Genomic DNA, 144,179 nt, shown 5'->3' on the forward strand with positions numbered 1-144,179 from the left:
CGAGACAATTCGTTCAGGCTCATCTGGAATGATGAGATGGATCCCAACTCGCCCCAAGCAGCTTTGGTACAACTACTCCAGTCACGAGTATGGCAACCGGGAGAAGATGATGACTTAGAGACTGACTCCCACCACACAAATCCCTTTACGATTCTGTTCGCTTTAGAGCAATGAGGTGTCCAGATGATGGTAAAAAAAGAGCCGATGGAGATTTACGGTGTCCTTTCTGATGGAACCTGCACGAATTTTGTTATGTTTGTGTGTTATTGTGAATGTTAAATGTTGTTTGTTAACTCAAGGTTTTCATGGACCCACGCCACATCTTGATGCAGTCAGAACTACCCTTTTGATGCCAAATGGCTGTTAGAGGAAGTAGTTTGTCCGCAGACAACCAATCGTAGCTACTCTTCTGCTTTGAAGGTAGAAGATGGCCACAATAGGCAACCCCCACGACGACCACAAATTCTTATCATTCTTGCTGGTCACTCAGGCAGTGGAGAAACGGCACTGGTCCCCGCCCTGCCTGAGGACCCCCATCTGGTCAGCTACGCTCGGGTAGAGCGCATATGGCACTGGTCATCGTCCTACCCAGGGATTCCACCCATTCTTACCCGCTGCGGCCACATACGCACCCCATTTGGAACCTATGGTTCAAAACTCTTTTGTTTGTTTTACGGCGACCCTTAGGTTGCTTTCCATATGCTATTTACATCCTCAAACACTGGGATGGTACATTCACCGCATTGCCCACACAGGCTGCGAGACTGCTCGGGCTGTGTCAGTATTTTTTTCTTGGATGTCTTGTCCCAAATATTTGGTTTAAAAAAAAAAAATGAGATAGTCACAGATGGTGACCAATTATAATGGGTAATTGGCAATAAAAGGACAGACAGACAGACATACGAGATCTTAAACAAGATAATAACAGAAATTATGCTCGTGTCCACAGAACTCCGGAACCACAGAAGCCTCAGGAAGATTACGAAAGAAAGAAGAACATGAAGACAACCATCATAGTCTACATTTGGATCTTCGGGGGATCACTCCAATTGCGCGCGGTCGCAACCCCCCTGACCCCTACCACACAGGCCGTGAATGTTTCCCATCCCTGCCATACACTGTACCCAGAGATAGCAACCCGTACACCAACCTGGTGTGACAAGTTCATTACTTGGTATTCCCTGTCCTATGTTGTAGAAGCACTATTAGTACTTGCAATACTCTGCAGTGTCGTTCAGACACTAAGGCTTAGGAAATGGCGGAGGAATGCCTCCCGCACTCCGGTATACACATTCAGATCCCCTATTTTTGGACTTCAACAAACACCCCACGCCTTTTTAGTGAATTAAAGTGCATCCGTTTTTTTTGTGTTTGTTTGTTCCAATAAAAGAGATGTAAAACTCTGTGCTTGACTGCCAAGCTAGAAAGACCTGTGTTGCTGCTACTGTATAGTTTAAAATGTTGTACATGTTTTCATTGATTAAGGATAGTTTAGTTAAGGACAGTTTCATAGAATTTACAGTGCAGGAGGAGGCCATTTGGCCCATCAAATCTGCACCGGCTCTTGGACAGAGCACCCTACCCAAGGTCAACACTTCCACCCTATCCCCATAACCCAGTAACCCCACCCAACACTAAGGGCAATTTTGGACACTAAGGACAATTTATCATGGCCAATCCAACTAACCTGCACATCTTTGGACTGTGGGAGGAAACCGGAGCACCCGGAGGAAACCCACGCACACACGGGGAGGATGTGCAAACTCCGCACAGACAGTGACCCAAGCCTGGAATCGAACCCGGGACCCTGGAGCTGTGAAGCAATTGTGCTATCCACAATGCTACCGTGCTGCCCCTAAGTTAGAGGTTCCAGTTTTATTATTTTATTTTGTAATGCATGCCTGAATGTCATAGCGCCCCGTAGAATTTTATAATGATGATGTGTGTACATAAAGTAATTTAGGTAAAAGCTCCAATCCATAGGACAGAGTAGCGTAGGGCCTATCCTTGCTAATGGGTGCCCGACTTAGGAGGAGAACGAAGAAGATGCAGTAATTTGATCCTTCCGCTTCGCGTTGAGGATCACAAGGAGTGCGTGTAGCCATCTGGGATGGCCACTTCCAGAATACAAAACGGATGCTCGCAATGAATGTAGGGAACTATGGACAATGTTAGGAAAGCAAGCAGGCACAGAGCCTGTATGCGTATTGGGAAGACAGCTCCCAGACGGGACTGAAACTGTAGGTCAATTAACACATTGATGGCCCATCTCCGGGAACAAAGGAAAGACACTCAAGCAACCGATACAGCTCCAGACATCCCGGTGCCAGTTCCCCAAACAAAGCAAGGCCAACGGCCACCTAGGACACACCCATCCATCAGGGCACCCACCCCTTTACTGGTCAAGATCAATACCAGTGATCAAGATGCGGCCCAATTAATTGGGGCCAAGTTTAAGGCCCGCCCAAAAGCACGCAAAGCCCCTCCGTGTATAAGAAACCCCCGAGAGAGAATCGCTCTCTTGGTTTTGGCTCTCAAAGCGGAGAGACCCATCCACCAGCTGCACCAGAAGCAAGTAAGTCCAAGGTCAATGCTCGCTACCAGACGGACGACCTTAGTTGTTCTCCTGTACCACTTCGAACCCAGCAACCTCAGATCCGAATAACGGCCATTGTTCCTCTGACTGAATGGGCACCCGAGGCTAAGTATAGGCTTTAGCATTAGAGATAGTTTAGTCTGTAGTACTTTGTGCATGTGTAGATCTTACTGTGTGTGTAAATAAATAGTATTGACTTTGAACTAACTAACTGGTGTATTGGCTCTTGGATCGGTATTCGGGTTGAACCTTGTATCGGTATTCGGGTTGAACCTTGTGGCGGTATCGAGAGATACCTGGTGACTCTGAAAGTAGAAACATAATTAGGATTAAGAAAGCCGACCATTTTGACCGTCATATTTATAACCAGATAAACAGAGCAACAGACCTTTTTGTATCTCTCCCCTCTCACCTTAAACCTATGCCCTCTAGTTTTAGACTCCCTTACTTTTGGAAAAAAATGTTGAGTGTAAAATTCTGGCCCAAGTCTTACTTTCTTTTGCCTCTCCCTCTTTAGTTAGTCGCACACTCGGTGCTACATTTTTATAGAAGCTGCACGGTAGCACAGTGGGTAGCACCGTTGCCTCACAGCTCCAGTATCCCAGGTTCAATTCTTGGCTTGGGTAACTATCTGTGTGGAGTCTGCATGTTCTCCTCGTGTCTGCATGGGTTTCCTCCGGGTGCTCCGGTTTTCAACCACAAGTCCCCAAAGATGTGCTGTTAGGTAATTTGGACTTTCTCAATTCTCCCTCCGTGTACCCGAGCAGGTGCCATAGTGTGGCGACTAGGGACTTTTCACAGTAACTTCATTGCAGTGTTGATGTAAGCCTACTTGTGACAATAAAGATTATTATTATTCTGGCAGATCATCTGCTTCTTCATCCTGTTCATTGTCTGCTGCCTCTCCTGCAAAGTACGACATTGCTGATGGAATAATGAGTTCATGGAAACAATAACCAACTGCAAAGTCAGCAGCAAGTCATGCTGCGGAACCTTCATCCAGTTTCACATTTTAGTATACTGGTTAGCACTGTTGCTTCACTGCTCAAGAGTCCCGAGTTCAATTCTGGCCTTGGGTGACTGTGGAGGTTGCACTTTCTCCCTGTGTCTGTGTGGGTTTCCTGTAGATCCTCCGGCTTCCAACCACAGTCCAAAGATGTGCAGGTTAAGTCGATTGGTAAATTGTCCCTTCGTGCCCAAAAGGTCAGGTGGGGTTAATGGGTTTCTGGGATAGGATGGAGGAGTTGATGAAGTCGGGTGCTCTTTCTGAGGGCCGGTGCAGACTCAATGGGCCGAATGGCCTCCTTCTGCACTGTAGGGATTCTATGGGCTTGCTCAACATCTCGCATGCGAGTTCAGGCTGGTTGCGTGTGCTCACTCTAAGAGTATAAAATTCTGGCCCAAGACTTTACTTTCTTTTGCCTATCCTCTAGCTAGCCACACACTCAGTGCTGCATTTTTATAGGGGCGGCATAGTGGTTAGCACTGCTGTCTCACAGCACCAGGGATCCAGGTTCAATTCCGACCTTGGGTCACTGTCTGTGTGGAGTTTGCACTTCCTCCCAGTGTGGGTTTCCTCCCTGATGCACGATCAATTACACAAAGATGAGAGTAGGATGTAATAGAGGCTTTATTACACTGAGATGTGTGGCCTCCTACAGCGGCTGACTAAATGGCTGCTGTACTGGGAGCACACATATTTATACTCCGCCTACTGGGTGCTCGAGCCAGCAGGCAGGGATCTACCCCCGTACCTGTCGTACAGGGGCCTTACCGTAAAGCACCTATATCAACATCCTATATGTACAATATATACATCAGTGGTGACTACCACACTCCCACAGTCCAAAAATGTACGGGTTAGGTGAATTGGCCATGATAAATTGCCCCTTAATGTCCAAGGATGTGTGGGTTAGGCTACAGGGATAGGGCTGGGTGGGTGAATGCATTTGTGTAGAGCGCTCTTTCGAAGGGTCGTTGCAGACTCAATGCGAATGGCCTCCTTCTGTACTGTGGGGAATTCAATGATTTTCTTCATTCTGCCTCATGCAAATAATACACCTGCTATATAATCATCACCTGCTCTTCACCCAAGTACTCCAGCTCCTTCTGCTTCTTTGATCTATCTCCTTTTTTTCCTTCCACTTTTTGAGTTGCTGGACAGTAATCGCTGCCACTCCTGAGCAGGGTCTTTGCCTCTCTATTCCCACAAATGCTACCTGATCTGCTGAGCATTTTCAGCAGCCGCTTTTATTAATGAGTCGTCCAGCTCTCTGATTGGACGGGGATTCATCCCGCCTCCGATTGGCTGTTCCCCTCACCTGGCACAGCGGAGCACGACGGTCTGATTGGCCCAGCCCGTGCACCCGCTTTCGGATTGAAGGAAGGCTCAACACCTCGCCCTCCGATTGGCGGGCGGCCGGACAATGAGGGGTCCGGCGCACGCGTGATCGGGGTTTGGGTGATGGCGGAGAGAGGGCGGGTGGCCGGACAATGAGGGGGGTGGTGCCAGCGCATGCGTGGTCGGGGTGTGGATGAGGGTGGGCGGCCGGGCAGCGGGGTGGTGCTGGCGGCGCATGCGTGGTCGGGGTATGGGAGATGGAGGGTGGCCGGACAATGAGGGGGTGGTGCCGGCGCATGCGTGGTCGGGGCGAGGGCGGCTGGCCGGCCGGACAATGTGGGGGTGGTGCCGGCGCATGCGTGGTTGGGGTGTGGGTGATGGCGGAGAGAGGGCGGGTGGATGAATTCTCCGGGCGGACGAGGCAGCAAGAAGAAGGCACCGGCCCGAGCATCGCCCGACGGCGGCAGCAGCGACAGACTCTCGCTCCACAAGCGGAACCTCTACTACTTCGCCTACCCGCTGGTGGCCGTCTTCAGCTTCTTGCGCTTCCTGGCCTTCCACCTCTGGCTCTTCTTCGCCTACGTCTGCCAGCGCCTGGCCGAGATGGCATCGCGCAAGACCGCCCCGTCCGTGGCCACGGCCGAGCCCGAGCAGGTCCGCCAGTCCCACAAGCTGGCCTTCGACTACATCTCGACCGCTCTCAAGATCGACGAGGACGACAAAGGTGAGCGGGGTTCCGCCGCCCCAGAGCGGGTCTGGGGAGGAGGGAGGCTTTTGTTGGGTTGTTGGGTCAGAGCCCTGCCCCTCTGAGCCAGGTGGGGGACTGAAAGGACAATGTTGTTTCGGGCCCAATGCGAATGTGAATGCATTGTAGTTGCCATTGTAATATGGCTGCATTGTTTTATGTAGTCTATTGGCATGTTGAATTTGTTTATTATGTAGTGCGAGCATTATTTTTCGTCATCACTTGCAATGTACTTGTGTTACTACATTTTCTAATGCAGGATATGCATTACCATAAGACATAGATGCAGAATTAGGTCATTCGGCCCTTCGAGTCTGCTCCACCATTTAATCATGGCTGATATGTTTCTCATCCCCATTCTCCAGTCTTCCCCCCCATAATTCTGATTTGGCCTCTGCAGCCTTCTTACAATGTTGCATTTCGGTCTGCGTGTTACCATCGGTAACACATTGTGGTGTGTCATTGAAGTGTGATGCAAACCTTTGTTTTGAAGTTGCACTGTAATGCATGTCTACTGTATCATGTTGCACTGTAATGTAATGTCTGCCTTATTGTGTCTTGCGGTGTTGCAGAGAATGCATGCCTTACTTTGTCATGCAGTGTTCCACTATAATGTGGTGCGTGCCTTACTGTGTCATGTGGTGTTGCACTGTAATGTGCACATGTTCCCATGTTGTGGCATTACATTGGCTTAGGTTTTGCAATCAGTAGTGATGTGGTGGTGTTTGTTACTGACCTTAAAGAAAATTACCCACAAAGACCAGTGATGGTAATTTCCCCTATAAGAACACGGTTTCATTCTGGGGCCAGCTGTAGGGGATCTCTGATGTCCAGAAATAGCAGGCCGAGCAAAAACCAGATTGAAGAATTCGGAAAGTAAAGCAAAGAGCAGTGATTAATTTTTAAATAATTTTACAGCAAGGGAAATAGAGATTCGCACATACATACAGGACTATAGAACATAGAACCGTGCAGCACAGAACAGGCCCTTCTGCCCTTGATGTTGTGCCGAGCATTGTCCGAAACCAAGATCAAGCTATCCCACTCCGTCATTCTGGTTTGCTCCATGTGCCTATCCAATAACTGCTTGAAAGTTCCTAAAGTGTCCGACTCCACTATCACAGCAGGCAGTCCATTCCACACTCTAACCACTCTCTGAGTAAAGAACCTACCTCGGACATCCCTCCTATATCTCCAACCCTGAATCTTATAGTTATGCCCCCTTGTAACAGCTACATCCACCCGAGGAAATAGTCTCTGAACGTCCACTCTATCTATCCCCCTCATTATCTTATAAACCTCTATTAAGTCGCCTCTCATCCTCCTCCGCTCCAAAGAGAAAAGCCCTAGCTCCCTCAACCTTTCCTCATAAGACCTATCCTGCAAACCAGGCACCATCGTGGTAAATCTCCTTTGCACCCTTTCCAATGCTTCCACATCCTTCCTATAATGAGGTGACCAGAACTGCACACAATACACCAAATGTGGTCTCACCAGGGTCATGTATAGTTGCAGCATAACCCCGTGGCTCTTAAACTCAAGCCCCCTACTAATAAACGCTAACTATGGTAGAAGCTGAAATATAATAACCGTTTTAAAGTTATTTAAATCTATGGATTTGTTATCATGGAATGAATGACTTCTAAGTTAGTTTGTCTGGGAGCAGATGGTTGTTCAGGAATAACTTAACACAAGATTCTACGATGTAACATTTTCAGTGGCTCAATAGCATGGTAAAGTAAAGTTCAATCAAGTCAATGATTTATGTGCTAATTGTGCCTGAGAAGGCTGCGCAGAAGCAGGATATTCCTGACCGTAGCTTCTGGATTTGTGTTTTACTACGCATATGCATGACGGCTACGCATGTGCATGGCAGTGAATCCTGACAGTTTTGTAGTCATTTGAATTGCAAATCCAGGCATTACTATATTGTTGAGCTGCGATGTAGTATATGCAGTATTGTGTTGTGGTGAGGCATTTTAATGTCATACGTGTTTTACTATGTCACTATGCACTGTAGTGTATGATTTCTTCACTGCATGGCACATTAGTGCAGTACATGCATCTTTGGGTTGCATCGTAATGTATTACGTGCATTATTGTTGCAGCATTCCATGATGTCAAAGCATGTATTGCTGTGTCACTCTGCTTCATGTGCTGCATTCATGAACATGTTGGTGTTACTTCATAATATACATGCATCGCTAAAGTCAGTCTTACATTGCAATGTATGCAGTACCCATTGCTGTGCTTCTGTGGTACATTCTAATGTAGAGGTATGCATTGCTGTTTTGCTGCATTGATTTGAAATGTTCATGTGTCACTTTGCTGTATACCATTTTAATTTGTTACTTTGTTTTAGTGTAGTGCATGCAACACTTTGTTACATTGAGGTACATGTAATACTGTTGTGATGTAGGAATCTACTTCCTGCGATGTTATGTAAGTATGCTGTGATAAAACAATATAGACTTGCAGCTCTAGTGTGCAAAATCTCATCAAATTAAACTCAATTCATCTCAGTGGCCCCTTTCTTCCAGTTTTCCATGTCACATCACAGAACAAAAGTGTTCAAACACCTGGCGCACATGCACATGCTTATTCTCTCAAAGTCTGTGGAGGAAATTGAGTGTGAGGTGCTGAAACAAGTGTTTAATTTGCTTGACTGCGGTTTATGTACACTAGAGATGCCAGCCTATCTTGTTTTGATACAGCTACTATTTAGTATTCTGGTGCAATTTGGTAAACTTTGAAGTACAAAAAATGCGTCCTTAGGATGCCCTGAAGCTGTTGAAAAAACTATTACTGCTAATGTGTCAACTCATGCTTTGTGTGTGAGAGGTGGATAGCACAGGCTACTGACTTCCTGTGCCTCAGCTTCGTGCCTTCTTTGTTGTCTCCCAGTGCAATGATCTGTTTCCTAAATGGCTCCACCTAGTAAGCTGGACAAGACCTGATAAAAGCTGACAAGGTTGAGTAGAATTTTGTTTTGTGTGACAGCCCACCACACTATGCAACTTGACAAGCATTGCATTGTAATTATTGGACAGAACTTAATCCCTCGGTTAATGCCAGAAACAGATGACCTCATTTATCTAATTTCCCGCATTACAACAGTGACTATGCTTCAAAATACCTGATTGACTTTAGAGTGATTTTGGGACATCCTGCGGTTGTGTAAGATGCTATAGTAATGGGAGTCCTTTCCTTTACCCATGTCTTGGCGTATTGCATGACTGCTATAATTAGGACATGGTGATGATAAGAGGAACTCATATTCATTGTTCTCTACTTTTCCACCGGTACTTTACCAGGGTAATTACACCAGAACTTAGACAATACCACAATCTAGTTATTTTTTTAAAATTAAAAGTACCCAATTATTTTTTTTTCTCCCCCAAATAAGGGACAATTTAGCGTGGCCAATCCACCTATCCTGCACACCTTTGGGTAGTCGGGATGAGACCCACGCAGACACGGCGAGAATGTGTAAACGCCACACGGACAGTGATCAGGGGCTGGGATTGAACCCAGGTCCTCGGTGCCATAAGGCCATAATTGAGTTATAAATATATTAAAATATCCACATGCACTTCCTGTCAAGATTTTTTGTTATATGTTCATCCACATTTATTATGGAAACAAACCGCTTGAGTACATTTCTAATGTAATTGCATTTCCAAAGGTATTTTCTATTATTCGTGTTGATGGAGGAATTTTTAATGGACGGAGGAACAAGTTTAAGCATCCTATTGAGGTAACCGTGCAGATTCAATAGGATGCTGCTGGCTTTGAGAGTATATAAATACAAAGAAAAATTTGGAATTCATATTTTTTTGGAACACTGCAGATTATGATATGATGGAAGTTGAGAAGATGGGCAAAGTAGATAGCAGCAGATTATTTCCAGTAGTTGAGAGGTTTAAAGATTTAGAACCGATGATAAGCGAATCTTTGTGTATTCTGGTCTCTTGCTTTTAACAGCTACTGGGCACCAGTTGGGTAATAAGACCATAAGACATAGGAGCGGAAGTAAGGCCATTCGGCCCATCGAGCCCACTCCACCATTCAATCATAGCTGATTTCAACTCCATTTACCCGCTCTCTCTCCATAGCCCTTAATTCCTCGAGAAATCAAGAATTTATCAACTTCTGTCTTAAAGACACTCAACGTCCCGGCCTCCACTGCCCTCTGTGGCAATGAATTCCACAGATCCACCACTCTCTGGCTGAAGAAATTTCTCCTCATCTCTGTTCTAAAGTGACTCCCTTTTATTCTAAGGCTGTGCCCCCGGGTCCTAGTCTCCCCTGTTAATGGAAACAACTTCCCTACATCCACCCTATCTAAGCCATTCATTATCTTGTAAGTTTCTATTAGATCTCCCCTCAACCTCCTAAACTCCAATGAACATAATGCATATATATATTCGTGTGTCCTTGGTGTGCAATGCCTCAATTTCTCCTTTTCCATCACTTTCACATCAAAAGTACTTGACCCTGTTTTGCACAGCTCTGAGTGCATGCTTTAGGCAACAACTCTGGGTTTGACTAGACAACGCAAATTACTGTACAAATAGATTACTTTTCACCGTTCAAATTAGACCATGTATGAAAATGTCATATGTTCAATATCACACTTCCCTGAAATGCTGGTGACAGCACTGATTGGTAGAAAAGCAGCAGATTGCCATCAATCCCCAAAGGGTTAAGGCAAGTTCAACAATGCTGTTTTTGAGTTGTGTTAAGGCATTATGTTGTCTCAGTAATTTGTGGGTAATGCTTGTAATCCTGCTCCCTGTTTGAACAGGACAGAAGGAAAAAGCTGTGGAGTGGTACAAGAAGGGGATTGCAGAACTAGAGCATGGGATTGCAATCCAGATCTCTGGATCAGGTAAGACATGTGCATTAACAAATGCAATTCTGTTGCTGTGATAGATGAGGCTGCAGACAAATTGTTCCACCTGGGTGGCTTGGGAGGAAGTCAAGAAGGACTCTTGACCAAGAGCAGGAAAGTAAGAATTGGAGAGGGAATAGAATGGCTGTCTGTGGGGAAGAGCTTGTCACAAGAAGTCAATAACTACTACAAAATTTGTCAAGCAGAATTTCCTTTTGGGTAAAATAAGCCTCCCATGTGCCCTGTTAAAGCACCCCTAAGCTTTTGCATTTTGTCTCCTAATGTTAGGATGACTGGTCTATAGTTCTCTGTTTTCTTTCTCCTCATTTCTTGAACAGTGGGGCTTCATTTGCTACCTTCCAATGTGCAAAGACAATTCTTAATTTAAGTTCTAGGGAATTCTGAAAGATAAAACTGATCTGTTATCTCTGTCGCAGCCTCTTTAAAACTCCTAGGATGGAGGCCATCAGGCCAGGGACCTTTAATTAGCTTTTAGTCCCATTAATTTCTCCAGCATTATTTCTCTAAGAACAATAGTTTAAAATTCTTCACTTTGTTTAGACCCTTGGCTCCCAGTAATTCTGGAATGTTTTGTGAATTTTCCACCATGAAGGCAAAAGCAAACTGTTTGTTTAATCATAGAATCCCTACAGTGCAGAAGGAGGCCATTCGGCCCATCACGTTTGCACCAACCCTCTGATAGAGCACCCCACCCAGGCCCAATTCCCCACCGTATCCCTTTAACCCCACCAAGGGGCAATTTAGCATAGCATAGAAGCATAGAATTTGCAATGTAGAAGGAAGCCATTCAGCTCATCGAGCCTGCACTGGCCCCTGGAAAGAGCATCCTATTTAAGCCAATGCCGCCACCCTATCCCCGTACCCCAGTAACCCCACCTAATGTTACTGGACACTAAGGGCAATTTAGCATGGTCAATGCACCTAACCTGCACATCTTTGACTGTGGGAGGACACTGGAGCACCCGGAGGAAACCACGCAGGCACGGAGAGACAGTGACCCAAGCCGGGAATCGATCCTGGGACCCTGGAGCTGTGAAGCAACTGTGCTAGCTACTGTGCTGCCCCATAAATAATCTTTATTGTCACAAGTAGGCTTACATTAACACTGCAATGAAGTTACTGTGAAAAGCCCCTAGTCACCACATTCCGCCCCTGTTCAGGTACACTGAGGGAAAATTCAGAATGTCCAAATTACCTAACCGTAGGTCTTTCAGGACTTGTGGGAGGAAGCCAGAGCACCAGGAGGAAACCCACGCATACACCTGGAGAATGTGCAGACCTCGCACAGGCAGTAACCCAAGCCGGGAATCAAACCTGGGACCCTGGCGCTGTGAAGCCATAGTCTTAACCACTATGCTACCGGGCTGGTTTTAGCATGGCCAATCCACCTAGCCTGCACATCTTTGGATTGTGGGAGGAAACTGGAACAGACACTGGGAGAATGTGCAAACTCCACACAGACAGTCACCCGAGGTTGGAATCGAACCCGGGTCCCTGGAGCTGTGAGGTAGCCGTGCTAACCACTGTGCCACCATGCTTCCCCTAATGTCTCTGCCATTTCCTTAAGACTGCCAATGCCTGTAAGGGACCCAAGTTTACTCTTGCTAATCTCTTCAATTTTGCTTTTACATACTATATTTGTGCCTCTAGCTGGTGTACTCTCATCCTATTTTCACTTTTTAAAAATTAATTTCTTGGTCATCATTTGCTGAATTCTAAAATCCTTCCAATCCTCAGGATTGTTACTCTTTGACAACCTCTTAATAAACCTCTTAATACTTAACCTTCTATACTCAAAAAGGAAGTTAAGAAATGATCTAATTAAGGTGTTTAAGACAATAGAAGGAAATGGTTTCTATCTACCCTATTGCAGGGGAAATGTAGAAAGGGGGGCTTGATGTTAAAATTAGAACTAGGTTGTGGAAAGCTGGAATTCTTCTCAAAAATACAAGGGTCAGTTGAAAATCTCAAGACTAAGATTGATAGATTTTCATTGGATGTTAAGGGTCACGGAACCAAAGCGGGTAGGTAGAGGAAGACACAGAGAAAAATGGGATGTTGGAACATGATATGAGGAGTTCAAAGACTGCCGATGATTGTAAATTAAAAATGACCGAGTTACCTGACCAATTCTCTATTTGTAAGTATCTAGTTATGCAAAGGCCATAGAAGGCAGAGTAGCAGCAATGGAAGGGTGCTTTTCTAATTGGAGGGCTGTGACTAGTGGTGCTCCGCAGGGATCAGTGCTGGGACCTTTGCTGTTCGTAGCATATATAAATGATTTGGAGAAAAATGTAACTGGTCTGATTAGTAAGTTTTCAGACGACACACAGGTTGGTGGAATTGCGGATAGCGATGAGGATTGTCAGAGGATACAGCAGGATTTAGATCGTTTGGAGACTTGGGCGGAGAGATGGCAGATGGAGTTTAATCCAGACAAATGTGAGGTAATGCATTTTGGAAGGTTTAATACAGGTAAGGAATATACAGTGAATGGTAGAACCCTCAAGACTATTGATAGTCAGAGAGATCTAGTTGTACAGGTCACTGAAAGGTGCAACACAGGTGGAGAAGGTAGTTAAGACGGCATACTTGCCTTCATTGACTGGGGCATTGTGTATAAAAATTGGCAAGTCATGTTGCAGCTATATAGAACCTTAGTTAGGCCACACTTGGAGTATAGTGTTCAATTTTGGTCGCCACACTACCAGAAGGATGTGGAGGCTTTAGAGAGGGTGCAGAAGAGATTTACCAGGATGTTGCCTGATATGGAGGGCATTAGCTATGAGGAGAGGTTGAATAAACTCGGTTTGTTCTCACTGGAATGACGGAGGTTGAGGGGCAACCTGATAGACGTCTACAAAATTATGAGGGGCATAGACAGAGTGGATAGTCAGAGACTTTTTCCCAGTGTAGAGGGGTCAATTACCAGGAGGCATAGGTTTAAGGTGTGAGGGCCAAGATTTAGAGGAGACGTACGAAGCAAATTTTTCACACAGGGTAGTGGGTGCCTGGAACTCTCTGCCGGAGGAGGTGGTGGAAGCAGGGACGATGGTGACGTTTAACGGGCATCTTGACAACTACATGAATAGGATGGGAATAGAGATATACGGACCCCGGGAGTGTAGAAGATTTTAGTTTAGGCGGGCAGCATGGTTTGGCGCAGGCTTGGAGGGCCGAAGGGCCTGTTCCTGTGCTGTGCTTTGTTCTTTGTAAAGATGCATTCCAGAGCAGTCATCCCTTGGATGTAGTTATTCACTGCTGTGGATATGGGAACGCAATAACTGAAATAGGTCATTCAACCCCTCGAGCCTGTTCCACCATTCAATCAGGCCATCACTCATCTGTACCTCTGCTCTGCTTAAATCCATGTCTCTCAATGCCGACATTTAATCAAAGTCTCTCATGCTCCGACATGAAAGCTTTAATTGACCTGTCATTAGTTTAGGGGGAAAGAATTCCAGATTTCACTTGCTTTTGGGGTAAAAATGGTTCCATGATATATACTAATCACAAAGGACTGCAGTCATGGCAAAATGCTTCAAATTCTGCCTAAAATAGACCTCTCACAAACTCTATCTTTGCCTGCTTGGACTTCAAAGGCAAGAATACAAAGTATATAGTGTTTAATGTTTTCAGAGTTTGTTTAAAGAGGAGTAGCTGTTTTCATTGAGTACGTCATGAAATATTTGTCCTGAAGGAATTGCCAAGCAGATAGAAGGAAATAACTTCTATTTATATAGTGCCTGTCACAATGTTAGGATACTCTGTAGTCTCTGAAGCATTTTTGAGATGTATTTGCTGTCATTCTTTACTATAGCACCAAGTCCTGCGACCTCAGCGCCGTGAGGCAGCAAAGCTAACCACTGCGCCACCGTGCTGCACCCTGGTTCAATATGCATGCTGATAACACCCAACTCTCGACCCGTGCACTGTCTCTGATCTGTTATGTTGCTTGCCTGGCATCCAATCCTGAGTGAACCGATATTTCTTCCAACTAAATATTGGGAAGACAAAAGGCATTGTCTTCAGCCCCACCAAAGATTCTACTCTCTCGCCACTCATTCCACTTTTCCCACTGCCCAATGCCTCGGGTGGAAACAGATGGTTCATAACATTGCCATCCCGTTTAATCTTGAACTGAGCTTTTAACTTTATTCCTCACTAAGCTGGTTTACTTCGACCTCAGTAACATGCGCGCCTTTGCCTCAGCTCATTCATTGACTGTTAAAAACCTCATCCTCACCTTGAGACTGTTACAATACTCTCCTGGCTGACCTTCCACAAACGTGAAATTATCTGAAGCTCTCCTACCTGTATCCTTAGTTTCACCGAATCCTGTTCACCCAGCACCCCTGTGCTTGCTGACCTACGTTGAGTATTGGTCCAGCAATGCTTTGATTTAAAAGTTCTCATTCTCCTGTCAAATCTCTCCATGGCCTCAGTCCCCCTACCCCATGCATCATTATGACCTGTCTTAGCCCGACAACCCTCTAGTCCTACTTCTTTCTGTTCTAATGTTGTCCTGTGTGGCTCGGTGTTGATTTGTGTCTGTTTGCCCCTCCTTGGAAAGGGTTTTTGGAGAGACTGCAACAGAGTCTGGAGGGATTAGACGCACCAGTCGGATTATTGAAAGATAGCTTAACCCCACAATTTTTTGCCGATGGTATATTCGTTATAATAAGCCCTCTTCGGCATACATTCATTAGGCTAATTACCTAATTGAGAGGGTTTTGCATTGGAACTGTGGTTACCCACAACTGTTCTGACTTTCTGAACTCCTACACTGATCAAATTTCAAACTGACCAAATTTCTCCCATTAATAAGTTGGACAGAGAGAGACTGGGTTAAGCAGGAATGGTGAGACTGGGGTCTAGGATCCAAGGAGGTTGCAGCAAATGGCAAGAGTTTTCTTTGCTTAGGAGCAGCAGCTAATCAATTTCTTCCATCGTTAACTTGCCCAGACCAAGATATTGACTGGCAGAAGATTAATTTAGCTTAAATGCAGGAACCGGTGAGCCTGGAGCATCCACAAGAGTTCAACCCAGATAACAGCTTCATTTGGGCAGAAATTCAATTATCGCAAAAGGTTGTGGAAATGTAAATGCTGGGAGATAGCACCTAAAAGCACTTTACCCTCAAGCATCCCATAACTTCACCTTAGCAAAATTTGTAGTGTTTGGTGCAATGAACTGATTGCCCAGCAAAAAAAAGATGTTCCTGAAATTTAATGAGATTATGAGGCCAACGATTGGGAAACATGGTGAATGAGAGATCATAATCAAGCTTGTAGATGGACATTGGGCAAAATGACACCTAACATGAATTAGGCACTATAACATGGAAAATGTTTCACCAAAGAATAAATAATGTGAGGCCAGCCTATCATTTTGTGAGTTACATGACTTTCTGTTTAGCTATCTGAACCCAAGAGTATGCCCACAGTGGAGTAGAGTCCCAGTTGTTTTTATTTGAAAATGTTGCTACCTTTTCCCCAAGCATTCTCCCATTGGGGTTTATCTTCAGTTCTTCCTGTCATTCTACCCAACAAATTTGACTCTGCTTCATGACATGTGACTGAAAACATTGCAACATACCATGTTATGGAGTCGGGTTGTTTACTGAGCAATCATACTGTTTTGGAGAAATCGAACACTATATATGAGCCTAAATTCGCTGGTGTTTAGAAGAATGAGAGGTGATCTTTTTGAAACATCTCACATTCCTAAAGGATTAGGTTGACTGAGGATGTTTCCCTTGTGTGTGAGTTCAGAATTAGGAATCAGAGTCATAGAATGAGTGATAAGTACTGATCTGAGAAAGTTCTTCACTCACGGGTTTGTGAATCTTTGAATTCTCACCCTAGAGCTTTGGATGCCCACTCAATAAATATGCTCAAGTCAAAGGATGATGCACTTTGGCAGAGAAGCTTGATTGTCCTATTTCTTATATTCTTGTTTTCTAACTCCATGTTTGTCATTTCAATTAAAGTGCTTATGAGGCAGATAATAAAAATAGGTTGACTATGAACGAAGAATGCTTATCTTATGAACTCCTGCATATGGATATTAGTTGTAAAGTAATAGGGTAGGGTGGCTAAGAGATGAAGGGCGCAAGCTTGCGATGGAGGAATAGATACTGTACATACTGTTTTTAAATAGATACTGTACATTCAAGAGGTGGATGTAAACCAGCTGGAGGAAGTGCCTAGAGAAATAAAGAGGCTACTCAAACTTAAGGTCGGTGTTGTAGTGTTTTTCTATTACAAGAAATAATTAGAGGAGGCTCAGGTACAGAATGATTGTTTATTAGCCACCGCATTGGGAGAGCACAACCTCCGAGAAGGACCTCCGGAGCTTACTCTCCCCAACTAAGAAATCAAGTAACATTTGTACATTGCAGGTCACGTAGGCAAATACATTGCTTACATTTGAGCATTGTCTGGTAAAAACTTTACATTAAACAAGTTGCAGATGCGCATCCAGGCAGAGTGAGTATTATCAACGCTCATCTTTCTGTGGCTCTTTCTCACCCAGGCAGAGTGAGTATTAGCTACCCTTATCTTTCTATGGCTCTTACTCCAATCTCTTTACTTGTTAGAACTGTTAGATATACCTGGTCTATTGGTTAAACTAGAAACACATTGTTGGCACTTATTCTGATTTTTCACAAATGGTGTCTCGAAAAACAAGTTGCTACGGTCACTAAGAACCAGTTCGACTGAAAACATATTTGTTGACCATTATCCCGGCTTATGCATTCAGCTGGCATCGTTTGTGTCCTTTTGCCACATCAGATTGATGTCAACCATTTTTGTGGAATTATTCTCTTACTATTTTAATCTATTATACTGCACTATATAAGTTCCAAAAGTCCCTACAGCCCCCTTTTTAAAATAAATTTAGAATATCCAATTATTTTTTTTTCCAATTAAGGGGCAATTTAGCGTGGCCAATCCACCTAACCTGCACATCTTTGGGTTGTGGGGGTGAAACCCACACAGACATGGCCTACGACCCCTTTAATAGACTAATTATTGATTGTCCTAATAAATCATTGTTGGTAAACCCTATTAATTTGCCTCCCACCTACAGCCAGCATAAAAATGCGGCGAATAGTTTTATGTCCAGGGAATTCTGATTGTAGAAATAATGGGAGGTTTTGTTAATTTTCCAAAATTATACAGACAAGCAAATTGTGCCAGAAGACTAGAAAGTAACAGATGTCACTCTTCAAAATAAGTAAGACTTAGATAATTATATGTGCCTTCGTAAGATGTTGATAAACTGCTTGACATGATACGATGAAATTACTAAAACTTTGGAGAGATGGAAACTGATCAATGTTGGTTTTCACGGATTTCTACGGCATGAGTTCACACTTTACTGACCTTTATAGGATTCTTTGAAATAAGGAGCAAAGTGAGATACAGAAAATTTTTAATTTTGTGTCCTTAGAAGTGATATGTAAAAGTAATGAGGGCATTTTGAATGAATACACAATTTTAATTAGGCTGCAGTTGGAGTAATATGTGGTGTTTACTGCCCCCCCTGTTCTAGGAAGGCATTAAAAATAATGTAAAGAGTAGATTGACTGGGATGTAATGGTAGCTGGTATTGAGCAGTTTTTCTTAATTGCTACAATATCCTTTCAGAGCTAGCCCTCTTAGTCAGTTACAAATATTGTTTCCTAATTGCCTAAATTTACAGTTAACTTGGTAGTTGAGCAGCCTGCATACATTCTGCGTTTGTTGCTTACTGGCAGTAACTGAGTGCTACATAACAGTAGTTCGTAACGTTTTTTAAAATCTTTAAATATCCACTGATAATCTCCTGCCTTCCAGGTGAGCAGATTGAACGAGCCAGACGCCTACAGAGCAAGATGACAACCAACTTGATTATGGCCAAGGATCGTCTGGAGTTGCTGGGTGTGTACTGTGCAAAATAATGATTTATCTGTCAGTGACTGGAAGTTTATAAATAGAATTCTTTTTATACATTACTTTAATCAAGGTTAGGTTGAATACACAAGACTTGTATACCAGTGAATATCAAGAGGTGTATGATGGAGATGATTAAAGGATCTGTTGGGGTAAATGATAAGAAACTATTTCCTTTCATGAAAAGTATATCCACTTGTCCATTTTGTGATTCTAGTCCCAGACCAAAGTGGTTAGCTCTTAGTCACACACCTAAGTGGCCCAGCAACACACTCGTGCTAATGTTCAGCTGTTAGTCAGCTTATTTTCTTCTTTGGTTCACAATGATGTGCTTCGAGCAAGCATTTGATGGTTGAGTATACAGAACAGACTATTCATATGCAGCACAGCTTAGGTAATCGACCTATCCTGTACCCAAAGAATGATTTTCAGTTTGTTCTATCTATCGTGCCCTCGGGATGTGAGTTGAAAACCATTCTCCTTTATACACCATATTTTGCCTATGTTACAGGTACATGTCTCAGACAGGACCACATTGGCATTTCTGTTCCTGAATCCCTCAAGCAGTCTACTTGCATATATAGTTGTTGTTTGCACAAAAGCTACTTCCCTCAGACTACCCCTTCTGACTTGACTGTTCTTGAATCTTTTGAAAAGTTGGTTTTCTTAGTTATTATCTTTCTATATTATAGTGAATAGATTGCTCTGCCTAAGGTTATTAAATTAATTTCACCGTAATCATTCGTAGCTAACTTCATCAATGTTTCTGATTGGGTGGCACAGTGGTTAGCACTGCTGCCTCACGGCGCCGAGGTCACTGGTTTGATCCTGGCCCCACGTCACTATCCGTGTTGCGTTTGCACATTCTCCGTATCTGCATGGGTTTCACCCCACAAACCAAAAGATGTGCCGGTAGGTGGATTGGCCACTCTAAATTGTCCCTAACTGGGAAAAAAATAATGGGGCTCTCTAAATTTAAAAAAAAATTACCCTTTCTTATTCCTTACACAAACAATTATTGTGGATAACACATTTAAAGAAAAGGTCAAGCCACATTTTCTTCTCGTGATACTTGAGCCATTCTGTTTAAGTTGGCAGGCCTGTTGCTTCCGGATGCAAGGATATAATTGACCCATAACTCCAAGATATGCAGCATATAAAACCCTCTAGGATACCCCCACAGCTCGCATCCTGAAATGGATGTGAAATTTAAAAAGAAATGAGCAAAGAACAGTTGTCTCCTGTCTCGCTCACCTCTTGTCAGTTTTCAAATCTTTGGTCCAGCAAGCTATGACCAGCAGTAAGGGGGAGTCGGAGAAGCTTTATGATGGCCATCTTTTCATCCTTTCGGTTCTTTGAATTATTTGTTAATCACGTCATGACCTTTAAATCAGCAGTTGTCTGAAGCAAGAGTAAAAATGGTACAAGGAAGTTATTTGTTAAAGGGAGCTTCTCGGGGGGAAGAGAAACTGAAACTGAATTAGCATTTGTGGGAATACACCATTATTTCTGCTCAACACTTATTTTCCACCAGTTAGCAACCCAATAAGCCGGTTTCGCTGCCTACAGGAGTACACAAAAACTGGTGCAAAACTAGTAGATTAATCCTTTGTGTGATTAAGTCTCGGAGCTGGAGAGATTTGTTGTACTGTTGAGCTAAGTTATTTGTCTTGGCGATGTCAGCGATCCGCAGCATCGACTGTGTGGCAAACTATAATGGCAACTGGTGCTTTCAAGACTGAAATTGACCTTTTTGTCGGGAATGTATGCCTGTCGAGCCTGTTTTATCATTAAAGTGGACCACGCCTCTTCTGAATCGTGAATCCATCTCCTCGCCTTGCTTCCGTAACCTTTAAACCCCTTGCCTGAGAAAAGTCTGTCTATCTCAATTTTGAAATTCTTAATTGATCCACTTTTTGGTGTTGGGGGGGTGGGGGGAGAGAGATTTCCAGATTGCCACTACTTATATGACAAAGTGCTTCCTGACATCCTGAATGGCCCAGCTCTACATTTAAGGCTATATATCCTCCTTTTTCTGAGCTTTCTCACCAGAGGAAATAGTTTTTTGCCTTGTCTATCTGTCAACTTCTTAAATCATCTTAACTAACAATTATATTGCACCTTTAATCTTCAGTACTCTGTCCCCTCTGGAGAATGAAATCCTTGTCGAGCAATTTTTTTCATCTCGCTTCCCAACCTCACACTTTCCTTGTTCATTCCCAAACTGTTTACCTTTCTGACTTAATATTTGCAGGTTATGCTCCCATGGGGTATATTCTGCAGAAAGTCTGTTTCTGATTTTAGTAATATCACAACCTCCCAAATTTTCAATATTTTCAAAATATTCTGTTTATATTGGGAAAAGAACTTAGCAAAATGTGACACTGAGTCACATGAGAAAATATTTGGGCAGGTGGCCAATTGCTTGACCAAAGAAATGGACTTCAAGGACCATCTTAAAGGAGGAAAACAAAGTAGAGATGGAGAGCTTGGAGAGGGAATTCTAGAGCTCTGGGCTCAAGAGAGTTGAAGGCATCAATGTTGGAGATGTGGCAATGAGGGATACTCAAGATCAAAATGAAGGGATTGCAGAGATATCGGATGGCTTTATGACAGGGCATTACAAAGATAGCGGGGAGTCAACCCAGAGAAGGATTTGAAAATGAGGAGAATTCTAAAATTGTTGCATTGCTTAATCAGGAGCCAGAGTAGGTTAGCAAGCATGGGGGTGATGGATGAATGATGCGAGTAGGGCAACAGGATGACCTCCAATTTACGGAGGTAGAATTTGGGAGACTGGCCATGAGTACAGTAAAAGAAGCAAATCTGGAGGTAACATGGCATGGATGACGGCCTCAGTGGCAAATGAGGTGAGGCGGGCAGAATTGGCCGATAACAGAGGTGGAAGTATTGGTCCTTGATGACAACATCAATGTGTGATGTCCCGGTGTCCAATATGACATCCAGCTTGCAAACATTTGGTTCAGCCTTTCCCAGTTAGGGAGAAGGATTGGAGTCAGTGATGAGACGGTTGAGTTGTGGGGTCTGCAAACAATGGCTTCAGTCTTCCGAATGTTTAATTAGTTCAGAAACAGCAGAGGATCGAAAGATCTAGTGAACTAAAACTGGGGGTCATCAGCATGCACGTGGAAACTGGTGTGTTTTTGGATGATCAACACATCTACTGCTGGTAGCTAGGTGCTGAACGTCAATTAAAAAAGGTGGGTTGTCAGTAATCAAAATGGTGTCGGTTGATGGTCATTAATTTAAGTTTGTTTATACTGATTCTTTGTGTACTTGGGTCCTAGCCAGTGTTTCTCCCTCAATCACCATCACTAAAACATCTGGTCATAAACAGCAATGTGATAGTGAGAGCTTAACGTGCACTGCGTCTCCTACATTACAACTGTGACTCCACTTCAGAAGTACTTGGTTGGCGCTAAAGCGGTTTGGCATGTATTGTGTCCTACGTTTATGTAGAGTCTTTTCTGGCTTCAGGATATCCCAAAGTGCTCTGCAGTCAAGGTTGGGGAAATTTTGCAAGGCAGTAGAATGGCAAAACTCCCAAGTATTCCAGATTTGGGTCTGTATCACAAGTTGTCAATTGTGGAAACATTGGCCTCTTTCCTTGCAGCACTGCTAATATTATTGTCTCCAAATCTTTTACCTTATTGACTTGCATGGTACAGGCAGAGTGGTGATATAGAACCTGTTTCCGATAGACTTTTAAAATAAAATTACAAGTGCTTTTGTTATGTGGGTAGATTTTCAATTTAACAAAAGTGGCTAAATGGAAAGTGACTAAGCAGCCTTAAAGTTCTCCACCTTTGTTTTCTTGGTTTGTTAAAGGAGAGCTTGTGGTGGGGGTAAAAGGAAATTTCAGACGAGGGTGGCTAAATTCAGAAGAGGATGAGAAATTTGCATTAAAGTATTTTAAAAATAAAAATAAAATAAAGCTCTTTAATTTCCCATCCCTGTTTAATGTGGCACGAGGAAACATACATTTAGGTCAGTACATCAAAACTGCACTCCAGTTGAGTAATAACTCTTGATATATAGGCCCCTGTGCAGTGCTTTGAAGAATAGCAATTTCCTCAGGCTGCTTCATTTATCCATTATCTGCAATTAAACTTGGCGATCCAGTGCCAGATCATAACTACACTCCATGAAGATGAAAGGTGGTTAAAAAGTGACAATAAGCCCAAGCATTGAAGCATGCAACAAAGCTAAACCTGCAGCTTGGTGTTGCTTTTACATTTAAAAAAATCCAATCGTAAGCGGTTTTGTCAAAATTGATTGTAGTGAGTATACAGAACTGCGAGGGTGTTGAATGATCGCTGTGTTTGCAGTTCAGCAGAAAAGCAGCATCCAATTTTGTTTCCAGACATTAGTTTTGATTTGGATTTCTGAAGTAACTTCCTCAAAAATGAAAAGAAAAAAAATACTTTCAGCCATTTCCTGAACTGCTGGACAAACGCAGAACTTTTCATTCCATGTTTGTCCACGCTGCTTTAAAGGCAAAGTGGTGAGCAGCTATTTCTCCACGTGCATTAAGTTTTGACCCCTGTAAGTGCTTCGATTTCCTACTCTATCCAAGAGACCATTCCTGGGATGTGGGTGACGCTTGCGAGGGCAGTATTTATTATCCTTGAGAACAGGGCAGTGGGCCATCTTGAGCAGCTGCAGTCCAAGTGCTGAAGGTACCATCCTATTGGGGAAGGGAGTTCAGGTTTAGGACCTCATGACAATTAAATCCCAACCAATGACCAATGTGTTTAGAATTGTAGAAGATGGAGCTGGGAATGAGCTCAAGTCAACCCAGGGATGGATGGGACCAGTTTACCTCAAAGTAAGTAAAGGTATTTTTACACAAACCTTGAGAGGCAATGGTGATAAACTTTCAGCATTTAATTAGCCCTGGAACTGGTATTGAAAACCATTTTCTTCAGTGAGATTTAGTGAGCCTATGTGGAATTGACTGTCAGGATATATAATAAGGGTTTGGAAATGAAAATCTACTGTGCCATCCTCTGATTTTCTTACCTTGACTTGTTCCAAAGATCTTCAACACCTTTTCCCGAAATCTGGATGAATGGTGTTCTTCAAAAGGAAATGCCGGTTCATTGACCAGAATGGTGTGAAAGCGCACACCCAAATTTGCTCTTTAATTTGGCACATTATCCATGCAGTTCAAAATTCTATAGCACAATCTATTCAACTTGTTTGCTCTGTCTGTACTTATTTTCTTTTTTGTTGTTGTTTGTGCCCACTTATTGTGTTGTATAGAGCAGATGCTAGCATGTGCGAGCTTTTCCAAGCCCGAGAGGGAGGTGTGTAGAGACAACTCAGGCCCGCCGTGCCCTAGTGCACGGATCCAGTCAGGTGGGTTTCCTCTGCTCAACAAAACCATGACTTTATTAGATGGCAACCGTTTGGTTTAATAAAGAATATGTACACATATATTTTCCTAGAAATTTCAGCTGCCTTGTGAACAGATTGTAAACCAAGTGCTCCATGGTTAAGGGATGACGCCCTTGGGTCAACTTGCCAATGTCGTGCTCAAAAGGAGTGACGTCACACCCAAAGTGAATGAATGATGGTGGTGCAGTGTTGGCGCTAATTTTCTCCCAGCCGCAATTCCTTTGCCTGTGGTGCCGTGCCGGGCAAATTGGATTGACAAAATAACCCTCATAGTTCAAGTATTGTGAGGATGAGTGGTTGTGAGAAAACCAGATGGCTGTTGCTGCTTTGGTCTTGAAGGTCCTGTGGTGGCTAGTGTGAACCGCCTGTTTGTGGAGATTCAATATGGACTTTCAAAAAGAGTTTTATTCAATAAATGAGGAGAAATTGTCTCCAGTGACAAAGGGTCAGTAACCAGAGGACCCAGATTTAAGGTGAAAAGAATCACTTTTGCACAGCATGTCACGATCTGGAATGCACTGCCTGAAAGGGTGATGGAAGCAGATTCAATGGTAAATTTCAAAAAGGGATGACAATATTGTGGTTGTGTTATTGGTTAGTAACCCAGAGAGACCTGAACAAACGATCTTGAGACATTCATTCAAATCCCATCATAGTAGCTGTGGAATTTAAATTCCATTAATAAATCTGGAATAAAAAGCTGGTATCCTTAATTGTGACCACATAACGACTGGATTGTCATTAAAAGCCCATGTGGCTCACTAATGTCCTTAAGGGAAAGGAATTTCCTGCCTTTTTACTGGTCTGACCTTGTGGTCGACTCTTAATTGACCTCTGAAAAGGCCTAACAAGCTACTCAGTTAAGGACAATTAGGGATTTGCAATAAATGCTGGCCTTTGCACTGACACCCTGCAACCCGTAATTGGATATGTGCTTAAAGAAGAGAAAATTGTAGGGTTACAGGAAAAGTGCAGGGTGGTCGACTAATTGGATAATTCTTTCAAATTGTTCGCACAAGCACAATAGTCGGGAAAGCCTCCTTCTGAGCTGTAAGTTTTAATAGTGCTATATTTCAGTGTCTATGGGTTTCAGTTATGTAGGACCATTTGGCATTCCATTTATTCTTTAATTTTAGGCATAGCATGTGTGTATACATTTTGGGCATGTCTATACGGATTAAATGTTTGGCATTAATTACTGTGACAAGCTCCACAGACTGACGCGAAAACTGCATGAGTAGCTAAGTCTCTCTTTGTTTTTAAAGCCACACTTTTGAGCTAAACTTTTTTTCAATAAATCATCCTGCACTGTTTTCAAGCGGTAAACATCTTGTGGATTCTACAATTTAGAGAAACCCCTTTACCTCTCACTGAGGTAGTGTGATTTGCAAAGTAATTACAAATACAGGGCTCCAGGGAGATGATACATGGCTAGATTATACTGTTGGAACAAAATTGTTGCAGGTAAATTGGCAGGAAAGGTCATTAAAGTGGAAATGGGTTCAAAAGACTGTTGGGCAACTGTCAGGAAAGAGAAAGGATTGAAGAATGTGCTGAAACAGCCAGTGTTACTGAACTCATCCAGCAGTGTAAGAAAGGGTACATAACTGGATGATGTCCATTGGCAGAATTGAAAGAGGGGAGGCAAGACTTGTTGAAGGTGTTCACTGTCCATCCAGCCAATTCCGTGTTATAAACAAAATGGTTATCATGGATACCAGAGTTGAATAATGGGAGTTTTAATGTCAACCTCCTCCAGCCGTGCAACTCTATCCCCTCTGCTGTTTGCTGACTCCTCCAGCCGTGCAGCTCTATCCCCTCTGCTGTTTGCTGACTCCGCTCTGACGTGCAGGTTCCTTCATATCAGCATCAGCGAATCACCTGAACCTCTGTCTCATTTTCTTTCATTAAATCTCTCCTTCGTCACCACCTTCCCCCTGTAACACCTTCAGAGGCCCAAATCTTTGGCCATGGTTTAGTCCCAACTCTTAACTCAGGAAGAGAATATGCATCATTTCCCTTTCTCCTCTGAAGCACCCAGGGAAGAAGTCAAAAGCGAGAGTGGCTGCTGCTTTCACTCAGTTGTCATTGGGATAAGCGTTTCTTCACCCGAGGATCATGATTGAGGTTCCAACGATAGAGGTTGAACACTGAGCAGTGGAGGCTGTAGCTTTCGCAGGTTAAAGGACTCCCCTGATTTCAGTGTACCTTTTAAACTAGTTTCATCAATTGGAAATGGTGTGAAAATACGTGGGTGATTTAATCATTCTGTATGGTTGTATTCTATCATACCGTTTCCTTTTGTATGCAATGTCAATTTCAATTAACACAAAAACTTTGCATTTATCTAGCACCTTTTCTGAATTAAGGCTTTTCAAATCAATTTACAACCATTGAAGAAGTTTTGTAGTCCCATATACTTTGCTAACTACTCAATATTTCCTGCCACCTTCAAAAATCTATGCGCATGAACCTTCAGGTGACAATGTCCCTACACACTCTTTAAAGCTACATTTTCTGTCCCTATTTCTCCTGCCAAAATGCATAATAGCTGCACACTTCTCTATATTAAATTCAGGGGCTGTTTAGCACAGGGCTAAATCGCTGGCTTTGAAAGCAGACCAAGGCAGGCCAGCAGCACGGTTCGATTCCCGTAACAGCCTCCCCGAACAGGCGCCGGAATGTGGTGACTAGGGGCTTTTCACAGTAACTTCATTTGAAGCCTACTTGTGACAATAAGCGATTTTCATTTCAATTCCACCTGCCACTTGTCTGCCTACTCTGCTAGCTATGTCATATTTTAAATGACAATGTCCTTCCTAATCAGTACTGTGGTCCCACCTCCCTTTGTTTTAGTCCTCAGTAAACTTTTATGCCCAATCTTTGAAGAATAGCTTGTTAGCACCAGCTTTAGCTCCCAGTGTTCGGGAGCTGCAGATCTTCTCTGTGGTGTACACCCCCACTTCATTTGCCGTGAAGATAATGCCGATCTTGGGACTGTCCCAGGTCTGATTCTTCTGTTTGATTTATGAGTGCGGGGAAAAGGCAAGCAGAATGTTAGTGCACCAGCTCAGAAAAAGGGAGGCTGCCAGGGAGATAGGGAGAGTAAAGAGTCGAGACGGGAATACTGTCCTGGACCCAGCGGGGGTGAACGAGGTGTTTAAGGACTTTTACAGTAAACTACTCTTCTGGTGTTTCAAAGTAGAAGTCCCGTTCCTCATGTGTGACCCACAGACGGGCTGGTTACATCATCCCAAACTTCATCCCCTTCTTAAAGAGGGCTGTTTTTGCCCGATTAAACCCAGCTCACCTCTTGTCCAAATCCACGCTCCGGTCCTGATGTGTAGCTCACAATTCTCCCACTTGCTGCTCCGTTCTTTCTTAGCCCACCGCAGAACGTGTTCCTTGTCCAGGAATCGGTGTAAACATACCACCAACGCCCTCGGCGGCTCGTTCGCTCGGGGATTCTTCGCGAGGGCTCAGTGCGTTCTATCCACTTCCAGGGTCAGAGGGAACGCCTCAGCCCCCATCAACGTCTTCAGCATGTTTGTCACATAGGCCCTCGCATCCGATCCCTCACTGCCTTCAGGGAGGCCGACAATTCTCAGATTCTGCCTGTTGGACCTGTTCTCCAAGTCCTCCAGCTTCTCCTGCATTCTTTTCTGGCAGTCATTCATCATCTCCACATTGGTCCCCAGCACGGTTATGTATTCCTCGTGCTCGGGCACATTTTTCTCCACCTCCTGGATCGCTTGTCCGTGGGTCTCTTGATTCTGCACCACCTGATCAATCGAAGCCTTAATCGGATCCAGCGTGTCCTCCTTCAGCTTGGCGAAGCAATCTTCAAAAAACTTCACCAGCTGCTCCGTCGACCACTGTGCCGTCTCCCTGCAGCCCTTGCCCTCCGCCATGCTTTCCCGCGTTGCCACTCTGCTCGCGTCTTCCTTGAAGGACTTTGTCCTCTCACACGGCCACTTCTGGTCCAATTCTCCATACACTGGATGGGGATTTCTCCTCACTGTCTCACTCTTCACCTATTTATCCAATAAAAACCAGGGGGAAAAGGTCCAAAAGTCCGTCACACGCAGGATCTATCAAATGTGCGACCTACTCCTCCATCGCCGCCATCAGAAGTCCCTAAAATGGAAATATTTCCCTTATTTTCTCCACTGTCATGTTAATCAGGGCTCCGGCTAAGTTCCTGCAGAGCTCTCCAGATGCTCACTGAACACAGGCATGAGCCCTAATATAAGAGGGTGCAGATCAGCCATGATTATGGGTGGCAGTGTTTAGCACTGCTGCCTCACAGGGACCCGGGTTGAAATCCGGCCTCGGGTAGCTGTCTGTGTGGAGTTTGCACTTTCTCCCCGTGTCTGCGTGGGTTTACTCCGGGTGCTCCGGTTTCCTCCCTCAGGCAAAAGCTGTGCGGTTTAGGTGGATTAGCCATACTAAATTGCCCCTTAGTGCCCAAAAGATTAGGTGGGGTTACTGGGTGACGAGGATAGGGTGGGCTTAAGTAGGGTCCTCTTGCCAAGGGCTGGTGCAGACTTGATGGGTTGAATGGCCTCCTGCATTCTTTAATTCTATCTAATTGATTTTTGAAACAGACTCAAGGGCTGAATGGCCTATTCCTGTTTCTGTGACCTTGCGCAGCAGAATAATTGAGCAGCAGTTAGTCAAATGGTTGGGTGTAATGTGGTTTCTCATTACTACCATTCAGATGGTAGATGTACTGTAGATTCAATGTAGGGATCCAAATATTGTTAAGAACTGTGGAGTACTCATTTACCAAACATTGCCATTTAAATTTGACTACTTTTGGAAAGCTTTATTTGACCGGAGGGTAGAGTTGCTTCGCTACTCGTTTGGTTGGTGGTGCTCCTCAGGTTAGTGTGTGCAGTTAGATTTTTAAATACATATTAATTTTTTTTTAAAAATTGGTGTATTTGACTGCCTAGGCTACTTTAAAAGAGTCGAGTGCAAATCTGCCGTTTGTAGGAATGAATGCTGCATTTTCATCTCCTAAGAAGCAAGAAAATCCAACATCGCCACCTGCTGCCATAAAATTGTACTGCAACATTTTCCAGTATTTTAGAAACACCCCTGAAAAATGATTCGCATTATCGAATCGAAAAATTAGTATCACTTCATCGTACTGTAACATTCCCAACAGTTTTGTGCAACTAAAAATGACTATTTAGTATGTCATTGGTTGTGATGGTCTCTTGCTCTGATTCCAATTCTGTCTTTATTTGACTCTAGGAAGTGGAGCTGTCCCAAAGAAAAAGGATCCTTTGACCCACACAAGCAATTCCCTCCCTCGTTCCAAGTACACAGCAAAAATCACTTCCCCAGGACAGCGGGGTCATCAGAGAGCTCAGAGCCACAGTGGAATCTCCAATAGTGCTGGGACTTCACGAACACCTCAGCCCAGTACCTCAACTGCCAAGGTAACAAAATAAAGCATTGTTCTTGCCTGGTTTTTGTCCTGGTCATACTCATCCATAATCTCCATGCTGTTTACTGACCAGCCAGCCTGATTCATTAATGAGATCTTGGAGGATGGCAGAGTTCCCAGCACTAGAATTATTTTCTGCTTGGCTCTGGGGAGCTTTGTAATTCGGCATCTGTCAGGTTACCTTGGCTGCATTAGTACTCTACAGATGAGCCTCATAGTTTAGTTATGAAAAGAAGCAGAGTGGATTATATAGCTATACTTCAGAAAGTGCCAGGTTAGACCAAACATACAGCCTTGTGAGTTGCAGACGGTGTAACAGTAAATTTGAACTAAAACCATTTGCTCACCGTACGAGGACTTCTGACAAAAGAGGTGGAATCAGTAGACATAATTGAGTGAAGTGGACAAAAGCAGAAGACTGGCTAGTGGGTGGGTATATGGCATGTCTGGAAGGAGACACGCTATAAACTGGGAGCGTTTATGGTAGCGGATAGCAGGAGCACACTTCGAAGTAGACAGTACGAGGTGGAGTCTGCCCAGATGCTCAGCTGGTTAAACTCAGTGGATACATCCCCTGAGGTCCTCGAGCCTTGGCTGTTGCCAATTTGAGCGCATTTCTCAGCAACTTGATTTGGCTATATTTACACTGAGTGAGCAAGTCAAACCTGGATGGTCAATTCACTGTAGTGTTAATGTTTTATAAACCATCAAGCCTTTATAAGTTGACTTTCAATTTTTCATTCACTCAATCAGTAGCACTTCAAAATTTTGACTTGACATTTTGATGTTCCTGCCATCGACGACATTGATTTCTCTTCAGTTTGACGATTCTGTTGTCTTCAAATTAGTAGCCTGCCTTGATATTTGACTGCTATTGGGTGTTAAAGGAATTAGACCATTCAGTTGAACTGTGTATTGAACTAGATGATTGCTTCAGTTTAATTATGTGAGCTCAAGGAGACTTGGAGCACAGGAAGAGTTATTCAGGCCGTCCTACATGTGTTGGCTCTTTGCGAGAACCTTCCCATAGTGTCACTCCTCTGTTCTTTACTTATACCCCTGCACATCTTTCCTTGCTAAAGCATATATGCAGCTGGTCAAGCTTTGTGCCAATTTCAGTCTTGTCCTTGCTGACCTGAATTCCATTTGTATTTTTGATTTGCTCCATTTTAAACCAAACCGAATAGATGCAGCTCACTCTGTAAATTAGGCTTCGGATGCCCTCCTGAATTGCGAAAGAAAACTCAGGCACCTTGTGATCTGTCCTCTAGGACCTGTGATTGAGACACAGGCTGGAATCTTAGTGCTGCTTTCTGGGGAATTTCCAGCAGTCATATGTTGTGACCCACAGAAGCGCTTATCGATGAGCAGAAAATGCTTCCGTTGCTAGCAAGGAATAACTTGCACTTTAAAGGAATGGAGTTAACTCTCACTCGTTGTCTTTCTATATTATTTTTATGTTCCAGTGCTTTTTCCAGCTGCTCGGCAAGAATTCTGGAGAAAGGTTTACTTTTTGGAGAATTCTTTACTTTTAAATGATAGATTTTGCATCGGTCACAGTTTGGAATACAAGAGAGAAACAAAAGCTTGCAATTCCAAAGTGTCATTCACTACCTCAGGATATCCAAGTGCCTTACTTTTGAATTGCAGTCACTGTTTTCATAGAATCATAGAATTTACAGTGCAGAAGGAGGCCATTCGGCCCCTGGAAAGAGCACCCCACTCAAGCCCACGTCTCCACCCTATCCCCATAACCCAAGCTAACCTTTTGGACACTTGAGGGCAATTTGGCATAGCCAATCCACCTAACCTGCACATCTTTGGACTGTGGGAGGAAACCGGAGCACCCGGAGGAACCCACGCAGACAAGGGGAGAACGTGCTGACTCCGCACAGTGACCCAAGCTGGGAATCGAACCTGGGATCCTGGTGCTGTGAAGCAACAGTGCTCACCACTGTGCTACCGTGCCGTCCTTCTCTTTCTAGCCCTCCTATTAGAAAGGGTCTCTTTATTTTTTTGAGGGGACGTGGGTATTGCTGGCTAGGCCAGCCTTTTGTTACCAATCCCTAATTGCCCTTGAGGAGGTGGTGACGAACCATCTTTCTGAATTGCTGGAGTCCATGTGGTGTAGCTACACCCACGGTGATGTTAGGGAGGGAGTTCCAGGATTTTTACCCAGTGACTGTGAAGGAATAGCGAACATAGTTCCAAGTCGAGTTAATGTTTGGCTTGGAGGGGAACTTGCAAATAGCAGTGTTCCCATGAATCTTCTGCCTTTGTCCTTTTAGATGGTATGGGTTGTAGGTTTGGGAGGTGCTTTCGAAAAAGCCTTGGTTAATTGTTGCGGTGCATCTTGTAGATGGTATACACAGCTGCCACTGCATCGGTGGTGGAGGGACAGAATCTTTAAGGTGATGGATGGAGTGTCAATCAAGTGGACTGCTTTGCCTCAGTGGTGTCGAGCTTCGAGTGTTGTTGGAGCTACACACATGCTAGCACAATTCTAGCTTGTGCCTTGTAGATGGTGGGCAGGCTTTGGGAAGTAAGTTAGTGAGTTGCTTGCTGCAGAATTCCCAGCCTCTGACTTGCTTTTATAGCCACAATTTATATGACTGGTTCATTTTCTGTTCACTGGTAACTCCCCAGATGTTGACTGTGGGGATTCAGCGATGGTAGTGCCATTGAATGCCAAAGATTCTCTCCATAATTCTCTCCATAATATTTTCCATTTAACAGTGCAAGCTTCAAGATTTTACTTCGAAATATTGACGTCTTCCAATGATAATATGTGACTGTCCAGTTTCCTTTCCTTCCCTGGCCCTGGCATATCTGCTGCAGGCTCCTTGCTCTGGCGCCTGTGCTCCCAGAATTTAATTCACCCCTCCTTTCCTAGAAGTCACAGCTAAATAAAGGAAAAGGGATTCCTTATGCCCTCCTGCATGGCTAACAGTTGCTGTGCTGATTATTTTCTTACACTTGCCCCTTTTTCTTTTAAATTGCTACTGCAAACCCTTGGACCCTGGCTCGACTTGCAGAAAGACTTCCTTTTCACGCTTTACTGTGCCACAAAACAGCAATGTTTCTCTCTCAATCTGCTATTTCTTTAATGAATTTAGAATACCCAGTTACTATTTTTTTCCAATTAAGGGACAATTTAGCGTGGCCAAACCACCTAATCTGCACATCTTTGGGTTGTGGGTGTGAAACCCACGCAAACACTGGGCAGATGTGCAAACCCCACACGGACAGCGACCCAGAGCCGGGATTGAACCTGGGACCTCGGTGCCGTGAAGCAGCGGTGCTAACCACTGTGCCGCTCCTCCCAATCTGCTATTTTGAAATGAGTGACATCATGTATGCAAACAAAACAGCCAGTTTGAATACAGGATGAGATTTGTTTTATATTAGAGAAACAGGTTAGCACTCTGCTCTTCCAATAGTGCCAATAGAATGGAAGAAGGGATCTATATAATGGAAGATCTCATTAGTCTTAAAAAAAGAAATCACTAAAATGTGCTGGAGCACCGTCTCAGCGGCAAGGAGACATGTCGACTGCAATTAATTCTTTTTTTTAAATGTTTTATTAAAGTTTTCATTTTATACAAAATAAACAAATCTGTGTAGACCAAATCTAAATCTGCAAAAGCCCAACATTGCAAATCGCTACCCCCCCCCCTTTTGTTATTTTGAAATATTTTCTATTGACGTTTTTACATGTTGTACACTATACAGGGTAACTGTGCTGTTACACTGTACATATGAATTTCCTTTGTGACCTACACAGTGCTTCTTTCGAGAGTTCCCATCCTATTTCTGTCCCTAGATCCTCCTCCCATTTTTCGTCCAGTGGGGAGTGCGTCATTTCTAAAGGTCGTCCGTTCAAGTCTCCCCCCAGACGGTCTGCATCCAGTAACTGTTATAGCATTGTGCATTTCGGGGCTATTGGTCGTTTCCTTGCAGAGAGTTTTTGACCTGTAGATGTCGTAGTTCGTTCCCCTTTGGTAGGTCCAATCCCTCCATCAGCTCCTCTAAGGTGGCCAGTCTGTCATCCGTGTAAAAAGCCTTTAACCGTCAGTGTACCCTAGGACTGTCTCCACCCCTTGAAGGTGGTGCAAACCTATGGTTGCTACAGATGGGGGCCATGATGGACATATCGGTCAGCCCAAAATCTTGCCACTTCTGGTTCCAAGTTCTGAGGGCCGCTACCACCACTGGGCTTGTGGAGTGTTTTGCTGGCAGGGATGGGAGTGCTGCCGTGGCGAGGGCCTGGAGAGGACTCCTCCATCTGCACCCATTCCGTGTTTGGGTCCTTTACCCATCCCCTCACACTTTCCGCTGTGGCTGCTCAATGGTAGTATTATTAGCTTGGGAGGGCCAGGGCCTTTCTCAGGACGATCACCAGCAGTTTGATGGCCAGGGCGAACAGGAGCGGGAATAGTGGGCATCCCTGCCTTGTGCATCTGTGTAGCTGGAAGTTTTCCGAGCTGGTGGCATTGGTCCGTACGCTCGCCTTGAGGCGTTGTATAGGAGTTTCACCCATGAGGGGAACCCTGTCCCTAGTCCAAACGGCTCTAATACCTCCATGAGGTATTTCCACTCTACTCTGTCGAAGGCCTTTTCTGCATCCAGGGAGACGATCACCTCTTGTGTTCTCCCTCCGGATGGGTCATTAACACGTTCAGCAGATGCCTGATGTCCAAGGGCCGGTGCAGACTCGATGGGCTGAATAGCCTCCTTCTGCACTGTAAATTCTATTAACCTTTTTGAGGAACCTAGTTGAATGTCTTTTGGAAACCCAAATACTCCTGGTTCCCGTTTATAGAAACGTAGAAACATTTTTTAAAAAATAGGAGCAGGAGGAGGCCATTCAACTCTTTGAGCATGCCCTGCCATTCTTTATGATCATGGCTGATCACCTAACTCAGTTACCCAATTCCAGTGATCCTTCTGGCCCCAAGAGCTCTATCCAGCTCCTTCTTGAAAACATACAATGTTTTGGCCTCAATTGCTTTCTGCAGTCGAGAATTCCACAGGCTGACCACTCTCTGGGTGAAGAAATTTCTCCTCATCTCTGTCCTAAATGGTCCACCCCGTCTCTTCAAGGGGTTGGGGGCCTGGCCACGGAGGGATTTGCAATTGGAAGCCTTCAGCTTTGAGAGTTTCACAAATGTTTTGCTTTGAAGATTTATTTGATGTGCTGAAAGATTTCCCTTTTCACAGGCCATGGGTACAAAAAACACTACCAGACCAAACAAACCTACCACTCCTGTTGCAACTCCCCGGAAGAAGAAGGATTTGAAAAATTTTCGAAACGTCGATAGTAAGCTGGCAAACCTCATCCTGAATGAAGTGGTGGACAGGTAACTGTGCCATATGGCATCAATTTGAGCTTCATTGTACGTGAGGGCAGAAAATAAAAAGTCCATTTGCATTCTAAACTTTGAGAAGAATCCAGCTCCTTCTCTTACTCCTACAACCAATGAAAGGTAAAGCTTTGGCCATATCTGGTATTTTATACCGTGCATCACTCAAGTGACTTGGTCACATCATCCAGACTGGCACCTTAGTGCATTGCTGAGGGAGTGCAGCACTGGCAGAGATGTCGTCTTTCGGATAAGTTAAACTGAGGCCCTATTTAACCTCTGAAGTACAAAGAACAAAGAAATGTACAGCACAGGAACAGGCCCTTCGGCCCTCCAAGCCCGTGCCGACCATGCTGCCCGACTAAACTACAATCTTCTACACTTCCTGGGTCCGTATCCTTCTATTCCCATCCTATTCATATACTTGTCAAGATGCCCCTTAAATGTCCCTATCGTCCCTGCTTCCACTACCTCCTCCGGTAGCGAGTTCCAGGCACCCACTACCCTCTGCGTAAAAAACTTGCCTCGTACATCTACTCTAAACCTTGCCCCTCTCACCTTAAACCTATGCCCCCTAGTAATTGACCCCTCTACCCTGGGGAAAAGCCTCTGACTATCCACTCTGTCTATGCCCCTCATAATTTTGTATACCTCTATCAGGTCTCCCCTCAACCTCCTTCGTTCCAGTGAGAACAAACCGAGTTTATTCAACCGCTCCTCATAGCTAATGCTCTCCATACCAGGCAACATTCTGGTAAATCTCTTCTGCACCCTCTCTAAAGCCTCCACATCCTTCTAGTAGTGTGGCGACCAGAATTGAACACTGTACTCCAAGTGTGGCCTAACTAAGGTTCTATACAGCTGCAACATGACTTGCCAATTCTTATACTCAATGCTCCGGCCAATGAAGGCAAGCATGCCGTATGCCTTCTTGACTACCTTCTCCACCTGTGTTGCCCCTTTCAATGACCTGTGGACCTGTACTCCTAGATCTCTTTGACTTTCAATACTCTTGAGGGTTCTAAGTGGTTATGAAGATGCTACGGTACTATTCGAAGAAGAGCAGTGGCTTTTCTCTGGTGTTGACGATACCGGGTATTTATAGCATGAACTCCCAGGATGGAGCTGTTGCAGGCAAGGCCGATGTTTATTGCCCTTTCACGGATTAGTGGGAATTGATTCACACTCAGGGTTACTAGTTCAGTCACGGTCTTTCAAAAGCATTTCTCCCCAAAATAAAAGCAAATTACTCTGGATGCTGGAATCTGAAACAAAAGCAAAAATTCAGGACAATCTCAGCGGGTCTGACAGCAACTGTAGAGAGAGAGAACAGAGCTAACATTTCAAGTCTGGATGACTTTGTCCAAATCTCCTCAAAATAATCCGTTCACTGTTTGCACCAGTTTAACTTGAGTGATTTCAAAAATACCTATTGAAAATATTTTTACAAGTTCTACAAAATGGTCCCCAAGCTGCTTTCCAGTATAACTGGGCTACAATTCAACTACAAACCTGCGTTAATGGGATTTTCCCCTCAAACTGGTACCTGCAGTTGCTCTGTGAACTTTGCGGATGAATTTACCTGTACTAAATCCCTACTCTTCTATCATTTTTAAAAAAATAAATAAATTTAGAGTACCCAATTCATTTTTTCCAATTAAGGGGCAATTTAGTGAACGTGTTAATGACCAATCCACCTGGGCGAAACCCACGCAGACACGGGGAGAATGTGCAACCTCTACACATACATTGACCCAGAGCCGGGATCGAACCTGGGACCTCGGCGCCGAGAGGCAGCAGTGCTAACCACTGCACCATCGTGCTACCCTCCTACCCTTCTATCAAGAAAGCATTCTCTTCCTGTTTTGACCCAAGTGTCTGTCCACTTGTGCTGTATTAGAGAGGTCATAAAATTTGTGCTGTATTAGAGAGATCATAAAATTTGTGCTGTATTAGAGAGGCCATAAAATTTGTGCTGTATTAGCGGGGTCATAAAATTTGTGATCAGGAGATGAAACCCTATTTATTGTTTATCTCTTCTCTCTCTCTTTTGCACCCCCCCCACCCCCCCCCAAACCCCACAAAACCTTCCCTAGTCTGGGGAATGGAAACCTGCAGGACCCCATTGTTAGTTGATTTTAGAATTAGTCATTGATCATGGGATTTTGCTTGTTTGTCTCGCTGTGTATTGGCCCCTTCGACTACTGGGAACCCTGCAGGCTTTAGCCCTCATTTTACTGATAGCCTGTTCATATCAATGATCACCACTGTGAGCTTAGCAAGTGACCAGCAGAGTACATGCACTATATCATTAAGCAATGTGGCAAATAGAGGAAAAATTTAGAAGATTTATTTTACTATGAAATCTTGCAACATTTGCTTTGTGCGCTTGGTTTACATCAATTAAATCATCTGTTTCCTAATAGTGTGTGATATTCTAGTGGGTACAATGGGACTAAGGGGGTGAAGGGAGAGGTTTGGGCCTGTATTTCAGAGGCATAGGTACAGTCTGACTGCACCAAACAATAATTGCAAAAATGTGTCGGCAAGGCCTCATCTGAGACTAGCTGAATTGATGGAAAATATAATTTTTATTTTTAAACAGTGCGCCATCAGTCCGTTTCGAAGATATTGCTGGGCAGGAGCTGGCAAAACAGGCTTTGCAGGAGATAGTCATTCTTCCATCTCTCAGGCCTGAGGTAAGTCTAGTTCATGTACCTGAGAATTTCTTAAATTTGCTCTTTGGCTACATGACCCTCCACTTTTTCCATTACTGATGACTGCTCCTTGTTACGTTGCTAGCAGATCTAAACACCTTCCCATAGCTTCCAAGTTAACTCTGCTGACTTGCTTTATGCCACAAGGCTCCGAGAACCACTGTCTGCAAGCTGGGGCTAATCTCATTTTCTCCTCAAAATCCAAACTTCGATATAGCCCCACCATGACGCAGCTATTTGATAAACACCAATTTCTTAAAGGTACATCCACATGACAGTATGCACTGCTGTCACTGTGAGTCAGTGGTGGAGGGTGTGAATCTTGAAGGATGGGGTGCCAATCAAGCAGTGGACGATGAAGGTTCTCTGCTTGAAATCAATATCTTACTATCACCTCTTGTCTCTCACTGCAGTGGGAGGCGGCACTCAGCAAAGCTACAACTGACTGTCTGTTCCCAAACTGTTTCTTGGCTAACGCACACAAATAAAATAAAAAGATCTTTCTAATCAAAGCTCCTGAATTATCTCTATGGTAGCGTGCCATGCTTTAGGCCGATTCAACCAGAAATGGAAACAATTAATTTTCATTTCAACATAACTCTTTGATTCTGCAATCCATATGAATAATTTATTTCGCTAATCGAGTTTTACGACCCTCTTTTTTCCATAAGTGGTAACATTTAGCCTCTTTTATGGAGATGATGATAGACAGTCTGGCTGTACAAAGTGGTCCAGAAACGGATTGTTTAAGTGCTTATACTTTCTAAATCAATCCTGAAGGGAAATGTAGGTTAGCGGTTAACTGTAATTAACTCCAAGCTTGAATTGCATTTACTTCAGGATTGTTCAATTGTTCTGGTACTTCTACTAGATAATGTGCAAAATTGTCCAACTATCTCCTACGCACAAAAAAAAGGACAAATTACACAGCAATAACATGCTTGCTGATGTTTATTTTGAGTTACACCAGAGTCATTTAGCTCCTGACCTCATTGCAACTTTGGTCCAAACATGAGCAAAAGAGCCAAACTCAAGTGGTGAGATAAGTGTGACTGCCCTTGGTATCAAGGCAGCATTTGAACAAATGTGGCATCAATGAGCCCTGGCAAAACTGGAGGCACGGGGAATCAGAAGGGGGGGGGGGGGGGGGAAACTCTTCCTTGGTTGGAGTCATGCCAGGCACAAAGGAAGACAGTTGAGGTTTTTGGAAATCAATCATCTCCGTTCAAGGACATCACTACAGGAGTTCCTCTGCAAAACCATCTTCAGCTGCTTCATCAATGACTTTCCTTCCATCATAAAGTCAGAAGTCGGGCTGTTCACTGATGATTTTGTTCAGCACCATTTGCAACTCCTTGGATACTGAAGCAGTCCGTGTCCATATGTAGCGAGATAGTGAGACCTGGACAAGATTCAGGCGTGGGCTGTTGCAAAGTTGCACTCACGTCACGCAAGTTAATATCAGGTAGGCAATGATCTTCGGAATGGCAGAACAGATTCAAGGGGCCGAATGACCTACTTCTGCTCCTAATTCTTTCGTTCGTATGTACAAGTACAGGTGATGACCATCTCCAACAGGAGAGAATTCAACTATCTCCCCATCACATTCAATGGCATTACATTGCTGAATCCCCCACTATCAACATCCTGGGGGTTGCCATTGACCAGAAGCTGAATTGGACCAGCCATTTAAATACTGTGGGTACAAAAACAGGTCAGAAGTTGGGAATTCTCTGGCGAGTAGCTCATTTTCTGACTCCCCAAAGCCTGTCTACCATCTACAAGTCAGGAGTGTGATGGAATACTCTCCCCTTGCCAGGATGAGTGCAGCTCCATTCAAGAAGCTTGATATCATACAGGACAAAGCTCGCTTGATTGGCACCCCATCCACCACCTTCAAGAATCACACCCTCCACCACTGACTCACAGTGACAGCAGTGCATACTGTGATGTGGATGTACATTTAAGAAATGGGTGTTTATCAAATAGCTGCAGTGATGTCTGTGTGGGTGGAGCTGGGCTGTCTTTCTGTCTTTTACTTTCGTTTTGAGCTGAAAAGCTGCTTTGTGGCTCTGTTTTTGGTTTCATTTTCAGTGTTGGAGAGCTGCATTCAAAGCAAGAAGATGTTCTGATCTCTCTCTCTACAAGCTAAAGAATGTCTTCAGCTCACTTGATGATTTCAAAGTAATACCTGTTTCTATAGAGACTTTAAACCTGCTGTCTTTGTTAAAAAGGGTTTAACTTATGGATGTTGCTAGGATAGGTATTAAGCGTTATTAGGGTATTAAGAGTATTGTATCTGTGGGGTTACATGTGTTGGTAGTTGATGAGGTGTTTACTGTGTGTTTATAAAATGTTAACTGGGTTCATAGAATAAACATTGTTTTGTTTTTAAAATACTTAAGGCCTCTGTTGCATAACACCTGGAGAGTGGGCCCTTGTGCTCCCCAGAACCAAAATCTATTAGAAGTCGTGGGTCAGGTGAACTCCATGATATACTTTGGGGTTCTCTAAATCCTGGCCCATAACAATACTTTCTACAAAAAGCACTGCAGCAACTCACCAAGGCTCCTTCGGCAGCATCTTCCAAGCTTTCAACCTCGACTAACTCGAAGGACAAAGATAGTAGATACATGTGAATACAACCTGCCAATTCCTCTCCAGTCGCATCCCATCCTGACTTGGAAGTATATCGCCATTCCTTCACTGTCACTAATTCAAAATCCTGGAACTCTCTTCCTAACAGTGCTATAACGGTACCTCCACCACATGGAATGTAACGGTTCACAAAGGTGGTTCACCGCCACCAACTCCATGGCAATTAGGAAACGGCAATAAATGCTGGCCTAGCCAGCGTCCCCACATCCTGTGATGTCCCCATTTATCTCCCGTTAATACTCGTAGAACCAGATTTTCATGACAACCGTTATAGACAGGGTGGCACAGTAGTTAGCACTGCTGTGTCACAGCACCAGGGGACCCAGATTCAATTCCAGCCTTGCGTGACTGTGTGGAGTTTGCACTTTCTCCCCCTGTCTGCTTGGGTTTCCCCCCACAGTCCAAGTTCGATGGATTGGTCCAACGGTGTGTAGGTTAGATGGGGTTACGTGGCTGGGGCGGGAGAATGGGCCTAAGTATGGTGCTCTTTCCGAGGGTTGGTGCAGACTCAGGCCGAATGGCACGGTCTCTTTGGAAGGGGGGGGGGGGATGGTCAAAATCATTGATTTAAGGGAATGTGAGTACTGTTCTCTTTTACATGGAAGGCATTCAGATTTTTTTGAAAAATGCTGTTTTACAGATAATTACAGTGAATTTACAGTCCAGAAACAGGTCATCCCCTGTTTATGCTCCACATGTGCCTCTTCCCACCCCTATTTATTGATCCCTAAACGCATATCTTTCTATTCCTTTCGTTCTCATGTATTTATTGAACTTCCCCTTAACTGCAACTTGTGCTCTTTGCAGTTGGGAGTCCCTATTGGATGAAGTTTCTCTTTGTGTTCGGCTGCTGTGTGTGTTCTCATTCATGGGCCCAATCCTTGTATGTTCTGGGACAATTTCAATGACTATATGTGGGAAAGGGCTCACCTCGAGAGCCAGTCTAAACTTTGAGAAATCAAGCTAGTTTTTATTTTTAAAAGTTTATTTTCGGGAATGTGGACGTCAGTGGTTAGAAATGCTTTTTTAGTGCCCATCCCTAGCTGCCCTAGGGGGTAGTGAGCTGCTGCCTTGAACCCCTGCTGTCCTTGAGGTGTAGTTACAGCCACTGTGCTGTTAGGGAGGGAATCCCAGGATTTTGACCCAGCGACAGTGAAGGAATGGCGGTATATTTCCAAGTCAGGATGGTGAGTGGCTTGGAGGGGAACGTCCAGGTAGTGGTGTTTTCCGGTATCTGCTACTCTTATCCTTCCAGTTGGCAATGGTCGTGGGTTTGGATTGTGCTGCCTGAAGAACCTTAATGAATTTCTGCAGTGCACCTTGTAGAGGATACATATGGCCACTTTTCATCGGTGGTGGAGGGAGTGACTGTTTGTAGAAGGGGATATCAGTCAAGAGGGTTGCTTCGTCCTGGATGGTGTCAAGCTTCTTGAGTAATGCTGGAGGTGCACTCACCCAGGCAAGTGGGGAGTATTCTATTAACACTCCTGACTTTGGGGAGTCAGGAGGTGAGGTGCTCACTGCAGAATTCCTAATCTTTGATCTGCTCTGGTAGCCACAGTATTAAATGGCTTATCAAGTTTAGTTTCTGGTCAATGGTAAGCCCCAGGATGTTAGTGGGGGTTTCAGCAATGGTAATGCCATTGAAGGTCATGAGGTAATAGTTAGATCCTCTCGTGTTGGAGATGTTATTGCCTGGCACTTTTTTGCCTGGACCTAATTCTGGGGAGTGAAGCCAGACAGGTGGTTGATATGTTGGGTGGCGGTGGAGCATTTTAGTGATAACGACCACAACATGGTTCAATTTAAATTTGTTATGGACAAAGAAATAGACAAGTTGAAAAAAAGGTTATGGATTGGGGAGAGTAGATTTTAACAAAATAAAGCAGGATCTGGCCAAGGTAGACTGGAGAGAGTTACTTGTGGGGACAAGCTACAGATGAACAGTGGAGGTGTTCAAAGAAATGGGGAGGGTACAGGCCCAATATGTTCCCTCTCGGGTAATACGAAGATGTAACAAACCCAAAGAACCATGAAATGAAATGAAAAAATGAAAATCGCTTGTCACAAGTTGGCTTCATATGAAGTTACTGTGAAAAGCTCCTAGTTGCCACATTCCGGCGCCTGTTCAGGGAGGCTGCTATGGGAATTGAACCCGTGCTGCTGGCCTGCCTTGGTCTGCTTTAAAAGCCAGCTATTTAGCCCTGTACTAAACCAGCCCAGAGACATTCTGGATACGATGAGAAGGAAAAGAGAGGCTTTTAACAAGTATAAGGGGAGTAAATCTGCAGAGACATTAGTGGAGTACAGAAAATGCAGGATGGAGCTTAAGAAATCAATTGGGAGAGCAAAGAGGGGATATGAGAAAGCTCTGGCTGGTAAAAGTAGGGAACATCCCAAGATATTCGATAAATATATCAATGGGAAGAGGATAACCAGGAAAGGGTAGGGCCCATTAAGGACCAAAGGGAAATCTGTGGGTGGAGCCAGAGGACATTGGTAGAGTGTTATATGAATATTTCACTTCTGTCTTCATCCAAGAGAATGAAGAGGTAGTTCTGGAACTCTGGGAGAGAGATTGTGAGGTTCTTGAGTAAATTGTCATAGTGACAAGGTATTGGCGGGTGAAAAATGGACAAATCCCCAGGTCTGGATGAATTGTGTCCCAGGATGCTGTGGGAGGCCAGGGCTCTGACCCAAATTTTTAATTCCTCTCTGGCCAAGGGGCAGGTTCGAGAGGAATGGAGAACAGCTAATGTAGTCCCACTATTTAAGAAAGATTGTAGAGATAAGCCAAGGAACTACAAACCAGTGAATTTCACATCAGTGGTTGGGAAACTACTGGAGAAGATTGTGAAGGAGAGAATCGATCTCCACTTGGAGGGGCAAGGTTTGATCAGGGATAGTCAGCACGGCTTTGTCAGAGGGAGGTCATGTCGAATTGCAAATTTGATTGCAGTTTTTGAGCATGTAACCAATTGTATAGATGAGTGTCGCGCAGTTGATGTAGTTTACATGGGTTTCACCAAAGCCTTTGACAAGGTCCCACATGGGAAGCTTATTAAGAAGGCAAAGGCACATTGGGTACAGGGTGATTTAGTACGGTGGATTCATAATTGGCTTAGCAGTAGGAGACACAGGGTGATGGTAGAAGGCTGCTTTAATGTCTGGAAGCCAGTGACCAGCGACATACCACAGGGATCCGTGCTGGGTCCCCTATTGTTTGTCATTTATATAAATTACATATATGTCTATGTGGGGGGTAAGATCAGTAAGTTTGCGGATGATACAATGTTTGGCCGGGTGGTTAACAGTGAGGTTGAGTGTCTTGGGTTGCAGGAAGATATAGACGGCATGGGCTGATTAAGTGGCTGATAGAATTTAATTCTGAAAAGTGTGAGGTGATACACTTTGGAAGAAATAATTTTACAAGGTCTGATACTGGGAAATTCCGAAGAACAAAGAGCCTTTGGCGTGTTTGTCCATAGATCTCTGAAGACAGAAGGGCAGGTTAATAGGGTGTTGATAAAGTCATATGGGACACTCGCTTTTGTCAATCTGGGCATAGATTACAAAAGTAGGGAGGTCATGATGGAACTGTATAGAACTTTGGTGAGGCCACAGTTGGAGTACTGTGTGCAATTCTGGTCGTCACTTTATAGAAAGAATGTAATTGCACTGGAGAGGGTGCGGGCAAGATTCACCAGAATGTTGCCTGGGGTGGAACATTTAAGCTATAAAGAGAGGTTTGATAGGCTTGGGTTGTTTTCTCTGGAGCAGAGAAGACTGAGGGGTGACCTGATTGCGGTGTCCAAGATAATGAGGGACATGGAAAGGATGAATAGGGAGCAGCTGTTCCCCTTTGTTGAAGGGTCAGTTACGAGGGGGACACAAGTTCAAAGTCAGCGATGGGAGGTTTAGTGGGAATTTGAGGAAAATTATTTTTACCCAGAGTGCTAACGGTCTGGAATACACTGAATGGGAGGGTGGTAGAGGTGCCTTACATCCTTTAAAAAGTTTCTGGATGAGCACTTGGCACGTCATAACATTCAAGGCAATGGGCCAAGTGCTGGCAATTGGGATTTGGTGGGCAGGTCAAGGCCTTTTGTGCATCGGTGCAGACTCGATGAGCCGAAGGGCCTCTTCTGCACTGGAGTATTCTGTGAGTGGTGTGAATGTTACTTGTCAGCTCAAGGCTGGATATTGTCCAGGATTTGCTGCATGGACTGCTACAGTATCTGAGGAGTCGCGACTGCAGTCTTCTGCGAACATCCCCACTTCTGACCTTTTGATGGGTTGGAGGTCATTGATGAAGCAGCTGAAGAAGGTTGGATCTAGGATACTACCCTGAGAAACTCTTACAGAAATGTCCTGGAGCTGAAATGTTTGACCTCCAACCACCACAAACAATTTCCTTTTGTGCCAGCTATGACTCCAACCAGCGGAGGATTTGTCCACTGATTCCCATTGACTCCAAGTTTGCCAGGTCTCCTTGATGCCATACTTGGTCAAATATGGCCTTGATAACGAGGTGTGAAGGACAGTTATTCTCACCACCTCTGGCATTCGTCTCATTTTCCCATGTTTGAACCAAAACTGTAATGAGGTCAGGAGCTGAGTGACCCTGGCCGAACCCAAACCGAGTGTTCCCTGAGCAGGTTATCGTTGAGAAAATGCCACTTTATAAACACTATTGACGACTCCTTCCATCACTTTACTAATGAGACTAGATTGATGGGGTGGTCATTGGCCAGGTTGGACTTGTCCTGTTTCTTGTGCACAGGACATGCCTGGGCAATTTTCCACATTGCCGGGTAGATGGCAGTATCAGTATTGTAGCTGGAACAGCTTGGCTAGGGGTGTGGTAAATTCTGTAGCACGAGTCTTCAGTACTGTTGTCGGAATATTTTCAGAGCATATAGCCTCTACTGTATCCCATGCCTTCAGCTGTTCTTGCTATCACGTGGAGTGAATCGAATTGACTGAAGACAGGCATCTGTGATGCTGGGGGACCTCTGGAGCCGACGAGATTGATCATCAACTCGGCATTTCTGGCTGATGACTTCTCCAAATGCTTCAGCTTTGTCTTTTGCACAGATGTTCTGGACTCCTCCATTGTTGAGGATTGAGATATTTGTGGAGCTGCCTTCTCCAGTAAGTTGTTTAATTGCCCATGGCTGGATGTGGCATGACTGCAGAGCTTAGATCTGATCTGTTGGTTGTGGGATTGCTTAGTTCTGCCACGTGCTGCTTGGCACACTAGTCCTGTGTTGTAGGTTCACCAGGTTGACACTACATTAAAAAAAAAGTATGCCTGGTGTTGCTCCTGACATGCCCTCCTGCACTCTTCTTTGAACCAGGGTTGATTACTGGTTTGATGGTAGTCTAAGAGTGCGAGATATCCCGGGCTGTGAGGTTACAGATTGTGATTGAGGACAATTCTGCTGCTGCTGATGGTCCACAGTGCCTCATGAATGCCCAGTCTTGAGTTGCTAAATCTGTACAAAGTCTATCCCATTTAGCACGGTGGCAGTGCCACACAACATGATGGGAGAGTATGCTCAATGTGGAGATGGAACTTTGTCTCCACAAGGACTGTACGGTGTCATTTCCATCAACACTGCCATGGACAGATGCATCTGTGGCAAGCAAGTTGGTGAGGATGAGGTATAGTTTGTATTTCCCTCGTGTTGGTTCCCCTAACACCTGCCGCAGTCCCAGTCTAGCAGCTATGTCCTTTAGGACCCGGCCGGCTCATTCTGTTGTGGTACTACCGAACTACACTTGATCGACAAGCCCCCCCCCCCCCCCCCCCCCCCCCCCCACCTAGAGTACATTCTGCACCCATGACACCCTCAGTGCTTCCTCTGAATTGTGATCAACATGGAGGGTACTCAATCATTAGCTGAGGGGCAGGGGGGAGAATGGTATGTGGTAATCAGCAAGATGTTTCCTTGTACATGTTTGACCTGGTGCCATGAGACTTTATGGGGCCAGATGTATACTGCTGGGTCTTTCCTGCCAGTGGGACACGCCCAGGAATGGTGAAGTCTGCGATATTATCTGTAAGGTTTGATTCCGTGAGTCCAACTAAGTCAGCCTAGTCTGTGCGATAGCTCTCCCAATTTTGGCACAAGCCCCTAGATATTGGTATGGATGACTTTACAGGGTTAGCAGGGCTGCTTTTGCTCATGTAGTTTCTGATGCCTTGGTTGATGTGGGGTGGTCTGTCCAGTTTCATTCCTTTTCACTCCTTTGTAGTGGGTGAATACAACTGAGTGGCTCTCTAGGCCATTTGAAGGGGCATTTAAGACGCTGCTGTAGGTCTAGAGTCACATGTAGGCCAGACCAGGTAAAATGGCAGGTTTCCTTCTCTGAAGGACATTAGTGAACCAGTTGGACGTTTCTAACAATAGTTCCATATATTTTGTGTTTAAATTCCACCATCTGCCGGTTCAAACCCAGGTCCCCAAAGCATTACCCTGGGTTTCTGAATTACTGGTTAAGCGACAAATCCACTGTACCGCCACCACCCCATGGCAGGAATGAAGTGGATTTCACAGTAAGCATACATCTTACTCTGCATGAATCGTGTTTTCTTAAAGCAAAATGGTGACTGCAGTTATTGGCAGCAGAGTCCCAAGGATGTCACTTTTGTGTTATGTGAGCGTGTTCTTCTATTAGTGAACTTCTATCGTTTTGGAGATTACGATGTAAGAAATGGTTCTGTTTGCAGTCAGTTTTCTGATTGTTTTTGCTCCTCTGCCTTTCTATTAAAGTTGTTCACTGGACTGAGAGCTCCTGCTCGGGGATTGCTGCTATTTGGCCCACCAGGGAATGGGAAGACTATGCTGGTATGTATGTTTTATCTCTACCTTAATATATATCCACAGCATTGACATGTCTTTATTGAAAAAAAAATGAAATGAAATGAAAAATGGCTTATTGTCGCAAGTAGGCTTCAAATGAAGTTACTGTGAAAAGCCCCTAGTTGCCACATTCTGGCGCCTGTTCGGGGAGGCTGGTACGGGAATTGAACCGTGCTGCTGGCCTGCCTTGGTCTGCATTCAAAGCCAGCGATTTAACCCTGTGCTAAACAGCCCCTATTGTACTATCTGTTGCACTATCCTTTTCCAGATTTAGTTTAACTTGTCCAAATGTGTTAAGTTAGCCATGGCTCAGTGGGCCGCACTTGCCTCTCTTGAATCACAAGGTTGTGGTTTCAAGCACCTACAAAAAATGGGTGTATAATTCAGGCTGGCATACTAATTCAGGCTAGCATACTAATACAGCACTGAGGGATCGAATGAAGAGGTGGCGCCCTGTTTAAGATAAGACGTTAAACCAGGGTCCCCTTGGGTGGATGTAAAGTGGCACTAATTCAAAGAAGCGCATGATTTTATTTTCTCACCCTACTTCCCAACCAATATTTATCCCTTAACCAACACTTAAAGACAAATTATCTGGTCATTATTGCATTGTTTTATGTGTGACCATGCGGTGCACAAATTGGCGGATGCATTTCCTACATTACAGCAGTGACTGCATTTCAAAAAGTATGTGAAAGCTGTTACATAACTGGGTTTTTCCCATGCAGCAAAGGGTGTTAAATCTAACAAGTTGTTGAAATGAATTGTTCTAATAAATGACCTCCAGTTTAATCCAGTCTTTGTCTAAGGATTAATGACTAGTTTCCCTCTCCTCCTTGCTTTCACCAGCTTGAGCAGGTGTCAGAATCACCATGGTTTCTTTTCTTTTTGTAAACCTTGCGTTTTAGAGTGCAATTTGTGTTTGATCTTTGTAACTTGTACCTACAGCTGCTGGTCACTGCTGATCATGCAGACAACAGACCAATTTGGTGACTTGTACTTAGCAGTTTTGAGCAGATCCCAATAAGCCTGCATTTAGAAAAGCCGTCAGAAAATACAGTCTGACTGTCCCTTGCCATGGTTTATAGCCACTGTATTCCTTTCAAACAAGAGCTATGGAAATCAAAGCACAAAGTGGCTTCACTCTTTACTGATATAGCTGCAACTGCAGGTTATGAACTCCCTTGGTGAATGTGTTACAAATATGGTTATCAGATTGGTATGTTTTGTTACTCTCTTTAATTTAGGGTAAATTGGAGGAATGAAGCGGTATGTGAACTGTTCTGAATTCTGCCCAACAACAAGCTTAGGTGGCTTGGTGGTTAAAGGGGGGCCCCACGTTATCTTTCTGGGAAGATGGTATGAGGTATTCCCACCTGCAAATAATGACCAGTTCTACAGTGGATAGACTATTAGGCACCAAGTCTCACAAGGAGGTATTAGGATTGTCAGCTTTTATTAATGGTTATAGTTTAAACTATCTATTTCGAGATGGAATGAAGTCGAGGGTGTAAAGGATAGCTAATTAGCATTTCTACCGGGATACAATGCCCACATGATTCATGCGGCTGTGGAGAGAGGATTTGAAATGCGAAGAGTCCAAACCAAGCCTTATAATATGAGCTTACAGGTTTCTGAAGACATCCCGCCTGCAAGACTCTGAGAGAAAGAGATCCGAGAGATGAGATGGCCATGCAGAATGCAGATGGGAGCTCGCGCTTGGTTTGAAGTACCAACTTCATGTGGATTTTATTATGGGCCAGTGTTTAGAGAACCCCAAGGTGTATCATGGAGTTCACCTGACCCATAACTTTTAATCGATTGTGGTATGGGGAGCACTACGGCCCACTCTACAGGTGTGATACAGCAGAAATGGAAAAGTATTTTTTAAAGCAAAACAATGTTTATTCTATGAACTCAAGTTAACTTTTTAAAAACACACAGTGAACATCTTAGCAATCATTAATTCAAATACAACCCCCCAAAGCATACAACACTAAGTAATGCTTACGCTGTCCTTTTAACATCCAGAAGACTTACAAAAGAAACCCTTTTTAACAGAAGCACATCAGGTTAAAGTCACTACTGAAAACATTTCTAATTCTGAATTCACTAAATGATCAAGAGATAGTCTGTTCATGGCAGAAAGATCAACAGTACACCTGCTCTGTCTGGCTTCAGCACTAACACTGAAAACGAAACTAAAACACACCCTGCAGCCTGCTCAAAAACGAAAGTGAAAAGCTGACAGACAGCCCAGTTTCACCCACTCTCTAACATCACTGCAGTAGTAAACACCCATTTCTTAAAGGTACACACTGCAGGCATTTATATACACACCCATTTATAAGCACCCATTTCTTAAAGGTACTCTCACATGACAATTAAATGAGACTGGAAGGTTCGCCTAGCTTTGACTAAAGGAAGGAATCTCTCACATTGAAAGGCAATTCAGGGATTAGAGGTTATCTGGTTGGAAAGGGGAAAAATAAAGCAAGCCACCTGGAGCTAAGAATAGCTTTCAACTGGGTTCCTGAAGTATGAAAAGTCCATTTAAGGGATGGAGTATAACCATGTAGAGGTGTTATGGTGTTATTTTCAGTCGTTAAACTACAGAATCTTGCCCCATTTAATGTGAAAGAGTATAATTTGCCTACAGAAATAGTGTTTGCTCAATGTTGCTTTTAATTAGTTACATTAAAAATCTTAAAACTTGAAATCTTGTATGATACCTAAAATTATTGGTCTCTGTGCAGATTATAACATCTGGGAAATGTGGAACACCGTGTGGAACTTTGCGTCATTGTGCAGAGTCAGCCTTGTCTTTGTGGTGCTGCGGAATGGCAAACTAGCTTGTTGTCAGTGTGATTGCTGGTGACCAGCTGTTGCATGTACAAACCACATACTGTAAAATCAAATGCCAAAGTTTACACTGTACACCTGAAAGTCTACAGAAAGTAAGAAAACTTTAGGTGATTGTGACACCTGCTCAAACTGATAGGAAAAGCAAAATTGACTGGAATTAAACTTAAAGGGTAATTCTTTGCGATAGTTCACTTTACTAATGCTTGTCAAGTACCATGACCATGTAAAAGATGCTCCCTCGGTAGTTTGTGAGATAAAAATTTGTGTATATATGCACCCCTCCCCCTTTTAATTTGTGAGTCGTTCCAATTGAAATAACACAGCAGTCAAGCTTTATTCTTAAATCAAGATAAAGTTTGGTTTATTATAAAGCTACTGCAGAAAGTTACTTGAATAAAAGTGATAACATTTTTAACTAAAATATAAAGATTAATATGCAGCTAAAGAAAAAAGATGCTTAAAGATGAGATTTCAAATTGGTCTCTTTATTTGCGATATCATTACAGGGCTGATTGCTTGAATTCATTCTTTCCAAAGTAAAGTGTTTGAAACTTAAGGTTTGACTTAGCAGCTGGGATGACTTGTGAAGTCAAAGAGTCAGAGTTTTCCTTCATAAGTGGACTTGATAGGTAGAACAGACACTGGGAGAGATCATAGGCTCCTTTCTTTACTGGAAACTGCAAGTACCGACACTTGCAGAGGCGACCTGCCATTGACCGGAGGTGGGATCTCTTGATCCCGACACTATCACTGGGGTTTCCCATTCTATGCACTGCAAAGGTTTACTGTTGGCAGGACCGGAAGATCCTGCTGGCGAGTACGGCCGTAAAATCCATCCTTTGCGTTTTTAATGACTCGTCGTAGCCACCTTCGAGAGATAAAGTTTGATAAGCTTTAGACAAACACAGAAAGGTGCCAGGTTGTCTATCCATACTTCCGTTTTGAAAAAAGCTTTTTTTTTTTTTTTGTGACGTTATGCGTATGAAGTAGAATTTCATACATATCTCTAAATGCAATGGTACACTAAATGTAAGGCAGTTGGTCCAGCTCAGTTGGCAGGGTGGCTGGTTCATGATGCGGAGTGACACCAGCAGTGCGGGTTCAATTCCCATACTGGTTGAGGTTATTCATGAAGGCCCTACCTTTTGAGCCCCTCACCTGAGATGTGGTGACCCTCCGGTTAAATCACCACCAGTCAGCTCACACACAGGAGCACAGCCCATGATTCTCTGGAACTGTGGTGACTAAATGTACAGATATGTTTATTTGGGATAGAGTGACTGTAGAAATTAAACTAATGAGAAAGAAAGAACTTTGGTGGGATTCACCGTTCCCCGATGCCGATTTCATAATCAGCGATTGGGCGGAGAATCCCTTTTGACGCCGAAATCGGGGGGGGGGCGCCTGTTTGACACAGGCTCTGCCGCCTCTGAAATGATGTCACACGCCGTTAGGACGGCCTTAGCGCGTCGCCTAAAGGCCCAACCCAGATGCTCCGCCCCCGATGGGCCGAGTCCCTGACTGCTCGGTTGACATGTGGTCAGTTTTGGTCAGAGATCTCAATTAAAGGGAATTGGTGTGCATCCTAAATGATGTGTTATGTATTAAGCATTTATTGTTTCTCAGTCACCTCTACTTTTTCAATTTAGGCTAAAGCTGTGGCCTCTGAATCCAATGCAACATTCTTCAATATCAGTGCTGCAAGTCTAACCTCCAAATACGTGAGTAAACATGACCACCTCCGAATGAGATTAGAAACCTTTCTTTTGGTTATTGGTTTAGTTCTTGTTCTTTATAAATTGAAGAGGGGAAGAGATTAAATGTCTCGCCTGGGGATTTTACATGACATGGAGACTGAAACATAGTGGGCTGAGAGGAAAATGCCTCAGTTTTTCTCTTAAAACAAAATATTTTTATTGTTCGTTCATGTCAGATTTTTGATATCTCCATGGAGACTAAAATGCTATGAGAAGTTATATTAATAAATAAGAAAAACAGATTTTACTGTAACTACATATTTAAGTACTCATTCTAATTGCAGTTTGTGTTCAGAACAGATTTTGAAGGTAATGTTTTGAGAATTTACAATTATTTCAATAGGAGTGCTAAATTGTTTGATCACTTTCTAAGGAACTGTTTCTGTTTTAGGTTGGCGAGGGAGAAAAGTTAGTGAGAGCTCTCTTTTCAGCAGCTAGAGAGCTACAGCCATCCATCATTTTCATTGGTGAGTGCGGCACCAAATTCAGTGAGCCACTGTTGTTAGTATTGTTTGTTTATATCTGGAAGCACTGTACACAACTGCAGTGCTGGCATTTTGCACGTTCTGTCTGTCGGCTTGAGATTCTGCCTTATTTATGAATATGTTGATCCTTCTTGCAGATGAAATAGACAGCCTCCTTTGTGAGAGGAGAGAAGGAGAGCATGATGCAAGCAGACGCTTAAAAACAGAGTTTTTAATAGAATTTGATGGGGTGAGTACTGGTGGCCACAATCTGTCATATATTGACTTTTAGGAGCAGGATGTGCAATAAGGGACATGATATTGATTTTTGCCCCAAGAACTAGGTTTGAACCTGACCAAAGTTAGACCACAGGAACATAATAGTTGACTTTGTCAAATATTGAGGAGCACAAGGAGGTATAACATTCTGCAAATTGCTGTCAAAATGGATGTTACTGGTGCACATTTTTAGAATATTTTTGGGGTCAACATCACTGAACTCTCCTGTAAATGGACTTTGTAGTTTGTAGTCCAAATCCATTGACATGATTATGCGACCTTGAGGTTATGACAATGACAACCCCTCATCACGTGTCCAATTTACTACAAGCTGTCACATGCATTTCAAATCGGCATCTGATTTTAAAACTCTGGTGAGATGGGGTCAATTGTTAACCAAGGTGCTGGTTTATTTCACTCACAGTACAGAATATTATTTGTGGTAAAATTCAGTCTATTTCACATTGCTGCACACCACACAAGAAGTAACAAAGGATGTTACTTTGTATTAATGGTCTGAATTCATTTTCCAGACCAGCAACTAATTATTACAATAAAATAGTTCTTCTCATTGCAGTCTTGGGACTTTCTCTGCCTCCTTGACTTGCGGTTTCAACTCTGGCTTCCTCCCAACTAGAATAAAAGTAGGCTGCAGTAAGTCAATGTCTTGACTTCTAACCTTCTCCTTACTTTGGGATCAGGATTGCCAATCAAAACTGCTACATTGAATCACAAACCTTACTCCTCTCTGCAGTGGCGTCTGTGTCCTATTCAACTGAAGCACTCAATTGACCTCCATGAAAGGAAGCCGTTCTAACATTGTGTGAACAAACTCCACTTTTTCAAACCAAAATTGTATGCGAGAAGCACAATTTTGTTGACCGTTGCATCTAGCGTTGGAGCAAATCTGTATTTCTAAGTAGCTTGTCGGTGTGGTATTAAGTCCTTGGGAGTAATTTTGACTTGGGGTGACCACGGATCAGTCTCTCTGAAACAACGTTTTTACAGATTACTTTTGAATTCCAGTGCAAACCATATCCTCTGGATCTACTCCTCACAATGTTCAACCAGAAGCCCTTGAATCTCCTCTCCATGATACTGTTATTCTCACAGAGAGGTGGTCCATGTGTACACTGGCAAAGCTTTAAAAGAGTGAACGTCAAGTCTGCAATGATTTAATCCTCTTGGAGAGTTGTCCATCACCTGTCAAGCTGAGCATACCTAATATTGGTGCCATTCACTGCCCCAGGTTCATTCCCCTGAAGGAACTTGCGAGTAGGAAAGTGTAGTGGTAATGTTATTGAACTAGTAATTCAGAAAATGAACACTCCAATCTCTCTCCAGTTTGTGAATTTGAATTTAGCTTTAATAATCTGGTAATGAAAAGCCAGTACCAGTAAATTTGACCAGGAAAGCTGTTGGATTGTCATAATCACCTAACTGGTTCACTAATGGCCTTTAGAGAAGGAAACCTGCTATTCTTGCCTGGTCAGGGTCCATAGGTGATTCCTGTCCTGTACCAATGTGATTGACTCTTAACTGCTTTCCAAAGTTACATAACCAGTCCCTCCGTTATATCAAACCGCTACCAACATTTTGAGAAGAATGCACATCACCATCTTTTCAGGACAGCTATTTATTTAGTCCTTTGTTGCTCAACATTAATGTTGCCATTAATGCCCCTTTTTAAAATAAAAACAACCTGGATATGTTTGGTATAATATGCATTGACCAGATCTCTCCCTTGTTTTTAGGTACAATCCACTGGGGATGACAGAGTTTTAGTAATGGGAGCAACAAATAGGCCACAGGAGCTGGATGAGGCTGTCCTTAGGTGAGTAGCCTGTCTCTGCAGCACTGAGGCTAGGAATACCTTGTTTAGTAGACTAACCTGCTCAGTTGCAGTTGCACAGTTCACTAGTCTGGATGGAATTTTGATGTAGCTAAGAAATCCCCTTTTGTAATGAAATCCTCTTCGAACTTGGCAGAATTTGAGCATTAGGAATTTGCTGGCTCAATATAACTGAGTGATGTTTCAACTGGGGGACAAAGAGCACTTAACAAGACTGCCAGTGTATCAGCAGGCCTTTGAGCATCTCTGAACATTTAGGCAAACAAAACATTTTTGTTAAAAGGTTCTGTTGCAGCAGCTTGGATAACCAGGCTGTGTTTTTGACTTTCACTAAATATGCTGTTTTTTCTACTTTTATGTGTTCTGATGTTAAAGCAGACTATGGACAGTAGTATTCAGTTTCCTGAATTATGCATGTTTGAAATTGCTGCCTTCAGTTTCGCTTGGTTGATAATACACTCGTCCAAGTCCTGCAGTCATATGTTCAAGTCTCAAAGGTTTGAGCCCATAATCCAGGCTGAAGCTTCCAATGCAGTACTGAGGGAATGCTGCACTGTCAAAAATGCTATTTTTCCATTAAGGTATTAAACCAAGGCCTAGTTTACCTTCTCAAGTGGACACGAAAGATACCCAACGGGGCACTTTTTTGAAGATGAGAAAGATGTGTTTGCTTGATTGCCCAATTTTGCATTGTCACAAAAGCCTAGATAACCTTGCTGTAAAATAGTGCCAGAGTTGTATGCACCACACCAGATATGGCTACACCATGGCTAATGCCCCTCCCCCAATAATACCTTTCAAAAAGGGACCTGGAAAAAAAAATACTTGAAGGGAAGTATTTGCTGGCCAATGAGCAGAAACGCAGGACTAATTGGATAGTTCTTTCAACGATACAATACATTGGACGAAATTGCTACCACCTGTGATGTATCATTCTATGATTCTAAGTTATGAATGCTCTGATTTATAAAGAAGATAATTTAGATGAGTTAGTCTGTGTCTAATGTAAGGCGCACTTACCGGAATTGCATCAAACCATTCTGAAAAGCACTTTGTATACTTAATAGAAGTGTACTTAATAGAAGTATAATTTGAACAATCTTCAATTTCTATTCTTTTCCCCTACAGAAGGTTTGCAAAGAGGGTGTTTGTCTCACTACCAAATGAAAAGGTACGTGAACTACATTGGAAAATTTTCAGCCTAGTTTTAAATGGTATATTTATTAATAATTTTTGTTACTGTCACAAGTAGGCTTACATTAACACTGCACTTAAGTTACTGTGAAAATCCCCTAGTCGCCACACTCCGGGCCTGTTGAGGAAGAATTCAGGATGTCCAATTTACCTAACAAGCACGTCTTTCGGGTGGGAGGAAACCGTAGCATGCGGAGGAAACCCATGCAGACGCAGGGAGAACATGCAGACTCTGCACAGACAGTGACCCAAGGCGAGAATTGAACCTGGGTCCTTGGAGCTGTGAAGCAACAGTGCTAACCACTGTAATACCGTGTCACCCATATTAATGTGCACTAGTGTTAATTTGTCAACTCCCCTCACATAGGCTGCAGAATTTCCAGGCTCCCCAGACTGGGCATTTTATAAATTTGGCTCGCACTGTGACTAACCCTAATATTGAAATGTTAGTTATCAGGATGAGCTTTTTTGGTTTTTAAAAAATATAAATTTAGAGTATCCAATTTTTTTTGTTGCCAATTAAGGGGCAATTTAGCGTGGCCAATCCACTTAACCTGCACATCTTTGGGTTGTGGTGGTGAAACCCACGCAGACACGGTGAGAATGGGTAAACTCCTCACAGACAATGACCCAGGGCTGGGATTGAACCCGGGTCCTCAGTGCCGTAGGACGCAGTGCTTACCGCTGCGCCATCATGCCACCCGGGATGAGCTTTCTTGTAAGCAAACACTTGTACTTGCACTCACCTGGTTAGCTCATTTCACTCTCCTATATCTTACACTTTATATCTAATCAATGTAAACTGTTTATGGATAGCTACTTGGGTAGCTGTCAGGGATGTGGACTATGACCCTGGGTGATATGGATGGCTGTGAAGAGCAGGTTGCCCTGGAGCATTGGTTTGGAGTAAAAATAGTAATAATCTTTATTAGTGTCACAAGTAGGTTACATGTTCTTAACTATGGGGAAATCAGCAAGTGTTAATGGATGTAGAAATGATCTCTCTTTTAGTCCCTTCTCCCTGGGCTCTCTCCATAAATTCCCCAACCAAATGTTCTACTAGAAGAAGCACAGCAGTGGTACAGAATGTGACATGTGTTTAAGTCTCTGAATAATTTTGCACTGTAACTTTAATCTTCATTCTCCTGTGATCCTCATCCACAGACACGGATGTTGCTGATTACAAACCTTTTGGCCAAACACGGGAATCCATTGAACCAAAAGGACCGCGAACATCTGTCCAAGTAAGTAATTCATAATCCCTTTGAACTGTTGAAATGGATGAGCCATTTTTGTTCTGTTGACAAATTTAATTTTTGGGGATTGAGTGGGACAGCGGTGGGTGAGGGTGGGGAGGGGTGGTAGGTGAACTGCAACATGATTGAATCTCAAAATCAAGCTGTCCTATATTCACAAAGTGGCTTTAATGTATTCCCTTGTTCTAGATTTCCCCACTAGAGGAAATAAATTCTCTGTACCTACCCTTTAATGTTGATTCGGTGATCTAAACATCCAACTATCTAAACATCAGTCAATAGAAACCAAGTGTATGCAACCGTTTCTTATCCAATTTTTAACTATCTGGTCTAAACCAGTAATTGGAGTAATTCTGGTGAATCTGCAATGTATCCCCTCCCAGGTTGTAGTGTCCTCTACAAATTTAATGTACGTCTCTATCCTTCTTTCAAGTCATACATATGTATACTGAAAAATTGAGTCCTGAGAACAGTTCCCCGGAAAATATAAGTTGCCAGTATCAGTTATCTCTACTCTCTCTCATCTCCTACCTCTCAACTAATTAGCCATCCACATTGCAAGGTTACCTAAATTTGTATGCAGACTAATTTCTGTAGCTAATCTCTTGGGCAAAATCTTCTCAAATGCTAATGACCCCCTCAGAAAAAAGTAACTAGATTAGTGAAATGTAATATACTCATCACAAATCTATGATTACTATCAGTTGACCCAAGTCCTGGGTCACTGTCATTAATAGATTCCAGTAACTTCCCCACAATTGATATCAAACCGATGGGCCTGGTTCTCTATTGTATAATAAATGTCATTTGCAGGTTTCCAATCCAAAGATGCAAATTATGACTGACTCATCTGGCATCTTTATAGTTTAGGCATCCAAGTCCAATGCCATATGTCAGGCGTTCTCGCTGTCTGCTCGATCCAGTGAAGATTTTGCAGTGCTCTTCTCCTAGTGACATTCTCTAGAACACCAGAGTGTCTATCTCTGTAGTCTCGTCTCCTTTTTGGCATGATCAACTCCACAATTTGTTCCTGGATCAGGCGTTTAGACCAGAGAAAACCTTTGCATTGCAAACCCATCAAGGAGAGCCTGAAAATTTAACACTCTGGTATCAAAGTCAACCAGCAGTTGAGACAGTTTCCCCTTGTATCGGTAGATGGAATTAAGATACAGATGATTCTTTGGAGATCACTCACTAACAAATATGATTGTTTACCCTAAGAATCTCCATATTACCGGTCATGGGTTCTGTGGATTCTTGGATGGCTGATGAGCCCGATCCTAGAGCTGCATCTTTGATTGCAACTTGGCAGGTGTTTCTGGAAGGTGGGATCGATCCTAGATCGCTGGTATTCCTTTCTCAAGCTCCTTTTTCTGGCATCTTGCCGTCGGGTGTCTTCCAAGAATTGTTTCCCTTCAATCAGGAGGTTCCTCCAAGTAGGTCTCTTCTGAGCAGTGGTCTCCCAGACGTTGATGTCTATGTTGCGTTACTTGCGGTAGGCCTTCAGGGTCTCTTTGAAGCACTCCCTTTGTCTTTCTCTTGTTCAAAAGTCTTCCTTGAACTGGACAAAGAAGGTTTATTTTGACAGTCGGGACTCTGACATCCTAAGCACATGGCTGGCCCAGCAAAGTTGGTTTTGGATGATCATGAGCTCTATGCTGGTGCTCTTGGCTCCTTTTAGGACACTGATGTTAGTATGCCTGTACTCCCAGCTGATGTGGTGAATCTCTCCAACAGCATTGATGGTAGCTCTCCAGGGCCTTGTGGTGGCGGATGTACGAAGTCCAAGTTTCTGAGCAATATAGAATAGTTGGGTGGGTGATCGCCTTGTACACGAGGATCTTGGTGGCAGTGCGGTTGTCAAAGACCCTTCAAAGGAGGCCTTCGTGGGTTGGATATGTTGGATCCCCACATCAATGTCAACCTTAGAGGAGAGTAGGCTGCCCAGGCATGGGAAATGTTTTACGTTTGGTCGGGTTTCTCCATTGATTTTGGTGGAGGGAGAGGCCGTAACCGACTGGGTTGGTGAACTACTTTTAATGCCGAGACCAATTCTTTGGTATGCTTCCGCGAAGGTGTCAAGCATGGTTTGGAGATTCTCTTCTGAGCGAGTAGCGACGGCGATGTCATCCTCAAAGTTTCACGAGCGATATCAGTGTCGTTTTATACTTGAGGTTGAAAAGATTTCCGCCCATTCTGTTGACAATGTCCACTCAACTGGAAAACTGGCTCTTGACAAGGTCAAGAATGGTGCCGATGAAGATGGAGCAAACGGGGAGTGATGACACGCCCTACTTGACTCCAGTCTTGACCTCAAAGGTTTCTGTCTTATTTCCATCAGGGAGGAATGTCGCTGACATCTTTTCATAGAGGAGTCGGAGAATGAATTTCTCTGGACAGCCAGCCTTTGACAGGATCTTCCATAGCACGTCCCGATTGATTGAGCCAAAAGTCTTGGTCAGATCGATGAAGGCCATGTCGAGTTGTTGATGTTGCTCCTGGCATTCCTCTTGGAAGTTGCTGAGCAGTGAAAATTTCATAGTTTGATAAGAAGCCACATTGACTTTTCCGAAGAAGTTCTTCAGGTCTGGGAGAAGGCGGCTGGTGAGGATTTAGGCAATGATCTTCCCGGCAATGGAGAGTAGGGAGATTCCTCGGTAGTTCCCAATGTCTGTATGACTGTTCTTGAAGATGGTGGCTCACATCCTGTGAGGTCAGCAGGAATTTCTTCTCTGTCGGAGAATTTCACCACCAGCTGATGGAGATGACAGGTGATCTCTTCTACACCCCAACAAAGTTGATCTTGGACTCCTTCCAAATGTGGACTAAGTCGAAGCCACCATTAAACACCTGAAGAACCACTTCCGGTGGCGGCCATGGACATTTGATAGCTCCCACCCGTGACGGACTTTTGGACCTTTTTCTTCCAATTTTTTCCGGATTTTATTGGATGAACCGGTGGAGAGTGAGACGGTCAGGAGAAATCCCCCTCCAGTGTATGGAGAATTGGACCAGAAGTGGCCGTGTAAGAAGACAAAGTTCTACAAGAAAGACGCGAGCAGAGCAGGCAACGCGGGAAAGCAGGGCCGCGGGGGAAATGGTACAGTGGTCAACGGAGCAGCTGGTGAAGTTTTTTGAAGATTGCTTCGCCAAGCTTAAGAAGGACACGCTGGACCCGATGAAGTCTTTGATTAATCAGGTGGTGCAGAATCAAGAAATCCACGGATGTGCGATAGAGGAGGTGGAGAAAAAGGTGTCCGAGGACTACCTAACCGTGCTGGAGACCAAGGTGGAGATGATGAATGACCACCAGAAAAAAATGCAGGAGATGTTGGAGCAGCTGGAGGATTTGGGGAACAGGTCCAGGAGGCAGAACCTGAGAATCGTAGTCCTCCCTGAGATCAGTGAGGGATCGGATGCGAGGGCCTATGTGACGAACATGCTGGAGAAGTTGATGGGGGCTGAGGCGTTCCCTCTGACCCTGGAAGTGGATAGAGCGCACAGAGCACTCGCGAAGAAGCCCCAAGCGAACGAGCTGCCGAGGGCGATGGTGGTACGTATGCACCGATTCCTGGACAAGGAACACGTTCTGTGGGGGGCCAAGAAAGAACGGAGCAGCAGGTGGGAGGATTGTGAGCTACGCATTTATCGACCTGGGCGCGGATTTGGCCAAGAGGCGAGCCGGGTTTAATCGGGCTTATCGGCCCTCTTTGAGAAGTGGGTGAAGTTCGGGATGTTGTACCCAGCGCGACTGTGGGTCACATATGAGGACCGGGAATTTTACTCGAAGCACCAGACGATGCATTGACTTTCATCAGGGAAAAAAGACTGGATGTGAACTAAAGGCACTGAATCCTTATTGAAGAGTACTGCAATGGCGATTTGTTGACAATCACTTTTTTGTGCTGGTTTGAATAAGTAGTGTTATGTGCAATAAGGGGCTGTTTCGATGGCTAAAGTTAACTTTGTCTTACTAGGAGCTGGGTGGAGGGGGGGGGGGGGGGGTGGTTGTTTTTTCTGCTGTTCTGGGGAATGAATATGTATGTCTGAGTGGGGGGAGAGGTGGGAAAACAATAGGGAGACAGTCTTTGGTGCCATGGATGGGAGCTATCAGGTCAGCTGACTCGGGGAAGCACAGTGGGGGGCGAGCAGGTGATAAGCTTGAGCTTGATAAGGGGGGATGGTTGGGTTTCTGGCGCAGTTACCAGGGGTGGGGGAAGAGAGAGTCCCCCTACCAGGCCGATTACATGGAACGTTAGAGGGCTGAACGGGCCGGTCAAGAGGGCTCGCGTGTTCGTGCATTTGAGGGGGCTGAAGTAGGACTCGGCAATGTTACAAGAGACACACTTAAAGGTTACAGACTAGACTAGATTGAGAAAGGAGTGGGTTGGCCAAGTATTCCACTCGGCTGGACTCAAAGACCAGAGGGGGTAGCGATTTTGATTAATAAACGGGTGGCATTCGAGGCAGGGAGAATCATGTCAGGCATGGGGGGCAGGTACATAATGGTGAGTGGGAAGCTGGAGGGGGTGCGGGTGGTACTTGTGAACGTATATGCTCCGAATTGGGACGATGTGGAATTTATGAAATGAATGAATTGTCACAAGTAGGCTTCAAATGAGGTTACTGTGAAAAGCCCCTAGTCACCAAATTCCGGCGCCTGTTCGGGGAGGCTGGTACGGGAATTGAACCGTGCTGCTGGCCTGCCTTGGTCTGCTTTCAAAGCCAGCGATTTAGCCCTGTGCTAAACCAGCCGTTAAGGGTGTTAGGTAAGATCCCAGACTTAAAGTCACATAACTTGATTATGGGAGGAGATTTTAACACAATCATTGATCCGGAATTGGACCGGTCAAAATCCAGGACGGAGGGTGCCAGCTGCGGTAAAGGAATTGAAGGGGTTTATGGAACAGATGGGGGGGGAGTAGACCCATGGAGATTTGCACGGTCAAAGGCGAAGGAGTTTTCTTTTTTCTCACATGTCCACAAGGTATACTCTCGGATCGACTTTTTTGTTCTGAGCAGAGCTCTAATACTGGGGGCGGTGGATACTGAGTACTCGGCAATCGCAGTCTCGGATTATGTCCCACGTTGGGTGGATCTATGGGTTAGTTTGGAGAGTGGACAACGTCTGCTATTGAGGCTGGATGTGGGGTTGTTAGCAGACAAAGCGGTCTGTGGGCTGGTGAACACTTGCATCCAAAACTACCTGGAAACAAATGATACAGGGGAAATCTCTGCAGCAACGGTCTGGGAAGCTTTGAAGGCAGTGGTCAGAGGGGAATTAATCTTGATACGGGCCCACCGAGAAAAGGCGGAACGGGCTGAGAGCGATAGGTTGGTTGAGGAAATATTCCAGGTGGACAGGAAATACTCGGAGGCCCCGGATGCGGGGCTACTGAGGGAGCGGCGGAGGTTACAGGTGGAGCACCGGGTCTTGCTCTAAGCAGATGACCTGCTCTTGTATATTTCAGACCCGTTGGAGGGGATGGGGGAAGTTATGCGGATCCTAGGGGAATTTGATAATTTTTCAGGGTATAAATTGAACATGGGAAAAGCGAGATGTTCGTGATCCAGGCAAGAGGACAGGAGAAGAGGCTGGGAGAGCTGCCATTTAGAATGGTAGGAAGGAGTTTTCCATATCTGGGAATCCAGGTGGCTTGGGAATAGGAGGCACTGCACATTTTAAACCTATCCCAGCTTTTAGAACAAATGAAGGAGGACTTTAAGAGATGGGACATGCTCCCGCTATCACTGACGGGGAGGGTACAGACTGTGAAAATGACGGTCCTCCCCAGATTTCTGTTTGTCTTTCAGTGCCTCCCCATCTTCATCCCGAGGGCCTTTTTAAAACGGGTAAATAAGGTTATTTTGGGTTATGTGGGTGGGTAAAACCCCGCGAGTGAAGAAAGTGTTGCTGGAGCGCAGTCGGGGGGGGGGGAAGGTGGGTTGGTGCTGCCGAACTTTTGCAATTACTACTGGGCGGCTAATATAGCCATGATTAGGAAGTGGGGGAGAGTGGTTGGTGTGGGAGCGAATGGAGGCAGCGTCATGTAAAGACACAAGTTTGGGAGCACTGATAACGGCACCTCTTCCATTCCTGCCGGCCCGATACTCCACAAGTCCGATGGTGGTGGCGGCTCTGAGAATCTGGGGGCAGTGGGTGAGATATAAGAGAGTGGAGGGAACATCGGTTTGGATCCTGATTTATAATAATCATCGGTTTGTACCGGGTAGGCTGGATGGTGGGTTCTGGAGATGGCAAAGGGCAGGAATTAGAAGGATGGGGGATCTATTTATAGACTGGAGCTTCCCCAGCTTGAAAGCCTTGGAGGATAAATTTGAATTGCCAGCAGGGAAAATGGGTTCAGGTAACTGCAGGTGCAAGACTTTTTCAGAAGGCCGGTTCCGGCCTTCCCGCTGCTGCCGCCACGGGGGATACAGGACAGAGTAGTCTCCATATATGGATGGGAGAGGGGAAGGTTTCAGATATCTGCCTTGAACTTTTGGAATCGGAGGAAACTACGGTGGAGGAGCTGAAGGGCAAGTGCGAAGATGAGCTAAGGGGAGAGATAGAGGTGGGTCTGAGGGTGGATGCCGTAAGCAGGGTTAATACATCCTCATGTAGCCTGATACAGTTCAAGGTAGTCCACCGGGCACATATGACGGTGGCCCGGATGAGCAAGTATTTTTGGGTAGAGGTCAGGTGTGTGAGGTGCGCGGGAAGCCCAGCAAATCATGTCCACATGTTTTAGGCATGCCCGAAGCTTAGACGGTTTTGGCAGGGTTTCGCTGAGGCGATGTCCATGGTACTCAAAGCGTGGGCGGTGCCGAGTCCGGAGGAAGCGATCTTGAGTGTCGGAAGAGCCGGGAGTCCAGCCAACGCCTCGGCCTTTGCCTCCTTGGTAGTCCGGAGACGGATCTTATTAATGTGGAGGGACTCTAAGCCCCCGAGTGCAGAGACCTGGGTTAGTGGCGTGGCTGGGTTTCTCAGTCACGAGAAAATAAAGTTTGCCTTAAGAGGGTCAATGCTAGGGTTCACCCGGAGGTGGCAGACGTTCGTTGACTTTCTCGGGGAGAATTTAAAATGTCAGCAGAAACAGAATTCTAAAAGGGGGGGGGGGAAAGAAGAGGGCCAGACTGTTGTTTTATTGTCGGGGGGTATGAAGATTGTGATGGGGGGTGGAAATGTTTATTGTACCATGCTTATGTCGCTGTTATTATTATTAAAAATTGTAAATACCCTAATAATTTTTTTTTTTTTAAACCACCTGAAGAATGGAAAGGCCACATGAGTGGGCAGGATCCCAGGGGAGATTTTCAAAAGATACAGATTAGCCCTGATCTAATTGAATGGTGGACCAGGATTGAGGGATTGAATGGCCTACTTTCCCCATGGTCTATCTTCTACTCTATCTTTTGAGGTCATCTAGTGAGCAACGTAAGAATATCACTTTGAAGGACACCCGCTAGTTTATACCATCTGTTAGCTCGTTGATCAGAATGGGATAGATGAAGCAGCCCATAAAAAAGGGTGTGATATTTTCAGCAGGCACTTTGAAACGATCCCTTATGGTCACGAGATAGGCAATAATCAGCAACCTTCCTGTAGCGTGCTTTTGATGAAAGAGAGGTAATTTAATGAATCTATCATGCCCCCTAAAACAAAGCTTGCACTTCCATCTAAATTTGTCCAAACGCTTTGAGTTCCTTCAACTTGTTGCCTGAAGGCAACTGGGTTGAAATTGTTGAAAGCAGTGTAAGTAGGGTATCATTGAATGCTGTGATGTTCTGCCATCATATTTGTAGCCAGAAGCTATTCCAAGCATTCTTCACGAGTAAAACTTTGTCAATCCCTTGTTTTCCAAGCCCTCAAAGACCAGATAGGTCAGACTCCTTTCATATTATCACTTTGTCTAGGTTGAACTTTATAAGCCTGGAGGCTTGGAAAGGTGTGTTAGGAACATAAGGCAGGAGTAGACCATTCTGTGCTGCAGAAGGACTTGAACAAGCTGGGAAAGTGGGCAAGAAGTGGCAGATGGGATACAATGTAGAAAAGAAAAGTGTGAGGTTATGCACTTTGGTTGGAAGAATAGAGGCATAGACTATTTTCTAAATGGGAAAAAGCTTAGGAAATCAGAAGCACAAAGGGACTTGGGAGTCCTAGTTCAAGATCTCTTAAGGTTAACGTGCAGTTAGGAAGGCAAATGCAATGTTGCCATTCATGTTGAGAGGGCTAGAATACAAGAGCAGGGATGTACCTCTGAGGCTGTATACGGTCTGGTCAGACCCAATTTGGGGTATTGTGAGCAGTTTTTGGCACCGTATCTAAGAAAGGATGTGCTGGCCTTGGAAAGGGTCCAGAGGAGGTTCACGGGAAAGATCCCTGGAATGAAGAGCTTGTCATATGATTTGGTTTTGGATTTTGTTTATTGTCACTTGTATCGAGGCGAAAAGTATATTTCTGCGAGCAGCTCAACAGATTAAGTACGTGAAAATAAAATAAAATACATAATAGGGCAACACAAGGTACACAATGTAACTGAGAAGCCGTTGAGGACTCTGGATCTGTACTCTGAGTTTAGAAGGATATGGGGGGATCTTATTGAAACTTACAGGATACTGATAGGCCTAGATAAAGTGGACATGGAGAGGATGTTTCCACTGGCAGGAAAAACTAGAACCTGAGGGCACAGCCTCAGACTCGAGGGATGAGGAGGAATTTCTTCAGCCAGAGAGGATGGTGAATCTGTGGAACATTTTGCCGCAGAAGGCTGTGGAAACCAAAACACTGTTTTTAAGACAGAGATAGATAGGTTCTTGATTAAGGGGATCGGGTTGTGGGGAGAAGGCAGGAGAGTGAGGATGCAAAACACATGATTGAATGGCGGAGCAGTCTCGATGGGCCGAGTGGCCTAATTCTACTCCTGTGTCTTATGGTTTTATTCAGCTCTCGAGCCTGCTGCTCTATTCATACAGATCATGGCTGAGCTTCTATCTTAATGCCACTTTCCTGTACTATCCCTATATCCTTTGATATCTTTATTTCGAAATCTTTCTCATGAACATACTCTATGGTTGAGCTTCCATAGTCCTCTGGGGTAGAGATTGCCAAAGATTCACACCGTCTACTTGAAGAAACTTCTCCTTACCTCAGTCCTAAATGGCCTACTTCTTATTCTGAGACTGTCCCACGATTCGAGACACATACACAAAAACAACCCCCCCCCATCCTCCCATTTCCTCTTTACTTCCAGTGATGCCTGCTCCATCGCCAACAACTGCCCATAAAATCTGGGATCCTTCCTTCCTCTCGCTCGTCCAAGGACAGGATCCTATCCATGAGTGCGGGCACTGGTACCAGGGGAAACAAAGAAGCTCCTTGCGTACAAAATTGTGCAGCTGGAAGTATCTGAATACATTCCCTGTCGGGAGCTGGAACTTCTCCAAATTCTCATCTAGACTGGCAAACCTGCCCTCCAGAAACGAATCACTAAACCCCTCCCATCCCTCCCTCTCCCATGCCCTGAATGTTGAATCTAAACCAGACGGCACAAATCTATGGTTCCTGTAAATTGGCACCAACAGTGACATAGAGCTTAATTTGAAATGCTACCTAAACTGATTCCAAATCCTCCGAGATTACTACCTCGACGAAACCTTTACTGGAGAGAATGGGAGTGGAGGAGGTCTTAACCCATCCAAACAAAAGTAGATATTCAATTATTGACCATATCAAATAAAGACTAGGAGACATTCGAACAGAAACAAAAACCATGGGAGAATATTCATCTTCACCGTCTGTACTCTTCCCATCAAGGTCAGAGGAAGGGCATACTGTCTCTTCAAATCAGCCTTCATCACATCCACCAGACTGACCAAATTAAGTTTATGGAGCGAGGCCCAATCATGGGCCATTCGAATTTCCAGATATCTGAAACTAGTCCTGGCCAGACGAGAACTCAGTTTCCGTGTCCACTGAGGAGGGCAATAACAGCGCATTCAACAATCTCGTAATGTTGGCCGGCAACTGCTAGCCCTTAACAAATCCTGTCTCCTCCTCCGAAATCACCCCCAGCAGGCGGGGCTCCAAATGAGTCACCAACACCGTAGCCAACAGCTTAGCGTCAGCATTCAGCAGAGAAAACCGCACTCCATGGGATCCTTGTCCTACTTCAGAATCGGTGAAATTGATGCCTGTGCCAGGGTGGCCGGCAACACCCCCTAGTTGCAGAACCAACAGATTGTAAAATTCAGTTGGGAATTCATCCGGACCCGGTGCCTTGCCCGTCTGCAATAAACAAATACAATTCATGATCGCCTGTCCAATTGGCCCCTTCACTCCTGTTCCACCTCCAGGAAGGTCAACCTATCCAAAAATTGTCACATTATCAAATCCTCCTCTGGAGGCTCAGACTTGTACAGCCCACGATAAAGGACCTCAAACATCTCATTCACCTTCTCTGGGGCAGAAACCAACCCGCCACCCGAGTCCCTAACCTGAACTATCTCCCAGGGGACAGCCTGCCATCTCAGCTGGTGAGCTAACAGACAGCTAGCCTGAGCCCTAGCACCCCCCACTCCCTAATAACTGCCGTCAATGCTTTCCAGAGCGTGGAAGGCAAAACCGCCTCGCTCTTGTTAAACTTCACACTCCCCAATAACAGAGGAAGCCCGCTTGGAAAATCCCATATCAGTGAGCAATGTAGTGTCCAGCCTGATGGTGGCCCGACTCCAACAACAGGTCCACATAATGTAGACCAGGATCTGATATAACAATCGTCAAGTGCCCCCCCCCAAAAAAAAAACACCCCAGGGAGTAGAGACCTATCCACCACAAAAATCAATCCAGGAGTAAATCCGATGAACGTGGGAAAAGAAAGAAAACTCCTTATCGCTCAGATACCTAAATCTTCACAGATATGAGGCCCCCGCCCATCTGTTCCATAAACACCAACAACTCCTTTGACATCACCACCAGTCAGCTCTTTCCCCTCACAAGAGAAAAGCAGCCTTTGGTCATCTGGGACTGTGGCGACTTTACTTTAATGTGCAGATAGCAAGGTGGTTGAACATTAACAGCATCAATATCCAATACAATGGTAAGGTTTCTTTGGCTAGTTAGATGAGTCCTGATGAGATATGGAGAATGTACAAATAGTTACTGTGGTTTAAATTTCTGAGGAAGCGTCATGGGAGTGTCCCAAAAGAAATGTGGGTGGAGCTGTTCTGTGGCTTTTGAGTTTTTTTGCTTTCATTTTCACATTTTAGCTGCTGGATTCAGACACACCTTTGAAAAAGGGTTTATGGGATCTTGTTATTAAATTGGGACAGTTTAAAGGGGGAAATTTATTAAGGGTTATACATATAGTACTGTAGCTGTGTGGGGCATTTATGTTTGGAGTTGATAATTCTTACTGTGTTTATAAAAATGTTAACAAAATTCACAGATTCAACTTTGTTTTGATTAAAAGTACTTAAGGCCTCTGTTGAATAACACCTGAAAGCCAGGCCCTTGCACTCCCCGTAACCAAAATTAATAAACAGTTGTAGGTCAGGTGAGCTCCCATGGGGGACTTCCGGTGAAGGCGGGCGGGAGGCGGCCGCACAATGGAGGGCTCCCGGTCGGCAACGGCATTTTCGGGGCTTTAAGCCCGGTCCCAGGGTCCGCGGAGGCAGCAGAAGAAGGGAGAAGGCACGGAGGAGGCACAGTGGAGACACAGGAGGAAAAAAGGAACAAAGAAAAATGTCGAGAGTGAGCAAGAAAACGGCTGGAAAAAAAAAACAGCTGGAGGTCCGTCGGGGAGTGGAAAGGTCACCGCGGGGTCACCAGGAAAATTGGAGGCTGGAGCACCAGGGAAGGCCGCACTGCTTACGGCTGAAGAAATAACTAAGGTGATGGCTGCGGAATTTGAAAAGCAGTTGGCGCAGATTGCGAAATGCATGGAGACGGTGAGGAAGGAGATGAGGGAGGTTTTGAGTGTGCTGGTGGAGGAGGCGGTTTCCCTGGTGAGGACGGAGGTGGCGAGCGGAGGTGCGAGAGCAAGGGGAGGCGCTGAAGGAAGTGGAGGAGACGTTATTGCAGCACGGTGGTCAACTTGCCTCGATGGGGAAAGAGATGAGGAAGGTGATGGATACTAACAAGAATCTGCGAGGAAAAATGGAAGACCTGGAAAACAGATCCAGGCGACAGAATTTGAGGATTGTGGGGCTGCCCGAAGGAGTTGAAGGACCGAAGCCGACTGAGTATTTTGCCGCGATGCGGGCAAAATTATTGGGGGAGGGGGAGGATCCCTCCCGATATGAACTGGATCGGGCTCATCGGTCGTGGAGGCCTATACCAAAGGCGAGTGAGCCGCCAAGGGCAGTGACTCTGTGCTTCCGTAGGTACAGTGTGAAGGAGAAGGTCCTGAGCTGGGCCAAGCAGAAGCGGGTGGTGCAGTGGGCTGGAGCTGGTATACGTGTATACCAGGACTTTACGGTGGAGCTGGCACGGAGGCGGGCTGCCTTCAACCGGGTGAAGAGGGCACTGTACATTAGCAAGGGGCGGTGCGGCATTGTATATCCAGCGAAGCTGAGGGTGACTTACAAGCTCAGGGACTTTTATTTTGGAACGGCGGAAGCAGCGGAGCAGTTTGTGAAAGCAGAAGGACTGTGGCAGAACTGACAAATTGAGGAATGGCCATGTGCCGATGTAACCTCATGACTGTATTTTCTTCTTTTTTGTATCACTGCGTGCGGGTGTCGAGATTAAAGGAGCCAATGTGGTATATATTTGGACAAGGGAAGGGACGGGACTTTCACTCAAAATGGGAGTTCTTCGGGGTGTAGGTGGATAATGCGGGGTTTGTGTGCTAAAAGGGGATCTTTGGGCTTTCCTAGGGCCGGGTAAGTGGGAAAGGGACCCGGGCGGGGGCCTCGCTGGCCGGTTTAAGCCGGCCAGTGAACGGGAGTGAGGTGGGGGGAGGGGCTGCGGCCATCGGAGCCTGGCAGAACAGGGTCCGAGTAGTCTAGCCGGGGTGGAAAGTTGGGGGCAAGGAACAGAGGTTGGGAGGAGGAGTTTTACAAGAGGCAGTGGACAGGAGGAGCTGGAGACCTGCGGTGGGGGTAGGAGGGAGGGAGGGGAGGGGGGAGAGCTGTGTAAGATTAAGGGTGACTACGGGTAATCCCTGATTCCTTTTTGCCATTTGTTTATGTAAACATGCGGGTTGAGGTTCGGGGGTTGGTGGGTAGATGGAATCGTTGTTATTATGGGGACTGACATATCTTGCTGATTATTGTTTATTGTTGATGGGTGTAAATGTGGGAGAAAATGTGAAAAAGGAGAATAAGAAATGTTTAAACAAAATAGGTGAGCTCCCATGATATACTTTGGAGTTTTCTAAACCCTGGCCCATAACAGGAAGCCATTTTCTGGGCAACGCCTGCACTGATATTTTCCAACATTGATTCATTCATTCTACAAAGGTCTGCAGAGCGCGTGAGCTAGCGGTTGATTCCACCTTTTCTGAAGCACTGGGAACTATCCGACAATGTGATTTTAAATCGCTGCCCCGACTAGCCAAATTCTATCCACTTGCCCTATCCCTGGCCTGGGCCCTTTAATCCTACCTGTTTAAGACAGCCAGTATAGTTTTGAAAAAATGCTGTGTGGCCTCCCTGAGCTTACTGGTGTTGCACTGGGTTGTGGTCTTCGGGAACTCTTTCACTGCAGACTCCAAGTAGCTCCAGCCAGCAGAGGCTTTGACAGAACGGATAAGTGCACTTATAATTCTAGCGGGCCATGTCTTTACACCAATGGGTGGAAGTTATGGCCCAATTTGCTCTCACTCGACCCAATGGCTGTATGGGTTAAAAAAAAAACTGTTAATCTTACCATGAAATCTGATTCTGAATCTTCCCTCCCATACCCTTTGGTCCTCTCAATCTTGCCTGCGCATTCCCTGAACTGTCAGTTTCTTATACCTTCCTCCCTAATTCCTCTCATTCCCCTTTTGCGACCTATTCAACACTCCCTCTATCTCATCCAAATTTTTGATTCCCCTCTTCTAAACGCAGTTCACATTCCATTTGGTTGAAATTGTATTGAGGCAACCACTATTGGGATAGCTTGACATCTGATAGTTTGTGCTAGTAACATATTACTGTATAATTCCTTTGAAGTCCTCTCCTGAAACTCATTGTTCAGGAGCGCCTTTACTGCTTTCTGTTTAACTCAAAGGACCTTGAATATTTTCAACAAATGCTCAGTTTTACTTATTGCCTGTGTGTGTGCAAGTACATATTTTTCATTTTCCCACTCCTCCTTGCAGGCAAACAGAAGGGTATTCTGGGAGTGACCTGACTGCACTGGCGAAGGATGCAGCATTGGGTCCAATTCGAGGTAGGTTGTGTGATAGAGACTAAGATATTGCATGCAAAATGGCCATTCTACTCTTTGTGCCCATTTGTGCTCTTTTCAAAGAACTATCCAATTAATCCCATGCTAGTGCTCTTTTCCACAACCCTCCCAAGTGTTTTCCTCAAGTATTTATCCCCAGTTGCTGTTAGAAATGTATTATTGTATGTGTGTCCACCATTATTTTAGATCATAATTAATCGCGTATATAAAGAAAGTATTTTCTCATCTCCCTCCTGGTTCTTTTGTCAATTACCTCCATCGGAGTGTTGTGTGGCACTACAAACGATAATGGGATAGATTCAGAACAGATCTAGCAACTCAAGACTGGGCATCCATGAGGCGCTGTGGGCCATCTGCAGCAGCGGAATTGTGCTCAACCACAGTCTGTAACCTCATGGCCCGGCATATCCCCCCCTCTACCATGACCACCAAGCCAGGGGATCAACCCTGGTTCAATGAAGAGTGCAGGAGGGCATGCCAGGCATACCGAAAAATTAAGTGTCAACCTAATGAAGCTTACAACACAGGACTACTTGCATGCCAAACAACATAAGCAGCAAGTGATCGACAGAGCAAAGCGATTCCAGAACCAACGGATCAGATCTAAGCTCTGCAGTCCTGCCACATCCAATTGTAAATGGTGGTGGACAATTAAGCAACTCACTGGGGGAGGAGGTTCTACAAATATCTGCATTCTCAATGATGGAGGAGACTAGCACATCAGTGCAAAAGACAAGGCTGAAGCATTAGCAATAATCTTCAGCCAGAAGTGCCGAGTGGATGATCCATCTTGGTCTCCTCCAGAGGTCCCAACATCACAGGTGCCAGTTTTCAGCCAGTTTGATTTACCTTGCGTGATATCAAGAAATGGCTGAAGGCACTGGATACTGCAACGGCTATGGGCCTTGACAATATTCCAGCAATAGTACTGAAGACTTGTACTCCAGAACTTGCTGCACCCCTAGCCAAACTGTTCCAGTATAGCTACAACACTGGCGTCTACCGACAATGTGGGAAATTGCCCAGGTATGTCCTGTCCGCAGAAAGCAGGACAAATCCAACCCGGCCAATTACCGCCCAATGAGTCTACTCTCAATCATCAGTAAGGGGATCAAAGAGGTAATCAACAGTGGATTCGAGCAGCATTTACTTAGCAATAACCTGCTCACGGACGTCTCGTTTGGGTTCCGTCAGGGTCACTCAGCTAATGAGCTCATTATAGCCTTACTTCAAACGTGGACAAAAGAGCTGACTGCCAGAGGTGAGGTGAGAGTGACTACTCTTGATCAAGGCAGCATTTGATAGAGTATGGCATCAAGAAGCCCTAACAAAACTGGGATCAATGAAAATTGGGGAAAACTCCACTTGTTGGAGTCATACCTAGCACAAAGGAGGAAGATTGTGGTGGTTGGAGGTTAGTCAACTCAGTCCTGGGACATCACTGCAGGAGTTCCTCAGGGTCATGCCCCAGGTCCAACCATCTTCAGCTGCTTCATCAGTGACCATCCTTCCAACATAAAGTCAGAAGTGTGGATGTTCGCTGATGACGGCATAATGTTCACCATTTGCGACGACTCAGACACTGAAGCAGTCCATTAGCAAATGCAGCAAGACCTGGACAATATCTAGGCTTGGGCTGACAAGTGGCAAGTAATATTCGTACCACACCAGTGTCAGGCAATGACCATCTCCGATAAGAGAGGATCAAACCATCACCCCATGAAATTCTGTTGCATTATCATCACTGAATTCCCCACTATCAACAATCTGGGAGTTGCCATTGACCACAAACTGAACTGGACTAGCCATCTAAATACTTTGACTACAAGGCACGAGTCAGGAGTGTGGTGCAATATTCCCCACTTGCCTGGATGAGTGCATCTCCAATAATACTCTAAGCTTAACACCATCCTGGACAAAGCAACTCTGCTTGATTTGGTGCTCTTTCCACAAACATTCACTCCCTCCACCACTGACACTGAGTAGCAGCCATGCGTGCCATCTACACGATGCGCTGCAGGAACTCCTTAGGCAGCATCTTCCAAACACAACCATTACTATCTAGATGGACAAGGGCAGCAGATACATGGGAACACCACCACCTGGAAGTTTCCCTCCAAGTCATTCGCCATCCTGACTTGGAAATATATCGCCGTTCCTTCATTGTCACTGGGTCAAAATCCTGGAACCCGCTCCCTAATAACACAGGAGTGTACCTTCACCACGTGGACTGCAGCGGTTCAAGAAGGCAGCTCATCACCACCTTCTCAAGGGCAACTAGGGAACTGGTGGTACGGTAGCACAGTGGTTAGCACTATTGCTTCACAGCGTCAGGAACCCGGGTTCGATTCCCAGCTTGGGTCACTGTCTGTGAGGAGTCTGCATGTTCTCCCCGTGTCTGCGTGGGTTTCCTCCGGTTGCTCCAGTTTCTTCCCACAAGTCCCGAAAGATGTGCTGTTAGATAATTTAGACATTCTGAATTCTCCCTCTGTGTACCTGAATATGTGCCGGAATATGGCGACTAGGGGATTTTCACAGTAATTTCATTGCAGTGTTAATGTAAGCCTACTTGTGACAATAAAAATTATTTTAAAATTAGGGATGTACATTAAATGTGGGTTAAACCAGCGAAGCCCACATCTATTAAACATGAATTTTTTTTTTTTTAATTGCATCCTGTGGCTACCAATCCCTCGTCACTGGAAACATTTTTCCTTATCTACAGTTGTCAAAGCCCTTCATAACTTACATTTATTAAATGTATTTAACTTGCTCTGGTCTAGGGAGGACAAGCCCTGCTTCTCCAGCCTCTCCACATAACCAAATGTCTTTATCACTGGTACTGTTCTAGTAAATTCCTCCTGAACCCTGACGGCTTCCTGAAGTGTAGTACCCAGAATTGGACACTATTCTTCACCTTTATTTACTGCTGCTGCCTGGAAGATGAAGGAAAAGGATGGGATAGTGCTGTCATGAGAAATGATATTGGCACTGAAGATCAAGACATGGAATTCGTCTGGGTAGAAATAAGGAATAGCAAGGGAAAGAAGTCCCTAGTGGAAGTAATCTATAGGTCCCCTAATAGTAGTTCTACAGTAGGACACACAGTATAAACCAGGAAATACTGGGGGCTTGTAAGAAAGGTACGACAATAATCATGGATGATTTTAAATCTGCATTTAGACTAGATTAATCAAATTGGTAAGGGTAGCCTCAAGGGAGCGTTAGCGTGTATTCAAGATTGTTTTTTTGAACAATATGTTATCGAACCAACCAGGGAGCAGTCTATTTTGGATTTAGTATTGTGTAATAAGATGGAATTAATTAATTATCTTGTCATGAAGGATCTTCTAGGGAAGAGTGATCATTGCATGCTTTAATTTCATTAAGTCTGAAGGCAAGAAACTTGAGTCCCATACTAGTGTTCAGGTGTTAAACCAAGATAATTGCATAGGCAGGAGAACAGATTTCGCCCTCGTAGACTGGGCAGAAAGACTAAAGGTTCAACAGTGGCAGACAGAGATATTCACTTCCTCCCAACTAGAATATATTCCATAGAGGAAGAAAGATTGTAAGAGGGGGTAAATGCTTCCGTGGCTCAGCAAGGACATTAAAGATAGCATAAAAGAAAAAACAAAGGCATACCATATTGCAAAGGTCTGTGGCAAGCTGGAAGAATGGAAAACTTTTAAAAACTAACAAAACTTGACTAAAAAGTAATAAGAGCAAAGCTAAATTATGAAAGAAATCTAGTGCAAAATATAAAAACGGATAGCAAAAGATTCTATAAGTATTAAAAAAAGGAAGAGTAGCTATAACCAACGAGATTGGGGAACACATGGCAGAGACACTAAATCAATATTTTCACGTCCGTTTTCATGGAGGACACTAGAACCATCCCTATAGTACAGGTAATGCAGAGGTTGTTGAAAAGGAAGAACTTAAAAACAATTGCCATCAGTAGGGGAAAAGAAAACTATTGAGATTAAAGGCAGTCAAGTCCCCAGGCCTACATCCTAGGGTCTTAAAGGAAGTGGCAGCATTGTTTTAAAAAATATATATATTTACGGGATGTGGGCGTTGGTAGTGCGACCAGCATTTGTTGCCCATCCCTAGTTGCCCTTCAGAAGGTGGTGGTGAGTTGCCTTCTTGAACCACTGCAGTCCTTGAGATGTAGGTACACCCACTGTGCTGGTAGGGAGGGAGCTCCAGGATGTTGCCCCAGTGACAGTGAAGGAATTGCAATATATTTCCAAGTCAGGGTGGTGAGTGACTTGGAGGGGAACCTCCAGGTGGTGGGGTTCCCAGGTATCTGATGCTCTTGTCCTTCTAGATGGTAGTGGTTGTGGGTTTGGAAGGTGCTGTCTAAGGAACCTCAGTGAACTACTGCAGTGCATCTTGTAGGTGGTACACACGGCTACCATTGTTCGTCGGTGGTGGAGGGTTTGAATGCTTGTGAAAGGGGGGGCAATCAAGCGGACTGCTTTGTCCTGGATGGTGCTGAGCTTCGAGTGTTGTTGGAGTTGCACTCATCGAGGCAAGTGGAGAGTATTCCATTACACTCCTGACTTGTGCCTTGTAGATGGTGGACAGGCTTTGTGGGGTCAGGAGGTGAGTTACTCGCCGTAGGATTCCTAGCCTTTGATCTGCCCTGGTAGCCACAGTATTAATATGGCTAGTCCAGTTCAGTTTCTGATCAATAGTAATCCTGAGGATGTTGATTCTGGGAGATTTGGCAATGGTAATGCCATTGAATGTCATGGTGCGGTGGTTCGATCCTCTCTTGCAGGAAATGGTCATTGCCTGGCACTTGTGTGGTGCGAATCTAACTTGCCACTTGTCAGCCCAAGCCTTGATATTGTCCAGATCTTGCTGCATTTGGACATGGATGGCTTCATTGTCTGAGGAGTCGCAAATGGTGTTGAACATTGTGCAGTCATCCGCAAACATCCCCACTTCTGATGTCTTGATGGAACGGAGGTCATTGATGAAGCGGCTGGGATATGGTTATACCATTATAAAATTCCCTGGAATCTGGAAAGATTCTAGTGGATTGGAAAAAGACTAATGTAACGCCACTATTCAAAAAGGGAGAAGGGCAGAAAGTAGAAAACTATAGACCAGTCAGTTTAACGTCTGTAGTTGGGAAACTGTTGGAATCCATTATTAAGGAAGTAGCAATGAGGCATTTGGAAAGTCAAAACACAAACCATCAGTCAGCATGATTTTATGATGGGTAAATCATGTTTGACTAATTTGCTAGAGTTCTTTGAAGATGTAATAAGCAAAGTGGATAATAGGGATCATGTAGATGTAGTGTATCTACAGTTCCAGAAGGCATTTGAAAAGGTGCCGCACAAAAGGTTAATACATAAGGTAAGATCCCACGGGGTTGGGGGTAACATATTAGCTTGGATAGAAGACTGGCTAACCGACAGAAAACAAAGAGGGGGATAAATGGGTCTTTTTCTGATCGGCAAGTTGTAACTCGTGGTGTGCCACAGTGTTTGGCCGTCGGGTCCCAAACTATTTGCAATCTATATTAATGACTTGGATGCAGGGTTAGAAGATACTATAGCCAAGTTTGAGATGACATTAAAATAGATGGGGAAGCAAGTTGCAATGAGGAAATAAGAAATTTACATACGGATAGGTTAGGTGCGTGAGCCAAAGTTTGGCAGATGGAATTTAACATAGATACGTGTGAGGTTATTCATTTTGGTCGGAGAAAAAATGGCAACTTGTTATTTAAGCGGCAAAAAACTTCAAAATGCTTTGGTGCAGAGGGATCTGGGTGTCCTTGTGCATGAATCACAAAGTTAGTATGCAGCTGCAGCAAGTGGTAAGGCAAGCAAATGGAATTTTGGCATTCATTGCTAATGGAATAGAGTATAAAAGTAGGGAAGTGCTGTTGCAACTGTCTGGCATTGGCGAGACCGCATCTGGAATTCTGTGCACAGTTTTGCTCCCCTTTCGAAAGGAAGTAAATGCACTAGAGACGGTTCAGAGAAAAGGTTCATTAGATTGATTCCAGGAATGGAGGAAGTACTTGTCTTATGAAGAGATTGGGCAGTTTAGGCCTATACCCACGAGTTTAGAAGAATGAGAGGCGATCCAATTGAGGTATAGGAGATTGACAGAGTAGATGGGTGGCACGGTAGTACAGTGGTTAGCACTGTTGCTTCACAGCATCAGGGACCCCGGTTTGATTCCTGGTATGGGTCACACTGTGGAGTCTGCAGGTTCTCCCTTTGTCTGCGTGGGTTTCTTCCGGGTGTTCCGGTTTCCTCCCACAAGTCCCGGAAGACATGCTGTTAGGTGAATTGTACATTCTGAATTCACCGTCAGTGTATCCGAACAGGCGCCTGAGTGTGGCGACTAGGGGATTTTCACAGTAACTTCATTGCAGTATTAATGCAAGCCTACTTGTGACACTAATAAAGATTATTATTATGTAGAGTGGGTGTTTCCCCCTTGTTGGACATTCTAGAATGGAATTAGTCAAAGGGTCGTAAATCTGTGGAATTTTTTACCCCAGAGTATAGTGGACACCGGAACACTAAACAGATTTAAGGAAGAGATGAATAGGTTTTTAATTAGTAGCAGGATGAAGGATTATTGGGGCGAGCAGGGAAGCCAATATGAGGTCAGCCATGATCGTATTTAATAGTGGAGCAGACAAGAGGAGCTTAATTGCCCACTCCTGCTCCTATTTCTTAAGTTCTTAAATAGCTATTTAGACAGCTGAAGATGTAACTGAAAGACTAGAGAAGCTGTTTTATAAGTAACTGTGATAGCTTTTACTTACTTTGTATTATGTTGCTATCCCCCACTCTATATTTTACTGGAGCATGCACCATGCTCTACATGGAGACTTTGTTTGCTATAGTTTTGCTGTAGAACCCAGACTGCAGCTGTGCTACATCCCAATCAAAGACTCAAATCATTGAAGACTGCCCCTGACCGAATTCAGCGGTGTAGCTCCATTTACCACTGCAGAAGCTATTGCCTGGCATGGCGATTACTGCATATGCTGGGGGGAAAAATAGTCTTGCCTTTGAAAGCTTCGGTCCTGCCCCACTTCCAATTCGTTCGTTCGCGCAGTGTGTCAATAATTAATCTTTAAAAAAATTAATTTTGTGCATAATAGTTGTCGATGACAAAGCCAGCATTACTTGCCCATCCTTCGTTACCTTGAGATGGTGGTGCTAATGGTTTAGCACAACTGAGAGTCAGACCACTTCAGAGATCATTTTGTTGTTCCAGGACTGAGTCTCACCAGGCCCAAGCTGGGTAAAAACAGCAGGCTTCCTGCCCTAAAGGATTATTAATGAATCAGCTGGGCTTTTACGACAATCTGACTGCTTTGCAGTCACTTTTCCTAGACTCAAAAGTGCCGAGGTGTTCATTATATGTTATTTCAAACTCTGGTTTTAAGTTTTTCAATTGTTAAAATTACATCTTTTCCTTTTTGTTCAGAGCTGAAGCCAGACGAAGTGAGGAATATGGCGGCTAGTGAGGTATGGTTCACTTCTCCTATGTTTAAAACAATCCCATGTGCGAAATTGCTGGTGTTAACATACCCTTCTTCAGCAGCGTAGATTGCTTCATTAGAACATCATTCCAAGGATGGGGTTTTGATCATTTTGTTCCTCTGCTGGTAAACCATACATGTTGATATGCTCATGGTAGAGTTATAAGGAGACTATAGGTGAAGGATAAGATTGGGCTGGCGCGGTGTTGGTGATGAACCAAGGGAGTGTTGTGTGTGAGAGTTACTACATGCTGCTTAACCAGACCCGACTTTGTAACCTTTATTCTTCTGCCTGTCCAAGGTGAGAACGATCAGACTGACTGACTTTGAAGACTCAAGGAGGAAGATCAAACGCAGTGTGGGCTCTCAGACTCTGGAAGGGTACAAACGCTGGAATGAGGAATATGGAGACACTGCTGTTAACTCATGAGGTGCCAAACCAGCACAGGCTCTGATCGCTGCTGTAAGGGACTATTCTTGATCAGAGTGTACCGTCAGTTATCAGCACCAACTGGCACTTGGCTCCTCTGGCCTTCAACAGGACACCCAGAGTTGTTTCATTACAGATTCTTACGCCGAATCAGGAGCACGAAAACTGACGGGACAAGTTTACAAGACGGAATCCTTTCTATGACGTGCTATATCCTTTTTAAAATTGATTTTCAGGAATCTTCGTGCCTCTGGATCTGGGACCATGTAGCTGGCTGTCAGTGAAAATGGAATTTAGGGTCAAGCGAGTTTAAAAATATTTCATGATTTGTATATTTTGTTTCTGGTGTAAAACAAGTCGGCCCCTGTTCAGAGTATACACATTAGAAGCGCAGCCGTAGGAAGACTTGTGCCTTAAGTTTGCAGTACATTTGCTTGCCCTAGTGTGTTTGGTCCCTTTGCTCCCCGTGCCCAATCTATCTTAAAAGGTGCACTGGCATTATTCATTCCTAACTGATTATCAGCAGTGCCAAATAAGTTGCTGGTTGCACACTTGGAAATGGATTCTTTGAAAGAAGACCATTTGCAATGCTTGCCAGGTGCTGAAAGTATTTCTCCCATAATATCAAGTAGCTGGTCTCTTGATTTCTGAACAAGTCCACTGATAAGTTATTTTGCTTCAGTTGTTTGATATTTCAGTGCAGCTTTTCTTTGGTCGACTTAGCACAAAAAGTATACAGGTGTTGGAGGAATAGCACAACACGATTGCATTCAAACTTCCAGTTTAGTGCATGGTTTCCCTACCATTACAAGATAAACAGGTCTTATCACAAAATTCAACATTATCAAAACTGATACTTCAGTTAATCTTCTAAGTAAATAATTTCTTCACATAACTGAATCCATTGAAAATATTGTCACGGGGGTGGGGTGGGTAAAATGTTCTGAACCGGGATTTCACAATATTGAGTCAAAGACTCAGCCCTTCAAAATGCCTGTCTTTAATATAAACATGAGGCTTGGTGTAATTCTCTTCCTCTTGTAAATCATTGTGAGCAACCCAATAGGAGATTTGATTTGCCAGTCATTTTTCAAGAAACACATCTGGTAGTGTATTTCCTGCCCATCGCATTTCCATGTCTAACTCAACTTTCTGCTGCAACTCAGGAAATTGTATACAGAAGAAGAACTCCAGAAACAGTCTGTCCATTTCCTTTAACCATCCTTAACTGGGTGGCTTCATGTAATGTCTTTAAATGACCTCTATATTGACCCCTGTGTGAGCAATTCCATCATTTAGCCTTTAAAGTCACTTTACTTAGTGCAATGCCCCTGACCAAACAACAGCCCTCATGTTCAGTCTTGTGTGAATAATGTCACAGGAGGTTCACTAGGTAATATCAAAATTGGATGTCACACTCCAGCCAACACACTTTTTTGTTATAGTATAAAATAATATGTAGCAGTGACAGTACTCAGTTGACTGCAAAGTACTTTGGGATGCCCTGATCGAATGAAAGGCATGTTATACGTGCAAGACTTTCTTTCCCAGAGAAACGTGTTACTGTGAAACCTAAAACGTACAATGCAACAGTTCTCTGACCCTAGACTAGTTATAGTTACCTGCATTTGACCATTTAAGGAGTTGGTAACAGGTTATTCACTTCATTTTTGCAAACATTTCTAGTGACCTTGCAAAGCATTAATATGACATTATCAGAACCCTTGTCATCGTCCCTTTAACTACACCTTGTGATATCAGTCTTTCCAAATGAAATTTTTTTCATTCTGATACCTGAGTAGATTTGCAGGTTTTAAATGACCTTTGTACCAACTCTACCTCACAAAATGGCTGTGATTTCTTAAGCCATACAGCTACCTACCCACTTATACCTTTTGATTATGCGATGAACAGTTGGTCCCTTTCCTGTGAAACTCCAGACCAAACAATTTGAAGGGGCCTCTTTATTTTTCTTTTGTAACCATTGAAAGCTTTTCTGCTGCAGGACCCGTGGCCGAAGGCAGTGAGAGCAAATGCAGAGCTGAATTCAGAAAGCCCTGAAATATTAAACAGCCTGAAGGTAACTACCATATACCTTGGCTATTGAGTTTAATCTGTGCATTGAAACTAACTCTTTTTCCATTGCAAACTTTCCAGCAGCAAGCTTTCAGACTGCAAACCAACGCTGCCAAAATTCTTGTCAACATGACCATTAACTAGCAGAAAGCAATTAATTGATATGCGTGGTCTCTTTCTAACTTTGATAACTTTTTGATGACATTTTAACAGATTTGTACATCATTGCTTTGAATTTGACGTGAGTAGGAAGTTTAAATCTGAGCATGATGTTCAGGAGTAGGCAGTGATTTTATTTGTTTTATTTTAGCACTGTTGTCTTTCCAGTGCCCTGGTACTGCTGAAACCGGTATAGAGAAAGATAAAATGTTCCAATTAGTAAATATTGTATTTTTGGCACTTTTATTTTTATTTTTTGTAAGCACATGCATGAGCGATTTATTTTGATCCATTTGTTTTTTTTGTGTCTAATATATTGATAAATAAAAAATTTAATTCGATGTTTGGAAGTTGAAGTTTGTGGTTTATTTTGTTGTTGCAAAGCCAAATGGCCTCTCGGGCAAGAAAATCACTGTAGGTTGTGAGGATGTCTGCGCCAGCTAGCTATTTTGGAAAGCAGCAGAGAAAATGGCCCAATGTTGGATTGAACAACAACATCTTGCATTCACACAGCACCATTAGCCCCTTAAAGAAAAACCAACTGGGCGGCAAGGTTGCACAGTGGTTAGCACTTCTGCCTCATAGCGGCAGGGACCTGGGTTCAATTCCGGCCTTGGGTGACCATCTGTGTGGAGTTTGCACCTTCTCCCCGTGTCTGCTTGGGTTTCCTCCCACAATCCAAAGATGTGCAGGTTAGATGCGGTTACAGGGATATGGCGGAGGAGTAGCCCTAGTTAGGGTGCTCTTTTGGAGGGTCAGTGTAGACTCGATCGGCTGAATCGTCTTCTGCACTGTAGGGATTTTATGAAGCTGCTGAAAACAAAATTTAACACCAAATCTCCGGGGGGGGGGGGGGGGGGGGGGCATTAAAAGCCTGGTCAAAGATCGGTTTAAATTACCGATTTTTAAAAAGGAGAAAGACGAAGAGGTTACCGAGGGTATTCCCTCTCGATGGCAGTTGAAATTACAGCCACCAATGGCAGAGCAATTTTGTGCAAGGGACCATAATTGAAAGAACGTGGAGATCTCTGAGGATTGTAGGGCTAGAGGATATTGCTGAGCTAGGGAAGTGAGTGATTTTTAATCCAGGATATATGAATTGTAAATTTGTGATGTAGCTGGGTGGGAATCAAATGTAGGTCAATGAGCACAGGGTGATGGTGCTTAAGATATTAAGCACCGGTTAAGATACTAAGCGCAGAGTTTTGGATTAGCTCAAATTTACGGAGGATGGGCGGTGAGCGGCTGGCTAAGAAACCATTGGAATGGTCCACATCTAGGCATAACAAAAGGTGTGAATGATCGTTTCAGCATCAGATGTATTTATGGCAGGGGCAGGTGGCAATATTACAGAAATTAAACTAGACAATCTTAATGGAGAGGGTATGGCTAAATGTAATACTGAATTGCTTTCTGACTTTCCAGCTATGTAAGCTGCAAGTTTCAAACTTTACAAGCAAGCGGTCAAAGCTGCTGTACATTTTTTTTTTTAAATGATCCGCACTACCGCAAATTCCCCTGCAGGTGTCATTGTTCCTTTATTATCAAAATGAGGAATGGCATTATGTTGAATGGAGTGGAATCATCTGAGCTGCTACTTAATATCCTTTACCCTGCACCGCTACCTCCTCTTACCCATTGATCCCATGATGGGGTGTAGGTTGAAGATTATCACCAGAAGCATGAAAGGGAGAAATTTTGCCCGGAGGTAATTAGAACGACTAATCCTGTGCCAGAAAGGTAGAGGCAGGTACTTCATTTAGAAATTAATTGGATAAGCGATCTGAAAAGGAAATACAAAAGAAGGGTAGACGATTTAGCATGGTATGAATAGGCGATTCCTGTATTTTGTGAACAGCAATTTCCACCGAACCAGCTCCAAGCTGATGCATCAGGTTTCCAAACATCTGAGGAAAAGCGGTTTTCTGTATTTCTTTTAGAGCTGTGTATTTTAAACCACCCACTGTTTGCAGAAGTTAGTTGTTTCTTTTACTGGATGATGGAATTTTAATCCTTTTTTAAAAATAAATTTAGAGTACCAAGAAAAAGTGGCAATTTAGCGTGGCCAATTCACCTACCCTGCACATCTTTGGGTAAGACCCACGCAACCACGGGAAGAATGTGCAAACTTCACACGGACGGGCCGGCATCGAACCCGGGTCCTCGGTGCCGCGAGGCAGCAATGCTAATCACTGCACCACCGTGCCACCCTGGAATTTTAATCCTAACCTCTTCCGTGTTCTCTCATTTTAGGTTGCATTTCTGAAGTAGGACTGTTGACTCTAGTTAGGCACATTGAGGTTCATCACATGACCCCTCACCCCCAAACTTTCCAACCAATCAAAAACTATGTTCACGCCTTATTTCTAAAGATCCTATAGAATAAGAATTAGAATTATTTTTACAGTGCAGAAGGAGACCATTCGGCCCATCGCGCCTGCATCGGCCCTTGCAAAGAGAGCCCTACCTAAGTCCACACCTCCACCCTATCCCCACAACCCAATAGCGGTACCTAACCTTTTTCTTGACACGAAGGGCAATTTAGCATGACCAATCCACCTACCGTGCACATCTTTGGGTTGTGGGGGCGCAACCCACGCAAACACGGGGAGAATGTGCAAACTCCACTCGGACAGTGACCCAGAGCCACGATCGAACCTGGGACCTCGGCGCCGTGAGGCAACAGGGCTAACCCACTGCGCCACTGTGCTGCCCCGCCAATGCACCTAACCTGCACATCTTTCGACTGGGAGGAAACCCACGCAGACAGTGGGAGAACACAGAGACTGACCCAAGCAGGGAATCGAACCTGGGACCCTGTAGCTGTGAAGCAACTAACCACTGTGCTACTGTGCAGCATTAAACGCAGACCCTCTGTCTCGGGCGGACGTGAAAGTTCCCATAACTCTTTTTCAAAGAAGAGTGGAGAAATTTCCTGGCCAATATCTGTTCCTCAATATTTATTCCTCAGCCAATGTCTAACACTGTTTGCCACCGCTCCTGCAACGCCTCCCAATGACCTGATCATAATGTGGAAATTGAATTCTGCATTATAACTTCAAATAGTACCTCATTTGAGTGTGAAGCACTTTGGAGCACAGAGGTTGTGAAAGGCATGATTGAAATGCAAGTTTTTGTTTTTTACTGTCGTTTCTTGGAGAATAGCCTGGAGGAAAGTCAGAACGTGGGGAAGCGATCTAGCAACAGCTGGACAAAAAGACAGATGAGTATACAAAAATATTTGATAAAAATTATTTCAGTTTCAAAGTGTTCGTACACACTATCTGTTTAGTTGACTGGCTGAGGGGGAAAAAGTAAATTGAACGAATCATTCAAAATATTTTGACCAGAGATTGCCATCTTTCTGGGAATTTGTACACCATTATATGTGAATTACTGTTAATACATTTACACATCATATCAATCAACTGGAACTGTCTTTCTAAGGCAGAATAAATTTGCATCAATTAGGGTGCTGTCCCTTCCGTGACATTAACATTCGTCCAAGCAGCTACTACGTTACAGTAACCGCAGGCACCTATATATGTTGTCAGCTGCATTTGGTAGCCAACCACTGAAAATGCACAGTTAGGACACTATCATCGTATATAGAGTTACAGATGTAGTCAAACAGGGGAGGGGATGAATTTATAGCAAAACAGTGACTTAATTATTGGAGCTACATTTTTGGGGGGGTTTTCGATGTTGATTTATTCTGGGTAGCTTTGTGCAATAGGCAAGATGAGATTAATTCGAGAATAGTGATGAGTATGGCATCTGAAGTTAATTCCACAATGTAGAAAAATGAGGAAAGGTTGGATAGATTTGTAGGGTATGCGATTGAGGGTTTTGATGTATGGGAACTGCCAGGTAAACTGCAGAATATCCTGACACTCTTCTTGGAGTCTCCAATCTGGATATGAAATGATCACACTCTCATCCCTGATTTATATTCTGCTCTCTTCACTCCACCTCCCCTGGACCTTGTCTCCCTATACTGCAGACTTCAATTGCCAACATGGCCATCTCCAACCAATTGCTCACCACCTTCCTTATTCCCATTAATCTGGTCTGCCGCAAACATCCTGTTGGTGTAACATAGGAATTTGGAGCAGCGGTAGGCAATTCAGCCCTTCGAACCTGCTCCGCCATGCAATCAGATCCCGGCTGATCTCCAAACAAAACTAAATGTAAGCCACTTCACTCCTTCAAGTGCTCCTTGCTGTACCTGGCTCCTCGTCTCATGTTCAGGGACCAGCGTTTCCCTTGAGCTCTGCCTCAGCCTCAGTTCTACTGTTTCATGACTTCCAGCAGGACCCAAAATGGTGTCACTGCTTCACCGCTCCCTTGGTTCATTTCAAGATGTTGCCGGGATGCCCATTTGCTAGCATTTGTGCACCCCAAGTCTTCAGATTAATGTTGGAAAACAGTTATCAACCCCTTTGGTTCCTTCCTTCGCTTTTTAGAAACAAATTCAAAGGATGTGGACATCGTTGGCTAGGTCAGCATTTATTGCCCATCCCTAATTGCCCTCTAAGGTGGTGGTGAGCTCCCTTCTGAACTGCTACAGTCCCATCTGGTGAAGCGAGGGAGTCCCAGGATTTTGAACCCGCGACAGTGAAGGAAAGGGAATTTATTTCCAAGTCAGGATGGTGTGTGACTTGGAAGGGAACTTTGGTGTCCCAGGCATCTGCTGCCTTTGTCCTCCTAGGTGATTGTGGTCATGGGTTTGGAAGGTGCTGCCGAAGGAGCCTTGTTGAGTTCCTGAAGTGCGTCTGTGATGGAGGGGGTGTGGAAGGGGTGCCACTCGAGTGGGCTGCTTTGTCCTGGAAGATGTCAAGCTTCTTGGGAATGTTGTTGGAGCTGCACTTATCCAGGCAAGTGGCGAGTTTTCCATCAAACTTTTGAATTTGTGCCTTGTAAATGGTGAACAGGTTTTTGGGAATCGGGTGGTGAGTTGCTCACTGCAGGATTCCTAACCTCTGACCCACTCTTGTCGCACAAATACTGTGGCCTCCAGTTCAGCCAATGGTAACCCCAGGATGTTGATTATGGGGGACTTGGTGATGGTAATGCCATTGAATGTCATGGGGTGGTGGTTTGATTCTCTCTTGAAGACGTTTGGACTTGGGACATTCCCCTGAGGAACTTCTGCAGTGATATCCTGCAACTGATATGATTGACCTACATATACAACCATCTTCCTTTGTGCCAGGTATGATTCCCAACTGTGGAAAGTTTTCCCCTTGATCCCAGAGTTGCTGTGGCTCCTTGATGATGTACTCAGTCAAATGCTGCATTGATGTCAGGGGCCTCATTTCTGGAGTTCCATGTTTGAACCAAGGCTGGAGTGAGGTCAGGAGCTGAGTGAACCGCACTGAGTTCAAGAGCAGGTTATTACTAAACCAGTTCCGCTTGATGGCCCCATCCATCACTTTACTGATGATCAAGAGTAGACTGATGGGCGGTAATTGGCTGTATTGAATTTGTCTTGCTTTTTGTGTACAGGACACACTTGGGCAATTTTCCACATTGCCGGGTAGATGCCAGTATTGTAGCTGTACTGAAACAGCATGGCTAGGGGTGTGGCAAGTTCTGGAGCACATGTCTTCAGTACTATTGCCGGAATATTGCCAGGGCTCATAAGCTCTGCTGTATTCAGTACCTTTAGCCATTTCTTGAATCCCTGTGAGATTGCTCGTCTGGGCTCACCGTTCCTCCTTAACCTCCCCGAAAGAGCTGCATGAAATCAGAACATATGTGAAAACTCAACCCAAACAGGGGAACAGGAAGAAGCATGCAGCCCCTCAAGCCTATATTACCATTCAGTTAGATCTCAACTCAATTTACTGCCTTTGCTACATATCAGCAAACAGGGGCTGTTTAACACAGGGCTAAATCGCTGGCATTGAAAGCAGACCAAGGCAGGCCAGCAGCACGGTTCGATTCCTGTAACAGCCTCCCCGAACAGGCGACGGAATGTGGCGACTAGGGTCTTTTCACAGTAACTTCATTTAGAATATTATATATTATAGAATTTACAGTGCAGAATGAGGCCATTCGGCCCATCGATTCTGCACCGGCTCTTGGAAAGAGCACCCTACCCAAGGCCAACACCTCCACCCTATCCCCATAACCTAGTAACCCCACCCCTAATGGCAAGTTTGGACACTAAGGGCAATTTATCTTGGCCAATCCACCTAACCTGCACATCTTTGGACTGTGGGAGGAAACCGGAGCACCCGGAGGAAACCCACGCACACACGGGGAGGATGTGCAGACTCCGCACAGACAGTGACCCAAGCCGGAATCGAACCTGGGACCCTGGAGCTGTGAAGCAATTGTGCTATCCACAATGCTACCGTGCTGCCCACTAAGCCTATTTGAAGCCTACTTGTGACAATAAACGATTTTCATTTCATATCCCTTAATACTCTTACCCAGCACAAATTTATCATTCTTCAATTTGAAAGCCCCAATCAAATCCCTTCACCAGCATCTACATCTTTTATTCTTTTTAGGAGTGCAAGTTCCCGGTTTCCACTTAAGTTTGTAGGGAAAAGATGCTTCCCGATTCACTCATGAATGCCTAGCTCTTGTGAATTGTACTTTGCTCAATATTTTGAAGACTTTCAAATAGATAGAATCTACCTTTACAAACAGTTCTTGGATCTTAAGAATGAATTATAAATATTTCATTTTTATATTTGAAAGAACTCTTTTTGACATGTAGTTTGCCCCTTTGTAGACCTTGCCTTGTGACAAGACAGATGTGTACGATTGATCACATAACTTGCATTCCTTCCAGATTGTTTTAGCAGTTCCAAGTACAGTGTTAACTCATTTTTAGGACTTTTTGACTGGGATTAGCAACTCCGCAGGCTGTACAAGAATGCTAACTGTCCAGATCTGTCGACTCCCTACCCCCGCTCAAATGGAATAATGACAGTCACTGTACACACGCATGGTCTCAAATGGAAAAGTGGGGGTCCCTTTTAAAGAAAAAATGAACCGGGGTGATTGCTGGGAATCTGAAACAAAAAAACAGATGGTGACAACATACAGGGGCACAGGACCATCCGATCATGGCTAATCTGTACTGCCTCCCGTGTACCTGCCTTTGCTCCATATCTTTTGGTACCCATAGCAAGTAAAAATCTTAGCGATTCAAATCTTGAAAGTGCCAATTGATTCCTAGTATCTACAGCTTTGTTTTCTGAGGAAGTGAATTCCATGTTGCCATACATCTTGGTGTGAAAAAGTGCTTCCTGAATGATCTAGCTCTAATTGCAAGATTATGTCCCCCTTTGAGGAAATCGAAGGATAGGTTAAACAATCAAGATAGCGAAGGGGAGAGGCGGAAATGAGATTCTATTCCCTGGAATTGTTGAAAATGTTTGCGTTTGTTATGCAAGGTTTAGGAAGTCACATTTTTATAATTTATTGCACAAAGTAATGTTGTTTCTGAGCCCAGAACTGAAACTACCCTAATCAAAGTCACAAATGCCACCATGATTGTGACCTCTTCATCATGCTGGTCTTTGGCATGGTCAGCCACAGCATCGTCCTCCATTAACTCTTCATTTTCTAGCCTAGTGGGACCGCCCTCTCTTGTTTTTGCTCTTGCCTATCAGACTGTGACCAGAGTAATGACTTCTCCCACCCAGGCATCATTAGGTCAGGAGTCCACTGCAGGTTTGTTCTTTACCCCCTCTTCCTCATCCATACGTGGCCCATTGGTGATATCCAACAGCACGTATAGACAGACCACATCCAACTCTACCTTCCAAGCACTTCTTCCTACCCCTCCATTACCTCTGTGCTGTACAATCTTTTTTTGACCTCTAATATTGGGTGAGCTTCAATTTGTTCAGTTAAACATTTGGAAAATCCAAAGTGTTCTATCTGCATCATCGTCTCTAAACTCTTGCTGTTGATTTCATGCTGTCGCCTGGCCACTATCTTAGACTGAATTAGTCTTTTCACAACCTCGGCGGCCTATTTGGTCCCGAGCAGAGGTGGCAGAAGAGGATTCTGGGAGAAGTCAACTCGATTGTACAGTTGATAGCCAAAGAACCCCCCGAGTGACAAACAGAAGGAAGATCATCCAGCAGAGGCGGCAGAAGAAGATTCTGGGAGAAGTAAACTCTGATTATATCATTTAAACTCTTCTACTTGAGTTGTAATGGGGTTCACCTCGAGCTGCCTGATGTATTAACACTGTGAAGGTACTCCAGGGTGGGCATGAAGAATCTATTTCTACTGATGGGCTGAGTCCAGAACAAGGAGCTTGTAAACGTAAGGTAGTCATTAACAGAATCAATGAAGAGAGCAGGAGGGACTATTTTAACCCGAGAGTGGTGAGAATCTGGAACTCCGTTGATGAGCTGTCCCTGTGGTGAATCCTACTGCTGGTGGAAGGTTGCATGAACGGAATTCCGTTCTGGCGAAGCTGGGATCTCTCAGTGACAGCCCACCAATCTGTGCACTTTCAGAGCTGTACCAACCTACCACTGTCCTGGTCTGTATCGTGGATGCTCGTCTTGCTTTCCACTTGAATGTATGCCATCCATGGTGCTCGCCTGTGGGATTATGAACCAATTTGCATATAATAAGATCCCAGAAACATCAACAAGATAAATGGCTAGATATTCTGTGACGTGTTGGGCCAGGATACTGGAACAAATCAACAATTCACAATTTATAAGGTAGTTCCTGAGGTACTTCACAAGTTATCAAGCCACATAAGATGTTAAGACAGGTGACCAAAAAGTTTGTCAAAGAGATAGATTTAAAGAGGTGTCTTAAAGGAGGAGAGAGCAAGTGGCAAGATGTTAATGGGTAAATTAGGGCCCAGGTAACTAAAGGCACTGCCACCAAAACCTCCTAAGTACCATGTCTCTTTTATGTCTCCTTTAAAGGACAAAGATTTCCACCACACTTTGGACAAAAATGTACTTCTTGATTTCACTCCGAACCAGCCTTGCTCTTATTTTAAGATGAGGCCACCTTGTTCTTGATTCACCCATCACCGGAAAGAGCCTCTCTGCATCTGCCCTAACAATTCACTTAATCATTTCAAACATATCAATTAGATATACTTTCTAAACACATGGGAATGAAAGTCAACGTTATGGGATATTTCCTTGCAATTTAACTCAAATGCTGGTATCATCCTGATGCATCTGTGCTGTAAACCCTTCCAGTGATAATATGCCCTTGCTCAATGCGTCGCCCAAAACTGAATGAAGTGCTTCAGATCTGACCACGTCTCTGTGTCACTGTACAATCTGACCAAGGCTGTGTGCAACTGTACGATCTGACCAAGGCTCTGTGCAACTGTACGATCTGACCAAGGCTCTGTGCAACTGTACGATCTGACCAAGGCTGTGCGCAACTACGATCTGACCAAGTCTTGCAACTGTACGATCTGACCAGGGCACTGTGCAACTGTACGATCTGACCAAGGCTGTGCGCAACTACGATCTGACCAAGTCTTGCAACTGTACGATCTGACCAGGGCACTGTGCAACTGTACGATCTGACCAAGGCTGTGCGCAACTGGACGATCTGACCAAGGCTCTGTGCAACTGTACGATCTGACCAAGTCCGTGCAACTGGACGATCTGACCAAGGCTGTGCACAACTACGATCTGACCAAGGCTCTGTGCAACTGTCCAATCTGACCAAGGCTCTGTGCAACTGTACAATCTGACCAAGGCTCTGTGCAACTGTACAATCTGACTAAGGCTGTGCGACTGTACGATCTGATCAAGGCTCTGTGCAACTGTACGATCTGATCAAGGCTCTGTGCAATGTACGATCTGACCAAGTCTATGCAACTATACGATCTGGCTAAGGCTCTGCGTAACTGTACAATCTGACCAAGGCTCTGTGAAACTGTACGATCTGACCAAGGAGCTGTGCAACTGTACGATCTGACCAAGTCTGTGCAACTGTACGATCTGACCAAGACTCTGTGCAACTGTACGATCTGACCAAGGATCTGTGCAACTGTACGATCTGACCAGGGATCTGCGCAACTGTACGATCTGACCAAGGCTCTGTGCAACTGAACGATCTGACCAAGGAGCTGTGCAACTGTACGATCTGACCAAGGCTCTGTGAAACTGTACGATCTGACCAAGGAGCTGTGCAACTGTACGATCTGACCAAGGCTCTGTGCAACTGTATGATCTGACCAAATCTGTGCAACTGTACGATCTGACCAAGGCTCTGCGCAACAGTACGATCTGACCAAGGCTCTGTGCAACTGTACGATCTGACCAAGGCTCTGTGCAACAGTACGATCTGACCAAGGCTCTGCGCAACTGTACGATCTGACCAAGGCTCTGTGCAACAGTACGATCTGACCAAGGCTCTGCGCAACAGTACGATCTGACCAAGGCTCTATGCAACTGAACGATCTGACCAAGTCTGTGTAACTACGATCTGACCAAAGCTCTGTGTGACACTACGATCTGACCAAGGCTCTGTGTGACACTACGATCTGACCAAAGCTCTGTGCAACTATACGCTCTGACTAAGGCTCTCTGCAACTGTATGATCTGACCAAATCTGTGCAACTGTACGATCTGACCAAGGTTCTGCACAACTGTACGATCTGACCAAGGCTCTGTGCAACTGAACGATCTGACCAAGTCTGTGTAACTGTACGATCTGACCAAGGCTCTGTGCAACAGTACGATCTTGTGAGAAACACTGCTCACCTGATAATAATTTACACTTAGCCAAATTCTGAAGAAGTATTTTATTCAGTCGATCTTGCAAGAACGGGTGCCACCTGTCAACATTAGCAGACACACCAAATAAACACAGCATTATTTCTTATATACAATCTCTGAGAAACACACCCCGCCCTCTGCCTCGCCTAGCAGTTATTCCTTATTTAGACTTGTTATGTTCACTTTTGCTTCCGCCTAGCAAGCAGTTATTCCTGTGAGCTCCTGGTACATCCTTGAACCGTCAGCTAAAATGATTTGGAATGAGGCCCCCATCCCCACCTGCATCTTGTTATTGCAAGTTCTGTTCCTCCCCAAGGTCAGTCACGTATAGTTACAAAACTTTGGCACTGCAGTTTACACAAAACTTCACTTGACATCTTATTTCCCATCAAGCACTATTCTTTGTGAGCCACAGTTATTCATGTGAAAACAACATAAAATGCTCATTTCTCATAATTCCTCCTTTTTTTTCTTTTTACTCTTGTTGCTTTTTCACACTCTGACGCCCCTTCTAGCCTTCCCCCAAATTGTCTAACATCCTCTCAACCTCTCTTTCTATGTGGCGTCCTCTCCTTCAGTCTTCCCTCTTTCTAGTAGGCAAATTGTTTCCTGGCATCCCTTACCCAGGGGTAATGGCATCTGCTTGGTCAAGGCGGTTTCGATTAGCCGCTGCACCAAGCCTCTTAAGCACGGGATGATGCAACAGCCTATAGCCACCAATGCTCCTATTACTACGATGATGGAGGTGAGCATGGATACAATTAACCCTTTCCATTTCCCAAACATTCATCAAATGAGGTGGGTATACTTTGTTTAGATCGTTCCCCTTTAACACTCCCCTTGTGGGCAGCACGGTAGCATGGTGGTTAGCACCATTGCTTCACAGCTCCAGGGTCCCAGGTTCGATTCCCGGCTTGGGTCACTGTCTGTGCGGAGTCTGCACGTTCTCCCCGTGTGTGCGTGGGTTTCCTCCGGGTGCTCCGGTTTCCTCCCACAGTCCAATGATGTGCAGGTTAGGTGGATTGGCCATGCTAAATTGCCCTTAGTGTCCAAAATTGCCCTTAGTGTTGGGTGGGGTTACTAGGTTATGGGGTTATGGGGATAGGGTGGAGGTGTGGGCTTGGGTAGGGTGCTCTTTCCAAGGGCTGATGCAGACTCGATGGGCTGAATGGCCTTCTTCTGCACTAAATTCTATGATTCTCCTTTTGTCTTTCATAGGCTATACTGAACGGTATGGCTAGCTGAACTAATGCGCATGTCCCTTTCCATTGGGGGGGTAGAGTGGGTCTTAGGATTTTTCCTCCGCAATACCACCATATATCTGCACGTGGTATTTTTAGTGATGAGTAATTGCCCTGGGTGGTCACGTTCTTAGTCTCAAGACATGTCTTGAGTTCTCCCATGTCTTTACTTAGTCCCGTATCAGAGCGACTTATACACGATTTATGATGCGTCACGGTAACCAAGAAGGAGGGAGGGTTTGCTGATTGTTTCTGCTTAACAGGAGGAAACATCAGATATAGGGCAGTGCAGGTCTTGTTGCCCCAGGCTGTCGCATCTTGGAACAAGGCCATCATGCATTCCATGCTCCCTCTATTTTCTTTCCACCCCATTGGAAAGGGCTCCAGATGGGCCTGTGGTCTACCTGATGCGCAAGCATAACAATTGTCATTCTCGAGCGACTGGGCCGAATACCTCACCCACTCAATCCACGCATTCTGTCCCTCATAGCTGGTTTCTATCTCAAACGCTTTCTCTAAATCATTTACTTCAATTATTTTGACTCCCTGTCCTTCCTCCTTCTTGTCGTTCCTAGTTCCATTAGTGGGAGTTGCCCACTGGTCTATTCAGATACGGAAGCAGCATTTAGTCTCGCTATTACTCATTTTTACCCCAAATATCTTATTTCGTAGTGAACAATGCTTATTGCCTGTCTCGGTCCAGGCCGTGTTTTTTACGGTGATGTATACGGGTTTACAATTCCCAGTCTTGCACGTTGAGGGGGAATTTCCATTAACCTGGTGAATGGATATGACCGGTGGAGTCCCTCTGCGATTGAGAGCCCAACACATCCTTCCCCGCCAACCCCCCCCCCTCGGTAATCAAGAGCCTCTACCCTAAATTCCTTTCCATTCCCCGCTGGCTCGCAGTCTATGAGGGTGCATAGATCAGTCCGAATTACCTGAGGGTACCGACTTTCTGGGATTGTCAATGTAAACATATGATCGTTTTCTTCCTGCTTAGCCTCCTTCAAGATCCACATTATTAATATTATTATACATTGTATAGTCCATTTTTGCTGTAGTTTCTTCATATTATTTTAGTTCAGGATTCAGTGTCTTTGCAACCTTATCTTTAATGGTTCCTCAGTGGCCTCCACATGCCATTGTTCCTGTTCAGGTGGTGATTTCACAGGTCCCTTCGTTCTGCTGTAATGAGTCCAACCTGTTTCCGCGGTTCGTATGGCAGTCTCTGTGGTTAACAAAACCAGGAACGGCCCGTCCCAAGTGGGTTGAAGCTTGGTTTCCTTCCACGATTTCACCAGTACCCAATCTCCTGGTTTAACTTTGTGGACTGCGAATTCAAGGGGAGGTGTCTGCGCTAGCAGTCCTTGTCTCCTGAGGAATGATAATGAGGAAGACAGTGCCAGTATATATTTCTTTACATATATATCTTTACATTCTGCAATGGGCAATTCCCCCATTGTTCCAAGGTATGGCAATCCGAACAACATTTCGTATGGGGACAACCCCAAATCTTTTCTTGGAGCCGTTCGGATTCTTAGAAGGGCTATCGGTAAGCATTTTGTCCAGGGGAGCCTAGTTTCTAATATTATTTTTGACAAATGATTTTTAAGGGTTTGATTCATCCTTTCCACCCATCTGATGGGGGGGGGGGGGGGGGGGGGGGGGGGGGTGCCAAAGAGTGTGGAAGTCCCAATTTATCTCCAAACTTCTCATGGTTTCTTGTAAGGCCTTGGAGGTAAAGTGACTTCCCGTGTCCGAGTCTATATTTTCTACCAACCCGTATCGAGGAACTATTTGCTCCAGAATGATTTTAGAGACTCCGCCTGCGGTGGCGGTGGTTGTAGGGTAAGGTTCTACCCAACCCGTAAGGTGGTCTACCAGGACTAACACGTATTTCAGCCTTCCCACGGGTGGTAGTTCAGTATTTGCAGCCTTCTCTGTAACAAACTGTCTCTCTCTCTCTGTCTCTCGCTGTCTCTCTCACTCTCTGTCTCTGTCTCTCTCTCTCTCCCTGTCTCTCGCTGTCTCTCTCACTCTCCCTGTCTCTCGCTGTCTCTCTCACTCTCTAGCTCTCTCTGTCTCTCTCTCTCTGTCTCTGTCTCTCTCTCTCTGTATTGAAACAGTGACTCCAGGCATGTTGCAACCTTCTCTGTAACAAACTGTCTCTCTCTCTCTCTAGCTCTCTCTGTCTCTCTCTCTCTCTCTGTGTCTCTCTCTGTCGCTGTCTCTCTCTCTCCCTACTATTGAAACAGTGACTCCAGGCATGTTGCAGCCTTCTCTGTAACAAACTGTCTCTCTCTCTCTAGCTCTCTCTCTCTCTCTGTCTCTCTCTCTCTCTAGCTCTCTCTGTCTCTCTCTCTCTCTAGCTCTCTCTGTCTCTCTCTCTCTGTCTCTGTCTAGCTCTCTCTGTCTCTCTCTCTCTCTCTCTCTCTGTCTCTCTCTCTCTGTCTCTCTGTCTCTCTCTCTCTGTCTCTCTGTCTCTCTCTCTCTGTCTCTGTCTCTCTCTAGCTCTCTCTGTCTCTCTGTCTAATTTCGAAGGCTTTATTTAGATTATGTACCTTGGGCACCGCTTCCCTTATGCCCTCAATGATAACAGTTCTCAGATCTCTCATTCAATCTCTATGGCCCGTGACTGATGGTCCCAGCCTGGATCCTGATTGGGGTACTTTTCTTCTGCTGTTGGTTCGCTTCCCCCTGGTGGGTGTTTATTCTCCCACAGTCGCATGCCTGCTCTTCTAATCATACCCCTTTCTTCCCCCGTGAATAGGATACTCATAATGGACATTAATTCGGTCCATGTGTATATATTAGGACCTAAGAACTGATCAAATTGTTCTGCCAGTCCTAAGGGGTCTTCCATTAACGTCTTCATCTCTTTTTTTTTAATGCTCTGACTTCTCCTGAATTTAAAGGAGAATTTACAAATCCTACTTCTCCCTCTCCAATAGGGACTTTCCGAAGGGGGTTCATTTCTGTTATTTCTGGTTCCTCTCCCTGCCCTTTCCTGGGTCTTAATTGCCTTTTGTTCTCTCCTTCTCCTTCAGGGACTTTCTCTAAATTGTCTTTATCCACTTGTTGGTCATTTGACGAGTCATCGTCGTTTGACTTGTTCTTATAAGGGGGTGGCAAATTATCTAGGACGTCCCATTGTTTAAGAGGGGCGGTGGGAACGTTTTCGCCCTGTGGGATTAATGGATATATTCGGGTGGCGTTCCTGCTGGGAAGCCAACAACTCGCGTAACTTACTTCTTTATCGGAACAGGGTCTTTTATCATTGACATATATATTCAAAATTTGGCACACCCAATCTTCGTCCGAACCGTATTTCGGCCAAAAGACTGAGGGTTTACGGATTGCTTCTTTTATCCATATGAAACAACTAAATTTAATCATTGTTTTCCTGTCCTTATTTTTTTGTACAACTCTCAAAATCCCAATTCACTAACATCCGACCCAATGGACTTTCTGGTGGGATATCCTTAGGGATTTTTTTATCGGGGCCGTCTCCTTGTTTCGAGTTTTTACTTCCCATTGTAATGTAATCAACTTTCACTTATTTCTAAGTAAAGTGTCTAGTTATGACTAGTCCGTCAAACAATCACAATTTTAAAAGTACTTATATCATCAATCCGCCCATAAACTTATACGGATTTCTAGATATTAACTTATTTCGTCAATCCGACCATAAACTTATATGGATGTCTAGATATGAACTCAAGTCAACAAGGTAATACTTAAAAGTCGTTTTTCTTACCTTGCTCCGTGCACAGAGTTGCCTGACTTTCACGGCGTGCCTGCCACTATAATCCGTTACGTGCTTCTTCAGAATGACTACCTTAGGAACGTGTTCAGTTGACCATGGATGACTACTCAAGACGAAGTACGAGACCGTTTAAATAACGGGACGCGTCTTCTCGGTTCCTCTTGAGCCGCCCCCTTGATCAATGAAGACTATCCCGGACGAGCCCCCAATTGTGAGAAACACCGCTCACTTGATAATAATTTACACTTAGCCAAATTCTGAAGAAGTATTTTATTCAGTCGATCTTGCAAGAACGGGTGCCGCCTGTCAACATTAGCAGACACACCAAATAAACACAGCATTATTTCTTATATACAATCTCTGAGAAACACACCCCGCCCTCTGCCTCGCCTAGCAGTTATTCCTTATTTAGACTTGTTATGTTCACTTTTGCTTCCGCCTTGCTTCGCCTAGCAAGCAATTATTCCTGTGAGCTCCTGGTACATCCTTGAACTGTCAGCTAAAATGATTTAGAATGAGGCCCCCATCCCCACCTGCACCTTGTTATTGCAAGTTGTGTTCCTCCCGAAGGTCAGTCACGCACATAGTTACAAAACTTTGGCACTGCAGTTTACACAAAACTTCACTTGACATCTTATTTCCCATCAAGCACTATTCTTTGTGAGCCAGAGTTATTCATGTGAAAACAACATAAAATGCTTATTTCTCATAATCTGACTAAAGCTCTGTGCAACTATACGATCTGACTAAGGCTCTCTGCAACGAAATGATCTGACCAAATCTGTGCAACTGTACGATCTGACCAAGGCTCTGCACAAATGTATGATCTGATCACGGCTCTGTGCAACTGTACAATCTGACCAAGTATGTGCGACTGTACGATCTGACCAAAGCTCTGTGTGACACTACGATCTGACCAAAGCTCCGTGCAACTATACGATCTGACTAAGGCTCTCTGCAACTGTATGATCTGACCAAATCTGTGCAACTGTACGATCTGACCTGGGCTCTACGCAACTGTACGATCTGATCAAGTCTGTGTAACTGTACGATCTGATAGCTCTGTGCAACTGTACAATCTGACCAAGTCTGTGTAACTGTACGATCTGATCAAGGCTCTGTGCAACTGAACAATCTGACCAAGTCTGTGTAACTGTACGATCTGATCAAGGCTCTGTGCAACTGTACAATCTGACCAAGGCTCTGTGCAACTGTACAATCTGACCAAGGCTCTGTGCAACTGTACAATCTGACCTGGGCTCTACGCAACTGTACGATCTGATCAAGTCTGTGTAACTGTACGATCTGATAGCTCTGTGCAACTGTACAATCTGACCAAGTCTGTGTAACTGTACGATCTGATCAAGGCTCTGTGCAACTGAACAATCTGACCAAGTCTGTGTAACTGTACGATCTGATCAAGGCTCTGTGCAACTGTACAATCTGACCAAGGCTCTGTGCAACTGTACAATCTGACCAAGTCTGTGTAACTGAACGATCTGACCAAGTCTGTGTAACTGTACGATCTGACCAAGGCTCTGTGCAACTGTACGATCTGACCTGGGCTCTACGCAACTGAACAATCTGACCAAGTCTGTGTAACTGTACGATCTGATCAAGGCTCTGTGCAACTGTACAATCTGACCAAGGCTCTGTGCAACTGAACAATCTGACCAAGTCTGTGTAACTGTACGATCTGATCAAGGCTCTGTGCAACTGTACAATCTGACCAAGGCTCTGTGCAACTGTACAATCTGACCAAATCTATGCAACTGTACGATCTGACCAAGGCTCTGTGCAATTGTACGATCTGACCAAGGCTCTGCGTAACTGTACAATCTGACCAGGGGCTCTGTGCAACTCAAATATAACTTCCTCTTCTTTGTACTCCAGCTGCCTTGAGATAAATGTCACATGGTAAAGCCTATTTCGTCACTTCTTGCTGCTGTATTTGCTTCTGTACCAATGCTGTCAATGGTAAATATGATGTGGAGATGCCGGCGTTGGACTGGGGTGAGCACAGTACGAAGTCTTACAACACCAGGTTAAAGTCCAACAGGTTTGTTTCGATGTCACTAGCTTTCGGAGCGCTGCTCCTTCCTCAGGTGAATGAAGAGGTCTGTTCCAGAAACACATATATAGACAAATTCAAAGATGCCAAACAATGCTAGGAATGCGAGCATTAGCAGGTGATTAAATCTTTACAGATCCAGAGATGGGGTAACCCCAGGTTAAAGAGGTGTGAATTGTGTCAAGCCAGGACAGTTGGTAGGATTTCGCAGGCCAGATGGTGGGGGATGAATGTAATGTGACATGAATCCCAGGTCCCGGTTGAGGCCGCACTCATGTGTGCGGAACTTGGCTATAAGTTTCTGCTCGGCGATTCTGCGTTGTCGCGGGTCCTGAAGGGTCGCCGAGCAGAAACTTATAGCCAAGTTCCGCACACATGAGTGCGGCCTTAACCGGGACCTGGGATTCTTGTCGCATTACATTCATCCCCCACCATCTGGCCTGCGAAATCCTACCAACTGTCCTGGCTTGGTACAATTCACACCTCTTTAACCTGGGCTTACCCCATCTCTGGATCTGTAAAGATTTAATCACCTGCTAATGCTCGCATTCCAAGCATTGTTTGGCATCTTTGAATTTATCTATATATGTGTTTCTGGAACAGACCTCTTCATTCACCTGAGGAAGGAGCAGCGCTCCGAAAGCTAGTGACATCGAAACAAACCTGTTGGACTTTAACCTGGTGTTGTAAGACAATGGTAAAAATGTCACTGGTTGTAAGCATTTTGGGATGTTCGGAGTTAAGTCGGTCTTTTTTTAAAAGACATCCACTGGGTGTGGACATCTGCAGCCTGACCTGTCTGTTTATTAGAACTTGGTCCGACGACCGTGCTAAAAGTGCAGGAGGAACCCAATGTTCCATAAACAAGTTCCACTCTCAATAACGGTTACTTCTATCATTTGCAGCACTCTCGCCTCTGAGTCTGTAGATTGTGGGTTTAAGTCCCATTCCAGAAACCTGTGCAAAAGCCAGGATGATATTTCTGGGGCAGGACCATGGGAGTGCTGTCCATCAAAAGATGAGGCATTAAATCAAAGCTGCGTCATCCCTCCCAGATGTAAAAGGCCCCACAGCTCTATTTGATGAAGGACAAGGGGAGTTGGCTCTGATATCCTGGCCATTAACGAAAAGTAGATCACCTGGTCACGATATCATTACTATTTGTGGGAGCTTGCTGTGCACAAATGGGCTGCCACATTTCCTGCCTTTACAACAGTGACTACATTTCAAAAAATACTTTAATGCCTGTAAAGAAGCGACGTTGTGAAAAGCACTAAATAAGTTTTACATGGCGTCAAACAGCCTCCTCGCTGGGAATCCCCCGTCAGTGCAGCCGCCTGTGCATGCCCTTACCAAACCCCCATCTCCAGTTTAAACCACTGCACTTCCACCCTAGACAGTAGTGGGAGGGTATAGCCTGACATTCCAGCTGTCAAGCTCGGGGTCATTCAACCTGGTGAGTCAGTCAGCCTCGCGGGTAAACCGCGACATTTGCCACTGGCGTTGACATGAAGCAGGTGTACACGCAGGCTGAAGATAGGGTAAATTAGCTGCCCTGCCTCCTACATTACAAGAGACTATACTTTAAAAATATATTTCATTGGTTGTCAAGCCTTTTGGGGCTTCCTGGGATGGTGTTACCTGTTATAGAAATGCCAGTTCCTAATCTCCTGGCAGGTGAAATAAAAAACCCAGGACAGTTGGGGGGAAAAGACTCTGGAAATGTCTTCTCTGATCACTTTGTTGATCCAAACGAGTCCAAGCTATCACTGTGGCCCTGCTTTATGTCGTACAATAGCTACATCTTGATTGTTTCCATTACAAGTTAGATTTACCAGAAAATGAATATTTTATCCTCGTGTGGCCCTTACAGCTACACACATCCAGATCTCAACAGCCTCTCAGGTTAACTACACTCTGTATAGACTGACTCTGGTTCCCAGTTAGGACAAGCCTGGAATCTTCAGGAGGTGAAGATTAATCTCCACAATGCTCCAAGCAAAATAAGAGAAAAATTATAGTATTAAAAAAAATGTCTTTGAACACTTTCCTTTCTTAGTTCGAAAATAATTGGAGATGGGGGGTGTGGGGGGAAAGATGTGCTGTTTGATTGGCCAGAGCAGTACGGGGTGGGTAGGCAGGTGAATAAACGTCCAGGAAGAGGTGGAGCTAGGGTTGGCAACCCCATTGCCAGTTTTATTTTAATGAGCTGGTTTTTTGAATGTTGCCTGGATGTCTATCTTTCTCCATCTCTTTTCTTACTCTTGCTCTCTCTCTTTCTATGGGTTGCTGTCTCTCTCTCTCCTTCTCTGACCCCTTTTCCCACCCCTCCTCTACCCTGCCTCCCGCCGCTCTCTCTCCCATCCCTCCATCGCTTCCCTAAAAACTGACTCTGCACTGGGAGCTGCACTGACTGGAACTTGGAAAAAGATGAGCTGACCGCGGACATTAATTAATGAAGGTTTCCTGTGGGCCATGCGATAATACAGTAGACCAACATTAAGAATCTGGGTCTGTGTCACTTCAGATTTATTTTCACGCCACAAGTTGTTGAACAGAGTATTCAAGGAGTTGGCAATCGCTGCTATTATTGCAGCATTTTAAGATTAGAGCGTGAATTCTTGAGCGATTACTTGCTAAGCCCTCAATGAAAATGCAGGCATGTTCTGACTTAGTCCTAATGAAAGTCACACCAGCAGCCCATGCATGAGGCCGGATGATTTATGAGATGTGAAAGGATGTGATATCTCAGTTTTCAAACCTGTTTGAATTCCTAGCAGAACAAAACCATAATAGATTTTTTTCTTTTCCATTTTTTTCTGCGATGATGTATAGCTGCCAGATTTGAAATTAAGTAAGTTGACAGATAGAATCCGAATGCGTGGAAGATTATCAATGCCCTCCGCTAAACAGCATGAAGTCGACGGCAAGAGGTTGATAGCTACAACAGGCTTTGCAGGCACACTGCGATGCAAACTGGGCTGAAAGGAAAGAACTTGCATTCCTATAACGACAGAAATACTGGACAATCTCAGCTGGTCTGATAGCATCTCGAAACGTTACCTCCCTTCTCTCCATAGATGCTGTCACACCTGCTAAGATTGTCCGGTGTTTTTGTTTCAGATTCCAGCACCCGCAGTAATGTGCTTTTATCTTTGCATTTCTATAGCGCCGTGATGGGCAGGCCTAGACTCGTGAGTGGGCCATACGGGTTACTCCTTTATCTCAGTGGGCCGCAAGATTGAAATTGAGCATTTCCACGAGCCATGACTCCATGAATAAAATTAAATACATTTAATATGTGCCAAATATTTCACAACCTGTTACAGAAGATGCATAAATAAGTGTTGATATATGTGGTAATACCAGGTATTGCAGTACCTGAGAGGTGGATGCCCATTGGCTAGACCTAAGAGTCTACCATTGGCTAACGTATATAGCTCCGCCCTGAGAGGCGGGGTATAAGAACCAATGCCGTCCTAGCAGCCTTCACTTTCTATATCGAAGCTGCTGGGTACAGTTCTAGCTGATTAAAGCCTATTAGTTATGACTCACCTTGTCTCGAGAGTAATTGATGTGCATCAATATATTAATAGCAATGCCAGCAACTTCAAATGGCCAAAACAAATGGAATATTTACGCTTCCCTGACCTACATTAACGTGACTTTTGGTTGGGTCTATCCTCTGTTGTCATTTTTTTTAATTAAAAAAAAAATTCAAATACACAATTCTTTCTTCTTCCAATTAAAGGGCAATTTAGTGTGGCCAATCCACATACCCTGCACATCTTTGGGTTGTGAGGGTGAGACCCACACAGACATGGGAAGAACGCGCAAACTCCACACGGACAGTGACCCCGGACTGTCGAGCACATTGGCAGAACATGCTGGAAGGTTTGCCTATGTGAAAGCAATGGCGTGTTTCACAATGTTCTTAGCATTTCTGGAGCTGCGAACATCTCGTGGCAAATCAAACACAATGGTCTCCCTAACTGTTCAGTAAGTACATAATCCAGACCCAGCTCTCTTTTACCTTTCTGTCCTCAGCACCCATTTTTCTCTTTCTGGCCATTTCTTCTTCCTCTGCATTGTTGATTTTGCACTTGATTGTCCTGCTTGAACATGCCACGTCAACACAAAGCCATCCATGAGCCAGGGGCAAACATATAACGGCCAAAACATTACATCAAAAAGCTCAGAGCTTCGTGAACAGTGCGTACCCAGAATGCACTGGTCGTGCTGTTTGAATGGCGTCAACTGCAGCAGTGTAATCCCACCATGAACGAGTACCGCAATACCGGCATGGACTAGCAGAGCAATTCCGCCATGATCTAGCACTCGTACTAGTAGCATGACCCCAGCATGAATTGTTGCTCATGTTTATTTTATTGACGTATTAAGTATCCCATAGCAAGAGGATGCTCAATAGGGAGGCAGCAGAAAAAGAAAGAACTAGTGTTGAATTTGTGAGCCCTGTCTGAACAAAAATGGCGGAGGCTACTGCAGGACCGGCGTCCACATCCACAAGCTGTTGAGATCTAAGTAGTGGAGCTATAAAAATTACGCCGGGAGGTCTCGGGGGCCCATGCAAAGGCGATTGAGGCGCCGATGTCCTCCATTCAAGCGGCCTTGGCTAAGGTTGTCGAGCTGGTGAAGGTGCAGGGTGTGGAACTGAAAGAGATGGGGTAGCTCTGTCTAGGCAGAGTGATCAGATCGCTGCCATGGGAGGGAAGGTGACGCGGGTGGTGACCGATAACTAAATCGGAAGGGCCAAGGTGGACGATTTTTACGATGGATGGGCAAAGGATCATAGTGATCGCAGATGGGAGGGCCATGCGGTGAGAATGTACCAGAATGTCGGAGCGGAGCTGGCCAAGTGGCGTGCTGCATTTAATAATGCCAAGGCAGCACTGTCGCAACAAGGTTCGATTTGGCATGTTTACCCCTTGGGCGCCTCCCTGTGACTTACGAAAACTGTGATTATTACTTTGAGACTCCAGAGAAGGGTGGGGGGGTGGGGGTGGGGGGGGGGAGGGGGGGGTGGAGGGGGTGGGGGGGGGGTGGAGGGGGTGGGGGGGGTGGAGGGGGTGGGGGGGGGGTGGGAGGGGGTGGGTGGGAGGGGGGAGGGGGTGGGGGGGCAACGGTGTTCATTAATAAGGTAGCTTTTTCGCCGGCTAAGATTTTGACAGGTCCGAATGGGAGCTATGTTATGGTTAGTGAATTATTGGCATGTGCCCCGGTGATGCTGGTCAATGTATATACCCCAAACTGGGATGACGCAGCTTTTATTAATTAACAATCTTTATTGTCACAAGTAGGCTTACATTAACACTGCAATGATGTTACAGTGAAAAGCCCCTAGTCGCCACACTCCGGCAACTGTTCGGGTACACAGAGGGAGAATTCACGTCTTTCGGGACTTGTGGGAGGAAACTGGAGCACCCGAAGAAAACCCCCGCAGACACGGGGAGTACGTACAGACGACACACGGACAGTGACCCAAGCCGGGTATCAAACCTGGGACCCTGGCGCTGTGAAGCAACAGCGCTACCCACTGTGCTACCATGCTGCCCGTAATGTTTAACAACATTGAAATGTTGTTGCCATTGATCCAGGATTTGGTCTCACACCAGACAGGTTAATCCTGGGAGGGGACTTTAACTACGTAATGGATCCCTGATTGGATACATTGAGGCCTAAGGCCGTGAGGCCTTTGGGGTGGCAAAGGTACTTTTGGCCTTCATGGAGCAGATGGGGGCAGCAGACCCATGGAGATTTTTACACCCACCTGAGATGCGGGGTACTCGGCGATAGTGATCTCTGATCTCGCCCCGCATTTTGTGGATTTGGTAGTGGTGTCTGGCCCCTCTCAGCGCCTCTCTGTAGGTTGTAGTTGCTGGATAAGGGATTCTGTGAGAGAGTTTCCTCCGCCATTGAGGAGTATCTGGGGTTTAACAGAAGTGAGGCGATTTCACCTTCCACGTTGTGGAAGGCTCTGAAGGTGCTTATTAGAGGAGAGATCATTTTTTTACAGGGCACATAAGGAGAGGAGTGAAAGGGTGGAGAGGAGTGAAAGGGTGGAGAGGCAGAAGTTGGTGGATGCCATCCAGGAGGTGGATCACCAATACTCTGTTAATCAGACGCCAGAACTACTGACAAGGAGAAAGAAATTACAGTTGGAGTTTGAACTGCTCTTGAAGGAAGGGCGGTGACCCAGCTACGGCGTGTGAGGGAGCTTTTTATGAGCATGGGGAAAAGGCCAGTAGCCTGTTAACGCACAAGCTGAGGTGGCTTCTCGGGAAATAGTGCAGGTGAAGGACTGAGTTGGCAGGTTGACTTCTGACCTAGCCAAGTTTAAGGAGGCTTTTTAGGTTTTTTACCGTGACCTTTACAAGTCGGAGCACCCGAAGGGCGGGTTGTTAATCTCCGAGTTCTTGGATGGTTTATCTATCCCGGTGGTGGAACAGGAGAGAAGGGAGGAACTGGAGTCCCCGCTGACCTTGGAGAAGGTATTGAAATGCATGAGTCTGATGCAGTCGGGTAAGGGGCCAGGGCAGGATGGATTCCCGATCGAATTTTATTAGACGTTTGCAGGACAGTTGGCCCCATTGTTGGTAGAATTATTTCAGGATTAGTTGTCTCGGGAGACGTTGCCGACCACATTGGCACAGGTGTCAATCTCCTTGATTTTAAAGAAAGATAAGGATCCATCAGACTGGGTCGTATCGCTCTATTTTGTCACTGAATGCAGATGCAAAGTTGTTGGCAAAATCTTAGATGTGCGCCTGGAGCCCTGCCTCCCAGGTATTATATCAGAGGAGCAGATGGGGTTTGTTAAGGATAGGCAGTTATCGGCCAATGTTTGGAGACTGCGTAATGTTGTTTTGTCCCCCTCTTCAGCCCTTGAGCCGGAGGTGATTATTTCATTAGGTGCAGAAAAGGCGTTTGATAGGGTGGAGTGTGGTTAGTTGTTTGAGATCCTTGGGAGGTTTTGCTTTGAGCCTAGTTTTATAGCTTGGATCTAGCTCGGATCTAGCTCTTATGCAAGGTCACCACCGCATGTGTTCACACAAATGCTTTGAGTTCGAAGTACTTCCATTTGATGAGAGACATGAAACAGGGGTGTTCACAATCCTTGCTATTGTTTGCCTTGGCGATCGAGTCTCTGGCCATCGCATTAAGGTCATCTATGAAGTGGAGGGGGATGGGGGGGGGGGGGGGGGGGGGGGGGGGGGGCGCCTGGCCATGCCCAGTTTCTGTTCTCTGGGAAATCGGGTGACCCACGATTGGGCCTCGCTCCAGAAGCTGAATTTTGGGGAACTGGTCAGAGGGGTAAAGGCTGACCTGGGAAGGTGAGAAAACCTCCCGCTGACCTTGGCAGGTAGGTTCAGTCAGTAAAAATGAATATCCTCACAAGGTTGTTATGTTTGTTTCAGTGCCTTCCAATTTTCCTCCTTAAATCTTTCTTTGTGAGAGTCAGGAAAATGTTAATTTGGGCGGGTGAGACCCCATGGATTCGCAAGGCCCTTTTGCAAAGGGAGAGGCAATCGGTGGGTCTGGCTTTGCCCAATCTGTTATTTTATTATTGGGCGGCGAATATTGAGAGGGTGCGGGGGTGGTAGAAGGGGAAGGGGTCTGTGTGTGGGCGGGTGGAGGGAGGTTCCATGCAGAGGTTCCTCTTTCGTTCTCTCCGGCTAAATGGATTTCCAGTCCTTGCCCATTGGTGGCTTTCCTTAGGGTTTCAGATTTACCGGAGCCTGCAGACAGGGGGTGAAGGCAGGTGCTCTGGCCTTCGCCTCGCCAATAGCCCGAAGGCGCCTGTTGTTTGGATGGAAGTCTTCGGTCCCGCCCAGTGCAGCGGTGTGGTTAAGAGATCTGATGGAGTTCGTACACTTAGAGAAAATGAAATGTATCCTGAGACGATCGACGGAAGGATTCTATTTAAGGCGGCAGCCGTTCATTTCCCACTTCAAAATAAAATATATATATTTTTAAAAACAGGCCACACTCACAGCTGTGTTGCCCACCACTGCTATAGCACCTTTCATGACCCCAGGATGTCCCAAAGTACTTCACAACTCATGGATCCTTTTGGAGTGCAGTCATTGCTGTGAGTCATGTGACAACCAAATTACACACAGCAAGATCCCACAAATGGTAATCAGACAAGTCACTTGATTGGTAATGTTGGTCGAGGGATGTAGATTTGCCAGGGCCTGTCCTCCCTTCAATAGTGTCAAGGGCATTTTATAACCATCTCATCCAAAGGGCCTCTGACGATGCAGCACTCCCTCAATATTGCACAGGGAGAGTCAGTTTAGTACATGTACCCATTTCTCTTGGGGGGGGGGTGCTTAAACTCTTAATTTTCTGACTTTGACACCAGCGTGTTACCCACTGAGCCACTGACTCTGTGGGAGTCTGGCCTCTTGCAGATCCCTGATTTTAATTGCTCCACCATCAGGAGCTATGCCTTCAGCTGTCTAGGCCCAAAGTTCTGGAATTCCCTTCCTAAATGTCTCCGCCTCTTCTCTTCCTCTTTCACATCCTTTTCAAAACCCACCATTTTGGAATAGCCTTCCTGCTACCTCCTTTGACCGAGTGTTCATTTTTCTCTGGTTCCTCCTCTGTGAAGCAATGGGACATTTCCAAGTTGTTACATATAAATTAGGAACAGGAGGCAGGAGTAGGCCAGTCGTCCCCTTGAACCCGCCCTGCCATTCAGTGATTGGTCTGATTGCAACCTCATCTCCACATTCCCACCTACTCCTGATAACCTTTCACCCCCTTGCTTATCAAGAATCAACCTCCACCTTAAAAATACTCTTACAACACCAGGTTAAAGACCGGCATCTCCACATCTTAAAAATACTCAAAGGCTCTGCTTCCACCGCCTTTTCAGGAACCGTTTCAAAGACTCACTAACGCCTGAGAGAAAAAGATTCTCCTCATCTCTGTCTGAAATGGGTGACCCCTTATTTTTACATTGTGACCCCTAGTCCTAGTTGTTGAATTATCTAGCAAAGGAGGCCTTGTTTTTCTTTTAAGAATTTACAGTGCAGAAGGATGCCATTCGGCCCATCGAGTCTGCACCGGCTCTTGGAAACAGCACCCTACTTGAGCACACACCTCCACCCTATGCCTGTAACCCAGCAACCCCATCTAACCTAAGGGCAATTTATCATGGCCAATCCACCTAACCTGCGCATCTTTGGACTGTGGGAGGAAACCGGAGCACCCGGAGGAAACCCACGCAGACACGGGGAGAACGTGCAGACTCCGCACAGGCAGTGACCCAAGCGGGAATCGAACCTGGGACCCTGGCGCTGTGAAGCCATAGTTCTAACCACTATGCTACCGTGCTGCCCTTTTTCCATATGCCTTGGATATTATTCATGATGTACAATTGTTCAGATAGGTCACCTCGTCACGAGCAGTGAGGTGTCCCGTTCCATGATTGGCCAGAGTCACAGACATAATAGTACAGAAGAAGGTCACTTGGCTGTTGACTGGAACTGTTTGATGCCATTGTGCCTGCCCTTGCCTCGTATCCCTTTTCCTTTTCAAATACTGATCCAATTCCTTTTCAAATGGTGTCCCAGACTCTACCTCAATAATTGCTGGGGCACAGGACTCTTGCAGGCAGTCAAAGGCTGCTTCTTTCCAAAGGAATGCCCGAGGGTAATACCTGAGGAGTGAGGCGGTGAGGCAATGCCCCGCAACCAGAGCAATGGAGCAGGCAGGGGTCCTAACCAGGAGGTAGCAGTTGTTTTTGCCCGATGAACAGTAATTTGCCAAGTGTCTTGCGAGATGTGTAACAGGCAAAGTATTACTTATGTGCTTACATTCACTCCTAAGCTTATCCCATTGCCTTGTAGCCCTGCATCAATCTGAAGCTAATCCAACTGCTGCACACTCTCCCTATAGCCATGAGTCCAACACTAATACCATTGTTCCACATAATGCTGTACCAATCCAGAACCAATCCCACACTCTTCTCATAGCCCTGTATCAATTCCAAACTAATATCACTGGCCCAGTCTCTCACTGCTAGCACTGTATCAATACCATCATTGGAGAACTATCAATAATAGAATGAGGAAGCAATTATCAATAAACACTGGCAAAAAGGAGAATGGGAGTAATGAATTTAGCGTGTTATGATCTCCTTATTTACAAACTGCTTTTAGCTTCATTTCACCGAGGAACTACATAAATAATCTAAACATTTTATTGAGCTAACAATAACTGGGCAGCACATTAGCACAGTGGTTAGCACTATGACTTCACAGCTCCAGGGTCCCAGGTTCGATTCCCGTCACTGTCGGTGCAGATTCTGCACATCCTCCCCGTGTGTGCGTAGGTTTCCTCCGGGTGCTCCGGTTTCCTCCCACAGTCCAAAGACGTGCAGGCTAGGTGGATTGGCCATGCTAAATTATGTTAGGTTAGATGGGGTTACTGGGTTACAGGGATATGGTGGATGTGTGGGCTTAAGTAGGGCGCTCTTTCCAAGAGCCAGTGCAGACGCGATGGGCCGAATGGCCTCCTTCTGCCCTGTAAATTCTATAATATCTATGATGATTCTATGATGGACACCATGACTGCACCAAAAGATCCAGAGATGGTTCATCTATTATTTAGGTTTGCTCACTTCCAACTATGACCTTGTAAACACAGGTTACCTCGATTTGCATTTACATGAAGGTTGTTTACTAGATTCTTAATCAGGTGGTTTCATTTAACAACGTCAAAAAATTCAGATTCCTAAAGCTGAAAGATATATTCTGAAACAGTGGGTGCAACCTGTGGCCCGGGGACCATGACGCTTCCAAGTGCGACCCATGAGATATTTTCCAAACATTGCCAGCTTCTCAAATATAGAGGCGTTTCAATATAATACAAATAATTTGTCATTTTTATTTTAACAAAATAAAAGTAGCAACCCTGAACCCACCTATAGCCCTCCAGCCCTACCACCTCCGCTGCCTCGCTCCTCCAAGCTGCTGGTTACGAACTGGTCCTTAAAGAAGGTGACAAACGGCTTCCACCACCTTCCTCCCACCCTCTGAAGACATACTTAATCTTTTCCAATCTCAGGAACTCTGCCCATTCTCCCAACCATGCCGAGGCCTTAGGTGGCACTGCCAACCTCCGTCTCCGCGCTATCAGAAAGGCGAAGGCCAAGACATCAGCCTTCCTCCCCTCAAGGAGCTCCGGCGAGTCTGACACCCCAAAGGTCACCACCAGTGGACAAAACACCAACATGGTCGCCGACATGGTCTCAAAGAACGAGACCCAGCTTAAGGCAGGGCCAGAAGATGTGTGAATGGTTCACCGGCCCCCTTAATCACCGTTCATACCTGCCCTCTAATCCGGGGAAGAACCCACTCATGCCCACCCTAGTCAGGTGTGCCCTATAGACTACTTCAAACTTCAATCTGGTGCAAGAAGAGGTGGAATTCACCCTGTGCAAAATCTCACTCCACACCCCTCCCTCTAGCCCCAGGCCCAGTTCCTCCTCCCACTTCACCTTTACCTCCTCGAACAATGCTTTCCCCTCTTCAGCAACCACCCATATATATTGGAATTCTTCCCTTCCGCTATCCCATCCCAAGATAGCATCCTGTCCATCAGACTGTGGACCTCGGCAACTGGGCAATGAAGACAGTTCTTTATGAACAAAGTTTCTCACGTGCAGATACCTAAACGGGCTCCTCCTCCGGTCCTGCAAATCCTTGAACCTCTCGAGCCCCTCCTTCCTCCAAATGTTGTACATTGCACCCATCCTCGATGACGCAAACCGAAGATTCCAACAAATTGGTGACAGTCATGACATGGCCCCTAATATAAAATGCTGCCTAAATGGGTTCCAGAGTCTTAGAGATGCCACCACCAAGGGGCTCGTCGAGAACCTGTCCGGAGAAAACGGAAGAGGGGCCGTAACCCATTCCCTTAGACTCGACCCAACACAGGAAGCCTCCTCCATCCGCCCCCACCTCGGCGCCGGATTCGTCCTCAATCACCCTCGCCATTTCCCCATGTTCGCCACCCAGTAATAATTTGTTTTGGTGGTGTCAGCTCGCCCGACTGTCGCCCTCTCTGCAGGAAGGCTCTTCGAATGCTGGGGGGTTTTACTCGCCCATACGAAGGCTGAGATTAACTTGGCAACCCTGATGAAAAAAGATTTAGGGAGAAAGATCGGGGGGACACTGGAATACAAATAAGCACCTCGGCAAAACGTTCATTTTGACCGGCCGCAAGAAAAGCGGGAGGGCATCCCACCTCGTCAAGTCCCCCCTCATCCCCTCTACCAGGCTGGCCAAGTTCAGTTTGTGTAACTGTAGCTCCATTATCCCTCCCACACTAGCGAGAGGATCAGAAATGTGCAACAACAAACCGTCCGGATAAAGGGACACCTTTTGCTCCTCGCCCCTGTCTCAATACCGCTCCACTCCCCTGACGATCTACGCGCGATGGCCAATGGCTCAATTGCTAGTGCAAACAATAACGGGGACAGTGGACATCCCTGCCTCGTGCCCCTATATAACCAGAAATACTCTGAGCTCACTGCATTGGTCTGGACACTAACTGTAGAGGCACTATACAACAATCCCACCCAAAACCAAATCGTCCCAAGATTTAAAGAGGTACCTCCGCTCCATCCGACCAAAGGCCTTCTCCGCATCCATGGAGATGATTACCTCAGGCACCTGGCCCATAGATGGCAACAGAACTGTGTTCAAAAGTCTACTGATATTGGGCGACAAACCCTGTTTGGTCCTCAGTGATCACCTCTGGCAAACTCCCCTCCAGATGCTTCGCCAGAACCTTAGTTAATACCTTAGCATCAGCATTCAACAGTGAAATAGGCCTGTAAGACCCACACTCCACTGGATCCTTGTCCTTATTTGGGATCAGTGAATCAACGCTTGCCCCAACGTGGCCCCCCTTGACAGAGAATCATTGAATATCCCCAGAAATGTGGGGCCAACAGTCTGCAAACTGCTTGTAGAATTCCACCGGGAAATTGTCCAGTCCTGGTGCCTTCCCCTAATGCATGGAACTGATACAATCCATAACTGCCTCCAACCCCAGCGGTGCCTCCAACCCCTGCCTCTTCACCCTTTCCACCACTGGGAAGTCCATCTAGTCCAGAAACTGCTCCATCTCCGAGCCCTCCCCCAGGGTTCAGACTTGTACAGCCCCCGGTAGAAAGCCTCAAAGGCTCCATTAATCTTTTCCGGAGCTGTAACCAGCCCTCCCCCCTCATCCGTAAACCTGGACTATCTCCCATGTGACTGCCTCAGCTGGTGAGCCAACAGACAGCTGGCCTTATCCCCCTGCTCATAAAATGCCCCTCGCGAAAGGCAAAGTTGGCTCACCGCCTTCCCCATCATTTCAAACTCCATTTACAGCCTTTCTCTCTGCGAACAACTCCGTTACAGAGGCCATGGAGTCCTGCCCATCTATCTCCAAAATTGAGTCAACAACATCTGCCTTTCCGCCCCTGCCAACCTTATCCCTGAGGGCTTTGTATGAGATTGACCACCGCCTTCAATGCTTCCCAGAATGTGGAAGGCAAAACCTCCCCGTTCTGATTAAAACCTACGTAGTTCCCGATGGCCAAAGTTACCCTTCCACAAAACCCCTTATCTGTAAGAAGCGACGTGTCTAACCTCCACAGTGGGCACTGGGCTTAGCCCATCTCCAATCGCGCATCCACATAATGTGATATTACAATCGCCAAACACCCAGCTCCCACCACCCCGGGAGTAACGCTTCCCCCTCCCCCTCCCACAAAGACATCTATTTGGGAGGAGACCCGTTGCACATGAAAAGAAGGAAAACTACCTCTCCCTTGGATGATTAAACCTCCATGGATCCACCCCCGTCCCAACTGTTCCATGAATAGTGCCAACTCCCTCGCCACCCCAGATGTCCCCAGAGACCTGGGACTCAACATGTCCATCCTCGGATCTAATATGCAATTGAAATCTCAACATCCCAATTACCATAACGTCATGCCCCCAGGGTTGGTCCTGTAAAAGCTATCCTCTCTTAATCAACATCGACAACTCCCCCACCCATTCCTTCCTCAGCCTGTCGTCTGTGCTCAAATTCTTCAAATAGGCGAACACCTTGGACCTTTTAACCAGACCATTTAACCCTCTAACGTTCCACGTAACCAGTTGCCGGGGGGCCTCTGGACGCCCCCTCCCCCACTCTATTAGAATCAGCCATAACCCCGCTTCTGTCACAGTGACTGATGGGTCAGGTCTACCTCGGAAGGGTTCACAAAGACCCTCTCCCCCACCAACTTTCCAAACATCTTCGCCACATATGCTGTGACACTCGTACCTTCAATGCCCTTGGTATCCCGACAATTCCCAGGTTCTTGCATCTGGACCAGTTCTCTGGTCATCCACCTTGGCCTTCAACACTTAGTCACAGAAACGGAGAATCCCGCCCAGGATTGTCTGCCTCTGCCTCCTCGCCTAGTGGTTATTGTGGTAAACCACTGTTAGTATATTATATGTATTGTGGTAAACTGTTACTGTACTACATGTATTGTGGTAAACCACTGCCTGATGGCTCCGCCCCCCCTCGGGCTCGGTATAAAGGTGGCTGACCTCCGGCCCTGCCCCAGTTCAGGATCAGTGGCCAGGAGGCTTTCTGTTTAACTTATTAAGGCCACAGTTTTGTTAATTGATGGCACATCAATTTAATAAGCTAAACTTTTAAGATGAAGTAATCACTCAAGCCTGATCGCCTGGAGCTAGACCCACAGGCAGCCGACGCCACTGCAACATTCGAGCACTGGCTAAGCTGCTTTGAAGCTTACCTCGGATCCTCCACCGACTACGTCACCGACCTCCAAAAGCTTCAAATACTCAACGCACGGTTGAGCCCGCAAGTTTTCCTTCTTATCAGAGACGCCCCCACGTATACAGAGGCGATAATGCTGCTGAAGGGACAGTACGTAAAGGCAGCAAACGAGGTGTATGCCAGGCACCTCCTTGCCACGAGGTGACAACGCCCCGGAGAATCAGAAGCCGAATTCCTGCGTGCCTTGCCGGTACTCAGCCGGAACTGTGCTTGTCAGGCGGTTTCGGCTACCCAACACATGGAGCTGCTGATCAGGGACGCCTATGTCGCGGGCATTAAATCCAATTACATCCGCCAGCGATTGCTAGAAGGGGGTACACTCGGCCTACCAGAGACAGTGCAGCTCTCAAACTTGCTGGAAGTGGCTTTCCAGAACATGGAGGCCTACACCTCCGACCACGCGGCACCCTCGTGGACGTCATGGGCGCTGCCATCACCCGACTCGAGTGCGGCCCAAGCCTGTACCACGCAGCAGCCCGCCAACGCCGGAAGCCCGAAATGTTAGTTTTGCGGCCAGGGTAAGCACCCCAGACAACGCGGCCCTGCACGGAACGCGATTTGCAATGGGTGTGGGAGGAAGGGCTACTTCGCCAAAGTCTGCCAGGCCCGACCTGTCCCTAAAGTTCCTAGGCCCAGCAGCGCTGCCTGTTGTCTCTCGGGACCACCCCCATCTGCCGCGCCATCCGCCATGTGCGACCCGTGGGCGCCGCCATCTTTGCTGCCACCCGCCATGTGCGACCCGTGGGGGCCGCCATCTTCGCTGCCATCTTTTATTCCACTTGCCACGCGCGACCCATGGGGGCCGCCATCTTTGATGCCACCTTCGATGCCACCCACCACGCACGAACCCATGGGGCCTCCATTTTGGAACCACTCCGCCGCCTCTCACCCGGTCATACGCTGGCCACTGCTATCTCCAACCGGCCCACCCACCACCTTCCGAAGCTCGCCTCCATCACACTCGACCAGTCTCGACCTCAACATCTCACGAAATCCACGCTGACCGTCTGGATCAACGGGCATGAGACAGCCTGCCTCTTCGACTCCGGGAGCACAGACAGCTTTATACACCCAGATACGGTAAGGCGCTGCTCCCTCCCAATTTTACCCGCGACCCAGAAAATCTCCCTGGCTTCCAGATCACATTCTGTAGAGATCCAGGGATACTGTGTCGCAACCCTTTTGGTACAAGGCGTAGAGTACACTAACTTTAAGCTCAACGTCCTCTCCCATCTCTGCGCTGCCCTATTGCTGGGGCTCGATTTTCAGTGCCACCTCCAAAGCCTTACCTTAAAGTTTGGTGGACCCCTGCCCCCCTCACCGTCTGTAGCCTCGCGACCCTTAAGGTCTCCCCGCCCTCGCTCTTCGCTAACCTCACCCCGGACTGTAAGCCCGTCGCCATTAGGAGCAGAAGATACAGTGCCCACGACAGGGCCTTTATCAGGTCGAAGAGCCCAAGTGGTGGTCGTCAAGACTGGGGAGAAGCACCGGATGGTCATCGACTACAGTCAGACGATCAACCGGTACATGCAACTCGATGCGTACCCCCTCCCCCGCATATCTGATCTGGTCAATCAGATTGCGCAATATCGGGTCTTCTCCACTGTTGACTTGAAGTCTGCGTACCACCAGCTCCCAATCCGCCCGGAGGACCGCCAATACACTGCCTTCGAGGCAGATAGCCGCCTCTACCACTTCCTCAGGGTTCCCTTCGGCGTCACCAATGGGGTCTCGGTCTTCCAACGAGAAATGGACCGAATGGTTGACCAGTACGGGCTGCAGGCCACGTTCCCGTACATAGATAATGTCACCATCTACGGCCATGACCAGCAGGACCATGAAGAAAACCTCCGGCACTTCCTCCACACCGCTAAGCTCCTTAACCTCACATACAATAAGGAGAAATGCGTTTTCCGCACAACCCGCCTAGCCATCCTTGGTTATGTTGTGGAAAACGGAGTCGTAGGGCCCGACCCCGACCGCATGCGCCCCCTCCTGGAACTTCCCCTCCCCCACTGCCCCAAGGCCCTGAAGAGATGCCTGGGGGTCTTCACATATTACGCCCAGTGGGTCCCCAATTATACGTACAAGGCCCGTCCACTCATTAGATCCACCATTTTTCCCCTGACGAAAAGAAGCCCGCCTGGCCTCCAACCGCATCAAGGCAGATATTGCCAAAGCCGCGATGCACAATGTGGACGAGTCCATTCCGTTCCAGGTGGCGAGCGATGTATCGGACTTTGCCCTGGCCGCTACCCTCAACCAGGCGGGCAGGCCAGTGGCTTTCTTCTCCCGCACCCTCTATGCGTCCGAAACCTGACACTCCTCCGTCAAAAAGGAAGCCCAAGCCATTGTAGAAGCTGTGCGACATTGGAGGCATTACCTGGCTGGCAGGTGATTCACTCTCCTCACTGACCAATGGTCGGTTGCCTTCATGTTTAAGGACGGGAGGGGGAGAGGGAGAACACAACGGTCTGGAAGGCCGTCCTTCTGGCCCTACGGTCTAGAAGTCTCTCACTCTCCAGCTGGCAGGAGGTCCTTCCCGATGCGCTCCATTCCATCCGGTCGCTCATGTGCACTGCCATCAATGAGACCCCTCACGAACGTATGTTTGCCTTCCCTAGGACGTCCACCTCAAGGGTCTCGCTCCCATCCTGGCTGACAGTCCCAAGGCCCATCCTCCTCCAGAAGCATGCGAGGAGTCATAAATCAGATCCCCTCGTCGAGAAGGTCTTGCTCCTCCATGTCAACCCACAATATGTCTACGTGGCACATCGTGACGGGCGGCAGGACACAGTTTCCCTCCGGGATTTGGCACCAGCAGGTTCCCCAGCGACCGTCACCACCACCCCCGACCCTACACCGTATCCCTCCACCACTACTCGGCTACTTCAAGATTTGGCACCCGCAGGCCCACCGGCGACCAGCACCACCTCACCCGCCCCTACACCGCCCCCCCACTCCACCGACTCAACTACTGGGCGAAGAAGAAGACCACACGCTCCCGGACGCTCAGGTCTCGATACCAGTACACACACCACAGCCGGGACTGAGGCAATCACGGCGGAAGGTCAAAGCCCCCGGCGGACACGACCTTTAAGTCCACTTCACCCCCGCTGGACTCTTTTTTTAACAGGGGGTGAATGTGGTAAAGCACTGTTAGTGTATTATATGTATTATGGTAAACTGTTACTGTATTACATGTATTGTGGTAAACCACTGACTGACAGCTCCAGGGTCCCAGGTTCGATTCCCGCTTGGGTCACAGTCTGTGCAGAGTCTGCACGTTCTCCCCGTGTCTGCGTGGTTTCCTCCGGTTTCCACCCACGGTCCAAAGATGCTGGAGATGGGGAAGATGGTCTGTTAGTTTTGTTACCTGTTGCCAAGGTTTGACTTGTGTATTTTTGTATATATGAAAAATGCCTTCAATAAAAATATTTCTTAAGCAAAAAGTGATATGATACGTGGTGGGGGGGGGGGGAAGAAATGAAGGTGAGCATGGGGCCTCACAAAGTGTAAATCCGCCTCTGACGAGTATGAATGAATTGATACACACCTAAAGCAAGGGCTGGTGAATGCTGATTGCACACAACATTAACTAAGAGCCTTGTGCTCCCATTACTTCCAATCAAGTGTAAATAGACTTTGTTTTTGCCACTTGAAGTTGATGACAGTTCTCTTAATATACGAATGATTAGGCGTTTGCTATAATTTATTATGAAATATTTGGCGTGCATTAATGTATTCAATCTTATCCAAGGGTCATAGTTAATGGACATGCTTCATTATAATCTTGCAGCCCACTGAGGGGGGGGGGGGGGGGGGAGTTCACTCAGGCGGCCCACTCTCTAGCCTAGGCTGCCCATCGCTGTTCTAAAACATGAAATTAGATATACACAACAAGCGAAAAATGTTCTTGATGCCAATTTATTTTGCTATTCTTTTATCTCCGGAACAGATGTTACCTTTCCTGGAAATCCTTCGGAAGGAAATAGAATTTAAATGATTTTCAACAATGATGTGCGTTTAATGTTTCTAAGCATGAAGAAAACATAAAGCAGAATATTATGTTTAAAGCTGTGTCTGAGAAACAGTTAAATCTGGGAATTGTAAAATGATGCACAGACTCCAATAATGTAACGGGTGTAGATTTTTATATTTCCTTTGTGTTTTTTGTTTTGAAAGAAGTGCCCATTTTGCTCCAAGTACGAAGGATTCTGAATCATGAGGGTGACTTAAGTGTGAGAGGAGAGCATGATGTAAATAGTGTAACATCTGCCTGTCTGATGTTCTCACTGGTAGTGTTATCTTGCCCTCAACCTGTGCAGCTGAATAAATCGATTGTCTCAACCCACACACGGTGCCTGTGCATAGAGAGAGAGAGAAAGAGGGGGAGGAAGAAAAAAGATGTGCTTATGAACTTAATTCTGTGATTTTTCTTAATATTCAGCCTAGAACCAGCACTTGCTGCTACCTAGCACAGAAACAGGCTTTTCAGCCCATCTGTGGTGTTTATGTTCCAGACGAATCTCATCCCACCCTACTTATTCTCATCCAATGGACATGTCCTTCTTCTATTCCTTTCTCGCTTGGGTTGCTGGAGGGATATCATGGTTGTGTTGTAATTCACCGACTGACCGCTAGGGGTCTCACTCTAAGTGAGTGTGAGGGTCAGGTAACCCTTCAGACTGGCTGGAGGAAGCTGGAGAGAAGTTGCTTGTGCTTGATCTTAATGTTATTCATCTGTAGTTTTGTATATAGCTTACTGATAGTTAATGGTAATAAATCGTTTGTAGCTTTAGGTAAAGTGTATTTTTAATATAAATCAGGCCATCCAACAAGAACATTACAATTGCTATCTCCTTAAATGTATCCATACTAACCTACCCCCTCTCAACCGCACTGCGTAGTCATGAGTTCCACATTCTAACCATTCTCTTGGAGTCTAGGTAAAGAAGTGGAAATGATTTTCTCTGCATATTCCGGTAAATACAGGATAAATCATTTTAAATACCTTTAACTACCGGGGCTGTTTAGCACAGGGCTAAATCGCTGGCTTTGAAAGCAGACCAAGGCAGGCCAGCAGCACGGTTCAATTCCCGTAACAGCCTCCCCGAACAGGCGCCGGAATGTGGCGACTAGGGGCTTTTCACAGTAACTTCATTTGAAGCCTACTTGTGACAATAAGCGATTTTCATTTTCATTTTCATTACTTACCCCTCAGTCTCCTCTTTAAAATGACATAACGCAGACAAAAATACATAATTACCCTTGTGCACACCTTAGTTCCTGTCTTCTGTGTATCTTTGGCTCTTTTAGTGCTCCTTCAAGTTGTTTCCCCAGTGGCTGCAACACAGTAAGAAGTCTTACAACACCAGGTTAAAGTCCAACAGATTTGTTTGGAATCACTAGCTTTCGGAGCGCAGCGCCTTCCTCAGGCGAAGGAAGAAATGGGTTCCAGAGGCAAGACAAAGTCAATGAGCAAGATGATACTTTGAGTCTTTGCAGGTAATTAGATCTTTGCAGGTCCAGACGATGCGACTGGAGATAGGGATAATCACGGGTTAAAGAGGTGTGAATTGTCTCAAGCCAGGATAGTTGGTAGGACTTTGCAAGCCCAGGACAAGATGGTGGGGGGTGAATGTGGTGAGACATGAATCCAAGGTCCCGGTTGAGGCTGCAACACAGGCAGTGGAAGGCTATCGACTAACATAAGGACAGAAGAATATAAGAAATTGGAGCAGGAGTGGACTATTCCGCCCTTCAAGCCTCCTCCGCCATTCAATAAGATCCTCACTGATCTGATTGTAGCCTCAATTCCACTTTCCTGCCTGCCCCCCAGAATCTTTGACTCTCTTGTCGATCATGGCAGATCTACATCTAATCCATTTACCTGCCTTCGCTCCATATCCTTGACGTTTCCCCTAGCCTCCTGTGAATCATAAGCTGTGGGTGAGAGCATTGACTACCCGGCAGTCTAGAAGAATGAGAGGTGATCTTATTGAAACATATATGATTCTTGGGGGGCTTGACAGGGTAGACGCTGAGAGGATGTTTCCCCTTACACGAGAGTCTAGGACCAGAGGGCATAACCTCAGAGTAAGAGGTCACCCATTTAAGACAGAGATGAGGAGAAATTTCTTCTTTGAGAGGGTGGTGTATCTGTGGAATTGTTTATCGTAAAGGGCTATCGAGGCTGGGTCATTAAGTATGTTCAAGGGTGAGATAGACAGATTTTTAATCAGTGAAGGAATCCAGGGTTATAGGGATAAGACGGGAGAGTGGAGTTGAGGATTATATCAGATCAGTCGTGATTTCATTGAATGGTGGAGCAGACTCAATGGGCCGAATGGCTTCTACATCTTGGGCAGGATTCTCCGCAATCGGCGCGATGTCCGCCGACCGGCGCCAAAAGCGGTGCAAATCAGTCCGGCATTGCACCGCCCAAAAGGTGCGGAATCCTCCGCAGCTTGAGGGGCCGAGCCCTAACCTTGAGGGGCTAGGCCCGCGCTGGACTGATTTCCGCCCCGCCAGCTGCCGGGAAAGGCCTTTGGTGCCCCGCCAGCTGGCGCAAAACTGACTTTGCCGTGCGGCGCATGCGCGGGAGCGTCAGCGGCCGCTCACGGCATCCCCGCGCATGCGCAGTGGAGGGGGTCTCTTCCGCCTCCGCCATGGTGGAGACCGTGGCGAAGGCGGAAGAAAAAGAGTGCCCCCACGGCACAGGCCCGCCCGCGGATTGGCGGGCCCTGATCGCGGGCCAGGCCACTGTGGGGGCACCCCCTGGGGCCTGATCTCCCCGCGCCCCCCCCCCCCCCAGGACCCTGGAGCCCGCCCACGCCGCCTTGTCTCGCCGGTAAGAGAGGTGGTTTAATTCGCACCGGCGGGACAGACATTCCAGCAGCGGGACTTCGGCCCATCGCGGGCCGGAGAATCGCCGGGGGGTGGGGGGCCGCCAACTGGCGCAGCGCGATTCCCACCCCCGCCAAATATCCGGTGCCGGACAATTTGGGAACCGGCGGGGGTGGGATTCACGCCAGCCCCCGGCGATTCTCCGACCCGGCGGGGGGTCGGAGAATCCGGCCCCTTATGTTCTACCTTCCTCTGGAAATGCCCTATCTTGTTGCTATTCAAATGGTACTGTGAGCAATTAGGTTTACATTTAAGCCTTTTTTACATCATATTTCATCACTTTTTATTCTGCTGAGGTCGATGAAATCCATTCCCAAGGGGCAATTTAGGATGTCCAATCCACCTAACTTCACATCTTTTGGCTGTGGGAGGAAACGGGAGCACCCGGAGCAATCTCACGCAGACACAGGAAGAATGTGCAAACTCCACACAGATAGTCCCCGAGGTCGGAATCGAATCCGAGTCCTTGGTGCTGCGAGGCAGCAGTGCTAACCACTGTGCCACCGTGCCGGCCCATGTATTTCTGCCATGTCCCATCTATTCCTGTCACTGTCCCATCACTTCCTCTCACCTTGGGTCAGAGTGGGAATGGGGAGGAGAGGAGAATGGCAAGGTTTAGTGAGATCGCAGAGATGAGTGAGGACTGGGTAGAGAGAGGACGGAATGAGGGACTGGTCATAGTGGGGCTGGATGAATGAGGGATGAGAGACTGGGTAGATTAGGTGATGGGGGGGTGAGCGGCTTGATAGAGTGGTTGAGGAGGGCAGAGTGAGGGACTGGATAGATTGGATAAAAGGGTGAGTGAAGGACTGGATAGAGTGGGTAAAGGGGGAGTGAGGGACTGGGGTAGAGTGGGTAAAGGGGCAGTGAGGGACTGGGGTAGAGTGGGTAAAGGGGCAGTGAGGGACTGGGGGAGAGTGGGAGAAGGGGGAGTGAGGGACTGGGGTAGAGTGGGTGAAGGGGGAGTGAGGGGCTGGGGTAGAGTGGGTGAAGGGGAGTGAGGGACTGGGGTAGAGTGGGTGAAGGGGGAGTGAGGGACTGGGGTAGAGTGGGTGAAGGGGAGTGAGTGACTGGGGTAGAGTGGGAGAAGGGGGAGTGAGGGACTGGGGTAGAGTGGGTGAAGGGGAAGTGGGGGACTGGGGTAGAGTGGGTGAAGGGGGAGTGAGGGACTGGGGGAGAGTGGGTAAAGGGGCAGTGAGGGACTGGGGGAGAGTGGGTGAAGGGGGAGTGAGGGGCTGGGGTAGAGTGGGTGAAGGGGGAGTGAGGGACTGGGGTAGAGTGGGTGAAGGGGGAGTGAGGGGCTGGGGTAGAGTGGGTGAAGGGGAGTGAGTGACTGGGGTAGAGTGGGTGAAGGGGGAATGAGGGACTGGGGTAGAGTGGGTGAAGGGGAGTGAGGGACTGGGGTAGAGTGGTTGAAGGGGGAGCGAGGGACTGGGGTAGAGTGGAAGAAGGGGGAGTGAGGGGCTGGGGTAGAGTGGGTGAAGGGGAGTGAGTGACTGGGGTAGAGTGGGAGAAGGGGGAATGAGGGACTGGGGTAGAGTGGGTGAAGGGGAGTGAGGGACTGGGGTAGAGTGGTTGAAGGGTGAGCGAGGGACTGGTGTAGAGTGGAAGAAGGGGGAGTGAGAGACTGGGGTAGAGTGGGTGAAGGTGAGTGAGGGACTGGGGTAGAGTGGGTGAAGGGGGAGTGTGGGACTGGGGTAGAGTGGGAGAAGGGGGAGTGAGAGACTGGGGTAGAGTGGGTGAAGGGGAGTGAGGGACTGGGGTAGAGTGGGAGAAGGGGGAGTGAGGGACTAGGGTAGAGTGGGAGAAGGGGGAGTGAGGGACTGGGGTAGAGTGGGTGAAGGGGAGTGAGGGGCTGGGGTAGAGTGGGAGAAGGGGGAGTGAGGGACTGGGGTAGAGTGGGAGAAGGGGAATGAGGGCCTGGGGTAGAGTGGATGAAGGGGAATGAGGGACTGGGGTAGAGTGGGTGAACGGGAGTGTGGGACTGGGGTAGAGTGGGAGAAGGGGGAGTGAGGGACTGGGGTAGAGTGGGTGAAGGGGTGGGGGGGGTGAGGGACTGGGGTAGAGTGGGAGAAGGGGGAGTGAGGGACTGGGGTAGAGTGGGTGAAGGGGAGTGAGTGACTGGGGTAGAGTGGGAGAAGGGGGAGTGAGGGACTGGGGTAGAGTGGGTGAAGGGGAGTGAGTGACTGGGGTAGAGTGGGAGAAGGGGGAATGAGGGACTGGGGTAGAGTGGGTGAAGGGGAGTGAGGGACTGGGGTAGAGTGGTTGAAGGGGGAGTGAGGGACTGGGGTAGAGTGGAAGAAGGGGGAGTGAGGGGCTGGGGTAGAGTGGGTGAAGGGGAGTGAGTGACTGGGGTAGAGTGGGAGAAGGGGGAATGAGGGACTGGGGTAGAGTGGGTGAAGGGGAGTGAGGGACTGGGGTAGAGTGGGTGAAGGGGGAGTGAGGGACTGGGGAAGAGTGGATGAAGGGGGAGTGAGGGACTGGGGTAGAGTGGGTGAAGGGGGAGTGAGGGACTGGGGTAGAGTGGGTGAAGGGGGAGTGAGGGACTGGGGTAGAGTGGGAGAAGGGGGAGTGAGGGACTGGGGTAGAGTGGGTGAAGGGGAGTGAGGGACTGGGGTAGAGTGGGTAAAGGGGGAGTGAGGGACTGGGGTAGAGTGGGTGAAGGGGGAGTGAGGCACTGGGGTAGAGTGGGTGAAGGGGAGTGAGGGGCTGGGGTAGAGTGGTTGAACGGGAGTGTGGGACTGGGGTAGAGTGGGTGAACGGGAGTGTGGGACTGGGGTAGAGTGGGAGAAGGGGAATGCGGGACTGGGGTAGGGTGGATGAAGGGGAATGAGGGACTGGGGTAGAGTGGGTGAAGAGGAATGAGGGACTGGGGTAGAGTGGGTGAACGGGAGTGTGGGACTCGGGTAGAGTGGGAGAAGGGGGAGTGAGGGACTGGGGGAGAGTGGGAGAAGGGGGAGTGAGGGACTGGGGTAGAGTTGGTGAAGGGGAGTGAGGGACTGGGGTAGAGTGGGTGAACAGGAGTGAGGGGCTGGGGTAGAGTGGGTGAAGGGGGAGTGAGGGACTGGGGTAGAGTGGGTGAAGGGGAGTGAGGGACTGGGGTAGAGTGGGTGAATGGGAGTGAGGGGCTGGGGCAGAGTGGTTGAAGGGGGAGTGAGGGGCTGGGCAGAGTGGGTGAAGGGGAGTGAGGGGCTGGGGTAGAGTGGGTTAAGGGGAGTGAGGGGCTGGGGTAGAGTGGGTGAATGGGAGTGAGGGGCTGGACAGAGTGGGTGAAGGGGGAGCGAGGGGCTGGGCAGAGTGGGTGAAGGGGAGTGAGGGGCTGGGGTAGAGTGGGTGAAGGGGAGTGAGGGGCTGGGGTAGAGTGGGAGAACGGGAGTGAGGGGCTGGGGTAGAGTGGGAGAACGGGAGTGAGGGGCTGGGGTAGAGTGGGTGAATGGGAGTGAGGGGCTGGGCAGAGTGGGTGAAGGGGAGTGAGGGGCTGGGGTAGAGTGGGAGAACGGGAGTGAGGGGCTGGGCAGAGTGGGTGAAGGGGAGTGAGGGGCTGGGGTAGAGTGGGTGAATGGGAGTGAGGGGCTGGGCAGAGTGGGTGAAGGGGAGTGAGGGGCTGGGGTAGAGTGGGAGAACGGGAGTGAGGGGCTGGGCAGAGTGGGTGAAGGGGAGTGAGGGGCTGGGGTAGAGTGGGTGAATGGGAGTGAGGGGCTGGGGTAGAGTGGGTGAACGGGAGTGAGGGACTGGGGTAGAGTGGGTGAATGGGAGTGAGGGGCTGGGCAGAGTGGGTGAAGGAGCTGGGTATGTTTTTATTAAATTAGTTTTCCCTTTGTCCTAGTTGAACCTGTAACAATTGTTTCCACATTAAATCTCCGTGTGTACGGTGTTAAATAACATTGTAATAAAGTTCAAGTGTATCTTTAATGCTTTTTGTGTGCTAGCGGCTCCTCTGAATTGCATGTAAAACAGAGACATTTGAAGCCAGTGGCAGGCTGCTGAGTAATCTGTTGTTCCTGATCTTGGTGAGTTATTCATTCAGTTTAGTTCCTCACTCCTTAGTTATAAAGAACTGGGAGATAGAACGAGAGTTGTAACATACTTTACCTCCTAGCTCCTTATACCTTGTTATTCTGACAGTTAGTATTTTGACCAATGTTAAATTTAGATCGCATAATTTACTATAATTTAGTGAAGCTGTTGGGACTTGCTGCTGTAATGATTGACAACCCTCCCAGCCACACACACTGTAAATATATCCCCAGGCAGAGATCCTGTTGTAACCCTTTCGAGCTACCCGTCTGAGTGGTAGTGAGAGTGTGGAGGTGAGGGAGGAAGGAAGTGAGGAACTGGTCAGGAAGAGAGTGGGAGGAGGAGAGTTAGGAACCGGGAGAGTGGGAGGAGGAGAGTTAGGAACTGGCAGAGTGGGAGGAGGGGAGTGAGGGACTTTTCAGAGGGAGAGGAGGGAAGTGAGGGACAAGGTAGAGTGGGAAGAGGATTCAATAGAGTGGGAGAGGGACTGGTCAGAGGGAGAGGAGGGGAGTGAGGGACTGGTCAGAGGGAGAGGAGGTGAGTGAGGGACTGGTCAGAGGGAGAGGAGGGGAGTGAGGGACTGGTCAGAGGGAGAGGAGGGGAGTGAGGGACTGTTCAGAGGGAGAGGAGGGGAGTGAGGGACAAGGTAGAGTGGGAAGAGGATTCGATAGAGTGGGAGAGGGACTGGTCAGAGGGAGAGGAGGGGAGTGAGGGACTGGTCAGAGGGAGAGGAGGTGAGTGAGGGACTGGTCAGAGGGAGAGGAGGGGAGTGAGGGACTGGTCAGAGGGAAAGGAGGGGTGTGAGGCACTGGTCAGAGGGAGAGGAGGGGAGTGAGGGACAAGGTAGAGTGGGAAGAGGATTGGATAGAGTGGGAGGGGGATTGGATAGATAGGGAGGGGGACAGGATAGAGTGGGAATGGGATTGGATCGAGTGGGAAGGGGTTGGATAGAATGGGAAGGGGATTGGGGAGAAAAGGAAGGGGATTGGATAGAGCGGGAAGAGGATTGGATAGAATGGGGAGAGGGATTGATAGAGTTGGAAGGGGATTGGATAGAGTGGGAAGTGGATTGGATAGAGTGGGAGGCAGATTGAATAGAGTGGGAAGGGGATTGGGGAGAGTGGGAGGTGGATTGGGGAGAGTGGGAGGGGGATTGGATAGAGTGGGAAGGGGATTGGATAGAGTTGGAAGGGGATTGGATAGAGTGGGAGCGAGATTGGATAGAGTGGGAAGGGGATTGGATCGAGTGGGAAGGGGATTGGATAGAGTGGAAAGGGGATTGGATAGAGTGGGAAGGGGATTGGATAGAATGGGAGAGGGATTGGTTACAGTGGGAAGGGGATTGGATAGAGTGTGAAGGGGATTGGATAGAGTGGGAGGCAGATTGAATAGAGTGGGAAGGGGATTGGGGAGAGTGGGAGGTGGATTGGGGAGAGTGGGAGGGGGATTGGATAGAGTGGGAAGGGGATTGGATAGAGTTGGAAGGGGATTGGATAGAGTGGGAGCGAGATTGGATAGAGTGGGAAGGGGACTGGATCGAGTGGGAAGGGGATTGGATAGAGTGGAAAGGGGATTGGATAGAGTGGGAAGGGGATTGGATAGAATGGGAGAGGGATTGGTTACAGTGGGAAGGGGATTGGATAGAGTGGGAAGGGGATTGGTTAGAGTGGGAGGCAGATTGGATAGAGTGGAAAGGGGATTGGATAGAGTGGGAAGGCGGCTGGATAGAGTGGGTGGGAGAGTGGATAGAGTGAGAAGTGGATTGGACAGAGTTGGAAGGGGATTGGCTAGCGTGGGAGGGGGATTGGATAGAGTGGGAAGGGGATTGGATAGAGTGGGAGCGGGATTGGATAGAGTGGGAAGGGGATTGGATAGAGTGGGAAGGGGATTGGATAGAGTGGGAGGGGTTTGGATAGAGTGGGAGGCAGATTGGATAGAGTGGAAAGGGGATTGGATAGAGTGGGAAGGGGATTGGATAGAGTGGGAGGCAGATTGGATAGAGTGGAAAGGGGATTGGATAGAGTGGGAAGGCGGCTGGATAGAGTGGGTGGGAGAGTGGATAGAGTGAGAAGTGGATTGGACAGAGTTGGAAGGGGATTGGCTAGCGTGGGAGCGGGATTGGATAGAGTGGGATGGGGATTGCAGAGAGTGGAACCGGGATTGGATAGAGCGGAAGGCAGGTTGGATACAGTGCGAAGGGGATTGGATAGAGTGGAAAGGTGATTGGATAGAGTGGGAGCGAGATTGGATAGAGCGGGAGGCAGATTGGATAGAGCGGGAAGGGGATTGGATAGAGTGGGAAGGGGATTGTATATAGTGGGAAGAGGATTCGATAGAGTGGGATGGGGATTGGATAGAGTGGGAGGGGATTGGACAGAATTGGAAGCGGATTGGATAGAGTGGGAGGGGAATTCAATAGAGTGGGCAGGGGATTGGATAGAGTGCGAGATAGATTCGATAGAGTTGGAAGGGGACTGGATAGAGTTGAAGGGGATTGAATAGAGTGGGAAGGGGATTGGATAGAGTGGGAAGGGGATTGGATAGAGTGGGAAGGGGATTGGATAGAGTGGAAATTGGTTTGGGTGGAGTGGGAAGGGGATTGGATAGAGTGGGAGGGGGATTGGATAGAGTGGGAGGCAGATTGGATAGAGTGGGGAAGGGGATTGGATATAGTAGGAAAGGGATTGGATAGTGGGAAGGGGATTGGATAGAGTGGCAAGGGGATTGGATAGGGTGGGACGGTGATTGGATAGAGTGGGAAGGGGATTGGGGAGAATGGGAAGTTGATTGGATAGAGTGGCAAGGGGATTGGATAGTGTGGGAAGGGGATTGGGTAAAGTGGGAAGGGGATTGGATAGAGTGGGAGGTGGATTGGATAGAGTGGGAAGGGGATTGGATAGAGTGGGAGCGGGATTGGATAGAGTGGGATGGGGATTGGAGAGAGTGGAACCGGGATTGGATAGAGTGGGAGGCAGGTTGGATAGAGTGGGAAGGGGATTGGATAGAGTGGGAAGGGGATTGGATAGGGTCTCAAGGGGATTGGATAGAGTGGGATGGGGTTAGGATAGAGTGGGATGGGGTTAGGATAGAGTGGGAAGGGGATAGGATAGAGTGGGAAGGGGATTGGATAGAGTGGGAAGGGGATTGGATAGAGTCTGAAGGGGATTGGATAGAGTGGAAAGGGAAATGGATAGAGGGGAAAGGGGATTGGATAGAGTGGGAGCGGGATTGGATAGAGTGGGATGGGGATTGGAGAGAGTGGAACCGGGATTGGATAGAGTGGGAGGCAGGTTGGATAGAGTGGGAAGGGGATTGGATAGAGTGGGAAGGGGATTGGATAGAGTCTCAAGGGGATTGGATAGAGTGGGATGGGGTTAGGATAGAGTGGGATGGGGTTAGGATAGAGTGGGAAGGGGATAGGATAGAGTGGGAAGGGGATTGGATAGAGTGGGAAGGGGATTGGATAGAGTCTGAAGGGGATTGGATAGAGTGGGAAGGGGATTGGATAGCGTGTGAAGGGGATTGGATAGCGTGGAAAGGGGATAGGATAGAGTGGGAAGGGGATTGGAGAGAGTGGAACCGGGATTGGATAGAGTGGGAGGCAGGTTGGATAGAGTGGGAAGGGGATTGGATAGAGTGGGAAGGGGATTGGATAGAGTCTCAAGGGGATTGGATAGAGTGGGATGGGGTTAGGATAGAGTGGGATGGGGTTAGGATAGAGTGGGAAGGGGATAGGATAGAGTGGGAAGGGGATTGGATAGAGTGGGAAGGGGATTGGATAGAGTCTGAAGGGGATTGGATAGAGTGGGAAGGGGATTGGATAGAGTGGGAAGGGGATAGGATAGAGTGGGAAGGGGATTGTATATAGTGGGAAGAGGATTTGATAGAGTGGGATGGGGATTGGATAGAGTGGGAGGGGATTGGACAGAATTGGAAGCGGATTGGATAGAGTGGGAGGGGAATTCAATAGAGTGGGCAGGGGATTGGATAGAGTGCGAGATAGATTCGATAGAGTTGGAAGGGGACTGGATAGAGTTGAAGGGGATTGAATAGAGTGGGAAGGGGATTGGATAGAGTGGGAAGGGGATTGGATAGAGTGGGAAGGGGATTGGATAGAGTGGAAATTGGTTTGGGTGGAGTGGGAAGGGGATTGGATAGAGTGGGAGGGGGATTGGATAGAGTGGGAGGCAGATTGGATAGAGTGGGGAAGGGGATTGGATATAGTAGGAAAGGGATTGGATAGTGGGAAGGGGATTGGATAGAGTGGCAAGGGGATTGGATAGGGTGGGACGGTGATTGGATAGAGTGGGAAGGGGATTGGGGAGAATGGGAAGTTGATTGGATAGAGTGGCAAGGGGATTGGATAGTGTGGGAAGGGGATTGGGTAAAGTGGGAAGGGGATTGGATAGAGTGGGAGGTGGATTGGATAGAGTGGTAAGTGGATTGGATAGAGTGGGAAGGGGATTGGATAGAGTGGGAGCGGGATTGGATAGAGTGGGATGGGGATTGGAGAGAGTGGAACCGGGATTGGATAGAGTGGGAGGCAGGTTGGATAGAGTGGGAAGGGGATTGGATAGAGTGGGAAGGGGATTGGATAGGGTCTCAAGGGGATTGGATAGAGTGGGATGGGGTTAGGATAGAGTGGGATGGGGTTAGGATAGAGTGGGAAGGGGATAGGATAGAGTGGGAAGGGGATTGGATAGAGTGGGAAGGGGATTGGATAGAGTCTGAAGGGGATTGGATAGAGTGGAAAGGGAAATGGATAGAGGGGAAAGGGGATTGGATAGAGTGGGAGCGGGATTGGATAGAGTGGGATGGGGATTGGAGAGAGTGGAACCGGGATTGGATAGAGTGGGAGGCAGGTTGGATAGAGTGGGAAGGGGATTGGATAGAGTGGGAAGGGGATTGGATAGAGTCTCAAGGGGATTGGATAGAGTGGGATGGGGTTAGGATAGAGTGGGATGGGGTTAGGATAGAGTGGGAAGGGGATAGGATAGAGTGGGAAGGGGATTGGATAGAGTGGGAAGGGGATTGGATAGAGTCTGAAGGGGATTGGATAGAGTGGGAAGGGGATTGGATAGAGTGGGAAGGGGATAGGATAGAGTGGAAAGGGAAATGGATAGAGGGGGAAGGGGATTGGATAGAGTGGGAAGGGGACTGAATAGAGTGGGAAGGGGATTGGATAGCGTGTGAAGGGGATTGGATAGCGTGGAAAGGGGATAGGATAGAGTGGAAAGGGGATTGGAGAGAGTGGAACCGGGATTGGATAGAGTGGGAGGCAGGTTGGATAGAGTGGGAAGGGGATTGGATAGAGTGGGAAGGGGATTGGATAGAGTCTCAAGGGGATTGGATAGAGTGGGATGGGGTTAGGATAGAGTGGGATGGGGTTAGGATAGAGTGGGAAGGGGATAGGATAGAGTGGGAAGGGGATTGGATAGAGTGGGAAGGGGATTGGATAGAGTCTGAAGGGGATTGGATAGAGTGGGAAGGGGATTGGATAGAGTGTGAAGGGGATAGGATAGAGTGGAAAGGGAAATGGATAGAGGGGGAAGGGGATTGGATAGAGTGGAAAGGGGATTGAATAGAGTGGGAAGGGGATTGGATAGCGTGTGAAGGGGATTGGATAGCGTGGAAAGGGGATAGGATAGAGTGGGAAGGGGATTGGATAGACTGGGAGGCGGATTGGATAGAGTGGGAAGGGGATTGGATCGAGTGGGAAGGGGATTAGATAGAGTGGAAAGGGGATTGGATAGAGTGGGAAGGGGATTGGATGGAATGGGAGAGGGATTGGTTAGAGTGGGAAGGGGATTGGATAGAGTGGGAAGGGGATTGGTTAGAGTGGGAAGGGGATTGGATAGAGTGGGAAGGGGTTTGGATAGAGTGGGAGACAGATTGGATAGAGTGGAAAGGGGATTGGATTGCGTGGGAAGGGAGCTGGATAGAGTGGGAGGGAGAGTGGATAGAGTGAGAAGTGGATTGGACAGAGTTGGAAGGGGATTGGATAGTGTGGGAGGTGGATTGGATAGAGTGGGAAGGGGATTGGAAAGAGTGGAAAGGGGATTGGATAGAGTGGGAAGGGGATTAGATAGACTGGGAGGCAGATTGGATAGAGTGGAAAGGGGATTGGATAGCGTGGGAAGGGGGCTGGATAGAGTGGGAGCGAGATTGGACAGAGCGGGAGGCAGATTGGATAGAGTGGGAAGGGGATTGGATAGAGTGGGAAGGGGATTGGATATAGTGGGAAGAGGATTCGATAGAGTGGGATGGGGATTGGATAGAGTGGGAGGGGATTGGACAGAATTGGATAGAGTGGGAGGGGAATTCAATAGAGTGAGCAGGGGATTGGATAGAGTGCGAGATAGATTCGATAGAGTTGGAAGGGGACTGGATAGAGTTGAAGGGGATTGAATAGAGTGGGAAGGGGATTGGATAGAGTGGGAAGGGGATTGGATAGAGTGGGAAGGGGATTGGATCGAGTGGAAATTGGTTTGGGTGGAGTGGGAAGGGGATTGGATAGAGTGGGAGGGGGATTGGATAGAGTGGGAGGCAGATTGGATAGAGTGGGGAAGGGGATTGGATATAGTAGGAAAGGGATTGGATAGTGGGAAGGGGATTGGATAGAGTGGCAAGGGGATTGGATAGGGTGGGACGGTGATTGGATAGAGTGGGAAGGGGATTGGGGAGAATGGGAAGTTGATTGGATAGAGTGGCAAGGGGATTGGATAGTGTGGGAAGGGGATTGGGTAAAGTGGGAAGGGGATTGGATAGAGTGGGAGGTGGATTGGATAGAGTGGTAAGTGGATTGGATAGAGTGGGAAGGGGATTGGATAGAGTGGGAGCGGGATTGGATAGAGTGGGATGGGGATTGGAGAGAGTGGAACCGGGATTGGATAGAGTGGGAGGCCGGTTGGATAGAGTGGGAAGGGGATTGGATAGAGTGGGAAGGGGATTGGATAGGGTCTCAAGGGGATTGGATAGAGTGGGATCGGGTTAGGATAGAGTGGGATGGGGTTAGGATAGAGTGGGAAGGGGATAGGATAGAGTGGGAAGGGGATTGGATAGAGTGGGAAGGGGATTGGATAGAGTCTGAAGGGGATTGGATAGAGTGGGAAGGGGATTGGATAGAGTGGGAAGGGGATAGGATAGAGTGGAAAGGGAAATGGATAGAGGGGAAAGGGGATTGGATAGAGTGGGAGCGGGATTGGATAGAGGGGGAAGGGGATTGGATAGAGTGGGAAGGGGATTGAATAGAGTGGGAAGGGGATTGGATAGCGTGTGAAGGGGATTGGATAGCGTGGAAAGGGGATAGGATAGAGTGGGAAGGGGATTGGATAGACTGGGAGGCGGATTGGATAGAGTGGGAAGGGGATTGGATCGAGTGGGAAGGGGATTAGATAGAGTGGAAAGGGGATTGGATAGAGTGGGAAGGGGATTGGATGGAATGGGAGAGGGATTGGTTAGAGTGGGAAGGGGATTGGATAGAGTGGGAAGGGGATTGGTTAGAGTGGGAAGGGGATTGGATAGAGTGGGAAGGGGTTTGGATAGAGTGGGAGGCAGATTGGATAGAGTGGAAAGGGGATTGGATAGCGTGGGAAGGGAGCTGGATAGAGTGGGAGGGAGAGTGGATAGAGTGAGAAGTGGATTGGACAGAGTTGGAAGGGGATTGGATAGTGTGGGAGGTGAATTGGATAGAGTGGGAAGGGGATTGGAAAGAGTGGAAAGGGGATTGGATAGAGTGGGAGCGGGATTGGATAGAGTGGGATGGGGATTGGAGAGAGTGGAACCGGGATTGGATAGAGTGGGAGGCAGGTTGGATAGAGTGGGAAGGGGATTGGATAGAGTGGGAAGGGGATTGGATAGGGTCTCAAGGGGATTGGATAGAGTGGGATGGGGTTAGGATAGAGTGGGATGGGGTTAGGATAGAGTGGGAAGGGGATAGGATAGAGTGGGAAGGGGATTGGATAGAGTGGGAAGGGGATTGGATAGAGTCTGAAGGGGATTGGATAGAGTGGAAAGGGAAATGGATAGAGGGGAAAGGGGATTGGATAGAGTGGGAGCGGGATTGGATAGAGTGGGATGGGGATTGGAGAGAGTGGAACCGGGATTGGATAGAGTGGGAGGCAGGTTGGATAGAGTGGGAAGGGGATTGGATAGAGTGGGAAGGGGATTGGATAGAGTCTCAAGGGGATTGGATAGAGTGGGATGGGGTTAGGATAGAGTGGGATGGGGTTAGGATAGAGTGGGAAGGGGATAGGATAGAGTGGGAAGGGGATTGGATAGAGTGGGAAGGGGATTGGATAGAGTCTGAAGGGGATTGGATAGAGTGGGAAGGGGATTGGATAGCGTGTGAAGGGGATTGGATAGCGTGGAAAGGGGATAGGATAGAGTGGGAAGGGGATTGGAGAGAGTGGAACCGGGATTGGATAGAGTGGGAGGCAGGTTGGATAGAGTGGGAAGGGGATTGGATAGAGTGGGAAGGGGATTGGATAGAGTCTCAAGGGGATTGGATAGAGTGGGATGGGGTTAGGATAGAGTGGGATGGGGTTAGGATAGAGTGGGAAGGGGATAGGATAGAGTGGGAAGGGGATTGGATAGAGTGGGAAGGGGATTGGATAGAGTCTGAAGGGGATTGGATAGAGTGGGAAGGGGATTGGATAGAGTGGGAAGGGGATAGGATAGAGTGGGAAGGGGATTGTATATAGTGGGAAGAGGATTTGATAGAGTGGGATGGGGATTGGATAGAGTGGGAGGGGATTGGACAGAATTGGAAGCGGATTGGATAGAGTGGGAGGGGAATTCAATAGAGTGGGCAGGGGATTGGATAGAGTGCGAGATAGATTCGATAGAGTTGGAAGGGGACTGGATAGAGTTGAAGGGGATTGAATAGAGTGGGAAGGGGATTGGATAGAGTGGGAAGGGGATTGGATAGAGTGGGAAGGGGATTGGATAGAGTGGAAATTGGTTTGGGTGGAGTGGGAAGGGGATTGGATAGAGTGGGAGGGGGATTGGATAGAGTGGGAGGCAGATTGGATAGAGTGGGGAAGGGGATTGGATATAGTAGGAAAGGGATTGGATAGTGGGAAGGGGATTGGATAGAGTGGCAAGGGGATTGGATAGGGTGGGACGGTGATTGGATAGAGTGGGAAGGGGATTGGGGAGAATGGGAAGTTGATTGGATAGAGTGGCAAGGGGATTGGATAGTGTGGGAAGGGGATTGGGTAAAGTGGGAAGGGGATTGGATAGAGTGGGAGGTGGATTGGATAGAGTGGTAAGTGGATTGGATAGAGTGGGAAGGGGATTGGATAGAGTGGGAGCGGGATTGGATAGAGTGGGATGGGGATTGGAGAGAGTGGAACCGGGATTGGATAGAGTGGGAGGCAGGTTGGATAGAGTGGGAAGGGGATTGGATAGAGTGGGAAGGGGATTGGATAGGGTCTCAAGGGGATTGGATAGAGTGGGATGGGGTTAGGATAGAGTGGGATGGGGTTAGGATAGAGTGGGAAGGGGATAGGATAGAGTGGGAAGGGGATTGGATAGAGTGGGAAGGGGATTGGATAGAGTCTGAAGGGGATTGGATAGAGTGGAAAGGGAAATGGATAGAGGGGAAAGGGGATTGGATAGAGTGGGAGCGGGATTGGATAGAGTGGGATGGGGATTGGAGAGAGTGGAACCGGGATTGGATAGAGTGGGAGGCAGGTTGGATAGAGTGGGAAGGGGATTGGATAGAGTGGGAAGGGGATTGGATAGAGTCTCAAGGGGATTGGATAGAGTGGGATGGGGTTAGGATAGAGTGGGATGGGGTTAGGATAGAGTGGGAAGGGGATAGGATAGAGTGGGAAGGGGATTGGATAGACTGGGAAGGGGATTGGATAGAGTCTGAAGGGGATTGGATAGAGTGGGAAGGGGATTGGATAGAGTGGGAAGGGGATAGGATAGAGTGGAAAGGGAAATGGATAGAGGGGGAAGGGGATTGGATAGAGTGGGAAGGGGACTGAATAGAGTGGGAAGGGGATTGGATAGCGTGTGAAGGGGATTGGATAGCGTGGAAAGGGGATAGGATAGAGTGGAAAGGGGATTGGAGAGAGTGGAACCGGGATTGGATAGAGTGGGAGGCAGGTTGGATAGAGTGGGAAGGGGATTGGATAGAGTGGGAAGGGGATTGGATAGAGTCTCAAGGGGATTGGATAGAGTGGGATGGGGTTAGGATAGAGTGGGATGGGGTTAGGATAGAGTGGGAAGGGGATAGGATAGAGTGGGAAGGGGATTGGATAGAGTGGGAAGGGGATTGGATAGAGTCTGAAGGGGATTGGATAGAGTGGGAAGGGGATTGGATAGAGTGTGAAGGGGATAGGATAGAGTGGAAAGGGAAATGGATAGAGGGGGAAGGGGATTGGATAGAGTGGAAAGGGGATTGAATAGAGTGGGAAGGGGATTGGATAGCGTGTGAAGGGGATTGGATAGCGTGGAAAGGGGATAGGATAGAGTGGGAAGGGGATTGGATAGACTGGGAGGCGGATTGGATAGAGTGGGAAGGGGATTGGATCGAGTGGGAAGGGGATTAGATAGAGTGGAAAGGGGATTGGATAGAGTGGGAAGGGGATTGGATGGAATGGGAGAGGGATTGGTTAGAGTGGGAAGGGGATTGGATAGAGTGGGAAGGGGATTGGTTAGAGTGGGAAGGGGATTGGATAGAGTGGGAAGGGGTTTGGATAGAGTGGGAGACAGATTGGATAGAGTGGAAAGGGGATTGGATTGCGTGGGAAGGGAGCTGGATAGAGTGGGAGGGAGAGTGGATAGAGTGAGAAGTGGATTGGACAGAGTTGGAAGGGGATTGGATAGTGTGGGAGGTGGATTGGATAGAGTGGGAAGGGGATTGGAAAGAGTGGAAAGGGGATTGGATAGAGTGGGAAGGGGATTAGATAGACTGGGAGGCAGATTGGATAGAGTGGAAAGGGGATTGGATAGCGTGGGAAGGGGGCTGGATAGAGTGGGAGCGAGATTGGACAGAGCGGGAGGCAGATTGGATAGAGCGGGAAGGGGATTGGATAGAGTGGGAAGGGGATTGGATATAGTGGGAAGAGGATTCGATAGAGTGGGATGGGGATTGGATAGAGTGGGAGGGGATTGGACAGAATTGGATAGAGTGGGAGGGGAATTCAATAGAGTGAGCAGGGGATTGGATAGAGTGCGAGATAGATTCGATAGAGTTGGAAGGGGACTGGATAGAGTTGAAGGGGATTGAATAGAGTGGGAAGGGGATTGGATAGAGTGGGAAGGGGATTGGATAGAGTGGGAAGGGGATTGGATCGAGTGGAAATTGGTTTGGGTGGAGTGGGAAGGGGATTGGATAGAGTGGGAGGGGGATTGGATAGAGTGGGAGGCAGATTGGATAGAGTGGGGAAGGGGATTGGATATAGTAGGAAAGGGATTGGATAGTGGGAAGGGGATTGGATAGAGTGGCAAGGGGATTGGATAGGGTGGGACGGTGATTGGATAGAGTGGGAAGGGGATTGGGGAGAATGGGAAGTTGATTGGATAGAGTGGCAAGGGGATTGGATAGTGTGGGAAGGGGATTGGGTAAAGTGGGAAGGGGATTGGATAGAGTGGGAGGTGGATTGGATAGAGTGGTAAGTGGATTGGATAGAGTGGGAAGGGGATTGGATAGAGTGGGAGCGGGATTGGATAGAGTGGGATGGGGATTGGAGAGAGTGGAACCGGGATTGGATAGAGTGGGAGGCCGGTTGGATAGAGTGGGAAGGGGATTGGATAGAGTGGGAAGGGGATTGGATAGGGTCTCAAGGGGATTGGATAGAGTGGGATCGGGTTAGGATAGAGTGGGATGGGGTTAGGATAGAGTGGGAAGGGGATAGGATAGAGTGAGAAGGGGATTGGATAGAGTGGGAAGGGGATTGGATAGAGTCTGAAGGGGATTGGATAGAGTGGGAAGGGGATTGGATAGAGTGGGAAGGGGATAGGATAGAGTGGAAAGGGAAATGGATAGAGGGGAAAGGGGATTGGATAGAGTGGGAGCGGGATTGGATAGAGGGGGAAGGGGATTGGATAGAGTGGGAAGGGGATTGAATAGAGTGGGAAGGGGATTGGATAGCGTGTGAAGGGGATTGGATAGCGTGGAAAGGGGATAGGATAGAGTGGGAAGGGGATTGGATAGACTGGGAGGCGGATTGGATAGAGTGGGAAGGGGATTGGATCGAGTGGGAAGGGGATTAGATAGAGTGGAAAGGGGATTGGATAGAGTGGGAAGGGGATTGGATGGAATGGGAGAGGGATTGGTTAGAGTGGGAAGGGGATTGGATAGAGTGGGAAGGGGATTGGTTAGAGTGGGAAGGGGATTGGATAGAGTGGGAAGGGGTTTGGATAGAGTGGGAGGCAGATTGGATAGAGTGGAAAGGGGATTGGATAGCGTGGGAAGGGAGCTGGATAGAGTGGGAGGGAGAGTGGATAGAGTGAGAAGTGGATTGGACAGAGTTGGAAGGGGATTGGATAGTGTGGGAGGTGAATTGGATAGAGTGGGAAGGGGATTGGAAAGAGTGGAAAGGGGATTGGATAGAGTGGGAAGGGGATTAGATAGAGTGGGAGGGAGAATGGATAGAGTGAGAAGTGGTTTGGACAGAGTTGGAAGGGGATTGGATAGCGTGGGAGGGGGATTGGATAGAATTGGAAGGGGATTGGATAGAGTGGGAGTGTAATTCGATAGAGTGGGATGAGGATTGGAGAGAGTGGAACCGGGATTGGATAGAGCGGGAGGCAGGTTGGATAGAGTGGGAAGGGGATTGGATAGTGGGAAGTTGATTGGATAGAGAGGGAGCGAGATTGGATAGAGCGGGAGGCAGATTGGATAGAGCGGGAAGGGGATTGGATAGAGTGGAAAGGGGATTGGATAGAGTGGGAGGGCGATGGATAGAGTGGGAAGGGGATTGGATAGAGTGGAAAGGGGATTGGATAGAGTGGGAGGGCGATGGATAGAGTGGGAAGGGGATTGGATAGAGTGGGAGGGGTTTGGATAGAGTGGAAAGGGGTTTGGGTGGAGTGGGAAGTGGTTTGGATAGAGTGGGAGGGGGATTGGATAGAGTGGCAGGCAGATTGGATAGAGTGGGAAGGGGATTGGATAGAGTGGGAAGGGGATTGGAGAGAGTGGGAGTGGGATTGGATAGAGTTGAAAGGGGAGTGGATAGAGTTGAAGGGGATTGAATAGAGTGGGAGGGGATTGGATAGAGTGGGAAGGGGATTGGATAGAATGGGACGGGGATTGGATGGAGTGGAAAGGGGATTGGATAGAGTGGGAGGGGGTTTGGATAGAGTGGAAAGGGGATTGGATAGAGTGGGAAGGGGATTGGGGAGAATGGGAAGGTGATTGGACAGAGTGGGAAGGGGATTGGATAGAGTGGGAAGGAATTGGATAGAGTGGCAAGGGGATTGGATAGTGTGGGAAGGGGATTGGATAGAGTGGGAGCGGGATTGGATAGAGTGGGATGGGGATTGGAGACAGTTGGAAGGGGATTGTATAAAGCGGGAGGCAGATTGGATAGAGTGGGAAGGCAGGTTGGATAGAGTGGGAAGGGGATTGGATAGAGTGGGAAGGGGAATGGCTAGAGTCTCAAGGGGATTGGATACAGTGGGAAGGGGTTAGGATAGAGTGGGAGGTGGATTGGATAGAGTGGGAAGGGGATTGGATAGAGTGGGAAGGGGATAGGATAGAGTGGAAATGGAATTGGATAGAGTGGGTCGGGGATAGGATAGTGTGGCAAGGGGATTGGATAGAGTGGGAGGCGGATTGGATAGAGTGGGAAGGGAATTTGATCGAGTGGAAAGGGGATTAGATAGAGTGGAAAGGGGATTGGATAGAGTTGGAAGGGGATTGGATAGAATGGGGAAGGGATTGGTTAGAGTGGGAAGGGTTTCGATAGAGTGGCAAGGGGATTGGATAGTGTGGGAAGGGGATTGGGTAAAGTGGGAAGGGGATTGGATAGAGTGGGAGGTGGATTGGATAGAGTGGGAAGTGGATTGGATAGAGTGGGAAGGGGATTGGATAGAGTGGAACCGGGATTGGATAGAGCGGGAGGCAGGTTGGATAGAGTGGGAAGGGGATTGGATAGAGTGGGAAGGTGATTGGATAGAGTGGGAAGGTGATTGGATAGAGAGGGAAGGGGTTTGGATAGAGTCTGAAGGGGATTGGATAGAGTAGGAAGGGGATAGGATAGAGTGGGAAGGGGATAGGATAGAGTGGGAAGGGGATTGGATAGAGTCTGAAGGGGATTGGATAGAGTGGGAGGTGGATTGGATATAGTGGGAAGGGGATTGGATAGAGTGGGAAGGGGAAAGGATAGAGTGGAAAGGGGATTGGATAGAGTGGGAAGGGGATAGGATAGAGTGGGAAGGGGTTTGGATAGAGTGGGTGGGAGAGTGGATAGAGTGAGAAGTGGATTGGACAGAGTTGGAAGGGGATTGGCTAGCGTGGGAGGGGGATTGGATAGAGTGGGAAGGGGATTGGATAGAGTGGGAGCGGGATTGGATAGAGTGGGATGGGGATTGCAATGAGTGGAACCGGGATTGGATAGAGCGGGAGGCAGGTTGGATACAGTGCAAAGGGGATTGAATAGAGTGAGAAGGTGATTGGATAGAGTGGGAGTGAGATTCGATAGAGCGGGAGGCAGATTGGTTAGAGCGGGAAGGGGATTGGATAGAGTGGGAAGGGGATTGGATATAGTGGGAAGAGGATTGGATAGAGTGGGATGGGGATTGGATAGAGTGGGAGGGGATTGGACAGAATTGGAAGGGGATTGGATAGTGTGGGAGGGGAATTCAATAGAGTGGAAAGGGGATTGGATAGAGTGCGAGATAGATTAGGGAGAGTTGGAAGGGGACTGGATAGAGTTGAACGGATTGGATAGAGTGGGAGGGGATTGGATAGAGTGGGAAGGGGATTGGATAGAGTGGGAAGGGAATTGGATAGAGTGGAAAGTGGTTTGGGTGGAGTGGGTAGGGGATTGGATAGAGTGGGAGGGGGATTGGATAGAGTGGGAGGCAGATTGGATAGAGTGGGGATGGGGATTGGATATAGTAGGAAAGGGATTGGATAGTGGGAAGGGGATTGGATAGAGTGGCAAGGGGATTGGATAGAGTGGGACGGTGATTGGATAGAGTGGGAAGGGGATTGGGGAGAATGGGAAGGTGATTGGACAGGGTGGGAAGGAGATTGGATAGAGTGGGAAGGAGATTTGATAGAGTGGCAAGGGGATTGGATAGTGTGGGAAGGGGATTGCGTAAAGTGGGAAGGTGATTGGATAGAGTGGGAGGTGGATTGGATAGAGTGGGAGGTGGATTGGATAGAGTGGGAAGTGGATTGGATAGAGTGGGAAGGGGATTGGATAGAGTGGGAGCGGGATTGGATAGAGTGGGAAGGGAATTGGATAGAGTCTCAAGGGGATTGGATAGAGTGGGATGGGGTTAGGATAGAGTGGGAGGGAGAATGGATAGAGTGAGAAGTGGTTTGGACAGAGTTGGAAGGGGATTGGATAGCGTGGGAGGGGGATTGGATAGAATTGGAAGGGGATTGAATAGAGTGGGAGTGTAATTCGATAGAGTGGGATGAGGATTGGAGAGAGTGGAACCGGGATTGGATAGAGCGGGAGGCAGGTTGGATAGAGCGGGAAGGGGATTGGATAGAGTGGGAAGGTGATTGGATAGAGAGGGAGCGAGATTGGATAGAGCGGGAGGCAGATTGGATAGAGCGGGAAGGGGATTGGATAGAGTGGAAAGGGGATTGGATAGAGTGGGAGGGCGATGGATAGAGTGGGAAGGGGATTGGATAGAGTGGAAAGGGGATTGGATAGAGTGGGAGGGCGATGGATAGAGTGGGAAGGGGATTGGATAGAGTGGGAGGGGTTTGGATAGAGTGGAAAGGGGTTTGGGTGGAGTGGGAAGTGGTTTGGATAGAGTGGGAGGGGGATTGGATAGAGTGGCAGGCAGATTGGATAGAGTGGGAAGGGGATTGGATAGAGTGGGAAGGGGATTGGAGAGAGTGGGAGTGGGATTGGATAGAGTTGAAAGGGGAGTGGATAGAGTTGAAGGGGATTGAATAGAGTGGGAAGGAGATTGGATAGAGTGGCAAGGGGATTGGATAGTGTGGGAAGGGGATTGGGTAAAGTGGGAAGGGGATTGGATAGAGTGGGAAGGGGATTGGATAGAATGGGACGGGGATTGGATGGAGTGGAAAGGGGATTGGATAGAGTGGGAGGGGGTTTGGATAGAGTGGAAAGGGGATTGGATAGAGTGGGAAGGGGATTGGGGAGAATGGGAAGGTGATTGGACAGAGTGGGAAGGGGATTGGATAGAGTGGGAAGGAGATTGGATAGAGTGGCAAGGGGATTGGATAGTGTGGGAAGGGGATTGGGTAAAGTGGGAAGGGGATTGGATAGAATGGGAGAGGGATTGGTTACAGTGGGAAGGGGATTGGATAGAGTGGGAAGGGGATTGGTTAGAGTGGGAGGCAGATTGGATAGAGTGGAAAGGGGATTGGATAGAGTGGGAAGGCGGCTGGATAGAGTGGGTGGGAGAGTGGATAGAGTGAGAAGTAGATTGGACTGAGTTGGAAGGGGATTGGCTAGCGTGGGAGGGGGGTTGGATAGAGTGGGAAGGGGATTGGATAGAGTGGGAGCGGGATTGGATAGAGTGGGAAGGGGATTGGATAGAGTGGGAAGGGGATTGGATAGAGTGGGAGGGGTTTGGATAGAGTGGGAGGCAGATTGGATAGAGTGGAAAGGGGATTGGATAGAGTGGGAAGGGGATTGGATAGAGTGGGAGGCAGATTGGATAGAGTGGAAAGGGGATTGGATAGAGTGGGAAGGCGGCTGGATAGAGTGGGTGGGAGAGTGGATAGAGTGAGAAGTGGATTGGACAGAGTTGGAAGGGGATTGGCTAGCGTGGGAGGGGGATTGGATAGAGTGGGAAGGGGATTGGATAGAGTGGGAGCGGGATTGGATAGAGTGGGATGGGGATTGCAGAGAGTGGAACCGGGATTGGATAGAGCGGGAGGCAGGTTGGATACAGTGCGAAGGGGATTGGATAGAGTGGAAAGGTGATTGGATAGAGTGGGAGCGAGATTGGATAGAGCGGGAGGCAAATTGGATAGAGCGGGAAGGGGATTGGATAGAGTGGGAAGGGGATTGGATATAGTGGGAAGAGGATTCGATAGAGTGGGATGGGGATTGGATAGAGTGGGAGGGGATTGGACAGAATTGGAAGCGGATTGGATAGAGTGGGAGGGGAATTCAATAGAGTGGGCAGGGGATTGGATAGAGTGCGAGATAGATTCGATAGAGTTGGAAGGGGACTGGATAGAGTTGAAGGGGATTGAATAGAGTGGGAAGGGGATTGGATAAATTGGGAAGGGGATTGGATAGAGTGGGAAGGGGATTGGATAGAGTGGAAATTGGTTTGGGTGGAGTGGGAAGGGGATTGGATAGAGTGGGAGGGGGATTGGATAGAGTGGGAGGCAGATTGGATAGAGTGGGGAAGGGGATTGGATATAGTAGGAAAGGGATTGGATAGTGGGAAGGGGATTGGATAGAGTGGCAAGGGGATTGGATAGGGTGGGACGGTGATTGGATAGAGTGGGAAGGGGATTGGGGAGAATGGGAAGTTGATTGGATAGAGTGGCAAGGGGATTGGATAGTGTGGGAAGGGGATTGGGTAAAGTGGGAAGGGGATTGGATAGAGTGGGAGGTGGATTGGATAGAGTGGTAAGTGGATTGGATAGAGTGGGAAGGGGATTGGATAGAGTGGGAGCGGGATTGGCTAGAGTGGGATGGGGATTGGAGAGAGTGGAACCGGGATTGGATAGAGTGGGAAGCAGGTTGGATAGAGTGGGAAGGGGATTGGATAGAGTGGGAAGGTGATTGGATAGGGTCTCAAGGGGATTGGATAGAGTGGGATGGGGTTAGGATAGAGTGGGATGGGGTTAGGATAGAGTGGGAAGGGGATAGGATAGAGTGGGAAGGGGATTGGATAGAGTGGGAAGGGGATTGGATAGAGTCTGAAGGGGATTGGATAGAGTGGGAAGGGGATTGGATAGATTGGGAAGGGGATAGGATAGAGTGGAAAGGGAAATGGATAGAGGGGAAAGGGGATTGGATAGAGTGGGAGCGGGATTGGATAGAGTGGGATGGGGATTGGAGAGAGTGGAACCGGGATTGGATAGAGTGGGAGGCAGGTTGGATAGAGTGGGAAGGGGATTGGATAGAGTGGGAAGGGGATTGGATAGAGTCTCAAGGGGATTGGATAGAGTGGGATGGGGTTAGGATAGAGTGGGATGGGGTTAGGATAGAGTGGGAAGGGGATAGGATAGAGTGGGAAAGGGATTGGATAGAGTGGGAAGGGGATTGGATAGAGTCTGAAGGGGATTGGATAGAGTGGGAAGGGGATTGGATATAGTGGGAAGGGTATAGGATAGAGTGGAAAGGGAAATGGATAGAGGGGGAAGGGGATTGGATAGAGTGGGAAGGGGATTGAATAGAGTGGGAAGGGGATTGGATAGCGTGTGAAGGGGATTGGATAGCGTGGAAAGGGGATAGGATAGAGTGGGAAGGGGATTGGATAGACTGGGAGGCGGATTGGATAGAGTGGGAAGGGGATTGGATCGAGTGGGAAGGGGATTAGATAGAGTGGAAAGGGGATTGGATAGAGTGGGAAGGGGATTGGATGGAATGGGAGAGGGATTGGTTAGAGTGGGAAGGGGATTGGATAGAGTGGGAAGGGGATTGGTTAGAGTGGGAAGGGGATTGGATAGAGTGGGAAGGGGTTTGGATAGAGTGGGAGGCAGATTGGATAGAGTGGAAAGGGGATTGGATAGCGTGGGAAAGGAGCTGGATAGAGTGGGAGGGAGAGTGGATAGAGTGAGAAGTGGATTGGACAGAGTTGGAAGGGGATTGGATAGTGTGGGAGGTGGATTGGATAGAGTGGGAAGGGGATTGGAAAGAGTGGAAAGGGGATTGGATAGAGTGGGAAGGGGATTAGATAGACTGGGAGGCAGATTGGATAGAGTGGAAAGGGGATTGGATAGCGTGGGAAGGGGGCTGGATAGCGTGGGAGGGAGAATGGATAGAGTGAGAAGTGGTTTGGACAGAGTTGGAAGGGGATTGGATAGCGTGGGAGGGGGATTGGATAGAATTGGAAGGGGATTGGATAGAGTGGGAGTGTAATTCGATAGAGTGGGATGAGGATTGGAGAGAGTGGAAC

The 144,179-nt window shown here is 46.7% G+C and overlaps 1 protein-coding gene across 2 annotated transcripts; it reads left to right on the forward strand.

The window, feature by feature from the left end:
• Positions 1–5,292: 5,292 nt before the first annotated feature.
• spast (spastin) lies at positions 5,293–81,628 on the forward strand. Of its 2 annotated transcripts, XM_072498476.1 has the most exons (17): positions 5,293–5,661; positions 10,490–10,573; positions 18,442–18,525; positions 23,824–23,919; positions 29,221–29,408; positions 34,637–34,776; positions 37,385–37,478; positions 46,934–47,008; positions 51,538–51,609; positions 52,037–52,112; positions 52,268–52,359; positions 54,143–54,222; positions 55,369–55,411; positions 56,599–56,678; positions 71,000–71,070; positions 78,568–78,608; positions 78,924–81,628. In XM_072498476.1, exons 1-17 carry the CDS (start codon positions 5,337–5,339, stop codon positions 79,050–79,052), a joined length of 1,770 nt encoding a protein of 589 aa, XP_072354577.1. In that variant the 5' UTR covers positions 5,293–5,336; the 3' UTR covers positions 79,053–81,628. The 2 variants fall into 2 exon arrangements, with proteins under 2 accessions (XP_072354577.1, XP_072354578.1); XM_072498477.1 differs by lacking the exon at positions 23,824–23,919 and having other exon boundaries at positions 5,294–5,661.
• The last annotated feature ends 62,551 nt before the right edge of the window (positions 81,629–144,179 follow it).

Source organism: Scyliorhinus torazame, chromosome 4, assembly GCF_047496885.1.
Source record: "Scyliorhinus torazame isolate Kashiwa2021f chromosome 4, sScyTor2.1, whole genome shotgun sequence".
Taxonomy (NCBI): Eukaryota; Metazoa; Chordata; class Chondrichthyes; order Carcharhiniformes; family Scyliorhinidae; genus Scyliorhinus; species Scyliorhinus torazame.

Coding starts and splice junctions, on each gene's coding strand:
- spast (XM_072498476.1), top strand. CDS start 5,337: ATGAATTCTCCGGGCGGACGAGGCAGCAAGAAGAAGGCACCGGCCCGA. Junction 71,071..78,567: donor AGCATTGGGTCCAATTCGAG/GTAGGTTGTGTG, acceptor CTTTTTGTTCAG/AGCTGAAGCCAGACGAAGTG. Junction 78,609..78,923: donor GGAATATGGCGGCTAGTGAG/GTATGGTTCACT, acceptor TGCCTGTCCAAG/GTGAGAACGATCAGACTGAC.